Genomic DNA, 139,682 nt, shown 5'->3' with positions numbered 1-139,682 from the left:
AGTAATACTAAACCAAAGAGCCAGGAAGCCACTGATTTTGTTCTGCCTCAATGGATCAATGGACTTATCATGCTGAAGTCCCATGGCACAAGAATGATCTTGGCAGCTTGACTGGATCTAGAGTCACCATGGAAACAAACCTATGGGCATGTCTGTGAGAGATTATCTCGATTAGGTTTATCCCTGTGTAAAGACCCACCCCAAATATAGGTGGTGCCATCCTACAGGCTGAGGTTCTGAACATCAGCCCTCCTCTCTCCCCGCTTCCTGACTGTGGACGCACTGTGAACGCCATTGTCCTGCCAGGCCTTTCTGGTCATGCCCGACTGTGTCCCCTGGAACTGTGAGCCCACGTAACCCTTCCTCTCATGTTGTCATTGTCAAACATTTTGTCACAGCATCCAGACAAGGTGCTAACACGGTTTCTCTGACCTGCTAAGGAATCAAGATTAGAGAGCAGCCACACTGCCAACCAGAGTGATGGGTTCCCCTCTGCCTCAATCCCCCCAAAACAACAAAGGCATCTGGGGGAGCCAGGGCTTCTCATGCTTTCCTATCTCCCTGTCTATAATTGCAAGGGAGGTCGCTTTCTTTAGCCCTTTTCTGTCTGGGAAGTCATCCCCTGTTGGTTCGTTGGAACTGTTTTATAAAATGAAATGCTGCCTGGTTCTAGAATTTTTAAAAGGCCAATTAGCATATTTAAATCCTGTCATGTTGCCCCCTGACAGTAATTACTGTGTAAAATCTGCTCTCTCCTAAGAACTCACTTGCAGCTCTTTCTCTTTGGCACCCTCTAACCTTCCATATTCCAGGGTGCTCCACAGAGCCCCATTGCCACCCAGGCTCCACAGTGTCCCCATTGGGATGCTGAGTAGAACTGCCAGCATCAGAGAAGGGGCCCCTGAGAGCAGCTCCTATCCAGCCCTTCTAGTGGACGGCTGGGAGGTGTGCAGGTCCTGACTGCTTCCTGAGCCCCTCTGGGAAACCAAGGGAGCTACAGGGTGAAAGATAGCTGGACAATACATCCTGTCAGCTTTCCTCCCTCCTCCTCTCTCCTCCCCACCAGCAACTCCTGGAGATTGGCTAAGGAAACCTTCATAGGAACCCTAGTCCCAGAGTCAGCTTGGAAGTGACCCGCATTAAACACTGTCCTCTGAGGCTGGTCTCAACTGGCTCTGTCCCCAGAAGCTAATCTGGAAAGGGGGATGTTTGTTCCCTTGCTTGTCTGATTCCTCTTTTGGGTATGGGCAGAAAAGGCTGTGAATGCTGGCTCAGCAGACTTACTCAGGGGCATTTTGAGGCCTTTGACGATGCCCACCATTATATGTGTGGTGTGTGCAGAGGGCAGAGGGATCTGCAGGAACCCACAGAATAGAGAGACCGCTTCAAACTTAGAGACGTTAGAGGGGGCTGATTCTGAGCTTAGAGGGGAGGGGGTCTCTGATTCTAGCATATTGGTGAAGGTATTAAAAGCCATAATTTCAGAAGTTGTCTCTGTCATCCCACCCTACCTTAGAGCTGCTGGCTGCTAGCAGTCCAGGGGCATAGGGAGGGCACTAGATAGAACACAAGCATTACTGATCCTCCATGCCCCAGGGCAGCCTCAGCGATCTACCCACTCCATGCTCAGCTCTCTGGCGAAGAATGGGTCAGGAGCAGACAATGAGTCTCCTGAAGACAAGGCTCTGTTCACAGCCACCCGGTGGTGCAATTTCAGACCCCATAGATGCCGGTCATCTCCTTCCTCGGCTTCTCTGTTTCTCCTAAAGTCTTTCTTTATCGTTTTTTCATTCCTTCCTTTCTTCCTTTTCTTTCTTTCAAAGATTTATTTATTTATTTATTATGTATACAACATTCTGCCTCAATGTATGCCCACATGCCAGAAGAGGGCGCCAGATCTCATTACAGATGGTTGTGGACCACCATTTAGTTGCTGGGAATTGAACTCAGGAACTCTGGAAGAACAGTCAGTGCTCTTAACCTCTGAGCCATCTCTCCAGCCCTCCTTCTTTCTTTCTTTCTTTCTTTCTTTCCTTCCTTCCTTCCTTCCTTCCTTCCTTCCTTCCTTCCTACTTCCCTTCTTCTTTCTTGCAATCAAGAGCAATAGAGTGTGGGAAACACAGAAGCTGCTGTGCACTTCTACGTGATCTGCTCTGATTGGTCATTGCTCAACCCCTGCAGTGAGGGTTCCTGTGGGCCTTTGACTGTCCTATGTACAGGAACCTGAGGTCAGTTGAGCCCCAGCTCGGATCCAGCTCCACTCCCTACTCTCCAATAGTTGTTAGGAAATACTGAGAGGTCACCAAGACATGACACAGGAAGTCCAGACACCTGGATTCCAACCCAGGTCCCTACCCCCCATCCTACATATCTGTGCCTCTGGACCTCAACAGTTCATGTCTCTCTGTGTGTGTGCCTCAGTTTCCCCATTTGTTTATAGAGTATTTCTTACAACTTCCACCCTTTCTCCTTTTGTCTCTTAATGACTTTCCCACCACAGTCCCTGATGCCCCTGTATGCCTGGCCCCTAGCCATTGCCACTCTGGGTTATTTTCCTTGTGGCCCAGCCTGGCTCTGACTCAAATCTCACTGAGCACATCTGCAGTGTCTCCTGCGTACCAGCTCGGAAGGATCTCTGGCACTTCCTTATCGAGACAAGTTTAAGGACCCACCGCAAACAATAAGATCTCCATGTGAACTTCCTCCTCCGCACTCTGGACCAACATTCTAGAAGCCTCCTCCATGCCCAGCCTGAATTCCTGAGAAAACCACAGTTTGCACTTCAGTGGAGTGGGGTAGCTTGCTGGCCAAGGCATGAACTTCAAGTTGGGCCACCTGGCTTGAATCCCAGCTCCAGTGCGTATTGTGTGTTAAAGGATAAAATTACAGCCATTCAGTTTTAAAATCTTAAAGATCTTTATATTTGCTCTCTTTCTTTTTTGTTTTGTCTTTTTTTTAAATGACAGGGCCTTTGGACTTTTGATCCTCTTGCCCCCAAGTGCTGGGATTATAGACAGACACCTCCACACCCAGCTTTAAGATGTTTAGCATCGATTATATAACCACACTTCATTCCATCAGGTAGAACAAGTGTTCATAGACCCAAAACAGCTTAGTGCGGAGGTCAAAACAAAGGAAAAGCAGAGCGGTCCTCTAAAGATCTTTTCCATAAGGGGAATGGGGAGAGAGAATAGCAAGGAAGTGCCTGGTGAGTACCAAGATGCCCCAGATTGCCTTTGCAGCAGACTGAGACCGAGGGACTGCATGGCTGTGACTATTAACCTGGGTGATTCTGCCGGGACCAGTGCAAGAATCTAGCCCCTAACAGTGGCTCTCTGTGATGTCTATCCAGTAGGGATCACAAAATTGATATGGAAGAAGGAACTGTATCATTACCAGAAAAGTGGAGAGCCGAGAGGATGTGCCAACCCAGGCTAAGATAAAAGGCAGGATACCAGCCAGCTGTGTCCTCTATCAGGGTATCCTCCAGGGCCTCTCTTGGTACATGGACATGACGCAAATTATGATAATGACTTTGAATAACTTTTCGCAATGCTATAATCAATGCCACTTACCACCTGGTTTCTGTGCGCGACACCAATCTCTGTGAATTCCATCACACAGGGTGCTCACACTGAGAACCAAGAGTGCTGTCAGAAACAGCATCAGTGAACCAGCAAGGCCTCCTTTAGATTTGAAAAAAAAAACTACTATGTTTTATTTAGTTTGCCAACACTACAGCTTTGCTCTCTCTAGAAAATAATTAAACCTAGCTCTTCTTCCTATCTTGAGATGGAATCTTTAACTGAGATAGAGTCACAGGGAGCAGCACATTTGTTCCTTTAGGCCAAAATGGAAATCACTCGCTTGCTTTATATCAGCTCAGGACACTGTGCTGTTGGCCACCTTCCTCCGTCAGAAAGCGCTCTGCCAGCCACCTCTCTCGCCAGACTGGCTCTGAAAGTGCTGAGCTAAACGCAGCGTGAAGGTGAATCTATACGATGTTCTCCAATGCTCTCCGTTCTCCCTCCCTACTCTTACAAGCACCCCCATGAGCCTTCTCGGCCTTTGGATGGTGACCTTACTGGTGTATTCCGTCTTGTGGGACACATCCTATGGGCTGTCGTTTAGTGTCTTTGCACAAGGTGACCCGGCTCCATGATGATGTGTATAGAGGAGGTTTATTCCTTTCCTCTGCCCTGGATTGGCCCATTTACCCTCTGTCCAGCTGAAGGGCATTTGGGTGGTTGTCTTAATGCCGTGGTCAGTACTTGGGGTGCTTCCCTCTGCATGTGAAAGGCTCTCTAGGCTATGCAGAAATGGAATTTTGAGGATGGGAGACAAAATTTCAGTTCTGCTAAATGTGTCTTCATTCTTTGCTCATCTGTGAAGGTTAATCTTGTCTACCTGGTGGGGTTTGGGATGACCACAGAAACCAACGTCTGGGCACGTCTGTGAGGGAGTATCTAGGAGGGGTAAATGAGGAGACCCGCCCTAATGTGGGCAGTGCATTCCATGGCCTGAGATCCCAGACTGAGAACTTAAGCACCGATGTTCAGAATTCTTGCTTCCTATGGCCGAAGTGTGACCGCTGCCTCTCTCCTCCTGCCATGTCTCCCCTGCATGACACACTGTCACCCTGGAACTGTGAGCCACATAAACCCTTAAGTTTTGTCAGGTCTTTTGCTCAGCAACGAGACACCATGCTTTCCTCTACCCTTGCTTTTCAGTTTATCTCATTTGATAAGCTGATGGCTTTCATCTGCATCTCAGATAACTCAGAATAATGAGCATGCCTTCACTTTTCTTTCCTGTTGTTTCTTCAGTCTTTAAAGACCCTGTATGTTTCAGCCAGATCACGAGCTCCTGAAGAGAGGGGTTGGGCTGGACAAAGCCTCTTCAGGTGTAAGTTGTCTACTGTCCCTAGCTCTCCTCCACGGAGCCCTTCTCCAAGCTTCATGAGTTACATCCATCTTCCCAAACATCGCTTGCTAGGGATTCATACACAGCATGACATCCTGAGTGTTGTGCCTCTTCTGGTCCACCCCAGTGCACCCAATGGGTTATATGTAGAACTAGCCAGGAAAAACCCTGAGCCATTGGCCAAACAATTATAATATTAAGCCTCTAAATGATGATTTTATAAGCAGCTGTGGGGACCGGCAGGTGGGAGAGAAACTAGTTCAGCAGGACCAGGTGAGACATCAGCCTCTGCTATGAAGCCTCCCATTTGACCATAAACCTCACCCCATCCCTTCTGCAGCTGTCACCACATTCCCTTCCATGACCCCACATGGGTCTCACTGGATGCACTTACAGATTCATCTCTGCCCAGCAGACAGTTGCCATGGCTTACCTACCTGGCTAGGATGGATGTTCAGTCCACATTGGTCAAGTGAGCAGAAGAACTTCATGAGCCAGCTTGCCATAAATTGTCTGCAGAGTATGATGCCCTGAGGATAAGGACTACATTGTATACTGCTGTCCTCAATAGCACCTAACAGGAGTACGTCCGTGGTGCCTGGCACCTTTGGTGATGGAGCAGCATGATTATCTGGTGGAGATGAAGTACCCTTGGAGCTGAGGATAAGTTTTGGTTGGTAGAGTGCTTGCCTCAAATGCACAAATCGCCTGCCCACAATGCCAACACCAGGAGGTAAAAGCAAGTCTAGGACATGAGAACATATCTAAGAGAGAGAGGATGAGGAGGAGGAAAAAATGAGGAGGAAGAAATGAGAAGAAAAGAAGAAGAGGAAAAGAAGAGGAAGAAGATATTTATTGTTGTTATTGGTGGCAGTAGTTGCTGGGTTTTGGTCCCAGCGTTATCAGTATAGTCTTGTGTAATTTCCTTGGCCTCGCCACACCTTCCTCCTCCCTTTCTTGAAGAAATAACACTGAGGACAGGCATTACAGAAAAGAGACTGTGTGTTGAAAGCCTTGTGTCCTGAGCACATAATGACTACTCCTTAAAGATGGGGTCCAACTTTCCCAGCACCAAAGACAGACCTTGCAGGAACTAGGTTCCCCAGAAAGAGGTTGAGCTGGCCCTCGTGCCTTACACACACTTAGCTCAGTAAATGTGGGGTGACGTTGGGTGTGCTTCCCTGAACTGCACCCCCTTCCAGGAGGCCTGACAACACTTTCCTGGTTTGAAGGGACTGAGGATGGAAGAGAGGAGCCCACAGTATGCCCCCTCTACCAGTGACCTTGATGTTCCTTTTGCTTTGGGTTTTCCCAAAGTGGGGTGCCTTCCATGATAGACGTCCACTTTGGCAGTCTTCAAGGTGCCTCTTGAAGTACAGTAGTGTCTATGGTGTCTTTTCTCATAGCCTGACCTTGACCATGTGTTCTTGCACCAAGGCCATAGGGACATTAATCACCCAATGTAACACTGTATAGGTACTTCTTGGATCTTACATAGACACCAGTCACTATGCCTTGGAGAAGTCCAAGTAAATATGGAAAGTCCCCATAGAGAGAAGACAGGCAGAAATGCCTGTGGTACCCACCTCAAATGTGCTATCCATCCACTTGTATCTAGACCAGTGGTTCTCAACCTTCCTAATGCTGCAACCCTTTAAATATAGTTCCTCATGTTGTGGTGACCCCAACCATAAAATTTTCATTGCTACTTCAAAACTGTAATTTTGCTACAGTTATGAATTTTGATATAAATATCTATATTTTCCAACAGTCTTAGGCAACCAATGTGAAAGGGTCATTTGACAGTCCCCTACAAAGGGGGTCACAATCCATACGTTGGGAACCGCTGATCTAGACCATCTAGAGTATGTGTTTTACCTTTGGTGCTGGTCCCAGTTGTATTATATGTCCCACCATGGTACCTATCCTACCTGCGGTATTCATCACAGCACTGGTACAGTTCCAAGCTGTGGTGTTTATCTCAGCTATGTTAACCATCTTTTGGCGGGGTAGGGGGAGTTGAGACATGGTTTCTCTGTAGCTTTGGAGCCTGTCCAAGCCTGTCCTGGAACTATCTCTTGTAGACCAAGCCGGCTTTAAACTCACAGAGATACACCTGCCTCTGTCTCCCAAGTGCTGGGATTAAAGGTGTGTTAACCATCTTAATTGATGTATTCATATTTAATAATTGCAGTAATCAGCCCAGCTGTAGTATCCATCCCAGTTACAATGTTCCTCTCAGCTGTGGAACCCTTCCCAACTATAGTATCATGCCACGTATGGTACCATCCCAGATGTGGTACCCATCCAGAGTATCCTTTCCATCTGTGGTACCCTTTCCAAATGTGGTACCATCCCAGATGTGGTACCCATCCCATCCAGAGTATCCTTTTCATCTGTGGTACCCTTCCCAATTGTGTTCCCATACCAGATGTGATGCCCATTCGTAGCATCCTTTCCATCTATGGTACCCTTCCAGATGTGGTACAGCCCATCCTATTCCTAGCATCCTTTCTATCTGCGGTACCTTTCCCAACTGTGGTACCATATCAGATGTGGTACTCATCAAACTGTGACAATCATCCCAGCAGTAGTACACTTCCCTACTGTGGTCCAGAACTGAGTGACTTCTGTAAGGTCCAGGAAGACTTAGATTGTCCTGAGGTGTCCACAATTCCTCTGGTTCTCCAATGTCTGCCAAGGTCGTCTGCATGGCTTCCTGGCTCTTCATTCAGAATGTTGGGAATAAAAAATGCTCTGCTGCATGCCCAGCTCAGAAAAGTGTTTACCAGGCAACATCTCATGCCTGGCCTTTGTCGTCCATCTATCTCACTGGCCCGAACTGAGCCATGTGCCCATTTCTGAACCAATCACTCTGTACATATGGGAGACCCATCAGATCTGCTCCTAGGTTAGAAGAGGAAGATGACATGGCCAATTCCTCTGAAGTCTGCAGGTTCATGGGAGAGGAATAAACACCTAGAGACAGTTGAAATCGGCCAGGGGCCACACGAAGGGTATAACCTAGCAATGCCCAGTAGAGGACCTGTCATCCAGTTGAGCACTCTGGCTCAACTCTCCCAACTCTTCCTGAGGTCACAGAGGAAGCCATGAAGAGGGGGTCTCGGAAACCTAGCTGCTCAGAGCGTCCATCCTCCTCAGTTGTTCCTCCAGCCCCTCACACGGGTCCCCATCCCAGCGCGAAGAGAAGGAGCACACAGGGGCATGGCTCAGACCTGGGCCCGCCTTTCTTTATTGATAGCACTCTCTGCGAGCTTCCTTCCAAAGTCCTTTCAACTACTTGCCCTTGGATCTGCCCTTTTCTCCGTATTTCTCTTCCAGTGCCTTCTGCAAGTTCATATTCATGGCATTTTTCCGGTGCCACCGTCCTGCAGGGATGAGGGGAGGGACCGTCACAGGGGCCAGCAGCTTCCAGAAGGTCCAGACCCACTCAGTGTCTTGTCACCCCGGCCCCAGGATCCTGCCTCTTGCTCTGAACCTTGCAGACACTCACCCTGTTCAGGGAGGAGAGGACCACCCCGCAGCCCAGCTTCCACTTACCTAGTTCATCCGTCTTCCTACCATGCCAGTGCTCTACATCCCTCACTGATTTCTCAATCACCTCTGGCGTGTAGGAAGCCTTCATGAGGCTCTTTGTCTCCTGGGGTGGCCCTGTAGACACCATGGAGAAATCCCCGAGTCATTGAACGTATGGCACCCTATGGTATATCTCAGTGTGAGTTTGCATGGAAGAGGGGGGAGTGGGAGGGTTTAACATGGCCTCAGTGTTAAACTCTCTGAGTTTTGGATTATTTACCTACCCCAGGGGATAGGGTCTTCTTTCAAGATTGGGAAGATTAAGCCCATCTTTTTTTATTATTTGTTTTTGTTTTATGTGCATTGGTGCTTTGCCTGTATGTATGTCTGTGTGAGGGTGCCAGATTTTGGAGTTACGGTTATGAGCCGCCATGTGGGTGTTGGGGGCTGAACTCACGTCCTCTGGAAGAACAGCCAGTGCTCTTAACCGCTGAACCATCTCATATCTCCAGCCCATTTAAGCCTTTAAGCCCATCACTTCCCATAGAGTCTCAGGACAGGGATAAAAGTAGACACATTGTCAGGCTCTAGCATGAATGGCCTTTAGCCCAGTTCCCGGGAGAATCCTTGTTCCCATCTAAACACATCAGAATAGTCCACTGTTTACGTGTTCATTGATGGTGTGGGTTCCTCGGCTCCCCCGAGAATCATCCTTTAGTTGAGCTTGTAACTCTCCAGGATTCCTCTAGCTCAAAACTCCAAACTTTCCAAACTCTTCCCACAAGCTAGTCTCAGAATCCCATGCTCAGGTTTATTCACAGCATGGAGCTCACATCTCTGGCACGAGTCACAGTGTCAACCAGTTTCTGGTCACTGTGGCAAATGCCTGAGCCAAAGAACTGAAGGAAGCAAAGGGGCATTTTAGCCCATGGTTCCAGAGGTTTCAGTTCAAGGGTTTGGGAGGAGGGGAGCTCACATCATGGTAGCCAGGAAACAAGGAAGGTGCCACCCACATCCTGGGTAGACTTTCACCTTACCTCCACACTCCTCCACCCTCCACCCCTCCACCCACACCCCTCCACACTCAACCCACACCCCTCAACCCTCCACCCCTCCACTCTTCACCCACACCCCTCCACCCTCCACCCTCCACCCATACCCCTCCACCCACACCCTTCCACCCACATCCCTCCACCCTCCACCCACACCCCTCCACCTGCATCCCTCCACCCTCCACCTACACCCCTCACCCCTCAACCCTTCACCCACACCTCTCCACCCTCCACCCATACCCCACCATCCTCCACCCCACACCCCTCCATCCTCCACCCCACACCCTAACACACACTTAGTTGATATTTCTGGAAACTGCTTTCCGGACACACCCAGAGGCTGGCTTACTAATCTAGACCTCAGTCCAATCAGTGTGACTGTCAAGAGCAACACCTACCACACTAGGTCAGAGTTCCACACTGAGCCTCACCTCCAACCTGCTGCGAGTGAAGATATCCAAGGAGCTAAGGATAATTCCAAATGGTTCCCTCCCGGCAACCCCCTCGCTGAATCAGCCCTCCTAGGAAGCAGCTGAGACAATAGATCAATGGATCGATTGTCCCCTGCTCACTGCTGGGGCACAGACTGAAGCAGAGTGTTCAAAGTCACACAGCTGCAAAGTTAAAGAGTGTGGCCGGGGCAGCTCAACCTTTGACTTTAAAACAGGCGGGCATTGCACAGAGAGAGGCAGGAGAGTAACAACAGCCTTCGTCGGCCTGAGAAGGCAGAGGACCCCTCTCACGCCTTCCGATGAGGACGTGTCTGCGATGCACCTGGAGACGTCAAAAATAACTAGAAAATGAAAACACCAAAAAAAGAAAATAAAATCTGACTGGGGAGAATAAGAAGAAAGCTCGTGCAAATTTAAAAAAGAAAAAGAAAAGAAAAACACAAATAGAAAACACAAAGTATGGATCGACCCAAATTCATCAGCAACAGAAATAAAAACTGACTTCACTCACTGATTATGGAGAACAGACTGCCAGAGTAAATAATTCCCAGACCTGTATTATTTAAAGCATACATTTAAAAAAAGACCCAAGGAGAGGATAAATATGAAAGGCTAGAAAAAGATAAATCGGACAAAATGTCAGCTGAGCACAAGCTGGCCCGGCTGCACCCATATCAGACAAAACAGCCTGTAAGTCAACAGCAGTAGGAGAAATAAAAATAACAGGGACTGGCCCTATAACTCTGCAGGCAGAGGCGCTTGCCGCCAAGTCCATGACCTGACCGAGCTCAATCCCTGGCACTCATATGGTGAAAGCAGAGATCAGACTCTTGCAAACTGTCCTCTGACCTCCACAGGCATGACACAGTATGCGTGTGAGTCCCCCACCCCTTCCTATATGCACATTAAAAATAAAATCTTTTAAAAATTTATATAAATAACTATGTGAGTTAGCATTATGGTTCTAAGCTTGCTTCATTGCGAGTATCTGAATAGACATAGCAAGATCAAGAGAGAAACTGATGAACCTGTTACCATCAGGAAAGACTTAGAGGTTCACCTTTCACTAATTAATAGATCAAGCAAAGAGTAGTATTAAAGAATGACAGGATTCATGGAGAATCATTAACAGGCCTCTCCCTATAGGCAAACACAAAACCTCAAGCCAAAAGACTATCCGAAAGCTCATGAGATCTGCAAACGCAGTTGTGGGCTGATCTGTAAAGCAGCTCCTAGCAACATCCACGGACCCGCAAAGTTCCTGCAGGCCGCATTCTCTGACGATGATACTGCCAAGCTAGAAATCACTCTGGAAAGTAAACTTGCAGGCTTGGGGTTTACAGTTGGCAAGGCTTATGTAACAGTGAGTTAGAGGTTTGGTCAAAGCCCTCAGTCCTGATGGCAACCGGGATCAAAGCGGCAACATGAAAGTCCCTGGACAGAACTTGAAGGCAGGCACTAGGTGAGGCTGTAAAATGGCCAGATTTGGGGGGGGTATGGCAGCTAGCATCATTGCTTTGGCTTTTTAGATTCCCTGAGGCAGAGATGAAACCCGCTTCTCACCTCTCAGAATAAATCTAACTAGACAGGATTAGGGTTTGCTTTGAGAGCTCAGAGTCTGGAGGACGGCCATAACAGAATAAAAATCTTCAGATTGAGATGGGTCAGAGCCACATGGTCCGCAGAGAATCCCATGCCTCTGTGAAGCAACCACAGGCAGTAGAGAGGCATGCAACCCCAAGACCCCCAGGCTTGCAGAGGGTGGGTGTGCAAGCACCAACAGGAGAAGCACCAAGAACATCCCAAACATCAGACACCAGGGTGTGAGGTGACAGCAGGGGTGAGGACACAAGGTGACAGCAAAACTCACCACTGTGTTTGGTTTCAAACCCCTGGCACACTTCAGTCCACAGCAGCAAAGTCAAAGACTGTAGGACTTTCGGGAGCCTGCCCCCAACCTCCTCTTCATGAATCCTGGCCCTGGGGGCTGAAGAACTTGACAGTCCGAGCCAAAGCCAAACCCAGACTCTGGTACTTTCCCCTGCTCTGGAGCCTCCAGAGCTCTGTGGTAGCTGCACAATTCCAGTTCACCCTGGGAGGGTGTGTGTGTGTGTGTGTGTGTGTGTGTGTGTGTGTATGTGTGTGTGTGTACACATGTGTGTCTGCATATCTGTGTATGTATGCATGGGGGTTGCACATGTGTTTGTGTGTAGTTGGAGGTCCTCTTGGCTGCCATCCCTCCTACACCATCCACCTTATTGTTTTGAGCCAGTGTCTCTCACCGGTCAGGAGCTTGCAAGAAAACAAGCCTGGTTTAACATGAGAAAAACCACTTTGTGTGATTTACTCCATTTATAAATGAACGAGAAAAGGATCCAGGGGCTCATCTAAAAGTCAGCAGCGCAGCTAGTTAACAAGCTCAGGATCCATTCAGAATGTGGGCAGGGAAATCAAGCTAGGAATAAAGGGACTTCTTTTATTCCTAAACCCAATAAAAACGCATCTTTAAAATTCCAAGTATGCTAGGCCCAGTACCACAAACTGGTAATCCCAGCTACCCGGGAAACTGGAATAGAAGGATCATAAGCCCAAGGCCCACCTGGACCAGAGTGGACTTCAGTCCAGTTTGAGTAATTTAGCAAGGCCTTGTCTCCAAGGAAAAAGAAGGCTCGTCTTGAGTACTTATCTAGTATCATGGAGTCACTACTCAGCCTCCAGTAATAAAATTTATATGCACATAAATGATAAGATAGGTACAGATATATTGATGTATTTATGAATATGTGTGGCCATATGACTATAATTATTATTCAAAAAGATCCCAAATAATGTATAATTTTTGGAATTAATACACGGAGCTTCTACGTATGGTTAATATACAAGAGAAATGATTGGCTGGCAATATAAATCAGTGGCACAGTATTTACATAGCTGGGTTTGAACCCCAGCACCACAAATAGATAAGTAGGCAAATGAATAAATGATTGTCATATAGACCACTGCATAGCGAAAGTAATTCTGGAGACTGAACCTAGGACCACAAACATGCTGAGCAAATGCTTTGCCACTTGGCTACATCCCTGGCCCCAGGAAATACCATTTTAAATAGTTATCTTCTACAATAAGGATGGTAATTCATGCCCCAAGCACTTGAGAAGCTGAGGTTAGGAGGGTCACCCTGAGTTCCAGGCCAGCCTGGGCTACATAGTGAGATCCTCTCTTAGAGCAAAAACAAAGAAAAAGAAATCTATTTGCGATAAGTGGCAAAATGAGATTTTCTTACCCCAAATTACAAAATACTGAAGGAAGATTCAAATGGAAGGAGCTGTTTAGCACACTGATAAACTGGAAAATGAATTAGTACCACATTGATAATTGCCCCTGAGTTGATTCACTGAGTCAATGTGCGCCAATCAAAAACCCAAAGAGGATTTTCCTGGAAATTGTCTAATTGATCCTCAAACAATCCTCACAATGAAGGGCCTAGAAACCCTGCAAAGCTGCCTGATTGCAGCTCAAAGTATATCCTGGCTTCCCAATACCACTACTGTTAACACACTCCCCTACACCCAGTACTTTAGTGGCAGTGCAGGCAAGAAGGTGTGTGTTCCCAGATACCTTACAGTATTTCAGTGACCACGGTGGTGTACTAGATGGGTGGCCAGATAGGAGAACCAGAGTGTTGTGGAATAATAGGTGAAAAAGTGCTACATTTGCTTTTAACGTGGAATATATATTTCATGATGCAAAGATGTGTTACATTCTTTTATGTTGTATTTGTTTGACTCTGTGAAGCTGTGTTGCTGTGCCTGTCTAAAAGACCTGACTGGTCTAATAAAGAGTTCAACAGTTAATAGCTAGGCAGAAAAGAGAAATAGGCAGGGATGCTAGACAGAATAAATAGAAGAGGGAGAGGAGAAATGGAGAATAAGAGAATGATACGGGGCGTGGAAGGGGAGACAGCCACACAACCAGCCACAAAGTAAGAAGGAAAGAAAAGTATATAGAATAGAGAAAGGCAAAAGCCCAGAAGCAAAAGGCAGGCAGGATAATTTAAGAAAAGCTGGCTAAAACTAAACCAAGCTAAGACCGGGCATTCATAAGTCTCCATGTATATTTATTTGGGAGCTGGGTACTCCCCACCCCATAGAGTAAAGAAAATTCAACTACACCAGAGCCTTTTGCATGTGGAAACCTGAGGGCAGACATCTGGGGGGCAGGACAAAGGAGGTGGGAAGATGGGACTCTTGGAGAGATAAACACTCCACACAAAGGAATTAGAAAGGAATCCTTCTCACTGCCCACAGAAGTGGATTTGAAGTGGATTAAGGGCTTAAAGCAAGCCTGAGAAAGCAGAAAGGATTAGGTCCATGACTCAGCGGAAGGCTCCATCTCCACAGCCAAGCAGCTTTCTTCAGGCTGCTCAGGTAAACTGCTTTGAAATCAGCGCTAACCCTGCCTCTCACACCCAAGTCCATTCCTTAGCCTGCTCTGCCTGATCTACTGCTCCACCCGTACACAAATGCCCAGGCGCCTGTACCTGGGGCTGTGTGACCTGAGCCCTCCTGACACAACTGGACCTGAAATGTCTTTCAAAGGCCAATGTTGAATGCTTAATGCCCAGTTTGGCACTAATGGCAGAAACCAAGGTAGGGCCTACTGGGCGGGGGAGGAGGATCCCCAATGGGAGAATGGGACCTGCCTTTTTTCCCGTTTTCACTTGTTAGTCATGAGGTGAAGAGCTTTGCTCCATCACACACATGCTGCCACGCTGTTGTGCCTCACCACAGCCCCAAAAGGACAAGCAGCCAACTGATGGTAGCCTAGGTGACCTCCAAATGCCAACAGATCGTAGCCTAGGTGACCTCCGAAGGCATGAGCCATAAGAAAGATCTCTTCTGTTTTTGGTTTAAGGGTTTTATTCTTGTCACCAAGGCTAACCTGGAACTCACTAGGTAGTCTAGGCTGTCCTCAAATTCACAATAATCCCCCTGCCTCTGCCTCCTGAGTGCTGGGATTATGGACAGGTACCACTATACCTAGTTAACCTTTTAATAATAATGGGCATCCCTGTTACAATAACAAAAGGCTAATAAGCACACCAGGCCACCATCGTGGGTCCCCCTCCTGGATGTCCTTCCTCACTGCTGTCCCTGTGTCTGCCCTACCCAGTCCCACAGCTCCCCGTGTCCTCCTCCACATGGCGTTGGAGCAATCCTTTATTCAAGTCGAGCGAGCCCATTCCTCTGCCTCCTGTACTAGCTTAGTCCCCTACTCTACCTTGGAAAAGACTAATATCCATGACCCAGACTGCTTCCTGTCTGGCTTCTCTACCCTGCCCCAATACAGCACACCTCACTACTCCCATTCATAAATGTCAAGGTGAATCCCCATGGTGGGGCCTTGACACAGACACTGGCGGTCACATGCTTAGAGTACTGTGGGTCAAAGCCCTCATTCTGGTGCCAGTCTCCCAGTACAGGCTACTCCCACCTAGTTGTAAGATACCATTTGTATGCCAGTCACTTCAGGAAAACCCGACAATGGCCCCTTGTGAGCCTAGATTTGCGAGCTGGCAGGAGCTGGTTCCTGCTCACCCTTGGCACACTTCTTCTGCATAGGCTGGGTGAGGGGAACACAGACTCTTAAGAACAGTATTCTTTCATGCTCATGTTCACATTTTATAATGTTGTAGGTAAGAACTTTTGGGTGACCAATGTCAATGAGAAAAGGCAGAATTCCTGGCTCCAAAAGAGAAGGCAATTTGATCTGATCTGGCCTTCCTCCCCAGCACCACCTCTTCCTCAAGCTCAAAGAAAAACACAGAGAGGCTTCCAATGTGTGTCTGGTTCCTCGGGTGACAGGGACCCAAGCCAGGGGAAAGAGGCCTGCCAGACCCTAGGAGCACTGGAGACAGCGGGAGGGAGGAGGACCTATGAAAGTGGGCCCTTGCCAGGGAAGCTGAGCAGAAAGGGTGTAGCGAGAAGCCCCTGCATGCTCACTGTGTACCCCATCTCAGCAATCGAGGAAGCCTGGCGAATCCTGTTAGCCCTAGGAACTGTCCTTGTGAGTTCTACTTCTCTTCACACGACAAATCTTGGGCACTTGGCTGCAAGCCCAGCCATGACATGAAGTTCATGGTGCCCCAGAGCCAAACAGGATTAGAGAGGCCAAATTATCCTTCTAGAAATGGCACCCCTCCAATTCACCTGTCCTTTCCTCCAGGTGATGCCACCACTAGGTTCCGGGGAAGATAAATGAGTGGCCTGTCACCCCAACCCCTGTACTGGAATCCTGCCCGTGGCCATAAGGGCCACACTGGTTATCAACCTGGTTGCATAGGGAGGGCACTAAAGCTCAGAGAGGGCTCCTCACTCATAGTCATCCCCAGCTAGGGAGTGGCCAACTGACCTTTGAACCCAAGAAAGCTGATATTGTCATTGTCACCAAAGGTGTCAGGTCAGGGGTGCCTCGGCCTCCCCCTTGTAGGCTAGGGAGGTGTCCAGTGTGGGGGCCTCACTGCCAAGTGGGCTGCATCACCTGCACAGTGAGGACACACCTGCCAGGGTCTAGCTGGTCCTGGCATTCCTGTAGGGCATGCCAGCATGAAGGATGCCTTGGGTGCTTCTAAACTGAGTGTGGGGCTATGCATTTGGGCCTTAAGGTCCAGGTAGGGTGGACACCCCAAAGGCCTTCTGCGCCCAATGTTCTCTGGACCACACATGCTCACGGCCCCACCCTGGCCTTTGTAATCTGACCTTGAAACAAGTTGGACCGCATGTGGTAGCCCAGGTCGTAGTAGTCTGAGAAGATGGAGGAGATTTGTGCAGGGCTCTGGGTCCTGCTGGGCCATGAGCTTGACCTCTTCTGGCCCTCAAAGATTTCACCAATGGCCTTTCGAGCCTGGAGGAGAAGGCAAAGGAAAGAGACAAGCGATGGGAAGGTAAGAACATGGCCGCTCCCTGCTCCCCTGCCTTCCCCACTGCAGGCTTAATCCCCCAGGGCAAGCTCGGCACCTCCCACCCATTTCCTCCTCCCAGTCTTAAGTGATTCTATGCTTATTGAGCTCTTACTGTGTACACCATCAGGCAGTGATTCTACTCATATTGAGCTCTTACTGTGTACACCATCAGGCAAGTGATTCTACACATATTGAGCTCTTACTGTGTGCACTATCAGGCAGTGATTCTACACATATTGAGCTCTTACTGTGTACACCATCAGGAAGAGGGTCTTCATAGGGTGAGCCTGTCCCCGCCATTTTAGAAATGAGGAAACAGGACTTTAAAAGGCCAGACTCCCCCAGTTTACACAGCTTGCGGCTTACTATCAAGGCATCCCATAAGCCAAACTTCTTAGTTTACATTGAGACCAACTTCTTCCTCTTATCAAGAAAGAAACTGAGGCCCAAAGGGACAAGACTGGGCCTATGGGTCAGGAAACCTGAATATGAGCCCGTTCTGACATAGAGCAGCTCTTGACTTCGGCAGGTCTTGGAACCTCTCTGGGCCTCGGTTTCTCTGCTTGTAAAACATGGGTGGAAGGCAAATCTGAGAGTCTGAAAGTAGCTTTCAGCTCAGACATTTGCCACTTCCATGGCACCAGGGACCTGTGTCCTGGAAGCTGCAATGCACAGGCAAACGGTGGCTAAACAGAAATGACATCTTCCCAAGACCAAGAGTGAACACACCCATCTCCAATGGACCAAGTCCCTCCCTCCAAGTAGGGAGGGACATTTAAGGCCGTGATCCACCCCAGAGTATCTGATGGGTGGAGTTGTTATACCTAGAAATGACAAAAGAGGGCAAACCTTGGAGGGCCCTGACCACGTGTCTTTTATTGCACGGATCTACTGGCCTTGTGGCTCGGAGTGGATCACACACAATGCCTTTCCTGGTCCCAGCTACCCTCTGTTTAAAAGGAAGCAATAATCTCTGCCCTCCTGACCACAGACTACAGTTGTTAAAATGGTGGCCTTAAAATATCACTCAATACGAATGAAGGAGGGGAGCTTATCCTTTGACTAAAAATGGCAGGTGAATCTAGTCTCAATTTCCAATTGAAAAGTAATGGCTGTCTAGAATAATAGAGCAGGTGGGAAAGAGTGCCAGGATTGATTAGTCATGCCTGCCAAAAAAACAGGGCTAGACTTGTGGTATGCCTGCCATGGATTCATCAGCCTGAATGGTTTGGGTGCTTCATTTTGCAGATCTAGTACCTGAAGGCCAGAGACAGAAAGCAATTTAATGAGAGTCACCTGGCCTGCAGAAACAGAGCCACTGGGGAAATAGAGCCACAGGAATAGAGCCAGAGCCATGGTCCAAACCTGGGTCTCTGATACCCAGTAAGTGTAGTTTATACATGCACGTTGGCCCCCTTAGGAGACGTGTTCAGATTGAAAATGTCTAATGCAAACAACAGACTTGTAATTGGTCGGTAGCAGCCAGGGTTCTAGAACCGGCTCTAGATCCTCATCCCACGTGACTGGGTAGATGTGGCTGACTTGCTTAGCTCCTCTTGCCTTGGACTTGGTGTGAAATGGAGGTAACACCTCTTGCACAAAGTCACGCACAAAGGCTTGAGACAGCACACGGCGCCTAATGCGTAGCAGGTCACAGTAAACACCACTTCCTAACAGTATAGGGACCCGTTTCTGGAATGGAATCGGAACTCACTAAGTCTCCACTCAACCCTCTCCCACCATCAGTCTCCCACGTCCCTGCTCTGTCACCTGTTCCTCAGAGATCAGATGGTCCACCACCTTGCTCCCAAACTTGTGGCGGATGTTTTCAGGAATGACGCTGTCCTTCTGGCTCAGGGACACTGTCCGCTCTGGGGTCTCCCTGGATTCTCTCGAGTTGGATCTAGACGCCCCCTTCTTCAGATCCTCGGACTGTGAGCCCATGGTCAGAGAAGTCCTGCTGGCAGGAGTTGGTGGCGGAGGTGGGACCTCCAGGTGGCCCTGGCCCAGGGGACTACCTCGAGGGCTCTGGGAGAGCCCTGGCTGGTGCTTGAATGTGGAGCCGTCCAAGTTGCTATGGGCAGCTCTCCAGGAGTTCATGTCCTGCTGGCCCTCCTTGTTGTTTGGGTGGGTCCTTGTCAAAGTGGTTGTACCTGAGCAGGTGGGAAGGGGGTACAGGGAGAGATAGGAAGCCACAAGACAGGTGTGAGAAGCAGAAGCAGGAAAGGTGACAGAGGGGTCAGAGGAAGGAAAGCAGACAAAAGCCGGAGAGCCAGAGGTAGACAAGGGCATGGAGCAGAGAAAGCAAAGGATCCCAAGGCAAGGTGAGAAAAGGGAGAGGAGGGAGACAGAGAAAGGTCAGTGAGCAGACCTCCACACAACAGGGTTGTCCCCATAGAGCTATGACCATAGGGGCTGTGACCCAGGCCTGTCCAGCCTTAATTAGACCTAACAGCATGGCCTTTAAAAAAGAGATCTGGCCTCTCTGTGCCTTGGTGTTCCCTGGTTCACTTGGTAAGTTCCCTTTCCCACTGTGAACCCCCCAAAAAACATATGAATCCAGTAAGCATGGGGGTGGCAGAGGTGACTCTTGGCTTGGCCAAATTTCAGGACTGCGAAGTGCCAGAATGGGGTCCCAGCCTTGGTCTTTGCTCCCCAACACCTCCTCTGCCTTCCATCCTAACCACCTTCCAGGATCTCAGGGACACTAATGGCTCCCTCTCTTATTCCCGCTTGTATCACTTCAAAACTCCTGAGGCCAGAAAGACTGCTAGCCTCATCCCATGGACTTCCGCTCCCATCATCTCTGGCTCAGACAAGGGACTGCTGCTGCCCTCCCTGCACACCCCGAGATACCCCATCTCTCACCCAGACTGGTCCACTCCATGTTGAGGCAGTCCCCCTTTTAAGTTTTTAACTTTTATTTTTATGCACGTAGGTGTTCTGCCTGCATGTACATGTATCTTTACGCACCACATGCATACAGTGGGAGGCCTGAAGAAAGCATTGGATTCTCAGGTACTGGAGTCACAAACAGTTGTGAGCCACCATGTGGGTACTAGGAATTGAACCTGGATCTTCTAGATGAGCAGCTATGGCTCTTAACTGCTGAGCCATCTCTCCACCACCCACCACTCCCCTTTCTTGAAAGTCACATCAGACCCTTTCTTCAAGTGTGTGTGTGTGTGCGTGCGTGTGCGCACGCACACACACACACACACACACACACACACTCATGTACACATGCATGCACATGCATCCACAAACACTTCCAAGCTGGTTGAGCCAGTTCTCTGTTCAACACCCAACACTGTCCACAGTCTATCCTCACAGCCATGGGTTTTTCCTTTCTACCTCACTGTGAGTTCCACGACGCCTTTCTCCTCCTAGATAAGGGGAGAGGATCTCACAGGTGAGGTCCATGTAGTGGGCCAGTCTGGGGCCTTGCACAATACCCCAAGGTGCCCAGAACATTAAAGCCTTTTAGTAAGGGAGAAGACAAGTGACTGGCTGTAGTGTCAGACCACAAGAAACACCAGCACCTCGTCCAGGCCAAGAACTGTCTCCTCTCATTCCAACTGCAAACCGTGTGACAGCTGATGATGGCTCTGAATGGGGCTAACCAGGAGTGTTCTCTCTAAGTGATATGGCGGCGTGTGTGCCAGTACACCCGCTGTACGCAAGTCCTCATGCCCCTCCCAGCCTGCTCCCATCATCAGCCCCAGCAGCCAGCTGGAAATGTTTGGGTAGCTTCCCCCTAAGTATTCCTGAAGAGTCTTCCAAGTCCACAACAGACAGCTTGTTTTGCTTTTGTGTATAAATGAAATCTGACTTCATGCTGCACTCTGACTGTTTAAAAAGCCTCTCTGCACTGCAGGGACCCAGTCCACTCCACAGAGAGGGAGGGTACGGTCCTTCCTTCTTCACACACCCTGGCTGCTACCCTACTGTTTGGTGGTCACCAGTCAGGCTTTTAGGACAGGCTGGTGCAAACATCAGACTTCACTGCTGTGACTTTCTTGCCCTGTTGTGAACCCCTTTTCTCCCCCAGGGAGAGGGCACAGAGAAAACTGGGCACTCTCTCCCTATTTCTTCCAGCTTCCTCCTGCCTTTCTTGCTCCACTCTTTGTCCCCACCTCTTTATTATCCACAAAAGGCAAAGGGAGAAACTGTCTCCTGGAGCCAGATGGCCCTCCCAACCCCCTTCTGGGTTCTGCCCAAAGCAGCAGGCAGCCAGGGAGTTGGGCCTCCGAGGACAACTAAGGCTGCCAGAGTAGGAATCGAGGTGGAACACACAGTGTGATACACAGAGACACAGCACCTGCCTGTTCGGCTGAAGCTTCACCTGCCCCTAGGAAGACAAAGCCAGTGCAGGGGTGAGCTCCACCCACACCCCTTCCTGACCCAAGGTTCAGGGATGCTATGTCTCCAACCTGCCCTCCTGGTTGCTTCATCTGCTGAGCCATTATGAAGTAACAGTAACAACCTAGCTAGTCTTCTGCCACCCTTCAGGGTTAGTAGCACTTCAGGCCTGGCTGTGTCCTGTGTTCTTGAACTCAGCAGAAGTCCTTTTGTCCACTGTGTGCCTTCCTACTATGTGTCTGGCAGTGAACCAGGCTCTGGAAAGGCGAGTGGAAAAAGAGCCAGCCAGTTTCTGAGCTCTGAGAGCAGAGTATTTGGATGGATGGAATGGATGGATGGGATAATGTGGTAGTTTGAACGTAACTGGCCCCCTATAAACTCATAGGGAGTGTCACTACTAAGAGGAGTGGTTCTGTTGAAGTCAGTATGGCCTTATTGGAGAAAGTGTGTTTCTGTGGAGGTTGACTTTGAGGTAACCTATACTCAAGCTACACCCAGTGACATAGTTCACTCTCTGTTGCCTAAGGATGGATATGTAGAACTCTCAGGTCATTCTCCAGCACCATGTCTGCCTGCTTGCTGCCATGTCTTGCCATGATGAAAACTGAGTAAACCTCTGAAACTGTACACACTATAACAACTAAATGTTTTCCTTTATAAGAGTTGCCGTGGGGCTGGAGAAATGGCTCCACAGTTAAGAGCACCAGGTACTCTTCCAGAGACCTTGAGTTCAATTCCCAGAACCCACATGGTGGCCCACAGCCATCTGTAGAGGGATTTGATATCCTCTTCCAGCATAAAGGTGTACATGCAGACAGAGTAGTCAATCAATCAATCAGTCAGTCTCTAGGGGCTGGGGAGACAGACAGCAGTTAAGAGTACACTGGCTGTTCTCCCAGAGGATCCAGGTTCAATTCCCACTACTCCCACTTGCACCTCACAACTGTCTATAACTCCAGTTCCAGAGGATCTGAAATCCTCACACACCAATGAACATAAAATAAAAAATTTTTAAAAAGTTGCCATGATTATGGTGTCTCTTCGCAGCAATAAGAAATCCTAACTAAGACAGATTGAATGGATCTATGGATGATTGGTAGATAGATGTCTGCATCTGACCTTTCTAAAAATCTCATTGCACCTCTGATCATTATCAGGTGGACAGAGTAAGTAAGCCCAGCTTTGTTTACTCCCATGACCGTGGAAGGACCATGAGCAGAATTTTCTAACTCTGGCCTTTTTATCAAAATACCTATCACACTCACTGAAAATACAGACTCTGGAGAAAGACTGCCCCAGGTAAGGCCTAGAACCCAATGATTTAAAAATCTACCAGAATGACTGGGGTCACTGGGAAGCTTGAGGCAACTGCAGTTCCCAGTGCCTCCCCCCATGTAATTGTCACCTCCGGCTACCCTGGGGGAGCCTTCCCAGAGTTAACTTGGCTCTGCAACACCTACATAAGACTCCTTTCCCCTTCCAGGCTGGCATCTTTGTCCACAGTACCCAGAGCATAGATGCACATCCTCTCTGCCACCAACACCAGCCCATGCATTATCCTATGCTGGGCTCAGTCAGGCCTGACGTCCCCCCAACCCTGACCAATGTTCTCAACAGTTCTATACTTCAGATGTGTAGGAGTGGCTGCCAAGCCCTTCAGCAACCCCATCTTAACCCCAAGAGACTGGAGACCCGGATCACATGACGTCAGTTTCCAGGCCTGGCTACTGGAGGCTCCGAAGCTCTTCCCTCTAGTTTTCTTCTGGTTTTAGAGTGTCCTGAGTCAGTTAGGCCATTCCATCTGGAGACCTCAGCAAGACTAAAGAAGACGAGGAAGGGAGTCCTCCACCCCCCACCCCACCCCAAGAAACCTGTCTTTGCCGGTAGTGTTCCTATCCTACCTGGCTTGTGGCCCAGCTCCATGGACTCTGGCTCTGGGACCCGCAATTTCTGAGCTTGGCCCTGTAGACAAAGCAGCACAGGCTGAGTGGTTTCAGGTGACATTTTCCAAAAAGGACGACAGCTGAGAACTGATCAGAGAGGCCCCAGAGGTCCAGCCAGCCCCGACCAGGCTCCCCATGCAGCAGCTGTCCTTGCTGTTTCAGCATCCAGCTCAGCTCAGGCCCCAGAACCACCCACCATTCACCAGATGCTCCGGCTAGCCAGGGCCACCACCTGGGTTTCCGTGGTCCTTCTCACATAACCGTGTCACTGGGATTCTCTTACTCTCTCCTGATCTCCCACATCTTCCTCCTCTCTTCCACCAGCTCCAGGAGGCCCTGGCTTTGGGACCCCTGCCTCAGTCCCCCCTCTGCCATTTGTTTCAAACTGTCACATGGTTCTTCATGGATGATTGGGTGAAGGATCTGTGCTCCCAAGTTGCCTCTGTTCCTTCTATGGCCTCTGCATAACATAGCTTAAAACAGGCATCTTGGGGTGAGGGGAGCATGAAACCCAGGGACTCATGAATGCCTGGTTGAGCCTCACCCCAAGTTCATTTTACCCATTGGTTGTTCACGGAAGGAGAGGGAAGTCCATTAGGAGTTTCTGGAAAGGGACCCAGAACCCACGACCATCTTTTTCTTGTTTATATTCCCTCATTTTGAGCACATATGGAGTCATCCCCCACGTTTCTACAAATGTAGTGATGTCAGTAATGAAGCCTGGCCTGATAGCTTTTTTAAACTCAGGGAAGGACAGAATAGAAGCAGCAAGTGAGGGCTGGAAGAGTGTGCTGGCTTCATTTCCGTTGCTGTGATAAGACACACTGACAAAAGCAATTGGGGAAAGAGGGTTTCTTTTAGCCCACAACGCCAGGTGCAGTCCATCCAAGCAGGAAAGAGTCGTTGCAGTGGCAGGAACTTAAAACAGCTACTCACATCCCACCCACAGTTAAGAGCAGAGAGGATGGAATGCTTGTGAGCTTGCTACTTAGCTGGCTCACTTTCTCCACTGTTATATAGCCCAGGACCCAAGCCTGGGGAATGGTGGTGCCCACAGTGGGTTGTGTCCTCCCACATCAGTGAATGTAATCAAGACAATCTCCTACAGATGTGCCCACAGGCCAATCTGAGCTAAAGAACCTCTCAGTAAGATTCTCCTCTGCCCAGGTGATTCTAAAATTAACCATCAAAGGGATCTCCGAGGGCTGAATCAGAGAGACTCTGCACGCGTACGTGTGTGTGTGTGTGTGTGTGTGTGTGTGTGTGTGTGTGTGTGTGTGTATAACTGTTGACCAGCAAGATGATTTGCTTTTGCTGGTAACCTCAAATCAGGTAGGAACCAGATCAACTTTATTCCCTTGAAAACTGTTAGTCAAAACTCCCTACTAATTTTGACTAAATTTCGTGGGGTCAAGGCTTAGAATGCATGAGGCCCTAAGTCAATCCTCTGCACCACAAAATAAAAATTAACATTGATAATTGTGCCTTTTCTGATATGACTCCCCCTAGGTTCACAGGCTGGCCAATCCTCGAGTACAGACTGGACCTAGTGGCTTGTTTCTTGATCAAAATGACATGATGAATCCTGGCTTAGATCCATGACATTTGCCTTCCTCTCCCTGACTTTCTTCAGTTGACTTACTCTGACTCACCATGCATGAACCCGACCCATGCAGAAGCCATGTGGAGGGGACTGCAGCAGTCTCTGGCCAGCAGTTCCTGAGAAGCACGGGCCACAGCTCCCAGTGTCCTCAAAGAACCAAGTGAGCCCTGTCCCTGAAAGACCTCAACTCAAAAGTGAAGCCTCCTCCACCTGACCCACTGTGCAGTCGGCCATGGCCATCAGTGGCCCTGGCCGCCCTTGCTGTGTTCTCTCCCTTTTCAGACCTATTCTCTAAATTAGTGTCCTGAACTCATTGCAAGAAGTAGCCAGGAAACTGGCTGACTGGAATACCCTTTCCTCAGACAAGGGGATGCCATCCCTGAGGAGAAGCCCCTGCTTCTGGTGCATGACTTGGGCAGAGCTTTCTGAATGCAGGCAGGAACTGGATCTCATGCCAACGCCATCCTCTTCCCTGAAATCTTGATTCATTCCATATCTGACTTCTTCCAGGTCACTCAATAAACCTACATTCTTTCTCCTCAACACATATGTTGGACACGAATTTTTCCACATGGGACCTTCCAAATCTGAGTCTTTGTGAACCATAACTTGGTACCTCTGAAAACTTAAGTAACAAACAAACAGATAAAAACCCCTGGGACTTTTAAAAATTTGAAGCCACTGTGGTATCTTTATGCGATAGTGGCAATATCTCATCAACATACATTTTGATACCAAATCGGGGTGTTGCCAGGGCAAACAAATGAGATTAATGGGGGATTGTTCTGAACCAAACAATAAGTACCTCTCTGCTGGCTGGAGGAGGCTGGGATATGTGGTAGGAAAATCCTCCATTGCCTTAAGTCCCAGATGAGCAGGATCAAGAAGCGGATGCTGCTGTCAAGGGCACACTGAGCAGGAAGGTACCATCAGCAGGATTTAGAGAAAGAAGTCCCTTGATATACAGTAGCAGAAACCTGGGCACTGTTTCTTGGGGTGACATGGAAGGAAGGCGGCAAAGCATTTGACAGACAAACCAGCCACGCCTGGACTTGGAACAGCATGTTCCTTCCTGCTCCTTGTAGGGAATGACCATTAAACACAAGGGAGCCTGGCTTCCACGCTTTGAAAGTTCTCATACTTGCACAAGCAAGATGGGTCAACAGGTAAAGGTACTTGCCAACAAACGTGATGCCCTAAATATAATCCCTGGAACCCACATGGTAGGAGAAGTGAACTGACTCCCACACGTTGTCCTCTGACTTCTACATGTGCACTTTAGTGCACACACATGACATGTGTAAGTGCGTGTGAGGGGGTACACAATAAGATACAATGAAAGTATTCTTTCCACACGCCAAAAGATGTACAACTAAGAAATGGTTCTGCGCATGGGCACAGGAAACCACTTCCTAAATATAACCCCAGTAACACAGACACTGAGAGGAACAATTAATAAATGGGAAATCCTGAAACTGAGAAGCTTCTGTAAAGCAAAGGACACGGTCAACAAGACAAAACGGCAGCCTACAGAATGGGAAAAGATCTTCAATAACTCTACATCAGACAGGGGGCTGATCTTCAAAATATACAAAGAACTCAAGAAATTGGACACCAAAAGATCATATAATCCAATAAAAAAATGGGATATAGACCTAAACAGAGAACTTTCAACAGAGGAATCTAAAACGGCTGAAAGACATTTAAGAAAATGCTCAACATCCTTAGCTATCAGAGGAATGCAAATCAAAACAACTCTGAGATTCCATCTTACACCTGTGAGAATGACCAAGATCAAAAACACTGATGACAACTTATGCTGGAGTGGTTGTGGGATAAAGGGAACACTCCTGCATTGCTGGTGGGAGTGCAAACTGGTACAACCCCTTTGGATATCAGTATAGTGATTTCTCAGAACATTAGGAAACAACCTTCCTCAAGACCCAGTAATACCACTTTTGAGTATATACCCAAAGGATTCTCAATTAAATCACAAGAACATGTGCTCAACTATGTTCACAGCAGCATTATTTGTCATAGTCAGAACCTGGAAACAACCTGAATGCTCCTCTACCAAAGAATGGTTAAGGAAAATGTGGTACATTTACACAATGGAGTACTACACAGCAGAAAAAAATGACATCTTGAAATTTGCAGGCAAATGGATGGAGCTAGAAAACATCATATTGAGTGAGATAACCCAGTCACAGAAAGACAAATGTCATATATACTCACTCCTAAGTGGCTTTTAGACATAAAGCAAAGAAAACCAGCCTACAATTTACAATTCCAGAGAACCTAGACAACAAAGAAAACCCTAAGAGAGACATACATGGATCTAATCTACATAGGAAATAGAAAGACAAGATCTCCTGAGTAAATTGGGAGCTTGAGGACCATGGGAGAATGTAGAAGAGGAGGGGAAAGGAAGGGAGGGGAGTGGAGAAAAATATATAGCTCAATAAAAACAATTTAAAAAAAAAAAGAAATGATTCTAGGGAGTAGGGAGCCAGTGCAGTTGCTAACATGCTTGCTGCAAGCATGAGGGCCTGAGTTTATGGCCAGCACCCGTGTAAAACACCAGGCGTGGTGGCACGTGGCTGAAATCCCAGAGATGGGGAGGCGGAGATAGGAGCCTCGAGGATCTCTGGTCAGACAGCCTAGACTCCTTGGTGAGATACCAGCCAGATAAAAAAAGGAAGAAGAAAAAAAAAAGGTGGTGGCTCCTGAGGAAAGACTCCTTGAGGCTGACCTTTGGTCTCTAAACATAGATACATAGAGATCCATGCATACATACACATACACGTATGCACATGCTCACATGAACATGCACACACGTGCCTACACATAAGAAAAGGCTCCGAGTACTCAGGAGAAGGCCAGCAGTTGGGTGTACCACCTGCTAACGTCGTGGGAAGATAAGGAGACTAGACCATTCTTCAGCCACACAGAGGACTCTTTTAACAGTGGTTCTCAACCTGTGGGTGAGGACCCGTTTGGGGGCCACATGACCCTTTCACAGAGGTCACCTAAGACCATCCTGCATATCAGATGTTTGCGTTATGATTCATAACAGTATCAAAATTACAGTTATGAAGTAGTAACATAATTTTATGGCTGGGGGTCCCCACAACTGTATTAAAGGGTCACAGCATTAGGAAGACTGAGAACCACTGTATGGGAATAAAGGCAACACCTCTTTAAGGCTATTCAGGAAGCTTCCTCAGATAAACAAGACATGACCTCTGTCCAGAGGGACTCACAGGCTGTACCGTGAGTTATCAAACTGTCAGCAAAGTGCTGCCAGCTGGCCGTGCAAGGGATGCAGAGTGTGTGGTACGAGCAGAAACCATGGACCACAATTTTAAGACATCGCTCAGCCTGGACGTGAGTTAACAGTACAGGATGTCTAGTGAAGAGCTTCCTGCCTTAGAGCCAGTTCAAGGGTCATTCAATGTCTGTCTGTGGGACTCAGCACCGCTGGGGACCCAAACATTGTGTGTCTCCTCCTTCCTCATTCCCAACAGGAGTGCCTGCAGGATTCCCCGTGCCTGAGACTTCCTGGCAGCTGGTGAGTTCAGGAAGATCACTGGTGGTGGACTCTGTGAGGAACCCCACCAAAGCCCCACCCATGCCTGAACTGAATTTGCCCATTCTCTAGTTCTCTGTCATCTCCCCTCATCAGGTGAGCTGACAGAGATCCCAAGGGGGTGCATGTCTGATCCCCGTGAGAGGGACACATGTCTGTGGGGACCAGCTGGAAGGCCCTCAGGGAAACTCTGCTTCCCAGTGTTGTTCACGCCTGTGAGGCAGACAGGACCTCATTTGGTCAAGTCAGCTGACTGGGGTGAGAATGAGGAATGTCACCTCATGTGACAGACAGGATGGGCGTCTGCCTTTGTTCACATGCTCTCTCAGGCTGTCTTGCTTTCTGGGCTCTGTTGAAGGCCAATGGCCGTATTCTATGTGCATTTCTATAGGCATCATGTGGAGAGGTAAGCTAGCCTCTACCCAACACCATGTGGAGAGCTCATTCTCTGTGAGAGGCCTTGGAAAAGGATCCTGGAGACCAAAGTCTCAGCCCACACCATGACTGCAGCCTGGGAGAGAAACTGAGACAGGACCCTCCACAACTGTGTCCATGTACCCAATCCACTATGAGGCTATCAACACCAGCACTGTAAGCTGCTAAATGCTGGGGTGATTTGTTACACAGCAAGAGCTAACTGCTACAATTCATATTAGCACTCTAGGGGTGGTTTGAATAGGAATGGCCCCCATAGGTTCATATGTTTGGTCTTTAGGGAGTGGCTCGATGTATAGAGATCAGGAGGGTGGGCTTTGGGGTTTCAGAAACCCAAGCCAGGCTCTCGGCTCCCCCCGCCTCTCCTGCAGCTCCAGATATAGAACTCTCAGCTACTCTCTAGCACCACGCCTGCCTGTCTGCTGCCATGTCATGATAATGCACTAATGCACTAAACCTCTGAACTGTAAGTCAGTCCCTAATTAAATGCTTTCCTTTGTAAGAGTTGCCATGGTCATGGTGTCTCTTCAAAGCAATAGAGCAGTGATTAAGAGAGAAGTAGGCACCAGGGAGTGGGGTATTGTTGTGTCAGACCTGATCTTGCTGCTTGCTGATGGAATGTGGACTTTGGAAGTTTGGACTAGAAAAGCAGTTGAATGCTTTAAGTGGGGCTTAACGGGCCATACTACAGAAGCACGCAAGGCAGTGGTGCTGAGCAAAAGCAATGCAGATTATGACATCTTAAGAGTGTCAGTGAATGACCTCGAGATTGTTCTTGTGATATTTTGGCAAAGAATGTGACTGCTTATTGCCCTTGTCTGAAAAGTCTGCCTGAGGCTAAATTGAAGAGTTTTGGATTAATGATGCTGGCAGAGATTTCAAAACAGCCTAGTTTTGACCGTGGGTCATGGTTCTTAGTGGCCAATCTTATGTAGATCTATAGTAAAAAGGAGCGAGCTGAGCAAGGTAAAAATACAAAATGTACAGACTGAGGAGAAAAGGGGCACCAGGAAGTGGAATAAAACTAAGTCCTGTGTTTGAAGAGATAAACAGATTAAAGAAAAGCCTGGTGTTGAATGTAACAGAGAGAGTGGTGACCTCAGGGCCAGAATCCACCCAGCTAAGCTTCCAACTTGCAAAAAATAAATTTAGGGATGGGCATGGTGGCACACACCTTTCATTCCAGCACTTGGGAAGTAGAGGCAGGCAGACCTCTGAATTCAAGGTCAACCTGGTCTACAGAGTGAGTTCTAGGACAGCCAAGGTTAGACAGTGAAGGAAACCATCAAAACCAGAGAGGTGATGTAGATGGTAATGTAACAAGCCGGCCCTGACCCAGCCCCAGCAAGCAGTTTTCCAGCTTTGGACATGCGGTACTGGCTTTAGAGTCAAGGATACAAAAAAGGGGTTATAGAATCTCCGTCTATGGCTAAGGAAAGCCACTGAGGCCAGACATATGTCAGGGTTGTCCCTGCATGGAGACCCAGAGAGGCTATTGCTTGAAGTGGTGTAGGTGAAGCCTGGATTGCCTTGGAGACTCCAAGATGTTGGAGATGCCAGAGCTGCGGGATACCTGCCTAGGAAGGCTGCTAACAGGGAGTGGAAACAGCCCAAGAGAGAGAAGTGTGTTGCAGTCCACAAAACTGAAGGCAGTTGGAGATCGGAAGAGCGTTTTGACATCAGACATGGAGATCCAGAATTTGGAGTTTGCCCAGGTGGTTTTGTTCTTGCTTTGGTCCAGTGTTTCCTCACTATGCTCCCTTTCCTTCCTTCTGGAAGGGTAATGTGTATCCTGTGCCATTGTATGTTTGAAGTACGTGATTTGCTTTTTTATTTTGATTTTTACAGGAGTTACAGTTAAGAGAGTGCTGTGAGTCTCCGAAGAGACACTGAACTTTTAAACTGTGTTGAGACTGTGATAGACTATGGGGACTTTTAAAGTTGTACTGAATGCATTTTTTTATTTATTATGTGTACAGTATTGTCAGTATTCTGTCTGCATGTATGCCTGCATGCCAGAAGAGGGCACCAGATCTCACTACAGATGGTTGTGAGCCACCGTGTGGTTGCTGGGAATTGAACTCAGGATCTTTGGAAGAGCAGGCAGTGCTCTTAACTGACTGAATGCATTTTTACATCATGCTATGACTATAAGCCTTTGGGGGCCAGAGAGTGGAATGTGGTGGTTTGAGTAGGAATGGCCACTAAGACTCATATATTTAGTCATCAAGGAGTAGCTCTACTTGACAGAGATTAGGAGGTGTGGCCTTTTTGGAGGAAGTGTGTTACTGGAGTGGGTTTTGGGATTTCAGAAGCTCAAACCAATCCCAGTTTTTTTTTTCTCTCTCTCTCCCTGCTGCCTGTAGATCCGGATGTAGAACTCTCAGTTCCTCTCCAGTACATTTCTGCCTGTGTGCCGCCATGCTTCCTGACATGATGACAATGGACTAAGCCTCTGAACTAAGCCAACCCAACGGTTTCTTTAAAAGAGTTGCCATGGTCATGGTGTCTCTTCACAGCAACAGAACAGTGACTAAGATACACTCCCAGAGCCAGAAGATTGGTGTGTCTTCAGAAGGACCTACAGTGATGCTCAGAGTCTCTGTGAACTTACTGTCATTAAGGAGAAGATGTGGGTCAGGGAGGAAGTAGGATCAGGGGTGGGACTAAATAGGAAAGGGAGTGTCTAACATGCAATAGGCCTTGTGATCCATCTTGAAGTCAAGTGAAGTTCAGGTTTGTGCTTTCGGATTAGCTTTCTGATCATAGCTGGTCCCCCAGCCCCATTCACAACCCAACATGCCCCCCCATAGCTACCCCTTGCCCCAGAAGTACAACCAGTCAGAGCAGTCTTTGCTAGCTAACACAGAAGTTGGGGTCACAACCAGTAACTGACCTGGAGAGGAAGGTCCTGAGAGGCACTGATCGAGGAGGGAGAAGATGCGCGCAGCTGCAGCCTGGGCACCTGGCACTCACAAGCAGGTCTGAGTGGGGAGAAGGAAAATGAAACTCCAGGTGGTAGGGGAGCCCCAGACACCTCACAGGTCCCTCTGCCTCACCTCCCCAGGTGAACCACTCCAGAAGGTCAGACAGAGTAACACTGATACCCCAGAGGACCAGTGGGTTACTAAGGAGCAGACTTCCAAGCTGTTCATTGGAGTTGCCATGGTGACACTGTACACTGGCCTTTGTTACCTCAGAGGCTGATAAGCTCACCTTACCATGGTTGAGGGACCAAGACCCTTCCTGGCATATCCTCTCAGAAATGTCCACTGAGCAGCCACCAAGGCCGGGTTCAAAGAGCTCAGACCAAGTACAAAAAGCAAGGGGATGGTAGACAATGTGACCGAGTCTGTCTGGAAAGAGGGGCCATTTGAGCTGGATCTTGCAGCATGCACAGGAGCTCACTGGTTTAGAAGAGACGGACGGTGAGAGCAGTGAAGGTGTTCAGGATCCCAGATGTGTGTGGTTCAAAGTGAGGGATTCTCGGCACCTGAGCTGGATGTGGGGAATCGGGGAACAAAATTAAAATACGGGTGCAACAATGAAGGTCCTCTCTGCCTTTAACTTCAGGGCTGGCTGCAGATGAGCTCAAGAAAGAGATGTCTACATAGCGATGTGGAGGCAGGACCATGGCTGTGGACAGGAGCTCTGCCCGCCAGCAGGTGCAGAGGAGGTGGGCCTTCTAAGTGATCTCCCTGGGAGACAGGAACACCGAGCTAAATCCAGGATCCTAGGGGCCCACTACTTATTAGATGATGTTTTTCTTTCAGTTATGAGGCCCAAGCTGGTCTCAAGTTCTGACAGTCTTACCCTCAGCCTCCAGTGTGCTGGATAACAGGTACATGCTGCTTGCGCCACATTCTCTAGGGATCCTGCAGATCCAGACAGAGCCGGCCCATCCACAAACCTCTCAGTTTAGTACACATTACTAGCCCAGGTTGCAGGAGTAGGGGGTCTAAGAACAGCCATCCGGCATCTCAGAAAGACTACAAGCGGAGGGCTGGCCAGAGCCAGTGGGGCTCATCCTGAGGTTCCCTTGGGCACAATGATGCAGGTACACATGGCTGATGGTGGGGCACTGCTCTGTGCTCTGCTGGATAGAGAGGCATAGGTTCCTGTTGGCTTTTTCAGCCCCTCACTGTGTGAGTCAGTGAGGAAAATAGACGTCAGTCTTGTTCTGTGTGGTCCTGGGGGGGGGGGCAACTCCCTATTCACTTTGCCCTGCTTTGTTGTCTATAAACAAGTCACACACACACACACATGTACACACACAAGGAAGAGGGTCCCACAGGACATGCAGGCAGACACCACAGAAAGCCTCATTGGACTCTGAGTCAGATCTCCTTAGAGGTTTCTCTCACCTCCATAGCCACAGGTCCTGGTAAACCAGATGATGTCACCTCTCTGATCAGAACCTTCCAGAAGTAGAAACGGAAGTAGTCCTCTTGACCTGCGAATCTCTCCCTTCCACTCTGCCCATGCTCCCCGTCCACGGCCGAGCTGAGCATAACAGCCCCAAGCCCTTCACATTAGCTCTTCCTTCAAAGCTGCCTCCCTTCCCAGATGCCTTCGGGGCCTGATGCAGGACTCCTGCTCACTTCCAACACTCATGACAGCTGCTTTAACACTGCACTGACGGAGCAGCTGGGGTCGGAGGAGCAGGAGAGGGTCACTTGTCCTTCACCCCCGAGGATGCTTGGGTCCAACCAAGTTCTGAGAGGGGGAACTGGCATGGGAAGGGGAAGGTGACAGAGATGAGGCCCAGCCTGCAGCCTCAGCGCTCCTACCCTATTGCTCTTGGGTGCTTCCTCCCCAAAGAACAGGGTCCTGGCCCTCCAGGACCCTCTTTCACTCTGAAGGGCTGGACAGGAAAGAGCCAGCTCTCCAGCTGCTGGGACCTGGATTTCACCTAGCAACCTCAAAGTTAGCTTTTGGAAAAAACTCAAGATTTGTCAGCAATGGTCCTTCTGTGTCTTCAGGAAACTACCTATAGTGGCTTCCTGCTACTACTGGCCAGGCTTGCAGAGCCCCTTAATGGAGCTGTCCCCCACCCTTCCACCATCCCCAGAAGGTCTACTAGGGGCCAACAAGGGAGTCAAGACCAGGGTTACTTCACTTCTGCTCGATTTGGAACAGGTGGGCAAGCCTGTGGTGCGTCTTTGCTGTCTCTAAAAGGCTAATTTCTCTCCATCCTCACTCTCAGGGAGTGGGGCCTACAGAGAGGGCTCGGTTCTGGGCCAGTCTTGGCTTCATCTCTCTGTCTTCCTCATTGTCCTTTGTACATCCCCTCAGATAGGTGCCAGCATCCTCTGTGGCAGAACATCCCCAAGTGTTATGTGACAATCTCCTCAGAATTGAAACCTTCCCTCCAGGAGTGGCATGTGTGTGTGTGTGTGGGGGGGGGGTCTCCAGAGGTAAATAGAAAACACCTGTTTGGAATAACAAGAACTTGAAAAGATTCCTGAGTCTCCTCTCCCGCAATGTAACAAAGAACCAGAGTTCTGGGGGAGAGCACCCGCAGCAGCAGAGCTGCAGACTTTCTCAACCTGTGGAGCTGTCTGCAAGCTGTGCAGAGAGAGCCCCAGGGCCGCAGTTCCTGTGAGTTGTCATCCATGTTGAGGTGAGCTTTGGTGTTGCAGCTGCTTCTGAGTTATCCCTTTCTAAGTAACCCCTCACCCACACTCCCCGTGAGTAACCCAAATAAAAACTTGTCCAAGTTGGACATCAGCACAGTTGTTACTTTGGTATGTCGTAGGTTCCCTTTTTGGAATGAATAGATGTGTGTGTGTGTGTGTGTGTGTGTGTGTGTGTGTGTGTGTGATGTCTTCTTAGGAAAAGTCTGCCACAAAACACAAGAGAGGGCAACCAGTTGCCTTAGCCGAGACCAAGTACGGCAACAATGTCCTCTGCATAGCCATCTTGGCTAAAGGTCGACGGAGGGGGTGGAACCCAGGGCCAGGGCGCAGACATTTCCTGAGAAAAGGCACTTTATTCCAGTGTGAGGGGAGGAAGGCACTCACAGCAATTCTAAAACCCACCAATCTCCATTGCCTAAGAGGTGTGAACCCGGGGCAGGTCACACTGGCCTCACTGAAGGGGACTGGCTGAATTTGGTGTGCAGAAAAGGAGGCTGCGCACACTCAGGCCTTCCCACTCTTCCCCTGGGACACACGGGTCTCCGGGGGTGCCCTGCGGAACCACTCCGACCAGGAGCCATCATAAACAGCCACGTCAGGCTTGCCACAAAGATAGGCAGCCAGGGCAATATGGCAGGCCGTGACCCCCTTGCGACATGTGGCGATGAGGGGCTGGGAGAGGTCCACTTTTTTGTCCTGGAAGATGGCACGCAGCTCCTCTGGGCTCTTCTCAAAGCCGTCTTTAGTCAGGAAGTTCATGAAGGGCATGTTGACTGAGCCACGGATGTGACCTGAATCCAGTCCTTGAGTAGAAATAGAAGACATGAGTTAGGGGAGACATGGGAATAGGAAGTAGAGGACCTGGGGCCACACCAATAAAAGTGATGTCTTTGCTCTCTTAGCAACTCAGTTTCTTGTCTGTTCTGCTTATTTTCAACACTCAAGTTGTAAGAGCCAGGACTGCAGCCCCTGCCCCATGACCTATCTTGATGGCTGTCCCAAGCTATTTCTGCGTGAGAGGGCATCCACATGCATTGCAGGCCCTCCATCCACATCCATCGCAGGCCCTCCTTCTAACTTTTCCCCTAACTTATGCAAATTGCCTCTGCTCTCTACACCTCAGGTTTTCTCACCTGTAAAATGGGCTCGGTAGTACACATCTGTCTCCTGCAATTACTAGGTAGAGCAGGAGGAATGAATTTACATAGAAGCTACATACTGTGCTGGCTGCCAAGGACATGGTGTAAGAAACTGTCTGGCCCTCCTGGGCAGCAGTTTGCAGGAGTACGGAAGCTGACTAGCTTTGTGAGTCAGTAAATAAATTCGCCTGTAAAGCTATTTTACAGGTGGAAACACTGAGGTGTGCTAACATAAAATGACTCGGCTATAGACACAAAGAAGGACAGGCAGGCCAAGGGCCATGGCCCAGTCTTGGTGCTGCTGTGAGGCACATAGTTGTGAAAAGAGAAGGGACCTGGTACCAGACACGTGTTCAAATCCTAGCTCTGCCACTTACTACTCTGGTGACATTCAGTAAGTACTGTCACCTCTCTGCACCTCAGTTTCTCTCTAGGGAGTGAATGCCCCTGGGTGAGGGTAAATGAACAAAGACAAATATTGAGCTGGGTGTGGTGGTGCACACCTTTAATCTCAGCACTAGGGAGACAGAGACAGAGGCAGGGGGATCTCTGTATGTTTGAGGCCAACCTGGTCTACAGAGTAAGTTCCAGGACAACCAGGACTGTTACACAGAGAAACCCTGTTTCGAAAAACAAACAAAGGCCAATATTGAACCCTAAAGATGCCTGCCCCCATGCTGTGGCTCCCAATGCTGTGCTTCTCCTAGGTACAGGGGTTGTGCCATCCCCCTCCACACACCTCTGAAGCTATAGAGAGGGCAGGGCAGAGGTGGGGCAGACCAGGGTTTGTTCTAGAACACAACCAGCATGAGTGGTGGGTATGCACAGTAACACACATCTGCAATCACTGTATGCTGGAGGCTGAGGCAGGAGGATCAATAGTTTGAAGCTAGCCTGGTCTATAGAGTGAGTTACAGATCAGTCTGGGCTATAAAGTAAGACCTTGTTTGCAAAACACTAAACCAATAAAAGAGGAAGGCACTCTTGCAGACAACAAAGATGGGCCACTGGCTGTTAGTGCCCGAAGGGCTCATGCCTTATCAGTCCCTGCATGCCCGGCCATTTCTCTCTTCCCTGTGCACCTTGCACCCCTCCAAAGACAACAATGAGAGTAAGGCCCATGCTAGAACTGCCTCTATCTCTTCAGGTTCCCCAAATCCCCACCACCTTTAAACTTGGACCACGGGGCCAGACTGAGACAGCATGGTGAGAAGCGAAGGACAGGGCTTTGATTGCTATGACGAAGTCACATCCCAGCACTGAGCAGCATCAGACAGACAGGAAAGCTTGCCCCCTGTGCTTCAGTCTCTCTCCTGGACGTAAAAGGCTCCAGTGAACTCCAGAGCACAGTGTGTACACGTTGGTCAATGAAACAATGTGGGAATCCTCTCATCCCAAAGAAGATTCTAGAATCACTAGTCCAAGCAGTCCTCTGACTGAACACATGTCCCTGCTCGCAAAGGGCAGTGACCTCTAGAGATGTCTTCCCGCTGTGACCTGAAACCAGCTATGTGTAACCCTGTCAGTGAGGAGCAGTTGGCCTATGGACATCAGAGGTCAGGTTACAGTAGCTTCCCACAGTCGTTGGAGAGCAAGAATATTGGCACTCGGGCCTCTGAGTGCTGTTTTCTTCTTGTACGTGACATGCCAGCTTTATTGTTTTCTTGAGTCTATAAAGGGGGCCTTGTCTGGGTAAGAATGAAGCCAGGGATGCTGGGAAGCCTTGGCTCCAGCCTGAGGAGATAACAGTAGCTACCTATGCCAGAAAGGCTCAGGACCCATTTGGGTTTTTGTTCTTGTTTTGTTTTATTTTGTTCTGTTTTGCCTTTTTTTTGGGGGGGGGGGGCAGCTTAAGAAGTGCATCTCTGTGAACTGTGCGTGGAGGTGAGAGGACCACCCAGGCTAATGTTCCCCATTGGTCCATCCCCCTGGAATTTACTGTTTCAGCGAGGCCAGATGAAGTGAGCTCCAGAGATCTGTCTGTCTCTGCCTCCCCAGTGCTAGGGCAAGCAGAGTCACCAAGGTGGGCTCAGGGGATCTAACCCAGGTCCTTACACTCCCAAGGCAAGGACTTTACTCACTGAGCCCTCTCTCCAGCCTCTGCCTGGGGACTTTAAAGGCACAGAAGCCACAGTCCAGGGAACCCATGGGCGGGGCCAGAGAACTCTGGAACACTGCCAATGGGAGGAAGGGGCCTGCAGCGAGAAGCAGGGCTCCTACCATCGCCCACCCCTGTTCCATGACACTTGCAGCCTCCCCTCCCCACAGTGGGCCTGCCACTGTACAGGCAGCTTCTGGCAACCAGCACCCCAAAAACGGGTTCTCTAGAGAACTGTATCTCCCTCATTCCTCACAAAGCTGAAGAGCCTTTCCTCCTAGCTCTAATGGGAATCAAAGGTTCAGAGAGAGGCAATAACTTCCCCAGGGACACACAGCAGAGGCACACGAAGTCAAGTAGGACTCCAAAGCCTATGTTTTTAGTCACTCTAAGCTCCCCTGGAAAAGAAGGGTGAGGCAGGGGGATTGCTGAGATGACTTCTTGTGTTCCTCAATGGCCTAGAAGTCTAGGAATTTGTGTTCCAGCTTTGGCTGAGGTGACTGAAGTCAGTAGGCACATTAAACTCCCATAGGCCACAGATAGGTATGGTTATTAGAGGCCAGGAAAACCTGTTTGGACCTTTCTTGGCTCTCCCCGCCCCCTCTTATGTTTGCTCAGGCTCACCCCACCCTCCACAACAACTGTAGGCAAGCCTCACTTTGGTGTCTGTAACCCTGAGTGGAGTGGGGCCAGGCCCTCAGCAAGCCTACTGAGGATGCTAGAAGTGACTACATCCAGGAGACTGCAAATCAAAATGCTTAGTATGGACCAACACCTCCCCCTCCTCATCCACGCCCATACCCGTACCTACTCCCAGGAAGATGGGGAAAAAAGGAAATCAAGCAGGTTCTCACAAGTAGGCAGGCTTAGCAACGGCGAAATGAACATACCAGGCCCCAAGATAGCATTCCCATTTTATAGATGAGGAAAACTACAGATGAGAGGAGACAGCCTGTTACTGGCAAGGCCTCCAGAGACCCCTGAATTCTAAAGTCCTCCTCTTCTCTATGATTCTTCCTACTTACTCTGGGTGCCCAGCCCGGGGACTGAGGAACATAGGTCACTTCTGTCCTCATGAGGTAGTGTTCCTTGATGGGGACTGTTTTTCTCTCGGGTGGGTACACACAGCTGCACCGGAGTATCATTTTATTCTGCACCCTTACTCGGGACACTAGGAAGCCTGTGAAGACCCAAGGGGAAGGTGATTGGCCCCAGAGGACAGGAAGTAGCCATGAGGCCTCTGAAGACTTGTTTTGTTTCACTCCCTTCAGGAACACTCAGAGTCAAGTCTTCCCCCACCCCCATGTTTTATGCCTGGACTTCTGAACCCACGGGAAACTCACTGAACCCATCCCAAGCAGCAGACCATGACCTTGGCAGTGTACACTTGTGTCCAGCAAACCCTCTAACAGAATGGGGCAAGTGGCCCGTTCTCTTCTTGTCTAGATGCCCCTGGACTTTGCTCAGTGCCTTCCCTTCCAAAGAGCCCCTTCACCGGCTTGCCACGTGGAACAAAAGGCATGTGCATGTGGCGGGGCTGGGGACCTCTGCTTGTTTATGATTGGGAAATACAAGGTCAAGCCGGGCTGAGTACCCTCCACATCAGAGCACCCGAGTTGGAATGAGAACCCAGGCTCCCTAGCACTCCAGGGCAATCAGAAGAGATAGGAAGTGATGGAGAACAGAGGCTCTGTAGAGTTCAAGCAGGGCACCTCCCCTCTCCAAGCCTCGGTTTTCCTCATCTAAAAATGGTGGGAACGTTACACTTGGGTCCTGTGGCACTCGTTTCTCAGTTTGCTTCTCAGCCTGCTGGGAAAGCTCCACAGACAGCTTCCTCCTCCCTTTCCCCAGCACAAGTTCCAAGAAAAAAAGAAGAAAAAAAAAAACAAAAAACTCTGTGAGTCAAGACCAGGAGGGGCTGTAGGCATTCCATGTCCAGGGGTCTCTGTAAAGTATTGAATGAGCATGAATCTTTCTCTCCCGACCTTTTTCCCAGAGCAAAGCAGGCGGGGACATCAAAGGCCTAGAGAGAGCAGGACTGAGGAGCTCTGGCCACAACTAGATGTGTGGCCTTGACCTGCTCCTGCCTGTGTGCCTCAGCCTCCCTCTGTCCAGTGGGTGAAGGTTTAGTATTAAGACTGTAAAAACAGTGTTGCAGACTTCAGCTGGCAGAAAGGAAGAGACATTTTGCAACAAGTTAGGCAAAATGTTACCCTGAGTTAAGTCATGTCCACAGGACTAAGAAAACTAAGAAAAGAGGTTGCTGGCTACCTGTCCTGAGCTCGGGAAAAGCAAGACCTAGCAGTTGCCTATGCTTAGAAGCCTCTAGAAAGCAGCATTTCCTTTTCTGAAGCTTTTTTGGACTTCTGAGCTGTGCAGACTCCTTCAGCCCTCCCTCCCCCCACACTCACACAAAAGAGGGATCTCTGGGAATACTTGGCACAAGAGGCTCCCCTTAACCCTACGAAGTGGTGATGGGACTGAATGGGTTTATGTCTGGGTTTAGAGCCCTGGTTTAAAACAAATTAGTACTGGGTTCAAATCCCGGCTCTGCCATTTAACTAACCAAGTAGCAATATCCTGGCAGCTCTTCTTCCCCCCCAAGTTAGGGGTATTTCACTGTAACAATATCCTTGGCACACTCTAGGAACTGCTGTAACAGCTCCACAGATGGGCTGCAGCTGCTTGTTGAGGTATTAACAAAGCTGCTTTCAAAACATTAGTCAGGGTCCCAGAAGAGCTCAGGGAAGGTTTCTGTTGGTGTTTGAAAGGGTTTCTGAGATCTAGAGGGTGTGCATGTATTTGTAGACTTCTGTACTATCCTGCAAATGTTTGCTGTGGGTAGGATGTCCTTTGGTACATGTGGTGCATGTGGGAGAGTTGGTCCCTAGAATTGGACATGAGTGGACAGGCCACCAGTCACCTCTACTGATGCAGGTAGCTTGTTAGCACACAGCTATGGGCACACTGGGCCCTCACATATCAGAGCTGCAAAAGCCTTCAAGGTTGGCTGTCCCCTTCCATTTTGCAGATAGAAAGACAAGTCTACATGGAGGGGTTGAGGGTCCCAGCTATTCTGATTCCCCATCCTCTTGTTGACAATCCTCCCCAAAGGCCATAGGGACACCTACCTACTATATCGGGCTCCGGTTCTGTACCCAGGTACCGTCCTTGGGCCCGAGAGTCCACCAGCTGGAACCTTTTAGACTGGAGGTTCTCCAGGACCTGCTCATAGGTCTTGAGCAGGGAGCGGTCCAGTGTGGCTTTGAAAACAGCTGGCTCTGGCCGTGAGGGCTCAGATGTCACCGGGTGGCCCTCCTTCAGCCAGTTCCGGAAACCACCATTGAGCACTGATACCGTGCGGTGGCCAAACACACGGAACATCCACCATACTCTGGGTGCATAGAAGGTACCCAGGTCGTCTCCATCGTACACCACCACGTGTGTGTCGTTGCTGATTCCCAGCCTTCCCACGTAGTCCCCAAAGTGGGCCTCACTGGGCAGCATCATCTCATAAGGCGAAGCCGTGTCCCGGCATTCCTCTATATCAAAGAAGGACGCGCCAGGCACGTGGCGTTCTTGGTACTCTTTGCGGGCCTGGCGGGTCCCGGGAGAGTACCATGACGCGTCCAGCACCCGAAGGCCGGGCCCCAGGCTGCCAGACCGAATGGACTCAGCCAGCCACTTGGTGGAGACCAGCGCCCGGTAGAGCACTTGATGAACCATAGTGTCAGCTCTGTGTGTCACCTGGCGCGGATGGGAACTGGGAAAGAGGCTTGGAGAGAACTGAGTGCGGTGGGCGGAGCCCGGGAGGCGGAGCTGTTGTCCCCACAACACTTTCCCAGCGTGCAACGGTAACTACACCCAGAGCTAGACTGGGGCGTTTGTGGAATAGGGTTGCACATTCCCTAGGAAAAGCCTGCTCCGCCCCTCCCACTGCCCCAGCGCCCTCCCTGTCCGGTCCCAAGGAGAGCTGGTGGGCGTGCCAAGAGCTTCTGAGCGCTCTTATGGCAACAGCTGCTAGGAGGGGTTGGCTCAGGACCCTGTTTGCAAGAATGGGGAGAACACAGGTACTAGGTAGGGAAGGTGGCCCTTGGGCTTCAAGTCCCTTCTCCAGGGCGAATTGACCACTCGTCAGCCATTCTATTTCTGTTCATGGAAGCCTGAGTTCTCTGGCTTCTAAAATGCCCAAGTCCAGTGAAGAGGTCCCAAGCACCCTGCCCTGCTTTCTCCACCAGGACCCTCCCCTGGGCCATAAGTGGCCCAGCCGGCGTCCCCATCCTGGGCGGCCCGCTGCATTCACTCGCCCTGGAAGCTGCGCAGAAACTCGCCCTTGCGCTCCGAAGAAGCTGGAGGGTTCAAACCCGGAGCCGGGAGTGTCCCAAGTGGCCCGAACCATTACGCCGCTCCCATGAGGGGGGACTTATCGTGCAGACAGTTGGGACTTCGAGCAGCCTTTGTGCCTTCGCACTAGGATTCTGCTTGACCCTCCTGATGTAAACTTTTCACAGCCATAGTGACTACTGGAGGTTCGGGGTGACACTGGGGCAGTGCACAACCCGGCTGCATGGCGCGTGCGTCCCCCGCAGCCTGGGGGAATGGAAGGTGCAGCCAGCAGCGCCTCGGAGTGGCCAAGGCAGAGGGCCGTGCCCAAGTCTCCTCCCTTTGGCTGGTCGCAGGTTGGTGGCGGAAGGAGGGGACCTCTGAGGGCGCGGGGAGGGGGTGACATGGCGGGGTTGGAAACCCGGGAGCTCGGAATCCTGGTGTCTGCTGCCCAACACGTCCTATTTGCTTTTCTGTGAGGAAGGATGCTTTTCGGGGGTGCATAGCGTGGTACCATGCGGGAGTGGAGAAGGGAACACAGTCTCTGAGAGAAGAGTCTCCTGGGCGCCCCTAATTTGCCTTAAGGGGGGCAATCTACGGCTGCTTGTGACCGCCTGTAAACTGGGGTGGGGTAAGAGTCAGTGGGTAGCAGTGGCTAGCTGGGTTTTGGGATGGGATAACCTGGGGCGTCCTGAGAAAGTAGGAACGTTCGAGAGAACCAACAAAACCATTCAGAGGGGCTGTGGTGAGAAGATCCAGTGTCCCCTAAGAGGAGAGAGTAGCAGAACACAGTCGAATGAAATTAAACTTTAACTGGGCCCGCCTGTGGTGGCACGGCCTTAACGATCCTGCGGGACCGGGCTGAAACTTCTCCCAACAGGAGAAACAAGTAGAGCCAGGAGGTGCCACATCGCCTGGTGGAGTAGTGACTAAGTTCAGACTTGAAGCCCACAGTGGTGGGAGCTACCTTGGTTTACCTGCTTGTCCTTGAAGCTTTATGCTTTTTTATTAATTGCCTTGGACTTCAATTTTTACCACTTTGTTATAAGTTTATAACTTGGCACTTGGCAACATATCTGGAAATTGAGCATGGCTCTTGCAAAAAGGCTGGACAACAGTTCAATAGGCTATTCTGTTCCCCTTGGAATGCTTTTTCTTGGATTTCCCCTCCCACCCCTTTTTTGAACACTGATCCTGCCCTGAAATACTGTCACAGTGTGTGTTGCAAATTAAAAAAAAAAAAAAAAATGCTTAGCATTTTCCCAGCATCCCCTGAGCCTTGAGCTTGACAGTGGAGAAGAGAATGTGCCAGGAGGGTCCAGGTGGGGAGATGCTCTAGTGTAGTGGCATTTTAACAAAGCTTGCCTGAAGTTCAGAGAGTAAAACAGCCACACTGGCCAGCCTTACAGACCAGGCCACAATAACACACACCTTTAAATCCCAGTAGCCATACTAGTTTGTCATAGAAACCAGGTGGTGCGTGTCTTTAACCCCAGAATTAGAAAGAATTGTAAGACGAGAGTGGACGGATGAAACAGGCCACTAAACGCCCAGAAAGTCTCCTTGTACCTAGGAAATGGGAAAAACGGACCCTTCACTTTAGATTGTCTGAGTCCCCTTCATGGTGTGTTATATAAGTTCACACTAACCCTAGGGTGGCCTGGCGCAGCCCTCCGTGGGAATTCTGGCCCACCCAGCACAAAGGAACCTAGTCTCTCTGACTTCTGCCCCTCAGGGACACCCATTAGCCTAGCTTCTCTGACCCTCTGTCTGCCACCTGGGATCCTTTGTGAGAATTGTCAGTCAAACTGGGAGGCGGGGTCATATGACCTCAGACCTCTAAAGTCCCAATCCCTGGAAGGTTTAAGAATCTGCAGCTGTAGATTCAAGAGCCACTTATGAGAGTAAAGGAAGAAATGACGGGTTGCCACTCCACTGCCCTAAATGATCAATCAAAGAAACTGTATAATAAGGTATATGGTGGCCCTTCTATATTTTTCTGTTTTGTTTTGTTTTTGAGACAGGGTTTTTCTGTGTAGCCTTAACTGTCCTGGAACTCACTTTGTCTGTGGCCCAGGCTGGCCTTGAACTCACAAAGATCTGCCTGCCTCTGCCTCCTGAGTGCTGGGATTAAAGGCATGTGCCACCACCGTCCGGCTTCTATACTCATTTTTAAATCTCATCAAGAGGTGGGTTTTTGGAGTCTGGCATGGTGGTGTATGCTTGCAATTTCCCTTCTCAGGAAACCGAAGCAGGAAGGGTATGATTTCGAGTTCCAGGATAGTTTAGGATACAGAATGAGACCCTGGAGGGGGCAAGCACAGTTCTGGGAAGATAGCTCTGGTCGATTAAGTGCTTGCCTTGCAAGTACAAGGCCCCAGAGCCTATATAAACAGCACAAGGCATGTTGCATGTCTGTAATCCCAGCACTGGGGAAGGTGAGACAGGTAGAGTCCTGGGACTCAGTGACCAGCCAGCCAAGGTGAGTCCCAGGCCATAGAAAGACCCCATCTCAAAAATGAAATAAAATAAAATGACTGTTGTCTGCGAACCCATCCGACCTCTGAGAATGTCCTCTTCCCTACACAGCACACACATACACACACAGTCTGAAGCTCCAGTAGAAGACCCGTGACCCAGGAAAACCCACACGAACAGCCTGTAGGCATTTGTACCTACTTTGGAGGGCTCTCTAACTTCCAAACCAGAGTTGGGGAGGAAAATTCCCAAGAACGATGGGGGTAAAGGAGTGGCTTTAGTTCACAGGGTTTTGTTCTACCAGCCTTGGCCTCCTTACCCTCTGCACACACACCCTCATGCACCCCTACTAACATATCTAGCTGCATCCCAAACACTGGGACCAGTCCTTAGCGGGAGTCTATGTCTACCTCCTTACATGGATTCCCTAAGTCAAAATGTGCCTCTGCTTCCTCCAGGAAGTCCTTCCATCCTCTCCCTCCCAGCGAGGCTGAGGTGGAGACTCCCTGGTGCACACAGCTCACACTAAACTCCAGAATCCTTCACTTGCGTTGTTGTTTGAGCTGCTCTGGGGCCTACCAAAGTAAAGGGTCCTCAGTGCCCCCAGCATGGGGTCTAGGCTGGTGATCCAAACCAGTGCACTGATTTCTGTTGTCTTTTACTTTTTTGTTCTGCTTTTTGAGATAGTCTTGCTGAGTAGCCCAGGTTGGTCTGGAACTTACTAGGTAGACTAGGTAGTCCTCCTACCTCAGTCTCCTGAGTACAGGTATTACAGAAGGTACAAGCTGCCAGACCAGGTGACACAAAGCACAGCTAGGAGCCTCAGTGGCTTTCAGGAAAAGGTGACAGTACCGGAATTCTTAACACTGATCCTCCAACAGTTCAGAGAGAGGCTGCTGTGCCAAGTGTTGTAATATCTGCGGATTAAATGGCACTGGGCTAAGGGTGAGTTCTGGTTATTGTTCCTATTGGACTCCTAGCACCGCTCAATGAATGAGTGAATTTGATTGGCTGTGAAGCTGGGCTACATCTTAGAGAAGGGCTGAAACTTCGGTCTTGTTTGCTTTACTTAAAGGCCAATTGGACCCGCCCCTACCCACCCTGCATGCTGGGCTAGGAATAGAGAATGAGGGGCGCACAACACCTTCCCCTGGTGCCCCATGGTCATAACGTCATTTGGAGCTGTGTGTTATTAAAGGTTTGACAGGGTAGTCACTGAGTAATAAAGCCTAGTCCTGACTTCAGCCCAGGCCTTTCTGCATTCCTGAACTCTGCTCTGCCGGTGCTGAGGCTCCACCTCCGCCGATTAGCACACATGCCCCTGACAGCAGGCCAGTCTCTCGATTCTGTTATCTCCCCTGTCTTGCAGGCCCACAATTCGAGCATCTCGGAGGCCATGGCCGCCCCGCAGCTTTTCCGAGCGTTCGTGTCTGCTCAGTGGGTGGCGGAGGCTCTGAAGTCCCCGCACGCCTCGCAGTCGCTGAAGTTACTGGACGCATCCTGGTACCTGCCCAAGCTGGGCCGCAACGCGCGACTCGAGTTCGAGGAACGCCACATCCCCGGCGCCACCTTCTTTGACATCGATCATTGCAGCGACCACACGTCGCCGTATGATCACATGCTGCCTAGCGCCGCGCACTTCGCAGACTACGCGGGAAGCCTGGGCGTGGGCGCCTCCACGCACGTCGTGATCTACGATGGCAGCGACCAGGGCCTCTACTCTGCTCCGCGGGTCTGGTGGATGTTCCGCGTCTTCGGCCACCGCTCCGTGTCGCTGCTGGATGGCGGCTTCCGCCACTGGCTGAGCCAGAACCTGCCAATCAGCTCTGGCAAGAGTCACCCGAAGCCCACAGAGTTCCGCGCACAACTAGATCCCTCCTTCATCAAGACTCACGAGGACATCCTGGAGAACCTGGAGGCCCGGCGCTTCCAGGTGGTGGACGCCCGCGCAGCTGGCCGGTTCCGGGGCACCGAGCCAGAACCCCGAGATGGTAACACTCTGGGGGAACCGGCAGAGCAGGGCGTGGGGACAGGTTGATGTGCGACCCTACACTGCCTAGCCTTGTGCTGGCCTTTCAAAGCATACAAAGTAGGAGAGAAGGGTTGGTTGCTGGGCGCCCCACCCTGAGCCTCTTGCTTCCTTCTTATAGAGGAAGCCACATTACCTCACAGTTTTGGAACTCTGGGCAAAGGCTGACCACCTTGAGAATCCAGGGCGCCCCGCATGAGGATGACAGCCCAAATAACTGTTGTGGCATGCTTGTGGGTGACCACCGCAAACTAGTAGGAAGAAGCCCCCACCTAGTTTAGGAAGGACCCAAGTTTGGTCCTGATGAGGTCTGGACTGCAGCTCATGAGTTGATGGGGAAGCAGGATGTCTCCAACTGCCACCAGGGTTGCTAAGAGATTCTGAGAGGGGAAGAAGTTGTGTCGCACAAATTGAGTGGTTAGTGCCTCAGGAGAGGGCTAAGCCTACAGCCTGGACTTCTCCAGGAAAAGCCCTGTGTGGTGTGGGAAGGGACCCCACAAAGCAGAGAGGGCTATAGCCATGCTGGTGTGAGCCTCTTAAAACTCTGAGGAGATAGGTACCTGTAGCTTTCACTACCTGTAGATACCATGTCCCTGACCCTCCCCCCCCCCTTTTCTTTTTTGTTTTTGTTTTTGTTTTTTCGAGACAGGGTTTCTCTGTGTAACAGTGCTAGCTGTCCTGGAACTCACTTTGTAGACCAGGCTGGTCTTGAACTCACTATGCTCTGCCTTCCTCTGTCTCCTGAGTGCTGGGATTAAAGGCTCCACATCCCTGGGTTTAAACAACCTCAGACAACAATTTTTCTTTTGTCTGTACTGAGAGTGTGCTGTTCCTTTCCCTATCATTATTACTGTATGACACAGTGTAGCTACATAGTGTTTACAAATACTTTGATAAAATGAATATTGAAGTAATCTCGAGATGGGTGCTGTGGCTTGTGGCTGTAATCCCAACATGTGGAGGCTGAGGCAGGTGGATCATGAGTCTGAGGCCAACCTGGGCTACATAGTGATTTCCAGATCAGCCTGGACTACAGAGTGAGACCCTGTTTCAAAACTTAGGGGTGGGAGAGAATCTAGAGATGTTTTAAATGTTAGGCAGGTGTGTTGATTACATGACAGAATGCCCTTTCATATGATTTGGTAATCTGGGGGTCCAGGCACCAGTTCTTCTGCAACTATGGAGCAATGCATGCACTGCCATTGTGCAGGTGAGAGGAATAGCTCTGGAATGGCTGGCTGCCTTGCCAGAGGTCTCTGGATTCAGGCTCCTTGAATAACTTAACCACAGCAAGCAATCAGCGATTCCCCCACCATTTCTCCCCAGCCTGCTAGGGTGCAGGAGCCAACTGTAGCCCTGGAAGCTCTCCTATGCCCTCTCCGCTGTACTTTTAAAGTGCCCAGGCTCACGGTGCAGCATGACAATCAATACCTAGCCCTGAGTCCATGTCCCAGAGGTGTTTGGTGACTTCAGAGCCTCCTGCCACCTGGAGTCCTGCAGAACAATACTGCTGTACTGTGCTCCAAGCCTCAGAGACTGTGGATGTACCCCACCCGTTTTGAACCTACTCGGACAGCAATTTCCCGTGGGCTAGCCTAGTGAGGGCACCACCAAACTCAACCCAAGGGGAAGAGCAGCACAAGGCAGCTGCTGATACAGTCTTGGGTTCAGAGCCCTGTCTCTGCTGGTACTTTCTGTGTAGAACCTGGCAGGTCGCCTAGCTCCTCTGGATGGTGGCCTTTGAATGTGTATGATGAGAGCAGTAAGTAGTAGGAGGGACCATGTCGGTGACGTCATGGTGTACAAGAGCAAGCATACCTAAATGGCCCAGCTCAAGTGTTCACACTGCACTCACGAGGTGGAGAGTGGTGTCATCAGCATGTACCTCTCGGCTCAGGCTCCTTCAGGGGTGTTTAGGGTGCCCCACCATCACAATTACTCCCTGGGAACGGGAGGGAGTGCTGAGAACCTAGCAGGCTAGTTAACATTGGCCCAGATGCCAGGCAGGAAGAGTGGTTAGCCTGTACTTAAAGCAACGCCATTTCTACTCCACAGCCCCAGACCTGGCCAAGCACACCTGTGCAATTTGCTCCTCAGTCCAGCAAGGCAGGGTGCATGTTTTGCTGGGTAGAGCTGAATGTTTGAGGAAGCCCTGACTTGACTTATCTGTAACATCCTGACTCAGTAGCTTGCTCCTCACAAAGCTTTAGGACAGGCTGCATGGCATGACTTTTAGGGGGCCCACTTCATTGAGTATGACCAGCCTACCGAATCTTCTTGAAGATTGGGAGTGCCGTCTCCCATTCTCTGGGAGATAGAGACCCATGTGGACCAGCAGCTCACACAAAGACCTGTCCCTTCTTGTACAGGGAAACCAAGGCAGAAGTTTCTCACAGCCTCATTTCAGAATCCAGATAGCCCAGCTGTGAGGTTCCATTTTAGTGGGGGGTCTCAGCCCTCCTGTGAAAATGGGACATTGGTAACTTCTGGCTGAAAGAAAGATAGAGACAAAATGCACATGGGAGCTCTTGGGACTTCAGAAATGACACTCCTATTTAGTCCACACTTCTCTGACTTTGCTGGAGTCCTCATCCATCAGACGTTTTTTTTTTTTTTTTTTATTACAATCTCATGTAGCCCAGGTTGGCTTGCTGCGTAACTCAGAATGGCCTTAAATTTCTGGTCCTTCTGCCTTCGCTCCCCAAGTGCTGGGATTATGGGCAAGCATCACTAGAATTGGGTTTTGAGGTGCTGAGCGTGAAACCCAAGTCTTCATGCATGCTAGGCAACCCCTCTACTAGCTGAGCAACATCCCCAGCATCAAAACCGAATTCTTCTAAGAATGAAATCTGATTTCCCCTATGGCCAGACCAGAGCCCAAAGTCTTCTTCCAGGCACACTGAGGCCTGTTATCCGAGCTTTGGTGGCCCCAATGTTTTGTGCCTATTCCAGGGTTTCTGGGTTCTTCCTGCCTTCTGTGCTCTCAGTCCCACTATCAGACCCCCTAAGCGGATGACGTCAGCTCGTCCTGGGAGAAGGCTCCACCTTTCCTAGGCACTGAGACCTGCTCCCTGGCTGCACAGGCCCCAGGGTGGGTATCACTCTCTACACACTGCTAGCTAGAGCATGCTACTCTGTGTGCCCTATTCTCCTAGGGTAAGGGTGACACTTGTTTCTTTCCCATAGACTTTGGGTGGCACTAAAGGAGAAGATGCTGCTGGGGGTGGGGGTGGGGGAAATCCAGGCACTGTCCTGCACAAAGCAAGCGTTCAGCCGTGTCAGCTGTTTTGACGGCTATTGCTATTTGTATGCCATAGCCCTAGGGTGTTTTGTCATGCTGGCAATTATCTGGCTATTGCCTGTCTGCCCTGTACACCGCCTCTAGGCCCCCAGGTGCCCCAGGCCATAACTGGACAGAGGTCATGTGTATTGCTCTGCTGCCCACAGGTTCACGGTCAGGAAGCCCAGGGTCTTCTGCGGTGGTTCTGGTGGAGTCTAGTTCCAGAAGTCAAACTCTCGCCAGCAAATAGCTGAGTGTATCAACTTTGGATGTTACTTAGCTTGGCTGTCTGTGTAGTGCGGGTACCTAGTGTGGTTGGGATAAGATCAGACATTGGAGACACATTTGACATTCTGCTGTGGTGGGAGGCTTGATGCCACAAATGCCAGCCACACTAGACACCATTCATACTGCCCTTCCATGCGTTCCTCTGTGCAGGCATCGAACCTGGCCATATCCCTGGCTCGGTAAACATCCCGTTCACTGAATTCCTGACCAAGGAGGGGCTAGAGAAGAGCCCAGAGGAGATCCGGCGCCTGTTCCAGGAGAAGAAAGTAGACCTGTCCAAACCCTTGGTAGCCACATGTGGCTCCGGTGTCACCGCCTGCCATATAGCCCTGGGGGCCTTCCTGTGTGGCAAACCCGATGTGCCTGTCTATGATGGCTCCTGGGTAGAGTGGTACATGCGTGCCAGTCCTGAGTATATCATCTCCGAGGGCCGAGGGAAGACCCAGTGAAGTCAGGCAAGACACGGTACGGCTCAGGTGACATCTGACCATCAGGGTGCCAGCCTGGTGGCTCCAACTCTGCTTTGCCAAGAGTTCTTCCTCAGACAATTCAGGAGGTGTTTGGGGTGACATCCAAGAGACCAGGAATTCCAATGATTCATAGGCACCCAGTTGGAAGTAGCAAAGCAGGAGGTAGTAAAAGGGGAGGGAGGGAGGCTAGACAGTAGAACAGCCTGCGTGGTGCTAAGTTGGGCCCCTCCCCCGCTTATCTCACTGTTGGAAAATAAAACGCCAAGCACAAAACCATTGTGGCCGTGAGAATGTCTCAGTTTTGTGAGGAGCAGGGGATTCCTGAACACCCACCCAGCAGAGGATGTTTTCATTCCTCCCAGTCTGGAGGAACCATTGTTGCCTTCAAGTAATGCTGGGACCCCAGAGACCCTGTTCCCGGATGCAAAGACAAACTGTTATCTGAAATCCCGGAGTCCCCCTCTGCCTTCTGGGCTCTTCATTTGCATTTTATTTGCACGTGTGGGAATGTTTATGTATGTTGAGATCTGAAGACATTCTCTACTGTTCCTCAAACACAGTCCACCTTGATTCTCAAGACAGGGTTTCTCATTGGTCAAGAACTCACCAAGTAGGCTAGCCTGGCTGGCCAGGGATCCGCTTGCTTCTATCCCTGCAATGCTGGTGTGGCGAGCGCACAGCACCATGGTGAGCACACACCACCACACCTGACCTGTTTTACATGGGTTCTGAGGGCTGAACGCAAGTCTGTCGGCACTGCGCTGGTTGACCTGTCTCCACAGCCCTGCCTCTGGATATTGGGTAAAGTTAGCTGTGACTTGACTGGGATCCCACAAGGAGCCTTCTACACACAAGTGAACAACACAGGTCCTTTGAGGAGAAAGACGGGCCCACAGCTTAGGAAGCGGTTCTAACCTTGCCAGAGTATTCTGAGAAGGGGCTGAGTCTAGGAGGAGAATCCGGCATCAAACTCTGTGAGTTTTCACTCACAACCGTTCTCCTAACTCAGGGTATGAAATAAAGTTTTTAATGTAGTAAAAATGTCTTAATGGATCCAGTGAGATGACTCAGAGGATAAAGGTTTGCCACAAAACCTCATGATACCTGAGTTTAATCCCTGGGACTCACAAGGTGAGAGGAGAGAAACAGCTCCTGAAAGGGATCCTTTGACCGCTGCACGAGTACTGTGGAATGTGTGCGTGCATGCGCGTGTACGCGCGCCACACACACACATAATCCTCTGACCTCCACACAGGGGCAATGGCATGTGCACATATATATGGTCTTCTGACTTCCATGAGGATGCTATGCGCGCGCGCACACACACACACACACACACACACACACACACAAATACACACACGTACCAACTAATAAATGTAATGAACTCTTGCTATGGGTGGACTCGGTGCTTCGAGCCTTTCCGCTCCAGGGAACCAGCCTTACCATTTTCCCAGAATAAGGGTTCCATGAGCTACTGCTTGTATTTATCCTCTGGCAGAGTTGAACATTGGGTATCTAGGAAACTCCCCTTGATCTGTCCAGACCTGGGTTACTGTTCCCTGACTTTTCTGCCCCCTCCTGGCAGTGCATGGAATTGAACCCAGGGCCTCAGTCAATGTAGTACTAAGACAAGCTCAGCCCACGTCTTTCACTGAATGCTCCCCGGAGGCAAGCACCATGTTGGTTGTTACTATGACCTTGGAAGTAGCATTGTGTGTTTTATCTTCTGGGAATAAACTGGAGCAAAGCGGTACCTAACGATGTGCTTCCAGCAGAACTGGACTCAGGCCCGGCACCCTGACTCTGAATTCCCTCTCCCTTCAACTCTCGGAAATCCACAAGACAGGGAGAAGTCAGTAGCGTGGTCTCTAGATACCACCAGCAAGAGCGCTGTAGGAAGCCCCGCTCCCTGGAGCCCAGTTGCCTGTTCTATGAAGCAGGAAGCCAGTTTGCTTCAGAAGAGAGTCAAACAGGAATCTAGGCCGGAGCCAGGGCAGTTTTGGTCTAGGACTTCTCAACCTACACCACCACCACCTCAGGCTGGACCACTCTGCTGTGAGAGCATCCTGTGCCCAAGGGACACTCAGCAGCAGTTTGGCCTCTGCCCACTGGATGCCAGTTGATGCCTACACTCTGAAAAAGCACTGCCTCTGCCCCACAAGCAAAGGACATTTGACAGCAGCAGTCAGGACAGAGACACCCCCAGCATAGGCAGAGATACCTCCAGCCCCTCAACTGATGTGAAGCCCCCACCTCCAGCCCCTCAACTGATGTGAAGCCCCCTACCTCCATATCCAAGTCCTCCCCCAAGTTCCCTTCCTGCCCCGCTCAGGCAAGCCTTGCTTTCTCAGTTCTAGGAGAGATGTGAGCCTGATGCCTGCCCTCCTGACCCAGCTCCTCCAGAGGAGCTGCTTGAGCCTTCCTTAGTAACAGGAGGACTAAACTGGTACACTCGGCAGAAGCGATTCAGCTGCTTCATGCTGGACACAGTAAACATCAAGCACTAGTGTTTTGTCTTGTTTATTTACTTATTTTGTATTTTTCCTTTTTTACATTCTTGCTCTCTCTCTCTCTCTCTCTCTCTCTCTCTCCCTCTCTCTCTCTCTCTCTGTGTGTGTGTGTGTGTGTGTGTGTGTGTGTATGTGTGGTGTGTGTGTGTGTCCTCCTAAAAGCTCTTGAGCTCAAAGGACAACTTTTGGAACTCAGGTCTCTTCCATCACGTAGGTCCCTGGGATCGATCTCAGGTCACCTGACTTGCCCGTAAGCACTTTTATCCTGTGAGCCATCTTGCAAGCCCCAATACTGTTATTTTTAGAGTACTTTTAGCAGTTAGGCACGTTAAGTTCTCTCCGACATTAGTAGAGAGAAAATAATGAATATAAGAATTATATCCTTGCTTCAAGAGCTTTCAAACCTAGAGAAGAAATCGATGCTTTCTATCATTTTCCAGAGAGTAGAGAACACTGTGAAATGATCTGCTTTATAACAGGCGACACTTATGAAAAGGAAGCAAACAGACTCCAAGAGGTGGAGTGATTGGCCTCGTGTGCAAAGCCTACCTGGAGATTTACTATCCAGAGCAGAAGTCTTCTTAGGGCATCTTGCCTGCAGTGTTTTCTGGATTTGGAGACCAAGAGAACAGAAACATGTGTGCTACATGGAACATGCTAAAGAGCTCCCAAGGTTCTGGGGAAGGTTTGAGTGATGTATTTCAACCAGAGACCACAACTCCAGCAAAGAAACAATGGCTAACCCAGCTGAGGCTTTTCTGTCCTGGGAAAGTCCATGGTGGAACAGACTCTGAGGAAACCTGAACTCAGCCAGGGTTTCCAGCGATGACCCAGGGCATCCCACTAGGCTGTACGCCAGAATAACTGACTGCTCTCTGCAGGGCCTGGACCAGTTTGCATGTGCCCTGCCCTTCCTCTCCCCACTCTGTGAGGGTCTGGGAAGAAACTTACAAAGCCAGCAATGACCAGAGTTTTGTCTACTTGACAAATATTTGTGGAGCACCCCACTGCATTGAAGCCTTTCCCAGCCCTTACTAACCAGCTGCTTCAGAATGTTCCAGTTCTCTGGACCACTGCTGCTAAGGGCAAAGCACCCATCAACCTGAGGGCTGTGTTGTGGATCATTGCGGTGCTGTGGGCCTGGCTCTGTGGAGTTGGCCCTGCCCAAGACCTCTCCTCCTGGACCTCAGACTTTCTTCTGAAATGGAAGCAAGAGTCCTTCCAGACACAGGGGGGCCTTGGCACCCACTGGAAGCCCCATAGCCAGTGAGCACAGGAGAAGGTGGAGTCACCAGGGGAAAGGAGCAAGCTCTCAAGGTACCTGGAAGTGTCACCATTTTAAGCATAAAGATCTTCAGCTGGCAGCGGTGGCGCATACCTTTACACTCAGCACTTTAATCTCAGCACTTGGGAGGCAGAGGCAGGCTGATCTCTGAGTTCAAGGCCAGCCTGGTCTACAGAGTGAGTTCCAGGATAGCCAGGACTATACAAAGAAGCTTTGTCTTAATAAATAAGTAAATAAATAAAAATAAACAAACGAACGAATGAATGAATCGATGAATCAATCAATAAATGAATAAATGAATAAATAAATAAATAAATAAATAAATGGAAGGAAATATATTTTCAACGCATTTCCCTGACTGGAGTGAGATGCACCCCAACCCCCAAGGCTTTGTTTGATATTTTTGGTGCATGGTGCTGCCTTCAGAGGCTGATTGCTCTCCAAATCAAAGGATCCAAACTGTTAGGATCTGTCAGGACCAGGACCTAGGAGTGCTGCTCTCTTCACTCTTCTCCCCGCCTGCTACTGGGTGGGTCCACACCTTCACTCAAGGATTAGATCCCTGTGGCGTCCAGCTACCCACAGCCTACAGGGCCCCTCTGGTGTAGGAGGGTCTTCTTTCTATATGTTGCTTTCATTGGTCAAATAAAGAAACTGCCTAGGCCTTTTGATAGGGCAGAGCTTAGATAGGTGGGGAAGACAGGACTAGATGCTGGGAGGAAGAAGGCAGTGTGGCAGACGCCACGGCTCTCCTCTCCGAGAGGGACGCTGGTTAGACTCATGCCGGTAAGCCACAGTCAAGTGGTGATACCATTAATGGAGATGGGTTAAACAAATATGTAAGAGTTAGCCAATAAGTGGTTAGAAATAATGGGCCAGGCAGTAATCTAATTAATACAGATTTCCGTGTGGTTATTTTGGGGGTTAAGCTAGCCGGGCCGGGAACGCAGCCCGCTCCTCACTACAGCACCCCTCCTCTGCACCTCCCTCCACCTGTCAGCTCCATCTCAGTGCATGGCCACCACCCTGAGTCACCTATGGCTCAGACCTCACAATGACTTCTCTGAAATTCTCCCTCCCATACCCATGTCCCAGCAGCAGGGGACCTGCAGAGTCCTGCCTCTGTCTCTCCCCCCCCCCCCAGCCATCACTAAGTTCCCCTCCTGATTCCATCTGCCTCGACTATGAATTCCAGTGTACATTCTCAGAAGCCTCCCCTGACTCCCGGGAACTGGAGACGCAGAGGAGGCACCCCTAAGAAGTGTGTTGCCCACTGGGAAGGAGGTCCACACAGACACACCCTGGAGACCAAACACTGAAGAGCATCTGAGGCTGGACTCAGATGAGAACAGAGAGGCTGTAGGGCAGCTTCCATCTTCACCCGGGATGACAGTGCCAAGCATGAATTCCCTGGTCTGTGTCCCTTACTCCAGAGAGTATTTGGTGAAGGATCTCAGAGCACATTCTCCAGAGTCCCCGTCTCCCTTCCCTGATCACACGAGTGACTTGACCTCTCTCTCCTAATCAAATAACCAGCCTCTAAAAGGCTAATTCCTGGTCAAGCATGGTGGTACACGCCTGGAACGTCTGACGACTGAAGGAGGAGGATAGTGAGACTCAGCCAGCCCAGGCCAAACCATGAAAAACTTGACCGACAGGAGGAAAGCTATCCTTGTATCTTCTTTTCAAGTAATAACTGTATTCTTGAAATACCACAGAGAACTGAGAATGAGTTACCTGAACAATAACTTGATACTATATAAAATTAACACATGCAAATTGATATTTTTCAGACACTCAAGCAATAGAGAATATAAGAGAGAGAGAACCCTTAATTTCAGTAGCAATAATTTTATTAACCAGTTTTAGGGTGTGGTGGGCGTGGTGGGCATGGTGGCAAACTCTGTAGCCCCAGCGCTTAGGAGGCTGAGGCACGAAGACTGAAAGTTTGAAGCTAGCCTGGGATATATAGCAAGACTTTGCTTTATTTAGTTTTTTTAAGATTTAAAAATTTAATTTATGTGTATGCATGTGTATGCCACATGTATGCAGACGCCCTTGGAGGCCAGAAGAGGATGTTGAATCCAATAGGGCTGGGGTGGGAAAAGGAACTGGGTCCTCTGGTAGGACAGAAAGCGTTCGTAAGTGCTGAACTGTCCCTCTAGTCCCAAGACAGACAAACAGGAAAGAGGGAGGGAAGGACAGAGGGAGGGAGGGAGGGAGGGAGGGAGGGAGGGAGGGAGGGAGGGAGGGAGGGAAGGAGGGAGGGAGGGAGGGAGGGAGGAAGGAAGGAAGGAAGACAAATGAGATGGTTTATCAGGTAAAAGAATTTGCTGCATCAACCTGATAACCTGAAGCAGACAGACAGACAGACAGGCAGGCAGACACACACACACAAAGATAATAATAATATCAGTAAACAATTTTTAAAGAAAAGAGAGAGAAGAACAAAGCCCATCAAAACTTTAAATGAAGTCCAAGACAAAGCGTTAAGTGGAAACAGCAAAATAGAAAAGAGCAGCGCACCACAAACTACCTACCCGTCACGGAGCCTATTGAATAAGAAAACAGGAGCATGGAAAGAGACGTGGACCTGTTCATTCCTGTAAAATGTCATGCCAAAGTACAAATCGGGAAGGAATGGGATTGGCCACCAGGGGGATGTGCAGAAACAGCAGGATAGATGGAGCACTGGGGATAGCACTTTTCTGTTTTCCTGCTTGTAGGTTTTTTACATCCAAAATGAAACCAACCAAACGTCATGCCAATCAATCAATCAACAGTGATGATGGAGACAGAACACAGCACTATCAGCAGCACGCTAACACAGCTGTGATTCAGGCAGAGACAACCACTCCAACCAAAGGAGAATGAACCCTCGACTCTCTCAGCCATCAGCCCATCCTGGCAATACCTGAATGTGGCATTTGGCTGTAAGAACAAAAGACAAAGTGAGCAAACTCAGAAACCTGAGAACCAGAATTTTCTTTGCTAAAAGAGGAAAACGAGACAGGAGAGGAAGAATAAACTCACCATTTTGGTCAGAGTTAGAAATGTCAATGACCTCAGGTTCTGAGCAGAAGGAGAGAAAAACATATGTGTTTGCCTGTGTGCATGTGTGTGTGCGTGTGGGGGGGGCAGCCACATGAGACTAGATACATGTGTCTACTTCCTAACTCTCTCACTATTCCTAAGAGCCCAAGGGAGCAATGACCTTAGGGGTATGAACCTTCCAAGTGCCCAGACATGCACTTTGACTCAGAATCCACAAAAAGGGCCTGGTTGCTACTGGAGCAGGGAGAGATCATGTGAGCATTCATGCGTTCATTATTTTCATGGTGGTGGCAGTGGTGATTGTGAGTTTATTCGATGCATTGAGGATGGAGCTAAGGACCCTGCATGTGCTTAACAAATGTCTCTTTCACTGAAACACACTTCAAACTGGTGTGATGGAGATGGGTCCAAAGCATGGGGGTGGGGTGTTACTTAAGGATGCCAAGTTCTAGATGTACAAGGTGAAAGAGTTCTGTGTTAGACAGTGCTAATAGTGTTAAAGATGAGGATGATGGTGATGGTGGGAAAAGTAGGGATGATGAGAATGGTGGGGATGGTAAGGTTGGTAAGGATGGTGATGTTGGTGGGATGGTGGGGATGGTGGGGATGGTGGGGATGGTGGGACGGTGGGGATGGTGGGGATGGTGGGGATGGTGGGATGGTGGGGATGGTGGGGATGGTGGGGATGGTGGGGATGGTGGGGATGGTGGGACGGTGGGGATGGTGGGATGGTGGGGATGGTGGGGATGGTGGGGATGGTGGGGATGGTGGGACGGTGGGGACGGTGGGGATGGTGGGGACGGTGGGATGGTGGGGACGGTGGGGACGGTGGGGATGGTGGGGATGGTGGGGATGGTGGGGATGGTGGGATGGTGGGGATGGTGGGGATGGTGGGATGGTGGGGATGGTGGGACGGTGGGGATGGTGGGGACGGTGGGGATGGTGGGGATGGTGGGGATGGTGGGGATGGTGGGGACGGTGGGGATGGTGGGATGGTGGGGATGGTGGGGATGGTGGGATGGTGGGGATGGTGGGACAGTGGGGATGGTGGGGATGGTGGGATGGTGGGGATGGTGGTGATGGTGGGATGGTGGGGATGGTGGGGATGGTGAGGATGGTGATGTTGGTGGGATGGTGGGATGGTGGGATGGTGGGGATGGTGGGGATGGTGGGGATGGTGGGGATGGTGGGGATGGTGGGGATGGTGGGGATGGTGGGGATGGTGGGATGGTGGGGATGGTGGGGATGGTGGGATGGTGGTGATGGTGGGATGGTGGGGATGGTGGGGATGGTGAGGATGGTGATGTTGGTGGGATGGTGGGATGGTGGGATGGTGGGGATGGTGAGGATGGTGATGTTGGTGGGATGGTGGGGACGGTGGGGATGGTGGGGATGGTGGGGATGGTGGGATGGTGGGTTTGCTTGTTCATTAGAGAGAGTCACACATGGCCCAGGCTGGCCTCAAACTCTCAAAACAGCCGAGTATGACTTTGAACTTCTGGTCCTCCTGCCTCCACCTCCCAAATGCTAGGATTACTAACCATGCCTAGTTATTTTATGCTGTGCTTTAGATGGAACACATGGCTTCATGTATGCTGGGCGAACACTCTACCAATGGGACACATTTCCAGCCCTAAATATTAATTTTTTTAAAAGGTAGAGAAGCCATGAACATGTTCCCATAAATAAGATCTTAGATAGTTTGAATATAAAAATCATAGCACTAGTAGCATATTTCAACCTATAGACTCTAATAGTCTGTGTTGATATTAATCAAGGAAGCAGCGGGAGGCTGTTCAATAGACAGACACCACCGAACTCAGAAGCAGTGGTGCGATTACAAAATCAGAGCTTGGCCATCACCACCATTGATTATTTCACACAAGAATAATCAGTGAATAGTGGAATTCATGATGAGATAAATTAACTGGAGGAGAAGGGAATCATCACGTCTCCCCCACTGCCCCGTCTCCTCAACTGATGATTCATTCCCAAAGGAGACGTGACTGCACAGCTGACCTGCATTCGCCACCTCTCCAAGATGGGGTGACCAGAAGAACCCAGCACCCATCTGCGAGGCTCCAGTCGACAACACATAAGGCAAACCTCCCTGTGAGAGAGGACGGGGCAGAGCCACAGCGGAGGGCATGCTACGCAGATCACCCAGACGCTTCAAGAACAGAAGGCAGAGAAATTGCTGCAGGCTGGCAGAGAGCTGAGAGGCTGGGTGTGGTGGCAAAGCCCTGAAATTCCAGCATCCAGAGGCTGAGGCAAGAGGGTCTTGAGTTCGAGGACAGTCTGGGCTACACGGTAGGGGTGAGGGCAGGAGCAGGGAGAGGAGCAGGGGCAGGGGCAGCAGCAAGGAGCTGACCAACCAAGTACAAGGTGGTTTGAATGCAAATCTTGTTGTCTTTTTTTTTTTCTTTGCATGTATTTTCTTTAGTTAGAAAGGACATCAGATTGAAGTCTGTAGACAGGTTCCAGGAGTGTTTCGGGCTTAGCCTCACTCCCACCTCCTCTGGGTCTTACACTGATCCCGTACTGTGGTCACAGGGGAATGCCCTTTGCTGAGTTTAGGAGGGAGAAACCATTTACTGCAGTTTATAAAGAAAAAAAAAAGGTTAGGAAACGAGAAAAAGCAGAGGAAGGGAAGGAGGGGGAGATGAGAAATAAAGGTAATGAAATATTGACATTTTGAATTGGGGGGGTAATTGTGTGACATTTCTTTAAACCTGAAGATAGAATCTTTTTGTTTTGTCTTGTGGGGTTTGGGGGGTTTTTTGTTGTTGTTTTGGGTTTTTGTTTTGTTTTGTTTTTGGTTTTTTTTTGTTTTTATTTTTTATCAGCTTGTCTGATTCTGTCTCCACTGGGGCTGATAACTGGACTCACATTCTGAAAACAAAGTACAAAGACCACATAAAGCTGTTATCCCAAGGGAATTGGTTAAGGATTCATCTTGGAAGTCCAGCACAGAGACGGACAAAGCCCCGGAACAGCTAGAGGACAGACAGCCTTCACAGGCTGCCACTTGGCCTGGTGCACCTGAGAGCCTTCCCTCTTTGAGTAAAGGGGCTTCCCGCAGACCTCTGCAGAGCCCTGTGTTCTGGGTCACAGCAGGCTCAAACAGGGGTTTGGTGAGGTTCGGAAAAAGCAGGCAGACCAGATAAGTCAGAAGATGTGCTGAGCAGGGTGCATACTGTCCACACGTTTTCCTGGGGCTATCTAAGGAAATGATGGCGAGATGGACTCTCCAGGGGAGCTTTGTACTAGCGCTAGGCATTGGGTCAATCCCCAGACTCTGTTATAGCCTTGCTCCTCGAGCAGTATCCAAGGACCAATCAGAGAAGGCACTGCCCGGGAAGGGCACTGCACTGTGAACCATTCCCAGAAGTGAGGGCTCCAAAGAAAGCCCACCACGAGCACCAGAAAACAAAACAAAAACTAGCCAGCTCGAGTCATATGTTCTGGTCACAAGAAAGTCCCCCCAGAAGAAGGGCTCTGGAGGTAGGGAAGCCTCTCACTTCCTTTCTTCTGCTTGTATCCTCAGCGGAGGCGAGGGGAGGTGGGGAGGGGCGGGAGCAGGAAAGAACCGGATCTTCCTTCCCTCTGGGTCCTTCCAGGACAGCAGACAGCTGCAGTTTCCAGTTGGACTGGGATTAAAGTGGTCACTCACCATGTACCTGGCTCGGGTGGCCAGTGCTGGGGCCCGGGGCGAGGGAGGATACAGTGTGACGTTGAGAATAGGCTGATAACAAGCCGCAAGACATAGCCTCGTTCTAGGAGCCAAGCTTTTGAAAACCCAACCACACCAGGGAACCAAGCAGTGGGGCAGGCTACAGAGGAGTCTGACGAGCGCCCCCTGCTGACTGAAGGGAGCAGCTTTCAGACCCAGGCCCAGGTGGTCCCGGGGTGCCCAGCCGCTGCAACATCACCAGGTATGTCTCTGCAAAATGTGAGCAGACACCTTTTCCTCCTGGAACTTGCCACGTAGACCAGGCTGGCCTTGAACTAACCTTCTGTCTCTGCATCCTGAGTGCTGGGATTAAAGGCTTGTGCCACTGTGCCTGGCCTCAGACTGCCTTTTCACAAGTGAGTTGAGAAGGCACCCCATTAAGTGGAAGACAGTTATGGGCCCTTCCTGTGAACTCAAGGGGAGGGTGGAGAACTCACCTAGTTAATTACTTTATTTTTGAGACATCCATTTATCTTTAAGACGGTCTCAGTAGCCCTTCTGCCCTCTCCTCCCAAGTAGTAGGATTACAGATGTGTCCCCACCCTGGGTTTCCTCTGAAACCAAATCCCCACCCCTGAGACAGGGTGAACATCTGCTAAAGTTCTAGAACATCCTAGGTAAGAACATGAAGCCTGCTGCTCTGTAGGAGCAGCTCTTGCGGCCAGATGTGTGCTCTCTGACCAGCTCCATCCCATTGTATCCTCAGGTGACCTAACCAGGTGTTGACTTCCAGCCAGCGCCCACACAAGGATAAGCAGCAGAGCCCGCCCCTCAGGCAGGGGTGGAATTGACGTGAGGAACCAAACAAGGACTTGAAGCTAATCGCGATATTCTGACATTCTGTACTTGGAGGTGAAGAGAATGGAATGAGTGACATCCTCGTCATAGACCTGCCAGCAGAGATGACACAAGCCTCTCCGATGCTAGGTGCTGCTCAAAGGAGAAGATTCAAAACAGGGCCACCCACGAACAGTGCTCAGAAGAGAGCCCAGAGGGTATGCTGAGTCCCCATCATAGAATGACTTAAGGATCACTTTAGGCCAGGAGGCTTAGCCACTCTGCCTGGAGCATTTAGGGATGGCCTGCCTCTCTTCCCTTCTCAGCAGGGAGTGGGTAGTAGGCTAGTTCATCCATGGCTAGTGAGGCAGTCTTTGGGCTCAAGCAGCACTCTTGACAGAATAGCTGGCTGGCTTCACAAAAGCCCGTACTCTCTGGCCTCTGTGTAAGTGGCGCGGAGGGCACGCACCTCTAGGCCTTGCATGCTGACTGACTGCTTCCTCACAGGCCACTGCGCAAAGTCAGTACTGTTACTCTGATTTCACAGGTGGGAAATAAGGTTGAGAGAGGGCGTGGGGCCTTTTCCAAGGCCATCCAGCTGCTGAGCCACAAAGCTGGGCTGCTGGTTGGCATCCTTGTCTGGGAGTCTGCACCCCTGCGCCTCCACTCTTGTCTGCCTCACTTTCCTGCTAATTCCGGACCCATGGAAAAGCTTCAGATGGGCCCGCAGGGGGCAGTGGAACCAGCTAGCAAGGTTAAGGTTTAAGGTTAGACTCTTCTGAGACTTAGCCACCATCCTGGAAAAGTGTTGTAGACACTCTGTTTAGGAATGTTTGGTGTCTCCCAGTTATCTTCCGAGGAAGGCTGAGATAAGCGTGCAAAAGACCCCAAGCAAATAAACCACAAAGAAATGACAAAGCAGGATTGCAGGTAGGCTGCCTGGATTCTGGGTTTCATCTAACCCTCTTAAATCCACTTTCCCTGAGCCTAGCAATCCCTCCAGGAAGACCACCAGGGGCCAGCTCTGACATCTTCATCTCCAGCTTTCCATCTTGGCGTACAGTAGGTGCTCAGTGAACCCAGTGACACATGAGAGTCATTTGGGGAGAAGGGCTAAGGGCCTTTCCACTTAGAATCCGGTGAAGACCCTCCGAGTACACCTTGTTTTCCCACCCGAAACAGGCCAGACAGAAACCCAGACAGACGCGGGACGGAATGCAGTGGCAACTGTTGGCTGTCCAGGAGACTTGGATCTTGCTACCTGGTTCTGGCTGTGACCCTCATTGGTGAGGGTGTCACTTCAGCTGGGTTGTGGTTTGGATATGAAGTGCCCCCACCCAGTTCTTATGGGAAGACTTAGTCCTCAGCAAGTGGCACTAGCGAGGATGATCAGCGTATGAAACCACTAGCTTTATCAATGGATTCACCCACTGATGAATTCCTAGCTGAGGGGACTCATCAGAGGTAGAGCCTAGCTAGAGGAAGTGGGTCATTATGGGGCATGCCTTGGAATAATAGAATAGTAGATCTTATCCCTGGTTTCTGGAGTGTTCTCTCTCTCTCTCTCTCTCTCTCTCTCTCTCTCTCTCTCTCTCTCTCTCTCTCTCTCTCTCTCCTCCCTCCCTCTTCTTTACTGCCATGAGGTGAGCAGACCCTACATTCAATCCCCAGTACTGCACCACCCCCCCCATGACCCTAACAAGTTAGTAAACCACGGAAACTATGAACAAAAGAGTAATTCTTACTTCTTTTAAGTTATTTTACTCGGATTATTTTGTCCCAATAATAAAACATTGGCACAGGGGGAGAATTTAGGTGTCTGTTTAAGGGGTTCTGTGTCCAAAGAGATAGGGACTCTGAAAGAGGGAAAATTGGATGCCAGCCTTCCTCTTTATTGGGCCTCAAGGTACTGGCCCAGCCTTCACCTGACACCTCCAGGACTGGAGACAAACGGGAGAATGCCCAGACCTGTGCTGGGCTCAGGTTGGTCTGCTTGAACCAACTGTGTGGACTGTGGTCTCTTCACCTGCAGTATGGCCTTAAAACTGCCACTGCAGGATTGCCATAGGATTCATGGGGGCTGGAAGGGTGATATGGCTTCTGAGTTGGTGAGACTAAACTCTGAGGCTGGCTCTGCTCTCTACAGCCCCTTCCAACACGGACTGGGAAGAGCCCACAATCTCTGAGCCTCATTTTACCTACTGTAAGATAGGCATGGGGAAGTAAGATCTGTGTCTTAGAGTCCCAGAATGATGACAACCCACGTGTGGCTACCGCCTAAACCAGGACAAGCCCCCAGCGAACAGTACCTGCTGATACCATGATGACAGAATGCCCAGAGCGTGGTCTTGAGAACACAGTGGTTGATGAACTTGTCCTTGCTGAATGCTTTTGGTGTCTATGGTCAGGCACCTATAAAAGGACCCTGGCTGGAGGAGGACCTGCTCCCCGTCCTTACAAAGGGTTTGCTCCACTCACCTCGCCAGGGATAGTGAGTTTTAGCTGTCAACTTGAAGCAGTCTAGAATCACCTGTGAAGAGGGTTAATAAAGAATTGCCTAAATCAGGTTGGCCTGGGGGCATGTCTGTAGGAGACTGTCTTGATTGCATTCAATGATGTGGGAAGAACTAGCCTGCTCTGGATGGCACCGTTCCCTGGGTTTGGGTCCTGGACTGTGTAAGAGTAGAGAAAGTGAGCTGCACATGTATGCGCTCATTCTCTCCCTGCCCTTGCCTGTGGATGCGACGAGCTGCATCAAGTCTTGCCTCTTTGGTTCCCTACAACAAAGGGCTGTGTCCTGGAATTGTGAGCCAATTTTCCTCGCGAGCTGGCTTTTGGCAGGATGTTGTATTACAGCAACAGAAAGTGAAACTAGGCCATCCCCTGAGTCATGTCCAGTGTTTTGGTACTTTTGGTACCTGCTGTGTTGTCCTGAAAGGGACACCCGTCCTCGGGAGCAACAAGGAGAGGGGAACAGCAAGAAACAGAGTCTCTACCACAGCTTTCCCCCATTTCCCCCTTCCCAACCCAGTAATCCTCTGGAACACCAGTGCCAGAGTGAGCAACCCCAAAGCCCCACCCCTAGGCCTTTCCTCCTTTGCTGAGAGCCTTGGTGTCTCTTCAGTCCTGTGGTGCAGCCCACACTCCTCAAGGGCTGGGAGAGGCAGCTGTGGAGGGGGTATCCACAGCTTCCCCTCCCCCATCTTTGTTTGTTTGTTTGTTTGTTTCAAGACAGGGTTTCTCTGTAGTTTTTGGTGCCTGTCCTGGAACTAGCTCTTGTAGACCAGACTGGCCTTGAACTCACAGAGATCCACTCACCTCTGCTTCCTGAGTGCTGGGATTAAAGGCATGTGCCACCACCACCCAGCTTCCTTTCCCCATCTTGCAAACAGACCTGTGCAGGCTACCAGGTGCCTCACCACCAAGCTTCAGTTCTATCATATTTATGGAAGCAGGTGGCATCGGGGAAGCCAGTACCTCTCCTGACTTAGCTCTGTCCTTGGTCCCACCTGATCCACCCTCACCTCTCTCCATCCCTGCAGACTAGTGATCCTTGTGACCAGCCCCACAAGCCCTACAAACCAGGGCTGTCTTCATATCCCCCTCATCTCCCTCATCCCTGCTGTCCAGGCTGACTCCAACTGGGAAAGGAGTTGATGCGGCTGCTTCAGCTTGCCCTTGGGGCGTGGGCAGCTGAGCGGTGCAGGAAGATGGGTGAGGAGGCTTGGGTTTAATGTGGGAGGCCTGGGTTGATCCTTGCCAGCCCTGGGAAAAGCGGAGGAAACAGACTCTAGTATGGAAATGCACTGTTGTCCCTTTACTTCTGAAGCCCATCTGTACCACTGTTTCAGTGGTGCCAACCTGGCAGGGCTGCTGGAGGCTTAAATGACATATATATATATATATATATATATATATATATATATATATATATATATATATATTCACATAGCTTTCTGGCACACAGAAATGTCCAGACAGCTCTAAATCCAACTACATGTCCTCAAAGAGTTTAGGAGGTAGAGGTGACTCATTGTCATCCCTGTGGTCCACATATGGAACCAAAAGAAGTATTGCTGGTGTGGTTTAGCGTGTCAGAGACCCTGGGTACCATCCCTAGAAGCACACGCACGCTCATACGCACACGCGCGCGCACAAATGCACCCACATCTACTAAAAAGTAGGTATAGGTAAATATAGGAATCTCTGGAGGCAGAAAGTTCTTCTCAGGTCAGGCATTCCTGAGCTGGGGCCCACGCACAAAGAACGAACGTGGGGAGTAGCCGATTTCACTGTTTTCACAGGGTCCTAGCTTTCTGCAAACCAAGCAGTCTGACCAAAGGGAGAGTGCAAGTGTCCAGGCGCCAAGAAAGGTAATGTGGGGCGGGATCTGTTGTCCAAGCCGCACCAGAACAGGCGCAGCGCATCCCAGCCCTGGCTCCAGACTACAGCTCCCGGCATCCCCCGCGCCTGGTACCCGCCCGCAGCCAGCGGAGGGGAGGCTGCAGACACCGCGGCTGGCGATGAGGATGGAGGCCGGGGAGGCAGCGCCACCGGCGGGGGCGGGCAGCCGCGCCGGGGGCGGCTGGGGCAAGTGGGTGCGGCTGAACGTGGGGGGCACGGTGTTCCTGACCACCCGCCAGACGCTGTGTCGGGAGCAGAAGTCCTTCCTCAGCCGCCTGTGCCAAGGCGAAGAGCTGCAGTCGGACCGGGTGAGCCCTCCGAGGGTGGCGTCTGGGTTCCGCGCTCCGGGGCTATCCGGCCTGCATGTCCCTCGGCCTCCAGCCTGGACGGTGTAGCTTTCGTAGGATCCCGAGACGAAAAGCGCAGGCAGGAGGACGGGGAGGAAGCAGAGCCAAGAGGAATAGCTGTGCCCATTGCCGTGGCAACGGGACAGCACGGGCCACGGCCATTTGGAGCCTTGGCGCGCTGTCTTGGATTCGGGACGCTCCCTTGATGTGGGGCGGTGCTGGGGGACCGACAAGCCTGGCCTGCCGTGCTGCCCTGGCAGACTCCAGCGTTAGGAGTCGATGCGGCTGCTTACCCCCGCCCTTGGAGTGTGGGTAGCTGAGGGGTGTAGGGAGCTGGGTGGAGAAGGCCTAGGGTGTCTTGGAGCTGGGCTTAATGTGGGAAAGAGCCCTGGCCTAACAGATACCACTTGTGGGCTCATCCTGCTCTCCTGCCAACTCCTCGAATGACCTGGGGGGAGTGGGGGTAGGACGGACTTCCCTGCTCTGAATTTGGCCTCCTCGTGTGCAAGGCCTCCGGAGTTGGCTTGTGAAAGTCCCCTGACCCCCCATTCTGTGGCCCTCTCACACTGTGTCCTTGGGTGAGTCCCCTGCTTTTTGATCATACTGATGCCAGTCCTGCCTCCCTGCGGGCTGCAAGTGTCCAATCAGAGAGCAGCTTCTTGGGAAACTTGCAAACATCTGGTGGATAGTGGGGTTAGCTCAGGGGGACAGCCTCCAAGAAGAAAACTTTCCCAAGAGGGAAATTCACTGAGTCCTGTGCTGAGCTAGGGCTTACTCAGAAAAAAGGTCACGCTCTACGCTTACACTTTAGCCCCTGATTATGGGGGAGAGAAGAGATGCCTCGAGAGCCGAAATGATTGACTCAAGGTCATACAGCCTAGAAAAGACAGAGGCAGGGTTGGAACCCAGCGTCTTGCTCTTCTATCTCATTCCCCTTCCTCTCTCCCTGCAGTCCTTTTCCCCAGCCTTTGGTGAGTTGAGCTTATGCGTGGGTCTGGGCTTGGGACAGCTTACACCCCTCTCACTTCCTATGGTCTTCTCCACAGGATGAGACCGGGGCCTACCTCATTGACCGAGACCCCACCTACTTCGGGCCCATACTGAACTTCCTCAGGCATGGCAAACTGGTGCTGGACAAGGACATGGCTGAGGAGGGTGAGTTGGTTCCTTGTGCTGGTTTGGGGCTCTCTGGAGCCTGGCAGAGCCTTCGTGGGGGGGGAGAGAGGCGTAAAACCATTCTTGTAGTCAGGGTGGCATCTACTTTCCCCCATTATTTTCTGCCTGTCCTGCAGCGGGGGTCCCATTCTCCAGGTCTCTGCCAATCTGACAGACCCAAGCTGTCACTGAGTGCTGTTGGGGAAGTGATGTGGAAATGGAAGAGGAGCCAGGGAGCCAAGGCTTCTGCTGACTTTGGGAATGACCTTGCTCCCAAGCCTTCAGGAAGGCCTGGTGTGACCTGTGATGCTCCAGGCTGGATGGGAGAAGAGTTGGGGTCGCCTTTGCCTTATTCTGTGTCTCCCAAACAGGGTCTTGCCATCAGCCATTGGGTGGAGTTCCCAAAGCTGGCTGCTTCTGCAGCCCAGTGGCTCGTGGGGGAGTTGGGGTGCTGTTCTTGGTAGGGCTTTTGCCCTTCCCAGGCCTGTGGAGGCTCATATCCTGGCCCAGCTGACTTAGAATCAGTGTAGAGAATAGGCCAGGGGCAGGGACTACAGCCATCCTCACACCGGCTCTCCTCTGTACTCTTGAGTGTCGCTCTGGATCGGGCCAGACCAGCTTGGACATGTCCGTCTTCTCCGGGTCTCCACTAGTGCCTACAAAATGGGCATCATGACCCACATTCGAAAGAGTGGTGTTGGCACTGCAGATGGGCCCTGTGAATCTGTGGGTGTTTTACACAGCCCTTGCTCTAGGCAGTGATCTTCTCTGGCTGACCCCAATGGGGTACAGTGATCTGAAGATTCCCCCCCCCCAAAGGACAGGAAGATCATACTCAGAGCTCACTGTAGGTAGCTCACTCTGCCCAGCCTCCAGCTAGCTGCCTAGCAGTCTGAGGGGAAGAGATCACGTGGGTGGGGCCTGGGCTCAGGAGCAGGTCCCTCAGGGAGGCTCACGCTCCAGCTGCATCACAGCCAACACCTGTTTACAGGTTCTTGCCGTTCAAAGCTCTTCTCACGTCTTCACATGGGGGAGTATCTGCAGAGATGGATTTCAGGAGGGAACTTGCTGTGTGGCAGTGAAAATGTTAGTTAACCTCTCTGGGTCTACGGAGTCTAGTGGCAGTTGCACCTACCACACTAGGCAGTGGAAAGGCAAACGAGAGTGTCTCACAGCCTGGGGTACACAGCTTAGAGTTGGATGCCTGTCAGCTTTCTCTCAGCCAGGGCCTGGGAGATTTCTGTCACTCAGGCAGTGGTCGTTGCAGACTGTCCCTTCGGGCAGGTATGGGCTGAGCACCAACAGAATGACCTCTGGTCCAGTTCCTGCTGCTGTAAGGAAGTCCCAGAGGCTCGGGGACAATGACAACAGCCGCTGACCCCTCCCACTTGGTAGGCTGGGATTCAGGGTCAATGTGTTAGCCTAGAGGCCTGACCCTTTCCCCTGCTGCCAGCTCCACGCAGACAGAGGGATTCATTGGCTGTCAGCCACCATTCAGAGAGCACTCATTTCCTTAAATTTCCGTCATCATGACCCCTCACCTCCCAACCAGAGTCCCTCCATCACATGGCAGTTAGGTTTCAGAGGTTTAGCATTGAGAGGCTATAACAGTCTGTGATGGTCCCTGTCCCCAGAGAGCCCAACATGCTGCCCACATCTTGCAGGGACTTCCTGTAGTCCAGACTCCTGAGAGCTCTTTGCACTTCACTGAGTGGGAGGAGGGATGACTGACTTAATCTTGAAGATCAGTCTATAACACACAGTGATACCTGTGTCCCTCATGTCCCAGGACCTCTGATGAATCCACAAGAGCTTTATCAGCAGATATGAGTGGTAGCTGGGAGTGCCCAAAAATTTACTTCTAGCGAGGGGTTCAGGGCTCTGAAAGTGGAGCTTGCCTTGGCTCTGCGGCTTACAGGCCCTGTGACCTTGAATAAGCTGTTTTTTTTTTTTTCTCAGCTGCAGTTTCCCCGGTTGTTCAGTGGACATAATGAAAGTATTCACTTCTAGTTCTGACAAGTATCATAACGCAACAGGCCTGGTACTTCGCATGTGTTTGATGAATGAGGACATACAGTGGGTGGCCCAGGCCCTCGCTGTAGTATTCTAGGACACAGTCCCAACGAACCTTCTCTCTTGATGCCCAAAACGTTCAGGGTCACCAGACAGTCCTGGATCACATGCTCACTGCAGCACAGGAGATGAGACTGGCTGAAGAGTGGCGTCTCAGCCCTTTTGTTTGGATTGCACCAGGTCTCATATAGCCCAGGCTGGCTCAAACATGTTAGGTAACAAAGGATATCCTCGTGCCTCTACCTCCCAAGTACTAGGATTACAAGTGTTCACCAACACTCATGGTTTGTGCAGTGCTGGGGATCAAACCTGGGCTTTGTACATGCTAGCCAGTCACTCTCCCAATCGAGCAGATCCCTCCATCTGAAATGTTCCCTCTTTCTCGACCCCTGAACTCCTAGACCCTGTCTAGGAATGTGACCAGAGCAGGAAGTGGGTCTGGGAGCAAGGAGAGTGGGGTGTGGAGACAGCAGAGGTGACCGACCAGCTGCTCTGTGTTCTAGGGGTCCTGGAGGAAGCTGAGTTCTACAACATCGGCCCCCTGATCCGAATCATCAAAGACAGGATGGAGGAGAAGGACTACACAGTGACCCAGGTTTGGAGAGAGGAACCAGGACCCATGGAGGGAAAGGGAGGGGGTGAAGGGGAGGGGGAGGCCTTCCAGGCTGTTCAGCAAGCCCCACCCTGGATATATACTGCTAGGGATCTGCCCCTGACTTGGCTCCTGCTGTGTGTGACCAAAGGTTATCATGCCCTTCTTTGTTTTCCTCCATGGAAAGTAGAGATGCTCAAAGTTGCCTGGTTACCCTTGCTCACAGAGGATGCCAGTAGCAGTACAATCACCCACTCAACCCCACCCAAGGCCATACAGAATGAGTCTACCTCATGGAGTCAGGCAGTCTCCTGTAGGTACCCATGAGCTGTTGGGGCTGGCATTTCAGAGTTCAGACCCCAGGCCTCTGGGGGACAGGATGAGACATCACCTCCCAACCACAGGGGCTCAAGAGGTGAGGGTCTGACTTGGTTGGTAACCCAGTCTCCCCAAATCCTTCCCAGCTTCCCTCTTGTATCGCCCATATTCCACATATGGCTCTCCCACCCTTGAGCTGGTGACCCTGGGCAAGTAACTGAACCTCTCTGAGAGCCTAAGAGTCTCGGAAGGAGGAGTCCTGCAAGGGAAGCATCTGGCACACAGTAGATATTCAGACCATGGCTCCCTCCTCCCTGGTCTAACTTTCCTGCCCTCCACTTAGGATTATACAATGTGGGAAGAAGCAGCTGGGTGCCTGGTGCCCTTAGAGGTGCCCTCCATGTGACCCTTTGACCCACAGGTGCCCCCCAAGCATGTGTACCGCGTGCTGCAGTGCCAGGAGGAGGAGCTCACACAGATGGTGTCCACCATGTCCGATGGCTGGCGCTTCGAGCAGGTGGGTTGGGTACAAGGGACACCCTAAGCTTTGTCCTTCCTGCAGTCTCAGTCTCCAGTCCCTCCCCCTGCCCAAACCCAGAGTCTTCTTAAATGGAACTAAGCAAGACTAGAAAAGTGCCTGCTGGGCACAGGCGGACTGAGAAGGAGGCAAGGGACACTTGTCACTGGGCATCTGCACAGCAGCCGGTCTTGTCCTCAGGGGCAGCTCAGGTATAGGAGACCAGAACCACAGAATTGAATGTAATCCTTGCTGTACCCTGAGCCTGACCTCCAGGGCTCATGACAGGCATGCACAGTGATTCTCTTTCCTGGAAGCCCCAGGTGGTGGTGTCCCAAGGTACGTGCCTCCAGGCCATATATGGCTCACCACAGGAGTCTTCTGTTATCAGCCATGTGGCCATACTCTGCCTCTTGGGTTTCTAGAGCTATAGAGCCCCCCCGGCCCATGAACTCAAGGTTCAGTCTGCCCTGAGAACAAGAGAAGAGATGAGCTAGTTCCCTACGCACCTAGCCCACCAGCCTCTTCCCACAGGGAGACTGGAGCAGAAGGCTAGGATTCCAGGATAGCCATGGTGAGGAAGATCAACCAGCCAGCAAGGACGGGAGGTCCCCCTGTCTTCCAGCCCTGCCCTCCATCACTCCTCCTCCTTGAGCAAGTCAGCTCCTCTCCCAGCCTCTGCATCCTGGGATGTGAGCTCATGGTACCCTCTTCCCAAGACCTTTGTGAAGCTGAGAAGAGCCATCAGGAAAGGTTCTATGTTGATGAAATGGCGGGCTGTGTCCCGCCACCAGGCTAGCTTTACCCAAAATAATTACACGGAAACTGTATTCTTTTAAACATTGTCTGGCCCATTAGTTTTAGCCTCTTATTGGTTAATTATCATATCTTGTTTTAATCCATATTTAGTAATCTGTGTAGCATCACGAGGTGGTCGCTTACCAGGAGAGATCTTAACCTGTGTCTATCTTGGAGAGAAGAAGCATGATGACTGCCTATGGCGACTGCCTGAAGTGTCTGCCTTCTCTCTCCAAGAATTCTGTTCTGTTTACTTCGCCTACCTAATTTTCTGTCCTATTAAAGGGCCAAGGCAATTTCTTTATTAACCAATGAAAGTAACATATAGACACTCCTCCATCAGTTCTAGTTTTAGGTAGGACTCCATCGGCACCAGTGCCCTATCAGGAGAACCACATTTACACTCAAGAGGTGGAGGCAGGAAGTCAAGTTATCCTCAAATGCATAATGAATCTGAGGCCCTGTCTCAGAAAACCTAGAAATGGTGTGAGCAAATCTGTAAGACCCCAGGGAGGATGTGGAAGGCTCCTGGGCTGGGCCCCTGGCCTGCAGCTTGCTAGCGTGGGTCCTCCAGTAGACTGCTATCTCTCTTGCCCTCTGCTGGCAAGGAGGGTAATGAGTCCTACCCTTCCTCCAGCTGGTGAACATCGGTTCTTCCTATAACTACGGCAGCGAGGACCAGGCCGAGTTCCTGTGTGTGGTGTCTAAGGAACTCCATAGCTCCCCACACGGCCTAAGTTCCGAGTCCAGCCGTAAGACCAAGGTGAGTCCCTGCTCTACGCGAAGACAGCACCTCTCCCCCATTCTGCTGCTCCGTCCTCCCTCCTGCTGCACCCACATAACGCTCATGGTCATGGTCACAGCCAATGCCATCCATCCCATGCCACTACAGTCCAGTCAGCTCACACCCTTGGCCCAGGCTGGGGAGCAGTCAGGTAGCGCCGTTGCAAGGCACAGACAGGGCGGCGGGCTTGACACCTCTTACTCATGAGGCCACAGGGAAAGGTGTTGGAGCTCGAGGCAGAGCATGCCGAGCGAGGGGCCCAGGTGTGGTGTGCTGCTCTGTCTCATTTCTCACATCTTTGCAGTATTCTCTGTGAAGGTAGAAGTGGCTCGTAAGCACTCTGGAGATTCCACACCGGAACTCCTGGCTTCCCAGCGACTGTCTAGTGTCAGCCTAGGTCAGGATGGGGAAGTCCCACAGTCCTACCCTTCCGCAGGCCTTTTGGGTAGCTTGGTGTCAGGAGCCCCATGGGCTCTGGCCTAGGCAGAAATCTCCCAAGTTGGCAGCCAGCTTTTGGGACAGAACTGAGTAGGGTCCAGTACCCTTAGGCCTATAGTAGGGCCCACACCATAGGCATGATCCAGGTTGGGAAGGTGGACGCTGTGCCCATGTGCAGGAGTCTTAGGAACTCTGGCTTCCTGTGTGTCACCACCCAGCCCTGCTGTGATCCCTTACCACCCCTCCCCTCCCCCCAATGCCAGTGGCTGGCTCCTTCCTGTAAGAGTGCAGGATGCCCTACTGCTCTGCCTCCCTGTGTCACCAACCTGGCCCAGGCTGCCAGACACTGTTGCTGGCATCTAGATCTGGCTGGTGACTGCCCTGGGACAACCTTGGTTTCCTGCTCTGGATCCAGCCTCCCAAAGTAAGGCCTTCCCAGGAGCCCAGTGGCTCCTTTTCGAGCCCTCCCCATAGCTGGGTTCTGTTAACAGCAGCCTGGCTGATCTCTGAGCATCCCCTCTGGGCTAGGGAAGCACCAGCTGCTTGGCTGAAGCCCTCCTCTCTCAGAGGTCCCTTTCATCCCACCTGCCCCTCTGTCCTGAGGTCGGGGGTCCCTGCGGACAGCCGCCCGCAACCTCGCCCCCTCGTCAGTGTCTCCACTCTCTCTTCCCTGATCGGTGGCGGGTGCGCAGAGCACGGACGAGCAGCTGGAGGAGCAGCGGCGGCAGGAGGTGGAGGAGGTGGAGGTGGCCCAGGTGCAGGTGGAGGCGGATGCCCAGGAGAAAGGTGCAGCCCGCCCCCAAGAGGACGATTGCTAATGACAGCCCGGGCCTCCCGCCCTCTCCCTGCTGGAGCAGCTGCCGCCGGGAACTGCGGGGGCGGGCCACCAGGGTTAGCTCAGCGCCTGGCGCCTCGCCCATAACCATCCCTCTCTCACTTTCTCTTGCAGCCCTGTCATCTCAGGATCCCGCTAACCTTTTCTCCCTCCCACCACCGCCTCCTCCTCCTCCGCTTCCTGCTGGAGGTCCTGCTTCATCTTCATCCACCTCCTCTTCCTCCTGGATCTCATCTGCACCCTGCCTCTTCCCTCTCTGCCCCTGCCCAGGTTTCCTCTCCGCCTGCTCCCGTCTCCACCCTGGGGCTGCCCTAGTCCCAGTCTCCCGTGCCCTCTCCCCGGGCCCCCTGGCCCTGCATCCCCAAGCATCCTGCCTGCCGCCTCCTGTGCCCCTTTCGGCCCCTTCTGCCTCCTGGCCTGGGGAGGAGGGGCGTAGCCGCATTTGCTCTATGTCCTCCAACCCAGCAGGGCACCTCTGAGGCTGGCCTTGGCCACAGGCCCCACTCTTCCTGCTTGCCTCCTCACGTTTCCTCCTTGCAGGTCCCTGTCCGCACCCTCCCAGACCCAAGCCTGAGCTTGCTGTGAGAGCTCCTCGGCCCCGCGCCCGCCCCCAGAGCTGCCGCCCCTGGTTTGTAGCCTGGCAGAGCTGGAGGGAGGGGCGGAAGCAAGGAGGGTGCTCATATCTTGTCCTTGGACTTGAGCCGAGCTTTTGGCTGATTCTCTCCACCCACCAAAGTCTCTCAACTTATCTGGGCTTGGGGTGAGGCCCTGAGAGCTGAAAAAGTACAGAGGTGGAGACTCTTGTACATCTGCCTGCCTATAGTCAGTCAGCACTGGAGCCAGGCCAGGGGAGGGGAGGACTAGCCATGCGCCTCTGCCCCATCACGCATGTCTAGAAGCTCGTGCAACACTGCATGTGGGTATTGTGTCCCCTAGTTCTGTGGAGTGGGTGGCCAGGCCACATGTGGTGTCCCTTGCCTGATGAGCTGGCAAGAGCCTGCCAAGGATTGGAGCATGGCAAGAAAAGACCTGATCTCTAACTGGGTGACCATAGCCCCCAGTCAAGCTGATCTCCCTGTGTGACCTTGGGCAAGTCACTGCCTCTCTTTGGGCCACAGTTGGATTCTAAGATGGGGCGAACAGCTGCTTCCGGTGGCCCCCTTTTGCCTGGGAAAGCAGTGATCAGCTCCTCCTATCCCTGTCCCCTCACCAGGCTGCCACCACCAGCCCAAGACTGGCAGTTTCTCCCCTCCTCGGTCCTGACTCCGCCTCCTTTGGGCCTCAGCCCCACCCCTCCTCCAGAGCCAGCCTGGGACTCACTTGCCTTTCTCTCTCCCTCCCTCCCCCACTCTCCTCGACTTTCCTGTCCTGGCATCACCCTGTCCTCACCCCCCACCCTGATTTTCTGACCCCCTTTCCTCTTCCTTCTGTCCCTCTCCTCTCTTATTTTCTAGCTATTACAAGCCAGAGGCACCCGGATGTGAGCCCCCAGATCACCTCCAGGGACTTGGGGTTCCGATCTGAAATCCTTTATTTTTGTACCACGGGGTGGGCCCCCGGCCCGAGGAGGAAGACTTGCCCTCTCCCTTGTCACTGCTGCCTGCATCTGCCGGGCTGGGACCCAATCCTGCCTTCCGGCCCAGGCCTGGGGCCCTCTGGGACCTTGGAAGGCTTGAGGTGGGCCCTGGGGTCTCCAGGCAGAGTCACCTGCCCATGGCCAAAGTGTGGCACTGCCCACCCATATCTCCCAGGTCCTTTTGTCCCCTTGCCTGGGTCCCCTTGCTGCATGGCAGATACACTCTCTCCCAGCCCAGTCATAGCACCTCCTGCAGCCTCCATGGCACCCCTCCTCCTCCCACCTACCTCACAGGGGTGTTGTGAGGACCCGGGAGGAATGGGGTTCCTAAGCCCTAAGTGTCTGGGGCTGCAGTCGTTACCTTCTGGGGGGAGGCACTCTGGCTTAGCCCCCAAGTGGGATGTTATGGCTTCAGATACTGGTGGGGAACAGTGCAAGGACTTAGCCAAGCAGGAAGGAAGCTACAGACTTGGCATCACCTTGGCTGCCCCTCCCCCGTGCCACCATGCCTTTGGCAGCAGAGTGCGCTGGCGAGTCTTTGAGGCTGCCCAGGAACATGTGGTGGAGGAGGGGACAGGTGTGAAAGGGGCTGAGCTGCCCCTCCGCGTCTTGACCTCCTGGGATGGGCACACATCTGTCAGCTGTGTCCCACTCACCCTGAAATAAACCTGAACAAACAGGCCGGCCTGGCTGCCTCCCTCTTTCTCTGGGCCACTTTTGGGGACAGGGTTTAAACTCAGGCGTGGTAGACCCACTTTTCCTGAAATCCCCTGCCGTTGTCACTTTCTTGAGTGTATGACGAAGTCCTGTACCCAGGAGTCAGAGTTGAGGCTCCCTGCTTTGCCCTGCAGTAGCCTAAGCCCTGGGCTACTGCTCCACTTCTGCTGGATCACCTTGCCCTCTTGCCTGCGCATCCTACTCCCTTTGTGAAGCTGGGCCGCCAGCTTCTGACTGTCCCTACACCTAGCAGTGATGTCCCTACACCTGGTCAGGGGCCAGGGCACCCTCCTGCCAGCTCACAGCTCGGAAAACATCAGCCCTGCGGACGTGCAGTCCCGAAAGGTGAGCCCACTTTTCCTGCCAGCTCTTCGGGAGCCAGCTAGAGGCTTGTTGAAAGATTTAGTTCTCCTTCCCCACCTGTTTTAATTTTAATAGAGAATAGGTGGGACCCCTATTTTAACCCCCTAGGGCTAGGAATTGGGAGAGGGCTGCCATATGACCCATTTTGTGCCAGAGGCCCTCGCTATCTGCCTGGCTCCTTCCCTTCCTAGAGGCCCCAGTGTCTCCTGCAGCTTCATGGTTGGCCCCACCCCTTTGCTTTCACGCTAGGTCAGTTCCAGAGCTCTGTGCATGTGCCACTCATCACTACTGCCTCCAGAGGGCGCCCCTGTGCCCTAAATCTTCCAGCTCACCTCCATGGCTTGCTCCACTCATCGCTGTTCTCTCCCTGAACTTCATCGCCAGTCACCTGCCTCCAGCTCCCCCAACATGGTGTGGGTGCTGCTTGTAAGATGTGAAGCAACTCTGCTTTCCAGCGTGCCGTGGCTCCCATGGCCCCCGGGTCAAATCCTCCGCTCATTCTCGGGTCTCACCTCCCTGCAGCCCCCGCTGCAGTATTCCCCCTTTTCTCCTCTGTTCTGGCTGTATCCAGCTTGCCATTCCTTGCATGCCCCGATATCCAGGGCTATATACCCTTGGCCCTTTCCTTTCGTCCAGAAAACCTTTACCTGCCTTTGAGTCCCCCCTCCCACTGTTCTCCATAGTGGCCTCTGGACATGTCACAAGGGGTTGATCCAGCAGCAGATCTGTTCCAGTGACAGGCATAAGGCATGTGAGGTCACTCAGAGAGCATCATCGGGGCTTCGTCAAGTGCTTTATTTTCAGAACAGATGGAGGTCCTCCAGTGAATGGCAGGGAGGGCCCCGGAGCGGACCGAGCTGCAGCAGGCACCTGCAGCTGGCGCTGCCCCATGGTTTGGCTTATAGTGTGGCCCACTTGGCAGTCTCAAGGGCTCCCAGGGCTTTTGCTTGATAGAGGCACCTTCTTCCCACCCATCTGCAGTACACGGGGGCCTCGCAGGCCAGAATCTGCTCTCTGAGTCAATTCCCTCCAAGTAGGGAAGGAATCTTACTTTCCTACAGACTGGGAGCCAGCATCATTGACACCAGACCCCACCCCAAAACAATGGTAGGAGGAGGAAAGAGGGGGAACAGCTAGAAGGAGAAAGGGCTAGAGGTGAAGCCAACAGAGGCTGGCCCCTGGACCTCAGGCGATATCCTGACCCCAGCTGGCATGCCTTCTCTGTGCTGTCACTGGGGTAGGCCACTCGCCCCAGAATACTTGTGCCCTGGCTGGGTGGGTGCCCTGAACTTGGGCTGGAGGTGGGTCCAGCTCTGTAGAGCAGCTCCTCAGGTCAGCACCTGCTGAATCCAGTTGATCACACGTGTGACACGGGTGTAGACGCCAAAGAAGTTGGGTCGGCCACAGCCCAAGCCCCAGCTCACCAGCCCTGCCAGGAACCAGCGACCACTGGGCTCCCTGCACACCAGCGGGCCCCCAGAGTCACCCTGAAAGAGGAGTGGAGAGGCATGACTGCCTCAGGGGAGGCCCCCCCTTCAGTCCTTCCCTGTATGACCCAGGCCCAAGGTCTCAAGACATCAAGGAGCAGAGCCAAAGACCTTTCAAGGGTCTGCTATGTGCCTGTGCAGCCATGGGCAGCCCCCTCGCTCTCTGAAGGCCTCAGGCTCCTCCTCTGTAAAGTGGTTACACTCATCTTCCCCTTGGCCCAGACACCGCAGGTTGTTACCTGGCAGGCATCCTTCTTGCCCTTGTGGTAGCCAGCACAGAGCATGCGCGGGGTCACCTGGTAGCGATAGGCTTCACTGCACAAGTCTTGAGGGACCAGCTGCACATCCACCTTCTGCAGGGTGCTGCTACTGGGACCTGCAGGAAGGGCAGCAGCAAATGAAAGGGGCTAGGAATCTGCTCCCACTGCGGCCGTCCTGACCTCGCCGGAGCCCTTCCCGCTCTGCCCTGTCACTGCTGGCTCCTCTGCATGGCTTGTGATGACCGAGCCCTCACCTCTGCCCCCTGAAAAGCCTGTTAGAACTGTCCCCTTCTTCCTTCCTTGCAAGGGCATCCAGGCTCGGGCAGACTCCCTCTGTTCTATTGTAGCCCCAGGGGGATGCTATCAAATATATGTACGAACCCCTCAGTGAACTCTTAACTCCTTAGTGGCCCTTGCTGTCCAGCCCAGATCTTGTCCCGGAGAACTATGGGATAGTAATCCACCCGTCCAGGGCTGGGCCAGCCACTGGGGTTTCGAGGCCCCTTTGGTTCTAAGATGTAGGTGGGGAGGCTCCTCCTGAATCCTGTGGTGGCCTTCAAGGCACGCCTGCTCCAAGGCCCTCCTGTAGCCACACCTGCCTCCCCTCCAGCTGGGAACTGCTAACATCCTCAGGCCTTTCTCGCTGACACCTGTGAGGTCATCAGGAACACCTGGTTGCCAGGAACAGCTCAGTCATCCAGGCTCAGTGTAGACCCCTCTTCCAGGTGCCTCCTCGGGGCTGTTTCCTGTTCCTGCCTGTGGTAGCTCACATCATAAGAGTGTTCTCGTCTTCCTGCCCCATGTCTGCCTCAACACTTGACACATAGTAGGTGCCCATGTGTGAGCAGCCAAGTGAGAACCCCTTGCTTTAAAAAAAGTCTCTGTCATCTTAGCCAAGTCCCCTCTCTGAGCCTCAGCGTCCCCCTCTTTAAGCTATCTCTGCAGAGGCCAGGGTGCAGCTGGATGGTGGAGCCGTTGTCTTGGCACACGGGAGGCCCTTGTTCAATCCCCAGCATCACACCACACCTGCCTCTCCTTCCGGGTGGTAAATCACCAGCAGCCAAGGTTGCAGTCGACTCTGCAGTTAAGCCTGCCAAGCCTGTGTTTGCAGAACGGGGTGGGGGGAGCCTCTAAAGATGGCAGCTCCTGTCCATTAAGGCCAGGAGGGGAGAAGACCCTTTCTAGCAGCAGAAGCAGAAAACTCTGGGCTCTAGAGAGAGGGCAGTCCTAGGTCTGAGTCCCTGTTTCAGATCCCTTGATTGGGTGGCTTTCAGTAACTAAGGGACCCAGCCTCGGTTTTCTCAAGAAAATGGGGCCATAATGCCCACCCAAGACTGAGTGGCTTATGTAACATGTTCCCTTCAATCCAGTCTGTAGTAATTAAGAGCCCCATCTGACCCCCACCCTCCACCCCAAGGCTCATACAGCCAAGTTGTGGCATTCCTGCCTATCCCCTATGCCTCCTACTTAAGTTCTTCAGTACCTTCCAAGGCAAAGGAGAGCTAGGAGGGCAGTAGCAGGACCCACGGGCCATATTACAGATTCTATCTTAATAAAGTCCAGTCCCATTGATCCCAACGTTGGAGGGCCTGGAGATGGGACCCTGACAGCCCTCCTCCAAGCCTGCACCTGACACCCCAGATCCCGCCGCCTGCCCCTGCTCACCGCCCTCTCGCAGGGCTCCCCAGCCCGTGATCCAGCAGTGCTGGCCTGGCTCGAAGAAGTGAGAGCGTGCAGGCAGGCAGACAGGGCGCACGGTGGCTGAGTACACCACAGGGTGGTCCAGCTGCAGCAGGGCCACATCGTAGTCATGGCTGTCCTCCTCGTGATACGGGTGCAGGAACAGGCGGCTCACCTTGAAGGACACCTCGCCTGGCCAGCGTGAGTTCTGCCGCATCTTGCCCAGAAACACGGTCCATAGCCTCGGGGAGGCCATGCTGGGTGGGAGGCAGGGGAAGGCATCATAGCCCAGCTGCTTTGTCTCCTGTCCAGAGACCCGGTTGGCAGCAGCCAGCTTTCCCCCTGGAGTCGGGGATCCTGTCTCCCTCTACACAGTCTCCCTTCTCTCAAACCCCTGGCTGGTGTACAGAGCTGACTGAATACATGCCTGGGTTCTCCCACGGGCTCCACCCTCAGCCTCATCTCTCCCTAGCAAAGCCTGACCTTCTCTAGGCCTCAGCCCTGCTATCTGCAAAATGGGAACATTTTCTACTTCTATATTCTTAGAAGATTCTAATGAGACACATAAGAAGAGCCCAGTGCCAGCCTGGGCCAGTGCTTCCCTGTTTGTAGCCCACTTTGCAGATTGGAAATGGATGGGGGAGGTCAGTGACGTGGCATGTGAAGAAATTAGCAGAGAGGTAAGAAGAGCAGGTGGACAGGGCAGTGTGCTTGGGGAAGACAAAGAGGCCCTGAGAAGCCAATGGAGGACACAAGAGAGTTGGCTTCTGTTCTAGGGACCTGAGGGGTTTGGGGCTCAAATCTGGTTAGGACTGGAAGGGGTTCAGCTTACCAGGGAAAGAGGTTTGAGGGCCAGTGAGATGTCCCCGAGAACTTCCCTGGTCCCACCCAGCACCCTCATCACAGTTTAAATTATGGTAGGGGATATGGCTTGTGACCAGCTTGGGCAGTTGTCTCCTCTACAACCTCCCTAATGTCCAGCGCAGCCCCTGACACGTAGGAGGAGCACAGTTGTTGGGTCACTAGGATGAGTAGATGATTGTGGCATCAACTTAAAGCCAGAGGAGAGCACAGAAAGGTTGAACAACGAGCCTAGCAACACACAACATATTAGGGGCGGTGCCAGACCAGATCCCACATGTCATGGCAGCCAGTCAGGGGCTCTTCTCTACCCTTTCCTCTGTCTGCATACGGGCAGTCTGCACACACTGTACCTCCCGTGACCTTCCCTCCACCCACCTCCAGGCCCTGTGTTGTCCCTTCACCTGTCCTCCTGGAAGCAGTGGGCTGCCGTTAAGACCCAGCGGTCAGCGATGAGAGCACCCCCACAGATGTGTCGACCCCGAATCTGGAGGCTGGCCTGCCATGGCCACTCACCCTCAGAGGACACGGACCCGCCCACAATGCGGCTGGTGGGGCCCTGGAGGCCACAGTCTAGGGGTGGGAGAGGGCCAGGGGTGGACAGAGAAGGAGGAGGGGAGGGAGAAATGCTAGTGAGAACGGAGACAGAAAACAAAGGAAAATGATGGAGAGATGTGGGGGAAAGGAGAGATGTGCTCAGGAAGAGGTGATAGAGACAGATAGGCACAGAACAGGCACATGGTGCCACTCCCCTCCCGCAGCCCCCCAAGTATCCCTGCCCCCTCCCAAGGCCTGGTCTTCATGCACAGCTGCAGCGGGCAGGCTCACCGCAATGTCGCTCGTCTGAGCCATCACTGCAGTCCAGCTGTCCGTCACACTCTGGGTTGGGCTTCTTCACACAGCTCCGGTCCTCACACTGGAAGGTGAATGTCCCACAGGGCACTCCTGGGATGGAGGGGACCAGGCAGGCCACCGAAGGTGGGTCTCTGAGCCCCGAGGGAGCCTTCCAAAGTGAGACCCGGAAAAAAATGGCACCAGGAGAGGCTGGGAGACTAGGGAGGGGCCTCAGTCACACCAAAGGGTTCCCCAGGTGTCCTCTAGGGTCTCCTCCCACCCCCATGCAGCCTGGTCCCATTGATAGTGAGGCTGTGTTCCCTCTCAGACTAGAGCTGCTTGACCTCACACTCCCATGATGCCCCTGAAAGCAAAACCATGCTTTTCCCATCACACTACAGACCCAAGAGCAGGGCTACATTTCCTCAGAAGTCAAAGACTCTCTTCCCCTCTTTGTTGTTAATGGACATCCCAACCCCACCTGCTCTGTGCCTCTCCTTGCTTCCTTCCATCCAGCCTGTTCAAATTCCATCTCTCTGCAGGGCCCAGCTAAAAGCTTACATCTAAGATGCTCCCCATGCCCCCATCCTTCCCACACTACCACACGTGGTGTCCCAAAGACTTTTGGTCACCTGTCACATCCTCTTACTAAGAGGTAACCCATTGGAGGGCAGGTGCCACATCACGGTTGTCTTATTTTTGCCCCCTCACTGCACCTGGCCCATCACTTGGTAGCCTGCTAGTATTGATTGGTTTGTCAGTTGGATAGGTGGGTGGATGGATGACCAGGTAGCTAGCAGATTGGCTGACTAGTGGAGGAAACAGTGGTCTCCTAGGGAGATAGTTGTGTATACAGAGAGATGGTTGCCAGGTCAGTGGATCGATGGATGAACATGCAGTTATGTGAAATAGCGGATGGAAAGGGTGATTCAGAAGTCAAGATGGAAGGGAGGATGGATAATAGATGGAAGGGAGGATGGATGGATGGATGGATGGATGGATGGATGGATGGAAGGATGGATGATATTACAGTTGGATAACGGGTGAGTAGATGACTGAATGGATGTTGGATAGTTGGGTGAATGGATGGATGGATACACAGACTTCTGAGCGGACAGCTGATCATGCTGTCATAGGTACAGTGGGTTGATGGTATTTGAACAAGAAGACAGAGACCTTTGCAGTAGAAGGTGTTGCTGTGACCTCCCTCTGATCTCCTTGGAGACCCTGGGCAGGGTCCCCCTACCTTCTTGGCACTGTTCTTCATCGCTGCCGTTGAGACAGTCAGGCCGCTGGTCGCACACTCGAGGCAGTGAGATGCACGTGCTGTCCTCTCGGCACTGGAACATGGCTCTGCAGACTGTGGGCACAGAGGACCAGACTGGGGCTTTACAGTGGCAGCAGATGCTCCCTGTATCACGTGTCTGCCATCACAAATCCTTCTGAAAGCAATCCTGGCAAGCCCCGTTTCATTGGTGGAGACAGACATGAATGATGTGTCTGAGGTCCCCAGACATTCAGGGTCAAATACGAAATGTCTTTCTCTGGTTCTCTCCTCCCAGACTGAGAACACAAGGCAAGCGCGGAGCATGACAGCCCAGATGCCATAGCGCTCCGATGCCTGGGTGGTGGGTCTAGGGGCAGAGGCTGGCATTTCTCACAACTATTCCCAAAAGCCCTAGTCTGGAGACCACCAATTCCTGCCTCGGGCCAGAGGGATGAGGACCCCATTCAAAGAGAAAGATACAGGATTCCTACCCTGGATCCCATTCCCTGTCAGTCCCAGCCCCCAAACCATCCCTACCTGGTCCTTCCTTCCCCCTCTTGGTTATTTTTCAGAAGACTAGCTAGGACAGATAACTGGCGTATTTGCCTGTGATGAAGGGAGAAATCTGAGCTGAGGGACACTGCCTCAGGGGCTGGCTCCGAGGAGGCTACTTTCCTATGCTGCCTCCTTGCCATCCTGACACAGTAAAAGAACCCTGGGTTCTTGGGTGCTCATAAAGGGGGACTCATGGGGTAGAGTTAAATCAATGCTGGAGGGCAGGGGAGAAACTCACCGCAGTTTCTCTCATCCAGGCCATTGGGGCAATCCTTGATCCCATCACAGGCAGGGACACACAGTCCATTCACAGAGCAGAGGAACTCTCCAGGGCAGGCTGGAGAACCACGGGAAGCCATGAAAGCAGAAGGGTACCATTAGGACACATGGCATGAAGTATATGAATCTATATCCTCACACGTGATCAGGTACCCATATACCTGCTCCAATACCTATGTCCATGGCCCATGCAAAACCACATCCATATGACACACACAAAGATATACATGGAACTGTGTGCCCAGTGCACGCTCCTTATGCGCGCACGCACACACACACACACACACACACACAGCACCCTCATGGTAGTCTAGCCTCATAAATGCTTGTGCACATCTGGGGACAGCAAAGGGGCAGAGTAGCTCCCCTCCCTCACCCTACTTACGGTCTGACTGGTTGTACAAACTGTAGTACACTTGCACACCAGGGCCGGTAAGGGAGATCTGGGAGGTGAAGTTGATGGTGACACCAGCCGAGGCCACCATGGGGATCCTCTCCGCATATGGCTGGAGGGTGCGGAAGCCACACAGCCTAGGAGTGACCAGGGATGGCTCAGACACATGGAGTGGTTTCCCAGCCAAGAGAAGGAAGAGCTGGGGTCCCTATACACAGACAGGATGAGGACCAGGCAGCCAGAAGCGGCCACACCCACACCCCCTCGGTCTTGATTTTCCTCTGCTGACTGCCTGCTCCGTCCCAGAGTCATCTTCTCGAAAGGAGCTTGTTCATGTCACATCCCTGCTGAAAGACCTGCAGTGGCTCCTCCCCATTGCCTGTGGGATAAAATTCAGTCCAGATTCTAGCCCCAGTCACCCAGAAGCTCTGAGGGTGGCCTCCGAGTCTCACTTTCTCTCCTTGTTCCATAAGGAAAACCATCATTCCTGCCAACCTTGGGGTCTACAAAAGGCTTCTGCAGAGGCGGAGGGCCTGCCTGGTCAGTGGGCTGGCCAACTCTCTGTAGACTGCTGTCCCTCACCTCCCCACCAAACACAGGGGCTTGACCTTCTTGTTTACAGACAGTTGGCCAACCCACTGACCAGTCAGGCAGGCCTCCTTAGCCCACAGACAGATGACTGAGGAGCAGTACAAGGTAGAACAAGAATTCAGGCCCCTCCAACCGAGCTCCCTGCAGGAGGTGCTCTAGAGACCAAGCTCCCAAGACCCCTGACCTTCACCATCAGGTTCCTGGTCAGACTCTGGCTTCAGGTGCCTGTGTGGCCTCACACCCGCTCATAGTTCTCAGAGTGCAGTCCAGAGACCTCAGGGGGCCTAAAAGACATTCTAAATGTCATTGCTCTAAGGCTGCTTAGCCCTTCCTCCCCCAATCTCTCACCTCACCCAGTAGAATTCTCCAGACAGGTGATTTGTACCCCATAACTGATGTCAGACAGGGGTGTGAGGGTGCCAGACCTGGACTATTAAACCAGTCATTAAATCTTCTAAAGATTTGGAGATTCTATATTTGTGCCACTAAATGTTGGAGTGCCCCATCATTTCAAGGCAAATTAAGGGGTCCTGAGAAGAAGCATTTTGAGAATCTCAGAACACAGCTGCTTCATCACAGAAAGGATCACCACCAGGGGGTGCTCGGAGCAAGCCTGGCCCTTTATGCCACTGCCCCTCCCCCCCTTTTTTTTCAAGCTAAGGAAACATCGGTTCTTGTGGACAAAAAGATAAAAATCCTACGTTGTTATCCTCAGAGGACGACCCTGGGAAGTGGGCTGTGCATTTGGGAAGCGTGATTTTTCAAAAACATTATTTACATTAAAGCACACATTTTAAAGGAATCACAGTAGTTTCCCCTCATGTATGGGGAGACATTCAGACCCCCATGAACACCAGAAATTCCAGGCAGTGCCAACTACCTGTACTGTGCTCTCCCTATACTCTTGTCAAAGTTAAGTCTCTCTTTGTAAATTAGGCTCTGAAAGAGAGCGGTAACTAATGAAACAGGTTTGCTTCTGAATTTTCCACTTAAGTATTTCCGATCACAGATTACTATGAGTAACAAAGAGGGAACCGATGAAGCACACATTTCTGAACTTCTCAGGTTTAACTCCTGACTCAGGCATTTAACCTGCATCAGTAAGGTTGCTGGCCTGGGTCAAGAAGAGTCAGGCGCTCTAATCAAGATGAGTACCACCAGGGGGCACCCTAGAGCAAGCCCAGGCCCAGGCTAAGGGAAACCCCCACTGTGTCTTGAGGGGGTTATTTATATAAACTTGTGTTTTAGTTATGATAACATAGTTATTACGGACTGCTATACTTAGAAAGGGTCCCAGGAAGATAACAGGGCGACTTGGAGCATCCCTGAACAAATGTAAGATTCAGGCATATGACACTTTCCCATGCATGGCCCTCTGAGATTCCTTCCCTCCATTCCTCCTGTCCACCAGGCCCTCTCACCTCAGCAACCAAGTGCTAGAGTCAGAAGGTCCTGGAGCCCTGTGTGGCCTGCCTTGCTGTCTCACCCCTCTGAGTTTGGGGAGAGTCTTTCCCTTGGGGTTTACTTAGCCAGGTGCTCGGCGAGTACCCTGTCAATCTGGCGTACCCCACAGAGGGGTTGGAGAGATGCTGGGTGGATAGGCAGAAGCATGGGGAAGAGGGACAGAGGAAGGAGGGGCCGGGCCTCACATGGCACATGCCTTCTTCTAAGGACAAGGGCCAAGCTGAAGGAAGGAAGGCAGAGAGACAGACTGAGGAAGGGACAGTGGCTGGCTCTGTGGTGGCCAGGACATTTGACTAGCACTGTAGAGCTTAGTTTGATGTAACTTTGTCACCTGACAAGCTGTGTGACTTTGGGAGCAGTGGTGGCACTGTAAGCAGACGACAGCCATCCCCTTCCTGAGGACCCCCACCTCCTTGCAGGTGTTTCCAAGAAGATCTGGAAAACTGGTTTTTGGGAAAAGTGACACCTGACACAAGGTGACAGCACATGGCACTGGCCACAGGGCCTTAGGGATGCAGAAGGGCCACCTAGAGCCAGGCCAAGCCACAGGGGGCTACCATGGGTCTTATCTCATAGCTGGGAGCTAGCAGAAAGGGTCAGGCAGGTCACAGGAGAGTGACATCACAGGAGAGGAAGTAAGGGCAGGTTCCTGGAAGGGGGGAAGCCGTCACTGCGGTAGCACCCAGCGAGGAGGTTCTGCGAAACCCAGCAGCCAGCAGCCGGATCTTACATGGACAAAATTCTCCATCACCTACAGGCCACTGGAGGATCCTGCCAGGGCGTAAGGAAGAGCTGAGAGAAAACGGTGGATGGTGTGGGGGCCAAGGGTGACCAGCCAGTGGGAGGGCTCCCTTGGCACCTGGGGGCAGGGGCTGAGTCAGTCGCCTTTCAACTGCACCCCTCAATGACTGGGCCAAAGGACCTGGTCTCCCTCTCCCCTCCTCCACTTCTCAGGCCCCAGCTACCCACACAGCAGATTTTCCAAGACACACTCTTCAGAGAATTTCCCAGCAGTGACATATCATTATCAGCCCACAGTAACCAGAGACCAGGGCCCCAGGCCTCCATTGTGTTGCTCCCATCATGCCTTGCCTTCCACCAGGCATGACCTAGGACCAGGAGATCTGGGGAGGCCCTTCATCCCGAGTGAGGGGCTGAGACGAGGTGGGGCTTTTCCAGCCATTCTCAGAGGAACTGGTGAGAGCAACAGAGATGGCCTCCTGTCCCACCAACAGGCGGGTGCCCTGGCTAGGAACGGCTCTCCTGAGAGATAGCACGCCATAGGCTGCTTGGAGCCTTTGTAGGGACACATCACACAAGAGTGAGCACTCTCGCAGGTGTGCACGCACACACGGACAGAGACAGCTGGCAGTCCTGCTCCAGGGGCCCCAGCTGCCTGAGCTCAGTGATGATGTCACAAGCCACAGGGGCTTTTGGCAAATGACTCAGCCTCCGGGTCCCAGGCAACAGTCCTGAAGTTTACATTTGGAAACCCGGTTTGGAGGAAGGACATTTTGTAAAGTGACTGGGTCAGGGGCTGTACTTGATGAATGCATTAATCTACTCATGAATTAACAGATAAAGGAATAAGAAGCACTGATGGGCGGTCGCAAGAGTGACGCTGTCATGCAAGTTTGGCTCTGCCTCATCATGTAACCCCATCTGCCATGGCATGACTTAGCAGAAAGCCAAACAGATTCTGATGCCATGTTCTTAGACGTCAACCTTCATAGCCATGAGCCGAGCAAACCTCTATTCTTTATAAACCACCCTGCCTTGGGGATTTGGTTATAGTCACGGAAAACAGGTAGAGACATGATCTCAGCATGACATCCTTGCTAGATTGTGGGATGCGCATAACCCCTTTTCAGGCCTGCCTGGCACAGAGTAAGGGCCAGTTAATCATGATTATGATTGGTACGTTCTTATCTATCATCATATTTAGTCTTCAGCAGAAGGGGTCTATTGTCTCATGCCCTTTGTTTTGTTTGGTTCTGTTTTGTAGAAAGGTCCTTCCCATTTGCCACAGCAAGTCTGTGGAGGCCAAAGAACAACTTTTGGGAGTCGGGTCTTTTCTTCTACCATGTTGGTTCTGGGGATTGAACCCAGGGGGCTGGGAAGCTAGCACCTTTACCCACTGAGCCTACTTGCAGGCCCTTTGTTTTTTATGATTGTTATTGGAGATTACTGGGGTGGAGCCCAGGGATTGCAACATGCTAGGTAAGAACTCCATCCTCAGAGCCCATCCAAGCCTCAGCATACTGAGATGAGATCCTGAGGCAGGAAGAGGTAAGTGCCCAAGAAGGAAGCACAGGAGCCAGGCTTGGAGGACCAGTCTTCCTACCTGGAGCTGGTAACCACTGGGAGTGGCCTTACTGTGACCCATCTGGGTGACCCCAGAGAAACCGGTGCTTATGTTGAGCACTTGGCACAGGACCAGCCTCTACTAATAGGATAGCCAGGGGCACAGGGTGCAAGAGGGTGCCAAGCCCAAGGCTGTCCCCTCTTCTTCTGGACTCTCAGAGATAGAGACATGGCTCAGGGAGGGGTCATGACTGAAAACACAGCTCCTTCCGTCACGGAAGTCCAATGCCAGGGTTACCTAGGCTCTGACGAGCAAGCAAGAGACCAGCTAATCTCAGTGTGGGCAGTGGCTGAGGGAGCTCTGTGATAGAGAAGGAAAGCCATGACAGCACCCTCCTCCAGGTGGTGGGAGATACCTCTATTCCCTAGACGTCACTGGCTTATGTCACAGTGAGCCTGTCACCCCAACAGCATAGGCCCACATCAAGCCTGGGCATCTTAACCTCCTTTCTGTCACCGTCCTGAGGAATTGGAAAAAGCAAGCATTGCCACTCTATCTAGAATAAGAGCAACCAACAGGTAAACGGGGCATAGCAGTGTCCTCAGTTGCTGGCCCTGGGGCACCGTCTATCCTCATCTTTCTGGCCAACTCCACCCCCCCCCCAACACACACACCTCACGCCTCAGCTCCCTCTGTCCCCTGCAAGCTCCCAAGAGGATGTTCTTAGCTTGAGATTTCCTTGCAAGGAAGCCAAGGGTAGGAGCAGGGAACAGGGCAAATACTGCAGGGAACACAAGTGTCCAGGGCCACCCAGAGAACCACTGTCCCTGTGGAAGCCAACAGCACCAAAGATGATGAGGTCCTCTGGATGTACGGGGGTGGGGGAAAGGCTAGCGGTGCCTCTGTGTGCTATCAGGCTCCCTGCACCCCTTCCCCACAGTTGGCGGATCTCTGTTGGCTCTAACTGAGATCGCTGTATAAGACACCTGTCTGAAGCCTACAGGGCATCTAGAGAAGCTGGGCTGGAGTGGGGGTGGTCAGGACAATGGAGGTAGTCAGAACAGTAGGCTTGCCCAGCCCCAGCCTCTGCTCACTCTCCTATCTCCCAGGCCGGGCAGGAGTAAGGGGGCTTGAGGTCCCTGTGAAGGAGGGGGAGGGGAAGAAAGTTACCTCCTGTTCTGGATCACCCACTGGCCTTGGGTACACAACAGGTTGTATTTCTGCCTCCTCAGTGCATAAGCATCAAACCAGAGTGCCAAGCCGTAGTCCAGAGAGGGTACCTGGGAAAGGAGGGCAGGTCATCACGTGTATCATAGGGTATGACCAAGCTGGGGCACCCAGCCCCTCAGATAAACACGCTACAACTACCACCATCCCAGCAGGCTTTGTGCTTAGCCCGTGAGCTCTTGGGCAGGACAGAATGTCACCACCTCCCATCCCAGGTGCCAAAGCCCAGTGGATTGCTCTGGGCAGAGGGCAGGCTCCAGGTGGGGTGGAACTCACCGTGAGATGCCAGGAGCAGTGGGTTCTGGGTGAGTAGTAGCTGGGGTAATAGGGTGTGTGGAGGAAGCCCTGTAGATCCAGCCGGCCCTCCAGTGTCAGGTTCACCTTGCAGTCTGGGTCCAAGAACAAGTATCAGGCTGGGTCCCATGGCCCTCTAGGGACCTCATTGTACCCCACTGCCTCTAACAGCAAAGCCTGGAGCCAAGCATGACTATGTAAGTGTGCCTCAGTTTCCTCATCTACAAAATGGGGAGAAGAGTGCTCGCCCACTGGTGAGCAGGTGCAACAGGCATAGCGCATTCTATCTGCTGGCCGGGTCGATCTTGCCAAGTGACCTGAGCACTGCACTTAACAGTTTAACAGCATGGGAAATGTGCTCACAGCAGGCCTCACGGTGCAGCTGTGGCGGGCACTGCACTTAACAGCTTCACGGCATATGAAATATGCTCACAGCAGGCCTCAAGGTGCGGCTGTGGAAGGAAGGCTGCTCCTCTGCAAAGAGGTTTGGAGGGGCTGAGGGCATAACTCCATGCTAGAGCATTTGCTTAAAATGTGTCAAGGCTCTAGGGTCCATCCCAGCACCACACACATAGACACACACAACACACCACACATATATACACACAGACCACACACACATATCACACAGACACACACATACCAAACAGACACACACATACCACACAGACCACACACACATATCACACAGACACACACATACCACACAGACCACACACACACACACACACACACACACACACATACATACACACAGATGAAATTTAGACAAGAGGAGGAAGGGCTGGTTGAGTCAAACAAATAGAGGCTCAGGACTCAGGGGGTGGAACCTCAGGTTCTCTGGTCACTTCTCCCTGGACTAAAGACTGTAGTGTCTGGGAACCCAAAGAGAATACTCAGTTGTTAGACCCTGCAGGGTCCAGGAGCGTGAGAAGAAACAGACAGACACGGCAGGGAAATAAACACAGCTATAAACAGCAAGGGGCCCTAAAGAGGCCCCAGCCCTAGCTTAGGTAGAGCCCTCAAGTTTAGCTCTGCTATCCCAGAGGACAACCAGGGGATAGGATGGTGTGGGAGGGGGAAAGAGAGGCAGAAAGAGGGCAGATGAGGCTGCAGAAGAGCCAAGGAGAACTCGTGGGGGTGCCCTGCCAGGACACCTTTGCTGGAGGCTGCCAGGGCCCAGTCTCAAACTTGCTAAAAATGAAGTTGGCCTTGGGAGGAATGTAAGGGAGAAAGGGGGAGGGGGAACAAGGTAGGAGAGGAGAAGAGAGTGAAGACTTCCACACCCATCCTATTGCCAACAGGAAAGGTATAAAGTATGGTACCGGAGACCAGGGCCCGTGTCCATGCCCCCCTCCGTCCCTGGGAACCCTCACCCTGGAAGGCCACAGACTTCACCGAGAGCATGAAGGGGTCATAGTAGCTGTGCAGGCCTTTCTTCCACACCACTGCCATGATGGAGCCTGACGCCAGCACCTCCATCACCGGTTCTTGGCGGCTGCACCCATAGACCCTGATAGAATGGGGAAGAGCACAAGACAGCATGACCAAGAGACACAGGGATGACACCACCTTGTCCCCCGGCACAAAGTAAGTCCTCGCAAACAATGGCACAACTCAACACTGCCTGCCCACTTCCTGAAGAACTTCTGCCCACCCTGGAGGAGAGGGTCACAATGCTCACATTTCTTGGATATTCTCTACCTGGCACAGATGGTGAGATGTGGGGGTCTCACAATCACGCCAAATGGTGAGCAATGGTATACACCCATTTTACAGATCGGAAAAACTGAAGTTCAAAAGGGCAAAATCCCTGTCTTAAGGCACACAGCTAGGGTGCAGCAGAGTGGTGGTTGGAATACCAGGCTGCTGCCAGATTCTAGAACATTCCAATAAGCCACGTGTCTTCCCAGAGTGGACCTTCCGGATCACCTACCACAACTACTTAGTTACACCTGGATAGGGAAACAAACTCTGAGAAGGGACCGCTGCTTGGCGCACACCCTTCTAGCCTCCTCTTCCACTGCCCCCCACAGCAGCCATATGGGCCTGAGGCTGCAGCACCTGATCCCAGCATAGAGTATGACCTTTGACCCCGGGTCTCCCTCAGCCTTTCGTGGACTCACGAAGTGATGAGTCTCTTCTCCAGAGGGCCGGCCGCATCATACATCGCCACCCGGTCTCTGCAATCCACCTGGGTCCACTCGAGCCGCACTTTGAGCATGAGGTCCTCAGGCCCCTGCAGGTGCCACAGGCAGCTAGAGGCCTGCTGGTCAGGCCCCCTCAACCGGAACACCTGGCCTGGCTTCACGTAGCTGTAGCGGTAACAGCCTGAGGTGGAGAGGGATAGAGCCCTTAGCCAGGAAGAGAGACTGGGAATGGCCCCAAGACTTCTCCAGCCATGGTAGAGGACAGGGAGGGGAGGGAGTGGGTCAGGATTGGGCGCTCACCTTCCTTTCCCCTGTAGCTTCCCTGTCCAGTCCCGACTCATACATTCACTCACTTATTCAAAGAACTCCCTGAGTCCTGTGTGGCGGAATGAATGCTAGATACAAAAAGCACAGAAGATGCAGGCCTTGGACCCAGCCCAAGGTGCAGGGATGGCAAGGAGGGTCATAACACAAGCAGAAAGGCCTAAAGGGAGCTTTGCAGAATCTTATCACGGAGCAGGTGTTGCAAGAGAACAAGGAAGACACAGAGGCCAGCCCAGATCACATCAGGACAGGCACTACTCTTTCCTGTGGCCTTAGGGAGCCATAGAAAGTTAAGCAGGGTTAGGCTCTACAGTCTGGCATGGATTCCCCCTGGAGTGACAATGAGCAGGCCATACGCTGAGGACGGTGGCCATACCCACAGGGCTGCCACAGGCTGAGGATGGTGGCCACACCCACAGGGCTGCCACAGGCTGAGGACAGCACATACCGGGGTACTCCGCACAGAGCCAGAAGTGCCTTAAGCGGTGACTAAAAACAGTGACTGATCTTGTGGCCGTGAGGAGAGAAAGGGAGAGGAGAAAGCTCTGTGGCTTGTCACCCCGCAGCTGTCCCCACTGGGGGCTCAGCCCCAGCCAACCTCACAGCCACCATCACTTCGCACCTCCCCTTGCATCTCAACCCACAGACCCCACACCCCAGGATATCCTCCCCCGTTAAATTCAACCTAATTTAATACGTTCCGTTTCCTTATTAAGTATAATGAATTAAATGCGCTTAGGAAATGTAATTTACTTAAATCTCATTTCATCCACGAGCTCGGATGCCATGCCAGAGCCAGCAACACTGTGTCTCCGGAGCACCCAGGAAGCCTGGCCCTAAGCTTCATGAAGTAAGGAGGCCAGGCGCTCTGCCAACAGCAGGTTTGGGGCATCTGGAACTGAACCTGAGGTGGCGGGAGGCAGTCGGGTGTCCCTAAAAATCACCCTGGCATTAACATGCCTCAGCTGTGTGACTCTTGAGTTCTGGCATACAGAAACAGTCATAATCCATGGCCTGTCAAAGGCCAGGAAGTGTCTGAGGCTACAACCTGTCACTCAGCCCCTTCTCCTGCCTTGGCCACCCAGACACCAGTGGGGCACAGACCTCCTGGGCACAGGGGCTGCCCAGGTGTTTGCTTGGAGTAGGGAGAGACCTCTCCACTATCTGGCTTCTTGTAGGTGTTCGCTCATGGCTTGAGAAGCCACGTCTCCTCTGGCCAAAGTGTTCGTCCCTTCTAGACCCAAATCCCAGCTCCCCAGGGCTCATGCTTGACACTGGGCCTCTAGGAAGACTTTGGATGCTGGGTCAAGAGCTGCTCCCTCCTTCTTCCCTGGATTCCGTTATCTGGCTCCGTCCTCTGCCTTGCTGCTCATCCACCTCCATCCCCTGCACAAAGCTATTCTTTCGCTTATAGCCTGCTGGGTCTGGCGCTGGCGCCTAGCTTGTGATACAGTGTCTGTGTCTGTCTCCCTGTGGGGATGAGAGCTCCTCCCCAAGGGTGTATGTTGGAGGGCATCAGTCACCCAGGTAGCCACAGTGCAAACAGGGGCCTGGCATGGAGGATTCAGTCTACTAGAAAGCTTCCAGCAGGTTGGGCGTGTTTTCTGACCATGTGACTAGCATGCATGATCACTGGGTTCAATCCCAGCACTGAAGAAAGAAAGGGTTTGAGTTCTCATCCACCCTTTGCCCTCTGTGCCCTGGAGGGCAGGGGATCTGCTGGGTACCCAGGCCTGCATATTGACATGGAGGATGCCACGGGACTGGCTCCGGATGCTGGCTATGGCTAGCAGTTGCTGCCGACACCCAGAACTGTCTATCCTGGGCCACCCAGGGTGATCAAGCTGACATTGACACCTTGCTGACCATGACCTATCAAAGGAGCCCCATAAAGCAGATAAGAGGAGGGTAGTGGCTTATTTGGGGTGTTATTTTCGTTTTGACAGGGTCTCACTGTTGTAGCTCAGGCTAACCTCAAAGTCCCATGACCCCGCCTTATTCTCCTGAGTTCTGGGATCAACACATGTGCCACCCCACTCAGCTGTGTGATGATGCTACAAAAGCCATCCCCTGGGGTGAGAGATAAAGCCACACAGGTGGAAATAAAGCAGAAAGAGGGTTGTGCCAAGAGCTTTCCCAACCACACACAGAGCTCTCAATGTGGCACCCCTGGGTCCTGAGTGGCCAAGGTCAGACTTTTTTTCATATTAACACTAAGACCCCTGTTTCTTTTGTCTCCTGGAGAGCATAGCAGGAGAGCACCTTAGCCCTGTGACCCGTGATGACACAGCAGATCAAATACAAACACCCACAGAGTAGCCATTACTGACACCAATGGACAGATGTCACAAGACCGTTCTTCAAAGCAAATTGGTTTTAGGGAAAACTTCCACTTCTTATAAAAGCATTTTGTTGATATGAACGGGCTTGTTGTTATTTAAAAAATAAAGTCCAGTGTGGTGGCCCACACCTGAAATCCCAGCACCCAGAAGTCTAAGGCAGGAGGATTGAGAGTTTGGGGTCTGTCTGCTACATAGGGAATCCTTTTCTTAAAAATAAAATTTAAGCCTGTGAAATGGCAAACACCTTTAACCCTAGCACTCAGAAAGCAAAAGCAGGATAGCTCTGTAAGTTCAAGGGCAGCCTGGTCTACATAGCAAGTTTCAGGACATCCGGAACTCTGCAGAGAGACCCTGTCTAAAATAAAATGTATAATAAATCAAAAAAATTAAGTTTTAATATTCAATGGATCAATAGATGACTTCTCAGTGTTTCAGTTTCAATTGGTAAATATGCCTACAACTTGTAGGAATGAGCTCCTCAAAGTTCTCAGCAACTCCAGAGGGACCAAGGAGTCCTGAGGGGCATTGCGCTAGGTCAGACAGGAAAAAGATGATAGAAATGTCAAAGGCTTTGCAAGTTAAGAGGTGAAATTAGGGCTGCTATGGGGGAGCTTCTAGAACAAGAAAGAAAACATGTTTCCACAAGACCTTTTCCCACCATTTACAAGTGTGAAATCACTCTTAGCTCATAGACCCTCCTGGCACATAGCAGAACGGACTGCAACTGAAGCTCGCTCACCTATCCCCAAGCCCCCTCTTGCAAGCAGGAATGAAGGTTGGCCCAGATTCATTGTGACTTCTGGGGACAAGCTCTTGAGGGCTGCGTGCTAATGAAGAAGCTGCTAAGCCACAAGTGATCTTGGCTCTCTGGAAAAGTCACTCCAAGGTCAGAGCATCACTGCCCGGTAAGACAGCAGCCAGTTTGTATCTAACTGTGCAGTGTCACTGCAGATTGACTTGCCACAGATGACATATGGGTGAATAGATGTGCATAGACAGAAGATAGATATACATAGGTGACAGATACACAGAGAGAGGATAAATACACAGATAAAGGTAGGTGACAAATAGGGGGATGATAGATATGATGGATAGCTAGATGATAGGCACATAGAACGATGATAGATAGATAGATAGATAGATAGATAGATAGATAGATAGATAGACATGATAGGTAGATAGATAGGCAGATTATGGATAGAAGATAGATAGATAGATAGATAGATAGATAGATAGATAGATAGATAGATAGATGTGATAGGTAGGTAGATAGGCAGATGATAGATGGATGGATAGATAGATAGATGATAGATAGACAGATAATAGATTAGATAGATAGATAGATAGATAATAGATTAGATAGACAGGTAGATAGATAGACAGATAGATAGATAGATAGATAGATAGATAGATAGATAGATAGATAGATAGATAGATAGATAGATAGATAGATGATAGATTAGATAGACAGGTAGATAGATAGACAGATAGATAGATAGATAGATAGATAGATAGATAGATAGATAGATAGATAGATAGATAGTGCTTCCATCTACCAATGAAGTGTCTGGCCAGCAGGGCAGGAGGAAAGGAGTCAGAACAGGACTAACTGGAATTTTTAGCTGTCTTCCTCACTGAGAGGGGCTGAGGCGCTCACTCCTACTTCAGCTCCGGGTGGAAATGGGTTCTCAACCTTTGTAATGCTGCGACTTTTTAATACAGGTTTCTTATGTTGTGGTGACTCCCAACCATGACATTATCTTTGCTGATACTTCATAATTATAAGTTTTGCTACTGTTATGAGTGGTAATGTAAACACCTGATATGCAATCTCATGTAACCCAGAGGGGTCGTGACCCACAGGTTGAGAACCACTGCTCTAGCTAGTCTAGGAGGAATCTGAGCACTAGGGGCTTGTGTTCAGAGTCATAGGGTACACTAGCCTAGCTCAGTCCATAGACTATATCAGTCCATAGACTACACTGTGCACAGTACCCCCAGCATTGCGCAACAGGGTGTTCTGGCTGGCACCTGGCTTCTCAGGGCTCAGCAAGAAGCCAGTGGGGCCTCTGGGAGAAAAGCAAAGTAATATTGGGCAGAGAGAGGAGCGCAGGTTAGCCCCGCTGAGGAGAGAAGGATAAAGATAGAGTTCTTGAATAAGCCAGAACTATCCTCTCTGACAGATCAGTTTAAATGCTGAGTGACTGAGGGACCGAGCATGGATTGGCAAGACTGTATCTTCAGTAGGAAAAGGGGTGGGCGGGCAGGCTGAGTTGAGTGACAGGGAGCAGGCGTAGGTTTCCACATGCCTGACCTACAGCTTCCTTCACTCTCACATCCAAGACACAGGCACACAGGCACACCTCTACCTGGTCCTCCACCCCTCAGCCTTGCTCAGAGCCCTCGCCCAGGCCCCCTGTGACATCCCCCAGTGTCCCTAGGTCAGGGCTCCCTGCCCCCACAGTGGAAGCCTCGGGACCCCAACAATTGATCAGACAAGAAACCCTCGGATTCAAAAGGAAAGAGGCCAAAGCAAGGACACAGCAGCGTACCCAGCATGGAATTCAGTACGGCTATGTCGTTCACACTGGCTTCTGTCAAAAGGAAACGAACACACAAATAAACAAGGGCGAAGCCAAATAAACAAAACATTGAAAATAAAAACAGGGAAGAGGAGCCAAGCCAGGCTCATCCAAGGCCAGCCCCCCATGCCACCTGCCCCCTCCCTCTGTCCTGGCTCCAGGGTCACAGGGGGTCACCTAAGTATCCCCCCCCAGGAGGGGATAGCCTCCCCGAGCCCTGCTGGTCTAATCACACCAGGATTCCCCTCCCAGTACTGACCCAGAATCACCAGGCTTTCGGGGTCCACCTCATATTCGGTCCTATAGGAAGCCAGGGTAGAGCTGTTGGACAGCAGCTCACCCACCAGGAGCTCACGCACCACCTCAGGGCTCAGTGTCAGTCGCTGGTACTCAGGGATGTCAAGGATAAACCAGAAGAAGCAGGTGAGGGATCCCTCCCTATGCAGACAGAAGTGAAAGGGACCTGCAGCCCCGTCCCTGTGCAGCTCCTCACTCAAGGGAACAACTGAGACTCAAACCCACTGGACACCTACTGGGCTTTCTTCTCATTCTCTCCCATAGGAGGCGAGATCGAGCCTCAGGAGGGTCATAGACCGTTTGGTAAGTGGTAGAACCAGATATGACCAGGCAAGCCAAGTCCTAAACTAGGTCCCGGTCCTTGTGTTCTCAAGCATACTTCCAACTTGGACCCACCTCCATGAGACATCCCCAGTCCTGGTGTGGGGTGAACCATGTCACAACACACCTCTCTCTGTATATAAGAACAAGTTCAATAAAGGGGAAACACATGCAGGAGGCTAAGGTCTCTCTCTGTGCCTCAGTTTCCCCATGTTCTTGTTTTCTTTATTTTGGAGTTTTGAGGAAAAGTATGATTAGGGTATTGTGTCAGAAGCCTATAGGATCCAGCCCTCCCTGCCCTTAGAGCTGAGGCTCTCACGGGGGCCCATTTAGGCTGGGACAACTCACCCAAAGGAGTAGATGGAACTGGAGTTGTAGTAAGCACCCAGGCGGGTGCTGGCAATCAGCTCTTTGAGCTGTGAGAAGGGAGACAGGCCCCGGTTACCCTCCATGGTGGCATGGAGACTGGTTTTCTAAGCCCCTTCCTGGCCATGTGCTCTTTCCAGCCTGACATGGAAGCCTTGGCTGAGGGCTTGCCACCAACACAAGCACAAGGTTAAGCCAGGCACAGCCCTGATCTTATTCCCCACCACACCTCACCCTACCCTGCAACCTCCCCTTGCTACAGTCTCATCCACGCCCTGCAAAGCCCCAGTCCGCTTTTGGGTCCTCTTTCCTTCTCCCAGTGACCTCTGGTATAGCCATCCCACTCTGGGAGTTCCGCTAGCCTGTTGCTAATGAGCGAGGTAGAGCCGAGGGCAATGGAAGCTCTACCAATAGCCCTGTACACCTGGGACCCAGTATGAAGAGCCCTGCAGCTGTCCCCTCTCTCTCACGGCTGAGGGGTGCATCCAGCATTTCTACTTGCCCCCTGAAATATAGTCATGTGCCCGGCTGAGAGTGGAAGGGGCTAGTAGCCCACTGTCCAGTGTCCAATGGCCATTGCACTGTATGAGAGGGGCAGAGCCCTGGCAATATGAGCTACACCTACATACAATATATGCCACCTCCAGCACAGCCCCTTCCCGTGATACCCAGGACAGGGTCTACCCCAGTAAGCACTCTCTGCAAAATGATGGACAAACTCACCAGACTCACCCTCCCACATTCCCCCCTCCTGCCTTTCCGCCCCTCCTTACCATCTTCTGGGCTTTGGCAGTTTCGCTGCGGAAAGCACCGGACTCTCGTCGGGCCAGGTCCTGTGAGAAATGGCGGTTGAGCACCCGAAGGCTGCCAGAGTACACCTGGCTAATGGTCACTTCTGTCTTGTACCCTGGTCAGAAAGGAATGGGTTACCAAGGAAGCATGTCCAAAAGTCTCTTGCCTCTCTCACCTGTCACTCCACCCCTCAGCATGTCCCCGGAGTCCTGTGCCTCTAAGGCAGCACTGTTAGCACTCTGCTCTGTACCCCCATCCACCAAGTTATCCAGGGATCCCCAAAGTGCATCCTAAGCATCCGCTGTGTTGGGCAGTCTGGAAATGGGAAGAGGGATAAGTAGAGGGGGTGGCTGCATGGACAAAATGGATGCCTGCAAGCACATGGACACAGGGAAGTGGGAAGTGTAGGCACTGGGGAGAGCTGTGTTCTGCACAGTCGGGGTTTGAGGGGATCCTTGAACACCCACGTGGAGCAATAGCAACAGTGATAGCAGGCAGCCTGAGGACAGACCTTAGCCGGGACAAGCAAATGTGGAAGTCGCCAGGGATAAAGGACATTTGGCCACTAAGGATGCCAAAGGAAACTAGGTGGGGACCAAAAGGAGAATCTTCCTGGGGAGAGGATGCTGGGCAAGTGAGAGCTGAGGCTGAAGGCACGGGCATGGGCATGGCAAGGAAGACTGCGTGCTCCTGGCCCAATACAACGAAGGCCACCTGGATCCAAGATTCAATGATGGCCATGATAGAGGCTAAACGAGCTGGGGCTGGGGTGGAGCGGAAGCTGGCTCCACCGGGTCTATGAGAGCAGACATTCGCGCTAGGAGTGCTGCAGTGAGAGACGAAGCTCCAGGGAGATGCGGAGGATGAAAGGGTCCCAGTGAGTGAGTAAGATGGATAGGACTGGAGTCCCGTTTTAGATGGGGATTGCAGGAGGGCTGGTGTCTGGTGTCTTGAGACCTCTTTTCTGAGAGGCTTTTTTCTCGGGGAGCAAGAGAGAATGAGGTCAATTTGGAGCTGTAGGACGACTGAGAGAGGAAGGGGTTCAGCTATTAGACCCCACAGAGCTTCAGGAAGCTGGGCACTCCTCCCAGACACAGTCATACTGCTCTTTGCCCAGTCATCTGCCCCACTTCGCGCTGGCCCATCATCCCTCCAAGATGGGTGTGGTATGCCTTCCACTTTTCTCCCCACTCAGTGCTGGCCTGGTAGGAGGAGTTATCCTAACAGCTCCCTCAGGGGTTTCTTCTACTTTGAACCCTTTAAGGGGGTGGCATTTTCTGGTAGGTTCTAGAGTTCTTGCCTGGCGCCCTGGGTCTTCAGCCCCAGGTAGAACCCCATTGGGGCACAGGAGGAAGGGTTAGAAAGATGATTGTCAGGTGAGTATCTAGCTCTTCACCCCTGAAAACAAGTTACCCAGTAACTTAATGAGACCGCCCTCTGGCCTCAGTATTTGGGGTGCTGGCTTCCTGCTGGTGGTGAAGGGCTCTATGCCTATATTACTCAGCTCTGAGAAGAACCAATGAGTCATCGTAAGACAGTCCCTGTTTGACATGGGGACTGTGATGATAGTTTTAGGACAACTTGACACAAGCTAGAGTCATTTGGCAAGAGGGAACGTCAATTGAGAAAATGTTCTCGGCCTGGCGGTGGTGGCGCACGCCTTTAATCCCAGCACATGGGAGGCAGAGGCAGGCGGATGTCTGTGAGTTTGAAGCCAGTCTAGTTTATAGAGAGAGTTCCAGGACAGCCAGAGCTACACAGAGGAACTCTGTCTCAGGAAAAGAGATAGAGAGACAGAGAGAGAAAAAATGTAGGAAGGAAGAAAGGAAGGAAGGAAAGAAAGAAGAAGGAATGTTCTAAAATAACTCTTGGGCAAGCCTGTGGAACATTTTCTTAATTAGTGATTGATGTGGGAGGACCCAGCTTACTATGGGAGGTAACACCCTGCACCAGTGGCCCTGGGTGCTATAAGAAAGTGGGCTGATTAAGTCATGGGAAGCAAGCCAATAAACAATGTTCCTCCATAGCCTCTGTTTTAGTTCTGGCTTCCAGGTTCCTACCCTTACATTCCCAGTGATGGAGAGCTACCTGGAAACATTAGATGAAATTAACCCTCTCCTCCCCCAAGTTGCTTTTGGCCATGGTGTTTTGTCACAGCAATAGAAACCCTAAGGTAGGGATCTTCAACATGGCATCTTTCTCTTAGCTGAGCTGGACTCTAGAGAGTGGATCTGTCTCCCTAGAGTTGTCCCAAGTGAGTCTAGCCTCCCATCCAAGTGAGTCTAGCCTCCCAGGCTGTTGATGGATCTGAAATTTTACTGGTAGATATGCGCAAAAGAATTTCATCTAAATGTTTAATGAAAAGCCTCTAATCATGTAAATAAGCTGAACTGTCCTTTCTGGGGTTTCTGAACTCCCTTAGCATCCTAGGCCATAACAGGTATGTTATAATTATATTAGACACCATAGTGGAATCATGAGAACAGAAGCCATCACCAGAGCCTAGCACAAAGTCGTGTGCCTGGCACTGGATGGATGGGTGGATGTATAATAGAGAGATGGATTGATGGGTAGATGGCAGATGTCTAGACAGAGGGATGGATGTTTGGATTATGGATGGATGAATGGATTTATAGATGAATGCTTGACAGGTGGCAGATGAATGGTTGAATGGTTAGATGGTTGAGTTGCTGATGGATCGATGGATGGATAGATGCTGGATTGATGGACAAGTGAATGAGTGGATGGTGGGTAGATGGATGGTTGATGAACGGGTGACAGATGGCTGGATGGTTGGATGGACAATGGAGAGGTAGATGGATGGATGATTGAATGGATAAATGGATGAGTGGATGGTCAATGGATTGATGGATTATGATGGATTGCTGGATGAAATGGATGGCAGAGGGATAGATTGATGGATGGATAAATTAATGAATGGATTTTGGTTGGTTGGGTGGGTGGATGGTAGATGTTGGATGGATGGGTAGGTGGGTGAAAGGGTGGATGATGCTTGGACAGATAAACGGACAGACAAGTCTTCTACATCATATGGGGAACATTTTCACAGGCTCAGACTAATCTTATCATTCCACTTCCTTCCATGACCAAGAGCTGGAGGTGAGCTATCTCCCACCCGCATCCAACACTCAGGAACATCAAGCCATGAATGCGTGGACAGAAGGGTTTCTCTGGACCCAGAGCATGGCCGGATGCTCCTGTGGCTCCATGGACTGTTTGAGGGCTATGATATCAGGTCCAAAGAAGCAAAGTCAGATACAAGGAAGAGGTTCCCAAGTCTGGGTGCTGTTTAGTGGTCCCCTTGGTTCTCCATACTTAGCCCTGGAGACACAGAGGTGACGAAGCTGAAGTCCTCTCCCCAGAGGAACACCTGGGGCTCAAATGAGCAGAGGCATTAATTGGTACCAGGTCCCGTGGGTACCTCTGGGCCTCCTGTAGCAGAGCACGTGGCTTTGAGCCCAAAGGATAATCCTGGAGGGCTGTAGGCAAAGAATGGGGTGTGTACATATCCTGGCTTGTCCCGACCCAAGAACTGGGTGCTAAAGAGTTCGCCCTCCCCACTAAAGGAATCAGGGAGCAGACTAAGGCATGGGACTTAACAAAGGTCCAGCAGAATGCCCACCTTGAGGAACTCAAGGAGAACAGCACCACAGTACCTGGAATCCTGGCCCATCCTACTGTACACACACACACAGCTCTGACAGTCTTCCCTACATCCACCCTGAACCCTCCCAAGGTGTCACCCCAACTGGGCCCTCGCTTTCCATTACCTAGGAAATACCAAAGCATGACTCCTGCTGAGGCCAAAGCAGCCAAGATCAGCAATAGTGGCGTGAAGCGGGCGTAGTCTCGGGCTTTTCTCTTGGTGTTTTTGGGGGTCTTGAACATCTCCTCTGGATCAGCAGCTCCCTCGCCATCACCTCCATTGCCCTGCCCACCAGCTGCTTGGGGTACCTCAGCGGTGGGCATCCCGGCAGAACAAGGAAGCTGGAAACATCTTGGCATCTGCAAGGGAGCCTTTGCTGAGACTCAGCGGTGCCCAGAAGCAAGGCAGCATCCCTGCCCTTTGCATGGAAGGGCAGGGACTTTGCAAGTAAGGACTGAGGGTGACTGCTGAGCAGCTTACAGGAAGCAGAGGTGGCCTCAGGGGGCATGCCAGAAGGCAGGCAACAAGGCTAGATGGTTTGACTCCCTGTGGGTCCTAAGAAAGGGCCCACAAACGGATGGGAGCCATGAATACAGACTTCTGCCACTTTCCCAGTGGCTTCCCTTCCATGTGGGAGAATGCTTTTCCTTCCTTGGGGTGTCTAACACCCCATTCGAATGTATGCACCCCAGTCCCCAGACACTCTGAACCATCCCTGTCCTCCACTCAGACCTGTTGTCCTGCAAGGTTGGGGGCCTTTGCTCTCCTCATCTCAAAAATCTCCTGGGACTGAGGAAGACCGCAAAAGTTCATGATCGTCTCATTCCTTCGGGAGACATTTTACATATCACCTTATTTAATCCGCAGGTTGCCCAGGATATGGACAACTGTCCCCATGTGTTCTTCTCCAGCCAGCCCTCCCCAAGTAAGCCTCTTGGGACTTTGAACCCATTAGACAGGTGAGGAAAATGAGACCCCGAGTGTCTTGGAAATAAGTCAGGCTAGGATTAGCCTAGGCTCATTTTCCTGGTGTATTTGAATGACTGGGATTAACACAAATGAAAACAAATTGAGGCTCAGAGAGGCTAAGCCGCCTGGCTAAGATCACACAGCAGCAGCTGAGTGTCTCTGACTTTCCCCCCTAGTCTGGCTATCTCCTGCAATTATCAAGTCATAGTCAAATGACAACGGGAAGTCACGCTTCCTAGTTCCTTCTGTTGTTCTACCTTAGCAAACTTTGGACACAGAAGGACAGTACCCCCCTTGCCCCGACACACACACACACAGACACACACAGACACACACACACATACACACACACACCACACCAAGGATTCCAGTTTATTGGGGACATTGTTTACTCTCCTTGTGATGCCTATAGATGTCACTGTGACCCCAAAGTGCACCCCCAGAACATGAGTTGGTAGGAGGATTCACCTGGACTCTTAGAACAGTCTCCTAGCTAGGCTGCCTGATTCCTGTCCCCTCCTCTGTCACATCCTTCACTTTGTCACCAGAAAGTTTTCCTGCCCTCTGCCCTCATCCACCTGCTGTAAATCCCCCATGGCTCCTAGAAACTGTGCCAGAGCATCCAAGCCGGCTCCCCCCCCCCCTCTCTCTCTCTCCTTTTCTTTGTTTCTTTTGGGTTATTTTTGAGACAGGGTTTCTCTGTATAATTTTGGAGTCTGTCCTAGACCTTGCTCTGTAGACCAGGCTGGCCTTGAACTCACAGAGATCTGTGTGTTTTTGCTCCTGAGCGCTGGGATTACAGACATGCACCACCACCGCCTGACATGCTCATTCTCTCTTGTCATAGGCATCACCCTTCATTCAAGACCTTGCCAATGGACCTTATCCTAGTGAAGCCACTAGGAGTGGGAACCCCTCTTATGTACTGTCTTGCCATGGGTCCAAGGGTTCAGGGTCCTTGGTGAGTTAAGTCACTCATCTCCTTGCACCCTGGGCCACCTTGGTTAAAACCAGCATACCTGGCTTTGGGCCTTGTTTCTCTCCATCTCCCCTTTTAAAATAAGAGCTGGGGCTGGAAAGATGGCTCACTGAATAGAATGCTTACTGGGCGAGTGTGAGGACCCAAGTTCGGATCCCCAGAACCTACATAAAAACGGAATGCAATAGCAGGCATCTGTAATTGCAGTGCTCCTACAGCAAGATGCAGCGTGGAGGCAGGTGAACCCTGATAAAAACTGGATGCAATAGTGGACATCGGTCGTCACAGAGCTGCTACAGCAAGATGGGATGTAGGATAGGTGAACCCTCAGAAGCTTGTGAGCCGGGTAACACAAACAAGATCCTGTCTCAAACACGGTAGGAGGTGAGGACTTTTCCTTTAACTAGCACACGTATGTTGCAGCATGCATGCACTGTGTCCACACCCAAAGAAACACACACATTCATACACACAAAAGCAAAACAAACAGAAAAGCAGAGCCTTGAGGTGTGCTTGATAGGGTGCATCCATAATCCTAGGCCTCAGGAATCTGAGTCTGAGGCAGGAGGATCACCTGTTCCAGACTCTAGGCTTGCTTGTTCTAAACAAGCCAGCCAGCAACCAGCAAACAAACAGGCAGCGTTTGCCCTTGTTCACCTCTGGAGCCCAGCTCGGGGTGTTTCCTTCAAATGAGTAATGGGTGCTGGGGTGTCGCGGTGGAGCAGCTTATGGGAAGCAGGGCCTGGAGGGGGGGTCTTAGATCCAAAAAGGATGCCGAGTTGCCTCAAACCCCTCAATTAGGTCACCCCATTTTGTTAGAGCTCTCAGAGAGCCAAAATCTCTGCTGGGCATGGGCTGGGGGTTTACAGTGACTACAGAGCCCCTGGCTCCATCTTCTATATCCACTATGAGGAGGGCCACACCAATGCTTTTTCTATTAGACAATGGTTCTCATTGTTCTGAGGTCCAACCTATCATAAAAATATGTGACTCTACCTTCTCACTACACTAAAAGCCACAGCCTTGCTGTGTAGCCCAGGCTAGCCTTCACCTCATTCCCCAAGGGCTGGGATGTAGGGTGTGGCCTCTATCCAGTCCTCCCCATCCTTTTCTGGCATCCCCTTGGCTCATCCTAGCTCCTCTCTCCTCTCTACCACATCTAGGCCATTTCATCCGTTTCTGCCAGACCCACTGTCACTATAATGACCAGTCATGACCGCTTCCATCGGTGAATTCCCACACAACTGCCAAGATGACTCCATCACCATGTTCCCAGCTTGCAAGCCACACATAGCTCCAGCTACCTAGAGCACAGTCCCAAAAGGACCCCGTGTGTCTTCCTCTGCTCCTCCTCCTTTGACTGAAGACACACGGTTTGCTGGACTGCTGACTCCCACCCCAGGGCCTTTGTGTTTGCCGCTTCCCCTGCCAGGAACATTTTTCCTTCTGTTTGCCTCATGGACCATACATCTCCTCTGAGCCTTTCCTGCCCCTTTCCCTGCGGACATTTTCTTTATGGTATTTCTGGAGCCCTATCCCCACGATATGCCTCAGAGTCTTCTGTCTGCCCGGTGACTGCACAAACACAAGGCTTTCTCCATCACCACTGTGTGTCCTGCTCCCTTGCAGAGCCTGGTATGGAGTGGGCCTTCACTTGCTGTCCAATGAATGAATGTAAGACCCCAGGTCCTTCCCACCTACCTTAAAGGCGCCACACTCCTCAGTGGCTGACCCATCTCCCACCTCGTCACCCCTCTCCCTCTTCCTTCTTGGCACGGGCCTTCTCTTGATTATAAACTTGAATAATGAGGACAATAGTAAACTTTTTGGACCAAGTGCCAGTCACCAGCCTGGGGCATGGCGTTAGTTGGATTGTAAGCCCTGAGAATCCTTGTTACTGATAATCAAGTGTCTCCTTTCCCGGTATTCCTCTTCTCTGAGCTCCCTCCTGACCCACAAACTCTAAAGTAACCTCTCTACACTCAGTGGAGACAGTAACTTCCTGCTAGAAGCTTTCACAGAGTGTCCGTGGAGGGGTGGTGACCCCATTAGTGCAATGGACCAGGAGGGTGTGCTCTCTGTCTGATCTATGACGCAGAGCCCCTGGTAGAGCATCTGAAAGACCCAGCTCCTGCTCTGCACCTGCTCCCACCCTCCTGACAGTGGAGCATCCTTGTTCGCCTTCTGCAGGCTGGGTTCACTGGGGCAGGGATGCTAGGTAGCACAGGGCAGACCCGGATTCAGTCGTAGTGTGAGAGATCTGCCCCAGCCACAGGCTGGATGGTGGCACACAGGCCCCTTTCCACCTCTCCCAGCCTCGGCTGCTTGCTATATGGTCTGTTTAGTGGAATCAGAAGTAACGGGAGATGAACTCCCTAGGACTGAGCAGAAGGGCCCAGCTGGGACTCTGACCCACGAACATGGGACATACATGTTGGCACCTGGAGGAAGCCCTGCTGTGAATGGCTGAAGCTAGGGACCCAAGTGTGGGCCTCGGGAGGGGACTGTTGGGAACTCCTGCCACACACTTAAGTCCACGCACACCTACCCCACCGATGCGTAGAGACTGAGATACACTGAGGAACGCGTATCTACCTGTTCATTATACAGACCCCTAGGTGTACACCCTGGCCACACACACACACACACACACACACACACCCTACACACACACACGCTCCAGCCTGAGTCAAGGGTCCTGTGTGTAGATCACACAGCTCTGGCTCTTCCTTGCTCTCTGGAAAGCCCAGGGTATGAAGCCGTAAGTGGAATGAGAAATAAAGCAACTAGTCCCATAAACTAGGCCTCTCCTGTCTCGGGACACCTGGATCTCAGGCCACCTAGTCCCCGGAAGCCCTCTGGCACCCTACACCTTACACCCAGGTAGGTTCACTCCACCTACAATCCTCCAGTTGCAGCTTGGTGCACCCCGTGGTCTCTGCTCCAGCTCACTGTGACCGATGAGGCCCTGCAAGTCCAGCTCAGAGCAACTCAGGCCCCTCAGAGCTCCAGGAAGCCAGGCCTGACTCTGAGAGGAGATGTTTCACCAGGCTGTTCTTAGATCCAGGTTCCCTGTTCAGAGGCCCCTGCTTACCTTCAAGAGCGGAAGGCAGTTGCAAGGCCTGCAAACAGGCCTGGAAGCCTCTGTTTATCCAGGCCAAGGTCTTTCCACCCCCAACTGACCAGCCTAGGCTGGATCAATGGCCTAGAGCCATGGCTTGGGTGTCTGGCCCTTGTCCCCTGTGGCCTGTGGCCCCAAGCTCCATGGGCCTCCAGTCAGGTCCAGAGCAACAATGTAACTGAACACAGGTAAACAGGCAGAAGGCCTGAGGTAAGCAGTGCCCGCCTACCCAGCCCCGCCCTGCCCCATGGGTACCCAGGGAGCAGGCATGCAGAAGCAGGAGACCTGAGCTCTCCCCCGGGGCCTGTTGCTTGGTGACATTCCTGCCTTGTTACAGCCCCTGGTCCCCCAAGAACATGAGTGGGAACAGATTCTGCTGGAGGATTGCAGAGGCCCAGTCAGGTGAGAACAGGGGCTCACACATCCTACACTGGCCAGAAAGGCCTGGGTTCATACTTTCTGGAGACAGAAGTGGTGTGCTTAGCGGAGGTGGGGAGTGGGGGGTGGGGGAGAGGTTGACACTCTGTTCATTGACCTAGGAATTATCTATTCTACGAAGCCCTGTTGCCGAAGCAGTGCCCACTGTGGTCCTTGGACATGGCTAGAGTCAGTATGAGCTGAGATGGGCTCATGAGTAATCTACACCCCAGATTCCCCAGATCCCAAGTGGGAAAAAAATGTCAGTTATCTCATTGATCATTTGGATAATGGTTGTAGATTGAATGTTAGCTTGGCTGCTCTCTTGGGTTAAATGACATGCGCGACAATGAATCCTGCTGCTTCTTTGCATTTTGATGCACATCTAGGAAACGGAAGCTGCATGTGAGACTCATGGAAGAATTCTGCAGAACAGTGCTGCCGCAGAGCGGGCGGGTCTCACCCAAACATTTCCTCAGATCACATGATACAAGCCAGGGTTTCCTGCAGAGAGTTCTATGTGCATCTGAGGTCCAGTGTGCTGTGGACAAGTGGTTCCCAGGGTGTGTGCATGTGCATAGGTGCACACCATATAGAAAATATATGTGCAGTGTGGAATGGATGTGTGGGTAGATGATGTATGTCTGGGGGCATGGAAAAATATCTGCATGAAGGACGTGTCTGTAGTGTGGAGTGGGTCTTTGTAAAGCACGGGGGATCTGTATATGTGAGGCATAAGATGTGTGTGAGGCACATGTGGCGTGAGAGATGCACATATATGTGAAGTGTATGGTGTGCAAGGCTGTGGCGTGGGAGGGTGTGGCATGGGAAGCTATGGGGTGCAAAAACGAGTGTGGAGAGTGTGAACACACACTCTGTGAGGTCAGCTGCATGCTCAGTAGACATGGTCCCTTTTGTGATAGAGGAACCATGGCAGGTCCCTGGGTCTGAGTTATGAACCATGTGTGATTAATTTCAGCCACTAGCCCTTCCTGGGCCAACAGGAAAATGGCTGGCATCTGAAAGTCAAGCCTTGTGGGGGTGAAGAGGCATGACTGGTTATTGTTCAAAAGGACGGTAGCTCTCCTGACTGTCCCCTGATCCTCGGCTCTATCTGGGTCCTTGCCCCCACTTATGGGTCTGACCCTTGACCCTATCTATAAGCCACTCATTCCCAATCCAGTTCATTCTCCCTCCTCTCACCCCAGTCTCCAGAATCCACCTTGCAAACCTTCCAAGGGGCAAGAACTTAGGATGGGAACAGGATCCACATACCAATAGGGCACAGTCACCCTGAGCCCCTCTTCTATGCCATATCCTGTTCTCTCGAATGCCAAGTGGCCTGGGCCCTGGCCCAGGCAGGATGGCAGGTGGGAGATCTAAGAAAGTCTTACACAATTGGTGGCCTCTGCACCTGGTGACCACAGCTATTGATCCACTCAGTGAAGGGGAGGGGCTGGCTCCAGGAGAGCAAGGGCCTCGGATCCCCAAGATCTCAGAACCTGGATCTATGACTGAGGTGTCTGGCCCTTGTCCTGTGCTCTCTCTGCTCGTGCCCACAGCAGAGAAAACAGGTACATACTTTTATATAATTCTACATAAATAGGGACATACTTTTATATAATTCTACATACATAGGAACATACTTCCATATACTTCTACATACATGCCATGAAGGCTTACTGCTCATGGAAATCTGCATGCCACAGCACTTCTGGCCCTCAGACTCCTGGGTCCTAGAGTCAGAGAGGCCGGGCGGCTATGGCTTGAAAGCTAGGGGTCCACCTGAGGGCAGATGTAGGCACTGAAATGCCCAGCTTATTCGGGTGACAAATGTCAATCCAGAGGTTGGGAAGTCAGGCTGGTTAAAATCCAAGTCTCCCCCGCTGCTGTTGTCAAGGTGTGTCACCTCTCCAGGTGGCCATCTCAGGCTTGACAAAGCTGAGTTGTTGAGGTTGTTGAGGGTAGAAAGATGTGAGGTGGACCCTAGTGCAATATGACTGATGTCCATATAAAAAGGGGGCTTGGAGACAGATATGCATGTGGTGTGTGTGTGTGTGTGCGCGCGCACTGCAAGTAAAGGCAGAGACAAGGTCAGGTGTTGCCTCTACATCAAGGACACCACAGGTCGACAACTATTGGATTTGGGGGAAAGGCCTAAAGTATATTCTCCTCCAGCTCTAGGAGGCAACAGCCCACTGGCTTGCAGCCTGAATCAATTGCAAGGCATGCTTTCCCAATGTCAAGAGCCTGTGCTGTCTCAACACCTCAGCAGACTCACCCTGACTTGACAAACCAGGATTGGGCATATGCTGTGCAATTGGCTAAATGGGTATCCAGCCCCTTTCAAGTGCATACATGCAGCAGGGTGCCACTCCCCAGTACATACATACAGCAGGGTGCCCCTCCCCAGCACACACATGCAGCAGGGTGCCCCTCCCCAGCGCATGCATGCAGCAAGGTGCCCCTCCCCAACGCATGCAGCAGGGTGCCCCTCCCCAGGACACACATGCAGCAGGGTGCCCCTCCCCAGCACACACATGCAGCAGGGTGCCCCTCCCCAGCGCATGCATGCAGCAAGGTGCCCCTCCCCAACGCATGCAGCAGGGTGCCCCTCCCCAGGACACACATGCAGCAGGGTGCCCCTCCCCAGCACACACATGCAGCAGGGTGCCTCATCCTATGGCCAATGTGAAGTAGGATGTCCCCTCCAAGGGCCCATATGCAGTTGGGTTCCCCCTCCACATACAATAGGGGCTCCCCTCCCAGGTCTGAATGAGTGAGGATGCACCCCTCCCAGGGGCCACACATGGCAGAACACATATGTAGCAGGTTGTAATTACTGTCCATAAAAGGGATGATGAGCCTGGCGGTAGTGGCACATGCCTTTAATCCCAGCAATCTGGAGGCAGAGGCAGGTGGATCTCTGTGAGTTCGAGGCCAGCCTGGTCTACAAGAGCTAGTTTCTGGACAGGCTCCAAAGCCACAAAGAAACCCCCCGTCTCAAAAAAAAGGGATGACGATCTGAGATAACCTTTATTTTTTTTTTCAATCAGGAGCCTTCCTGCAATGGGATGATGTAACTGGGACAGTCCCTCAAGGACATTGCAGGAAGTGGGAGAGTTGGTCTTGTTGGCTTGTTGGGGCCCCCATTTCCCTAGGGTTCTGCGGAGGAGGGAGAACACTGAATTACTGTTAAGACGCTGTTGATAAGATTCCATGGTAAGCATCCTTTGTAAGGCTTTGTTTCCCGTAAGCTAAGATTGGGGTACAAGGTCATTTAATTCCAAGACTGACAGATGTTGGCTGCTTCTCTGAGGCCCTGGCCATCTTGAGCAAAGGACTACCAGGTAAGCAGCCAGCTGGACTGGCCCCATGCCAGCAAGGTAAACACTCCCAGACACCTTGAGGAAGCTACCTGGCAGTCACAGCTGCTTGCTAACGGAGAGTAATGCCAGCCCCAGAAGGCACTGTTTCGGCTATGGCTGGGCCGAACAGTTTGTACAGGACTTGGTGAACTCCAGATGACCCTGCAGCCATTTCACCCAGGCCAGAGGGCTAACATTTTGGTGCAGCAGAAAGCCTGTGATCAGTACCAAGAAAGTCCTTTGTTCTTTCTGTTTGGCCCTTGGTTTTGTAACAGTCAGTCCAATAAGAAACTTCTTTGGAAGTCTATTTTTGAGCCTTATCAGTTAATAGAATCAGCTGGGAACATGAAGAGGACACTGGGACAGCAGCCACAAAGGCAGTAGCTGAGGGGCAGCCGAGCAAGCACCAGCCATGGCAAGAACAGCCAGAGGAGATCTGAAGCGTTCTAAAAAAGGGTGGGGGCAGAAATGACAGGGAACAAGGGCGGTAGAGTCCATGAGGAATGTCAAGAGCTGAAGATGGGAAACTGCAAGTCCTGATCGTTAGGCAAGGTCAAGGGAGCTGCCCAGGATATGGACCAAACATCTTACTGCAGGCCAGTTGTCATGGCTGAGAAGCCTCGCACTCTGGGCTATAACGTTATTACGACAGGGTGGAGGGTCCCGGCGCCCAAGGCCTGTAAAAGACCAGTAACAGAAAGTGGTACCACCTGCTGCTTTCTGTTGCCATTCAGTGTTGCTGAAGGCGAAGGGTTACAATAGCTTCCAAGTGCCAGGGCAGTTAAAGCCCAGAGTAATAAGCCTCAAACCTGGGTGTCGAGTTCCCAAAGCCTAGAGCCATAGGTCCCTCGCACTCAGGGCCCGCAACTGTAAGTCTTTAGGTTCATCAGTCTAGTCTGTAAGTCTTGAGCACTCCAGGGCCCCAAACAGCCAGTACCATGAACGTCTTACCTACCCATGATTCCTATCTGTGTAGAGCAAAGGGAGCACACCCAGATGACAGGTGACATCTTCACTTACATGGACCTACATTTCCTAATAGGATCTCATTCATAGTTTCTGCATAGGTACACTCTGTTGGCAGACATATCCATACTTTGGGTTGTTAGACACCCCATACTCTGAAGTGAGCAGGGAGAAGACTCCTTAATGAGCTGAGCCTTTCTAGAACCCTCTGTGGTGAAGGTAGGAGAGGGATCCAGGGACCTGCCCAGACACTATCTGGGAAGATGGAGCTGAGACATAGGGCTATGAAGAACGGCTTAGAATAACAGTAACAAGTTCTGTCTCCGTTCTAAAAGCTTGAAGTCTCCCCTAGGGCCACTGCAGACCCAGGGTGGGGGCGTATCCTTCCTGTCTCTTCCTGGTTCTGGCGGCTGCAGAACTTGGTACACAGACCTCAGGCAGGGAGTTCAGAATGTCCAAGGGATCAGGGTTCAAAAGTCAACATTTCTTTTTGTTGATCTTTAAAAGCTGCAGCCAAGGCCCGGGCGGTGGTGGCACATGCCCCTTTAATCTCAACACTCAGGAGGCACAGGCAGGCGGATCTCTGAGTTTGAGACCAGCCTGGTCTACACAGTGAGTTTTCGGATGGTCAGGGCTACACAGAGAAACCGTGTCAATAAATGAATAAATAAAATCTGCAGCCAGAGCCATGCTAAAAGTCCATGCAGCCCCAGGCTTAGATCCTTCCTCTAGGTGGTCTGGTCAAGGTCACCAACACTCACAATCTCCAAGGAGGCCCCACCTTCTATTAGCCACGTGTCCTCTTCTGTTCCCGCAATTGTTTTTCTCCATAGAAGCGGCACAATAAGCCGGTTGGTGATGGGGAGACCTCGGAACAGTGCCAGCACGTTCTAAGTGGCTGTTGCACCACACTGTCATCATGCTGAGCCCTAGTGGTGTTGTCTCGGCTGCGCGAGCATCACTGTCACGGTGAGGGAATTTTCTTTCCCGTCAGCTGACTCTGCTCCTGGAGACTCGCTCTGTCCCAGGCCGGAGCAGATGTCAGGAGCCGTCAGGCAGGGACGCTCACCCAATCACTAGAGTCCACCACCATCAAGATTGTCTCCTGGCAGCCCAGCTCCTTTGAATCTCACCACTTAAAGGTCAAACTCTCACGGCAGGAGCTGATAACCCCGCTGATAAATAACTGCCTGACAAGTTGGCCTCACGTGGGCCCCCCCCCCCAACACAGCCATTGTCTCTAATTCCCCTGGACACGGAATGTTGAGCAGGGAGCAATGTGGGAGGACTGTTTTAGAAAATAGGGGTGGTGCTGATGAAGGCGATGCCTCCATCTCCTTCTCGGGCTGTAGACCAGTCTTCCGGGCCACCAGAAATATAGAAGATAAATAGAATCTCCTTTCCGCCTCCCTCACTCCACATCATAGACAAGAAAACTGAGACTCTAAGAGGCCTGGTGGGACAGACCTGACAGGGACACAATGACCCTGAGTAAGGCTGGTGGCAGCTAAGATGACAGACCTGGGAGGAGGAGGTGATAGCCTCTGCTTCAGTGTTTGTCATACCTCCTAGGAAGAACCCCATGGTCAGGATACTTGGGGCAAACATACAAAGGAGTAAGAGCCTAGGAAGGGCCACCAGAGCCTCTGTGGGCTGCAAGGCAGACAAAAGCACCAGCAGCAAACAGCGAGTTGGGGGACTTCCACACTCACCATCCCCAGAACACCTTGTCACAGTTCTGTTCCCACCCATGACCCATCCCTAGCAATCTTCTAATTATATCACATGCATTTAATTAGTTTATACTCCTGACAGCCCTGGGGTTGCCAGGATAAGGAAACAGAAGCACAGAGAGGCTTTGGTACCCATATAAGGTCACAGCCGGCAGGTGGAAGAGCCAGAACATGGCACAGGCTACCCAGCTCCAGAAGGCTGGGACCATTCTTTCTCCCTGCCCCAGACATCGAGGGCTGCCGCGGTAGGTGGCAAAGGTCTTCCTTTCCTTTGTCATCCTGCATCCACCTTGCACATCACCAGCCTTCAAAAAGGAGCGTTGAATGCTCAGATGGACAGTTTTGTTATTTCTGTCCATCAAGTGCTTCCAAGTCTCACTGAGCTTGAGTTGAACGCCCTCGAAGGCCCCTCCAACATCTTCCCTCCTGCTTGAGCAGTCGGCTTCCTTGATGAGGTCTTGAGCCAGGTGTGGAGACAGTCTCATGAGTGTTGACAACTTGACTGCACCCTCCATGGTCACTCCTTCCCCCACGAGGCTGAGGCCTCTGCAGACACTCCAGCCCCGGGTACAGCACCTACAACTGCATGCCTATGTGCATGCCCACATGAGGCCAGCACCTATTGCATACATATTGCATGAGGCCAGGTACGACAGAGGGGTAGAGAAGCTGGCCTCTCCACCAGCTGCTCTCTCTCTCCTCAGCACCCTGGTTTCCTAGAATCAAGGGTACCTCCTGGCACCCTGCGCCCCAGGTCTCAAGCCGGCCCGCTTCCTGCTTTGCTTTCTCAAGGCCCCCAGTGGGTGTGTCACGTCCTGGGGTTGGAAAATGTCAGCAGAGGGGCTGTCCCAGGGCTGACGTGGGGTCAGGCTCAGAGCCTCTAGTGAACTTAAGTTTCATCCACACCCTCCCCTCTCACTAAACTCGCTGTGGCAGGGCGTGTGTCAGCATCCCGTTGGGTCGCAGAAGCCATCACTCTTGCCTCAGATTCTTGCCAGATGTCCTGAGATACTCGTGGGTACCTGCTTTAAAGAGCGCTGACAATCTGGGCCGGTAACAGTGTCACAGATCACCCCGGTTCATACCCTTTCTCTGCAATATTCTAGCTGTGTGACCTGGAGGGAGCCATCAGATCACTCTGAGTTCAGACCTCATCTGTAAAATGGGATGAAAACAACATCAGCACCACAGGGCACAGAAGTGAGGCTGGAGCACATCAACAACACAAGGCTTAGGGCAGAGTCTCCAGACGAACTGAATTGCCTCAACTCAAGAGGAGCTCAGAGGGCCTCCCAGAAACGGGAATTCTGAATGGGGTTCTGAGGGATCCGTAGGAGTCTGTGAGTGGATTGCTTGAGTATAGTGCTGTTTCAGCCTCAGAGATCAGCACGTGACAATGGAAATCAGTTATGTTCCTGTTTGTCTCGATTTCCTCATCTGCAAAATAGGAAACAAGGCCCACCTCTCAAAGCCATGAGAGGCAAAATGTTTCTTTGGTGGGAGCAGAAAGAATAGACTGGTTTGCATTTATTTATGTATTTATTCAATCAAATTTATTCATTCAAATTTATTTGTTTATTCAAGTTTATTTGTTTATTTTGGAACAGGGTCTTGTCCTGTAGTTCAGACTGACCTGGAACTCACTATATGAACCAGGCTACCTTCAAACCTGAGAGCCCCCTGCCTCAGGACCCCTGTGCTGGGGTTCAGGATTGAGCCACAGTACCTGCCTCTAACACGCTTTGGTGTTTTGGTTTTGCTTTCGCTTTCCTGGGGTTTCCTCTGCTGAGCATCACAATGAGGAAGGCAGGGCTGGATTTTTGTCTTCGACTTGAACAAACTATTCCTACCATAATTCACCTGAAAACTTGGGCTCTGGAAGTTGCTTAGAACAGAGGTGCGACCTGGGGAATGAAGGTACAGGCCAGGCTAACGAGAACACAGGAGAGGCCTGGAGCTCCTCCCCTCCTCCCCTTCCCTGAGCCCCTAGGTGCTCCCAGCTGCTTCCTGCTCCCCACTCTGCACCCGAAGCTCTCCAGAGCCTGGGTGGGGGTACCTGCTCTCCAGCTGGTGCCTTTCCCCTGAAATCTGACCCTGGGAATCCTGGCACCCCCTTCCCTGCACTACCCTGCCAGCTGCTCCCTGCTGGCCCCTCTCCCAAGATCTCCCTAGGATGAGCAGTGGCGCTGGCTCATGGTTCCATCTCCACCTGGCATATGGTGGCTCCTTTCTCCACCCAGTGCCAGCATGGGTCTCTCACCAGACACGGGAACAGCTGGGCTTCTGGGCCCCTTGCACCTTCATCACCCTCTCAGCTTTCAGGGCTGCATCACCTCAGTATCTGCTCTTCCTGCCCGGGAGTTAGCCAGGGAAAGCAAAGAGCTCACTTCGTAAAAGGAAACAGGCAGTGTAACCCAGACATGTCACTAGGTGCCAACTCTCATCAGTTGGGCCTGCCCAGAAACAGACCTGCCGAATCTAAAAGCTGCATGCAGCCTCTGGTGGAAGGAAGGCTGTGATTAAGTATTAATGTCTGCCATGAACAGGTGTAATTGGTTAGCAGTGTCTGCCCTATATAGATGCTATTGATTAGAAATATCTGCCATGTATAGGTGCAGTTGACTGGCAGTGTCTGCCATGCATAAGTATAATCAATATAGGTGCAATTGATTAGCAATGTCTGCCATGCATAAGTATAATCAATTAGCAATGTCTGCCACGTGTGCAGCTTCATGAATGCTAAAGATTACCGACTATTGTTTGTCAAGACAGTGCAAAAGTCCTGATAGTTGAGAAGTGATTATTAAGATAGCCAGACACACACACACACACACACACACACACACACACACACACACACAGAGAGAGAGAGAGAGAGAGAGAGAGAGAGAGAGAGAGAGCGACAGAGAGAGGCAGATAGATAAATGGATGATAGATCTATCCATGATCTGTTGGAACACTTGCCCAAGGCTGAATGTGAGAAGCTGGTGCATATTTGTGCACAGAGACCTGATTCCTATCAATGACAAAGATGTTCTCAACAGCCATACTTTGTTCTCGGAGGTTTCTCTACGTCTCCAGCAGCATCACCCTTCTAGGTTGAGATGACAGACTTCCAACAGCAATGAAATAAATACCATCCCTTTCCTCTTTCTCTTGCAGCGCCAGGGATGGAACCAGCAAGGCGGTTCTCTGCCACTAGGCTCCACACTCAGATCAGATCCACACATTACGCAGTTTTATTGTACCTGCTTTTTACAATCGCCTTTTATTTATAAGATTTTTCCAGCCATAGAAGTGATATGATAAAAAAATCTTTAAATAAATGTGGTTAAGCAAACAAACAAAATGAATGTGTTTTAAAACGTCTCAGGAATGCATTGCAAAGATGCCACGCACAGATCATTAAAAGAGAAAGAACCAAATCCTCCCCAGACCTTTTCAGACAGTGGAAATAAGTTCTATTTCTGTGTGGGAGCTAAAGCAAGAGAATTCCAAAGGTTTACATTTGCTCGGGATGCGCAGTCAATGGTGTGGGCGCAAGCACAGGTCTGATTCATCGCTGAGACAGGAGGATGGCCACACACAGCATCCTGTGGCAGGAGGGGATGTGTGGAGTCTCACACAGAAGAAGCAGGACGTCTGACCCCTGGCAGGCAGGAAAACTCTTGCATGGGAACTGAACACCTGCATTGGCTCATCTCTTCTTGCTAAGCTTAGGGACCTTGTATTAGGGGCCAGGACATCATCTGATTGGTTAGATCAGGCCCAGCCTCTGTGACAGACCTTCTGTGCCCACGCTGCCCATCAACCTGTGGTCTGGCCAGCCAGCCAATGCATAGTGAGCAGGAACCATGAGGCAGGCACTGTGGGTAGGGCATCCACTAGCTAGGTCTGAGTTTCCGCTTCCCTCAGCAGGTGGGATCTGATCACCGTGGTGCCATCAACCCTACAACAGTGACAGACACTGAGGCTCTGTGCTGGAGGAGCTGCCTGCAGAGAACAATGCCCTCCTCTGAGGGTGAGATGGTACATTCGGGCATGCCATCCTTGCCTGGACCGCTGGGACCTGGGGCTCACAGTTCAGTAGACTCCCTTGCAAATTGGTGAGGTGGGCATGGAAAGATCCAAAAGCCACTGCTGTGTTGGTAATTGTGTCCATGCCGAGCCTATGATTGGGAAGTCAGGCAATAGCTCCAAAGAAGGAAGATGGGTCAGGAGCTGTCCGCATCATCTCCTTCTAGTACGAACTGGGGAAATTTGAACGCGTTAAGGAAGCAGCACCGCCCTTAGAAGCACGGACTTACAGGTGAAGATGAGGGATGTTTGTCACATAAATGAGGCACAACAAATAATGCCTGAATAGGTGTGAGTCAAAGGGGGGCTCCAGGAGACCCCATGGGGTTCTCGTGAGGTTTCCACAAAGGACTGGGCAGACACAATGCATGTTGTGTAAGCTTTTTGCAGGGAGGGAGATACGTGAACAATATGGACTTCTCCCATAGATGGTGTCAAAGGCACAAATCCACTCAAGGCCAGCTTGGTGAACCACTGAGTCTTCTAGGCTTCCTTCCAGGAGGATAGGTGATTCCAAAACAGCTGTATCACAGAAAATCCAGACCCAGAATAGGTGATGATGATCAAACCTTCCGCCTTGCAAATGCCAGCATCTTCCAAAAAACACAGGCACCAGGGACAGAATTACCCATAGCTGGGGATGGGGTGCAGGAGAGTGGCTGTGATCTCCTTCTGATCCACAGTCTGATGGCCCTTCCCACCCCCTCCTTCTATGAGGGAATGTCAACAGTCAACAGGCTGTGTCCGGTCTTATCAGGAGCTCTTAGCTTGGGTGGACACAGCTGCTCTGACTAAGACAGTGACAACCACATCACACCCTGAGGACAGCTGTCCCACAGCCGCGTTGAAAGGGCCAGAGCTGGGACGGGAAATGGTGGAAAGGGCAGTAGGGAGCTACAGCAAACTCAAGGATAGGAGAAGAACATGGGCACATTTGTTTTGGGGAAAGCAGGTCCTGGCTGCCCTGTAAGCAGGAAGGAGTAAGGCAGGTTCAGGAAGCTAGTGATCTCATGACTACACAGGGAGGCGGAGCTGACCAGCCCTCCCTACCTCAGATCCTGGATGGACCATAGAGCAGCAAGTGGAGCTCAGGTGTGGATGATTAAGTGTTGGGATGTGGATGACCAGGGACAGTTCTCAACTGGTCCCCCCCAAGCCTGACATAACCTAGGCACTGGATCCCAAATCCTGGTCAGCTGGCTATACCAGGTAAGCTGGATCTTGGGCCTGTAGTTCTTGAAGAGACAGGTAGGCATCAGTGTTCAGAGGCAAGACAGAGGCCAGGGCCCTGTCCTGATCTTGCCCACAAGGGCTACCTTCGGGGACACTGGCTTGCTCCCCTGAGCTATGAGCAGGCAGCCCCTCCCCTTCACCTCCCTGCGCCACCAGCTCCAGAGAGCACTGCAAACCCATCAGGTCAGGGGATGGTAGCAGGGTACATCCCTCCTGCACAGAGAAGGGAGGCTTTTCTTCAAGAGCTGCTGCTCCCCCAAAGGCAGTGTTGGGGGAGCTCCGGCTGGGGGAGAAGAGCAACAGGTCATCCCTGGGTGGGAAGTCACAGTAGTCGTCCTCGTCCCCAGCCAGGGGAAGCGGAGATGGGAGGGGAGATCCCTGGGGCAGCCCTGGCCCATCGTCCTCCATGTCCTCTTCCACGCAGGGGTCATAGGTGAAGTACACCTGGCAGGATTCAATCTCTAAGGCATTGGGCAGATGGAAGAAAAAGTAGCCTTGGTTGGTGAAGCAGCTGGCCTGCGAGTGGCCGCTGGGCGAGGGTGAGGAGGCTGTGTCCTGCTGTAGCAGGAACAGCTGCATGGCTTTGCTGTCTCTGTCCAGCACCTCCAGTGGAGAGATCTCAGGTGCAGGGCCACTGGGGCTGAAGGAGGATGAGGGGAAGGGCGAGGAGAGCCATTTCTGCCAGAGAAAGGGAGGAGAGTGAGTGGGTTGCTCTACCTCCTACCTCACCACTAAACTCAACTCTTCCTTCCCCTTCCCTTCCTCCTGTTTTCCCTCTTCCAGCAGCATCCAGCCTCCATCCCACCCCTGACCTAGAAGCATCCCAGAGCCTTGCTATCTTGATGAACTTTCTGGACTTATCAGCCTAGGCCACATGCTAGATGAACACAACCATAGTACTAGGTATGCACGTGTGCGCACGTACTCACGCATGCACACACACACACACCTGTACTCAGCATGTGTGTGCACACACACCAAGAGTACTGTAATAAGACATCCTCAGTTCTGGGAGTCTCTCAGAGATTCTAGAAGGACCCTGCTCAGCCCTGATGAGGCATACAAGCCCACGCCAGCAGGAATAAAGCCCAGCCTAGACCTCCCTCCCATTCTCCCCAGGCCCCTTAGCCCGCCACCCCACAAGCTTCCCAATCATGGGAACACCAGTCAAGCTGGAGGGGGTAACAGTAGATTCCCCTCACCCTGTATCCACCCCTTGCTCCTCAAAGCTTCTAGTCTGAAGTAGATAGACTGGGAGTGAGGTTGCACTGTATGGGCCACACTTTGAAAACAAACCTAGGTTTTGTGATTCCAGGTGACCCGAGGACTGTGTCACCGTGACGTCACTGGACCTGCCAGGGATCACTTTGCCCACAGGGACAGAAGCCAAGGGGAGCCCCTGCAGCTCTCCAGCACCCACACTGTGCCTGTCAACATCCACCGGGCTGTACACTCATTAAGCTTAATTTTTTCCCCAATTGTACAAGTGAGGAAACCGAGACACTGGAAGGATCTATAACTTGCCCAACCGTACACAGCCAGGCATGGCAGAGCCAGAGTTCACATCAAGGCTGCGTGGCTTAGAAGGCACCCATGCCAGAGCAGGGACAGAGCTGTGCCCATGAAAGAGGCTGCTCACTTCAGCACCCTGTGAGGGCAAAGCTATTGTCACCTGGCGGTTGTCACCTGATCACATCTCTGCCCTGCAGCCTATCCTTAGACTGCCTATCAACAACCCCCACTCCCCACCCTTCCACCCTCCACCCACCCCCAGGCTCCTACCTGAAGGTCTCCTCCGTGCTGGGAGCTCAGCTGGGAGAAGAACTCAGAGGGGTCTGGGACGTGGCACTTGAGAACAGTCTTCAGCCTGGCCAGGAAAGAGAGGGAGGGGTGAAGGGCAAGGCCAGGGAAGAGGGGGGAAGGGGGAAGGGTGAGGACAAGGAGGGGGTGGCATGATGTCCTACCACCAGCTCCCCAGCCCTGAGAGTAGGGGACGCCCCCACACACACACACATCCAGTCATTTATTCAACAGTGTTGACGGGAGAGCACCGCACAGGGTACTGGGGACACAAGAGTGGGCAGCAGAGAAGGCCCTACTCCCTAGGAGCTGGCACTCTGGCAAGACAGACCTGAACCAAATGTGTAACAGGGTGGCTCATTCTATGGACCCGGAACTGAGTACTAGCCAAAAGATGGCCCTTGAGTGGGAGAGATCACACAGGCTGGAGGCGGAGGCAGGAGTGAGGCCTCCTAGTGAGCACTGCCTCGGATGGTGGTGCCCACCACACGTTGTATAACAGCAGCTGGCCTTAGGGAGACAGTGAGCGGAAGCTGAGCTCTCCCTCATGTTCTGCTCGCTAAGATGCCCAGAACACGAGCGTATCTAACTGGAGCAAGGGGAGCCACTTTGTGATTGGCACAGTTTCTAGTGGAGGCCCTCAGCGACCTGGATATATTATTGGTTAGGCGGGGGAATCTCTAAGGACAGTTAGACAAGAGTGTGGCACGGCTGGAACGCATAGCAGGGGACCAAGAGCAATGGGAAAGATGCTCAGAGGCCCCTGTGACTTTAGGGAGGGCCAAGGGGTCCTCCCTGCTGTTCTACCTCCCCTTCCCCTACCAGCTTCCACCTTTGGGGATGGGGCGCAGGGACAAGTTAGCTATTAGGGGAGCAGACAGAGAGGCCAGGTGTAAGGAAGCAGGATTCAGCCCAGCCCAGCCTGGAAAGATGTGCGGCACAGAGACACAGAGATGAGCTGGGAAGGGAATACTGGCCAGGAACTTCCTTACCATGGGCCCAAGTACTGGCACTTGAACAAAACGTAGACACAGACCATGAAGCCAAAAAGACAACCAAGGCCCAGGAGAACTTGTCTGGGCCACATTAGGGGTGGAATCCAGGGATCTGTCCAGGGTGTAAGAAGTGGGAGGTGAGAGGTGGCCCCTCAGGAGGTTACCTGAATCCCAGATCCACACCTCCCCCCATGTTGCACCCTGACAGTATCTAGCCAGGTTTGCTTTTACTGGGGACTTGGTCCTCAGTCCTGCTTAAGTTCACCTGTCCAGAAAGGCAGACTGTACTTAAAAGCCATGGCCTGGTGACATTCCCAGCAGAGCCCATGGCTGTACTGCCTGACTCCTACCTCAGCCACTGAGCCTACCGCTGGGAACCACACCTAGAGCTTCTGTATCTCTTGAATGCAGCAAATGACATGTTGAAGGATGGGTTCCCCACTAGTGTGGCAGCCCCACAGTACCCAGGCTAAGAGGCTAATAGTGCCTACCTTGTTTCTGGCAGAGCTACCTCACCCCACATCACTTGTTCCATACGTAAAGCTGGGGAAAAGTAGCCCCTGGCTCTGAGAATGGATGCCAGACTTCCTAACACACATGAGTCACGACTGATCTCCTCAGGAACCCTGTCTCTGGTGAGTCTATAGAAGGTGAAGACCCCACCTCTGCAGCTCCCAGGGCACCCTGGCCCCTACCCAGTTCCCTCCACGCTCCCCACTGTACCTGCTGGCCTTGTCCGGAAAGCCAGGGGCTGGCTCCAGGGGCTCCAGGACCCCTGGGCACCTCGATTGGCCCTGACCCGCACCTGGAGCTCATACGAGGTGCCAGGGGTAAGTGTCTCCAAGCAGATCCACTGTTGTCGCTGCTTGAGGCTTAACAAGGGTGCATCCTAAGCAGAGATGGGTACCCACTCAGCAAGGTCTCCACTGGTCTCATCTCCCACAACCCGGTCAAGAGGGTAAGCAAGCAACCTCTCCCTGGCCCTCCCAAAAGCTCCCTGTTCCCCCAGCTTCTTTGACCCTGAATCCCGGGGTCCTCAGGTAAGTATGGGAATGAGTGTGTGGATAATGAGTCTAAGCCCACTGTCCTTTGGCCTCCTGAAGCCAGCGAATGTGCTGGATTTGGGATGTGGAAAACAGCTGCGGAGCCTCACAGGTTGCCTTGCCCTGGGGTCTACATAGATGTGGACCCAGATGCATCCTCAGACTCTAAGAGTATGGGAGGAGCAGGCAGTGCCAAGCAATATAGGAAGACCAGGGTGAAAGAGCCACACTCCAGCATGTAGAAATGGACAAGGGCATGCACCAGAACAGGAAGGTGCAGCAGAGGCAGGGGATTGGCTATGTCCTCACCTTCCAGCTTTGGTCCAGGGAACGTTTGCGGGCCTCAAATTCCAAATAGTTATAAACATAGTGAGAAACCTGGGAGACCTCCCAGCTTATGTTGCATCTCTGGGTTTCAATGTGCAGGACTTGGAGTGAATGAGGGGCCTGCAGGCAAACTGCAGACAGAGAGGGAGGGAACAGATATCATGGACCAATCAGTAAAATGCCAAGAACATTAGCCCAGTTTGCACTACACAACATCCTTAGCACCAACTTTTCCTCAGCAACTTCCCTGACTCTTCCTCTGCACCTGCTCCTTCTCTGCACCTGCTTTTCCTCTTCTGCACCTACTTCTCATCCACCTCTGCACCTGCTCTTCCCTGCACCTGCTCTTCCTCTGCACCTGCTCTTCCTCTACACCTGCTTCTCATCCACCTCTACACCTGCTCTTCCTCTGCACCTGCTCTTCCTCTGCACTTGCTCTTCCTCTACACCTGCTTCTCATCCACTTCAGCACCTGCTCTTCCTCTGCACCTGCTCTTCCCTGCACCTGCTCTTCCTCTGCACCTGCTCTTCCCTGCACCTGTTCTTCCTCTACACCTGCTTCTCCTCCTCCTCTGCACCTGCTTCTCTTCCTCCTTTGCACCTGTTTCTCCTCAGTTTTGCAACCCTCCTCTTGTTAGTATGAAGAATCTATTTGGGATCTTCCTCCTTTTGTGCCCACCCCCTCCTGGGTTGCCTGAGTCAGGGTCTGGGATGTCTGATGAGCCTTTGGTTCCTGAGGCACTTTCCAGGATGACTGTTGAGTGATTGGCGAGCAACCCTGCCCTGCTTGAATACTGATCTGAGATCTGTACAGGAATCAGATCATGTACTTTATTTTATCCAAGTATCTATGTTATTGATGTGCTTGTGTTCATATGAATACATTTATATAGTATAAAACATAAATGTAAGTAATTATAAATATACAACTTAATTGCATGGCATTTAATATAAATTTATATCTGTGTATTCCACAGGTATACTTATTAAATGCAAATATAAATCATAAACATGCCTGATTCATTTCTCAATTACACTATATGTACACATTTATTTATTTATTTATTCAATATCTTTGTCTATTAATATTAGTGAGAGTATGTTGGCACAAGCTTGGCAAGTGTTCTAGCCACACACCCAGCCTGTGTGGATTTTAAGTGTGATATTTACTTCATTTTCCCTGAACCAAACTGCTCGAAGTCTGTAACTCTGAGATTCTGTCTACCCACAAAACACAAGTCTTTTCCCACGCCGAGGTGCTGAGCAGTTTATGCATCCTAGCTCACGTTCCTTCCTGTCATGAGGACCTCAGTTCTCCCACTTTACAGAGAACAAAACTAAGGCCCAACATGTTCAATGACCTCTGCCAGCTGATTTGAGTCAAGGCAAGGCTGCGATATGGATTCTGCGTGGATCTCCCCTCTACCCCTTCTTTTTTGTAGAGGCGGCCTCCAAGGTCACTCAGTCATTCAACAAGCCTTCCCCCAAGAAAGCACTGCCTGCTCAGGCCTGGAGTTGAGTGCTCAGAGAGGAGCTGCAGGGTCAGCAGAGAATCTACCCTCAGGGAGTTCCCGGACCAGCAAGGGAGACAGACTCACTACTAGGTGGGAGCTGAAGGGTGATTGGCGATCTTTCAGGCGGGGGTGGGGTATGGTGAAGAGGAGAGGGTTGGGATGGGGAGCTTTCCAGGTAGGCGTGGGGGCAAGTTTGAGAAGGGCTCGGAGGCTGATGACTACCAGGAGAGATGGGACCCATAAACCCAGACTCTGTACTCACGGTTGTCAAAGGGACTGAAGCTGCAGGTCTTCAGCTTGCGCCAGTAGTCTCTTTCCCAGCACATCACGTTTACGTTGAGGATATCCACAGCGGTCAGACGCTGAGACTACAAGAGAGGACCGGGAGAGGTGTGACTGCCAGAAGCCATTGAGAAGAGGGGCCATGAAAATGTCTAGGCGAGGACATACCTCACCTCTATTAGCCTTCTAAGGCAGGGGACAGCAAATATTGTCTACAGCCAGCCAGGTTGCACAGGCCACATGGCCTCTGTCACAACTCAACTCTGCTATGGTCTCAGAAGAACTACAGAGACAGCAAATGAATTGCTATCGGGACCACATTCCAGTAACGCTTTATTTACAAACACAGGCAGCCGCTGGGTTTGGTACAGCAAGCACGATCATCCACTAATCCCTGATATAAACAAAGTAGGCCACCAGGGTTTGAGAGAAGTTCCCCATCACAAGAGGTATTGCAAAACAGCTATTACTGCCCAAGGTCATCCTCAGAGAAGGCAGGAACTGGACCTACGGAATAGCCTTAACCTCTGATTCTTCCAGAAGGAAACAGTTAGGTACTGAGTGTCCCAGGCAGCTTACTGCTCAGCTCACATCTTGATGATGAGCACAGTGGTCCCTCCACATGCTACTCTAGAAGCCTGAGGTAAGGGATGCTCAGACCACTCAGCTTACCAGCAGGAAGTGGGGTTCGCATGAGGCCATTACCACAGCTTCCCAGAATGACCAGAGCACAGAAAATGAGTGACGTGGACCCCCAAGTATGCTGTGGCACAGACGCCCGCAATAGACAGGAGGGCGCAAGGAGGAGGGCCAGAGGTAGGCTGTGGTATGATCTGTGCTCTGGGACTGGGTCGTGGTTGCAGTCCAAACCTTGAGGCCTAACTCCTCTGACCTACCCCAAACTTTGAACTGGCCATCAGAGTTCCCTACCAACCAAACAGGGAACTGCTTCCAACCCCTTCACGGAGGGCTCTGCCTTCGTCTCCCAGAGTTGCTACCAGTCCAGTTCACCCACTTAATAATAGCATGGCTTGGTTATTTTTTGCTGCGGTTGTCCTGAAGGTATTGCCGGGTTACAGGCTGTTGGGGACTTCGGCCCCCTCTTCTTTGCATAAATTACTCTCACTACCCTCTAAGACAGACTTATACTATCACTATTCCCATCAGTTAGCTCGGCAGTCTGAACACAAGAGGGTTAAGGGACTGCCAAAGGTCACACAGCTAGGAAATAACGGTGGCCAGGCTGGAAGCAGGTCCCTGCAAAGCCCCCATGCTGGCATAGCTGGAGATTCACCAGCTGTGCTGTATGCCATCCTCCCCTCCCCTTCCTTTGAGAATGTGTGAAACCTGCCAAGCCTGGACAACACAGCCGGGCTCCTCAGGGTAGGACCCCTCCCCTACCTTGCCCCTGCCTTGCCCCTTTCTTCAATTGGTCTGAGGCACAAATTTTTAAGTTCCATCCACATGGTCTTAGACCAGGCCCAACAAGAGGGCAGTTTGAGATAGAGATAGTGTAAAAGTTCACCCAGGAACCCACAGACCTGGGGTCAATCTCCAGCCTCAGTTGCTTGTGGCTGGGGTGCCTTCAGCAGACACCGCATCTCTCGGTTATAGATGCTTCCTTGGTTAAGGAAGACCAAAATTGTGGCGGATTTCTTTCTTTTTTTTTTTAATTATTTATTATGTATACAATATTTTGTCTGCATGTATGCCCTGCAGGCAGAAGGAGGGCACCAGACCTCATCACAGATGGTTGTGAGCCACCATGTGGTTTGCTGGGAATTTGAACTCAGAAACCTTGGAAGGGCAGGCAATGCTCTTAACGGCCGAGCCATCTCTCCAGCCCCGGGGATTTATTTCTGACTCTCAGTATCTGTTCTGAACCAGAATGACCCCTCGAGGGAGGCTTCGTTTTTCTTTTCTATTTTATGGGGGGGGAAACTGAGGGCACTGAAGTTGCACGGAGTCAGAGAGCTGTTGTGCGGCAGCGCCATGCCCGGAGATGCCCAACTTTAACATGCCACTTTCACCAAGAGCCGAGACGCTGGGCCTCAGCCAGAGTCTGGTATGATGGTCATCATTAGTGGGGACACAGAAGGGTGGCCGACCCACAGTAGGAAGTGTGGGGACCAAGCATCTGTGTAGGGGCAACAAGGTTGCAGGCCCCAATATATCTTTCCTTCTCAGCGCATGTAACCTGCTCTCCATCACCAGGCTGATGCTTGCAGAAGTCCAGGACTACTCTGAGTCCTCAGCCCACAGCTGAAAGGACTTGACCACACACACACACACACACACACACACACACACACACACAATGCCCATGCTACTTACAGCTGAAAGGACTTAACCACATGCACGCACACACACACACACACACACACACACACACGCCCATGCTACTTATAGCTGAAAGGACTTGACCACACACACACACACACACACACCACTCACAAACACACAATACCCCTGCTACTTACATCTGGGGGTCCAAGGATCAGGGTTGCAGGCCCCAGGATACCTGATTCAAAGGAAATAGATTACAAGTTGTGTTCCAGGACCTTGCAAAAACAAAAAAGACACCTTAGAAAGAAAGGCCAGGACTAAAGAGCTAACCCAGAGACCCTTTTCCCAGGACCACCCTCAGCCCCTGTACTGTAAGCCCCCCCCTAGGACTAGGCGCACAGCCGAACAGTGGGCAAGGAGCCAGCTGCCCCCCCCATGCTCCCAGAGTTCTTCCCCTCCAGAATACCTTCCATGCCTTCGCCATCCCAACACCCATCATGGCCTCCCAGCAGCCAGGGTGACCAAAGAACACAAATCAGCTCAGGCCTGACCCCCACTCCAAGAGTTCCCCAAGTTCTAAGCAGTTAAATTCAGCCTAAAGAAGCCTGTGGCTTGCCAGATACTCCCTGTCCCTACAGGACAACATCACCCCCAGGCAATGGTCCCTGGTCCCACAATTGCCTGAGGACTCTCCCAAAATACCAGATTACTCAAAAAACTTAGGAAGCACCAAGTGCCCACCCTGTTTGCCTCTGACATGGCCTGGCATCAAAGGCTCATACTGATTGTTCCCTAACTACCTGGCCCAGGACCTTCCAGTTTTCAACTAGAGCCTGGATCCCACCCACTTGCCGGAGCCCAGATGACCAAGTGGCTGAGCCTGATGCTAACTACTGTGAATCTCAGGCTCAGGGTTCTACAGTTTAGAGCTCCCACAGCCCTGAGGTTCTGCCCTGTGACAGGCCACACTCACCGTTGGTTCGACTTGGCTTGGATTTGGCACTGTGTGACCTGAAAGGTCTCTTCTGGGCTCCACGTGCAGGAGACATTGGCTCTTGAGTCGTAGAAGCACTTAAGATGGGGACAGTCTGTGTGCAAAGAGGTGTGAGTGGCTGGCTGCACGGCACACATGGCCTCTGGGCATGTCTACTACCTTGCTCCCAGCACCCTGTGCCTGCCCGAGGAGGTAAGTGACTCAGAAAAGCAGAAAAAAAGTGTTCTAGCTCATGTCATGTTGTGTCTGTGTGTGCTTGTATGCGCTGTGCACATGCATGTGGAAACCAGAGAGCCCCAGGCACCATCCTCCTTGGGTCTTTGAGAGGGTCTTTCACTGAAACCCTGGCTTGACAATTCAGCTAGACTGGCTAGTGGGCAAGCCCCAGGAATCCTCCTGTCTCCACCTCATCATTGGGATTGCAAGTGTTTACTGCTATGCCTTGCTTTTTTTCTGTTTATAATGTGTGTGTGCACCTGTGCGTAGGTGCACATGGCATGGATGCCACGGCACGTGTGTAGAGGCCAGAAGACAGCTTTTGGGCATTGGCTGTTTCCTTCCACCCTGGGATCTGGGAGACTGAACTCAGATTGTCAGGTCTATGAGACAAGCACTGCCCACTACCTTGCCAGCCCACTCCTGAATAGTTTTTATGTGAGTGTTGTAAATGTGGACTCAAGTTCTCACGCTTGCAGGACAGGCACCTTACCCACTGAGCCACCTGTCACCCCCTCCTCCCAATTCAGACCCATTTCAAAAAAAAGGAAAGTGAACTCCAGAGATAGAAGGACCAGCGGCCAATCAATGGCTAAACAGGGACAAACGGCAGCCTCTACTTGTGCCTAGGAGAAGCCTATTCAGGCCACCAGACTGTGGACACCTGCCCTCTGGTCCCATCACCTCATCCTTGCTCCCCTGCCTCCTGCTGTCGTTGACTCTCCTCTCTGAAGGAGGAGTCTGGGATGCTGCCTCCCACCTGGGAAAGCAAAGACATCACAATGCTGCAATCCTCACCATTCACTGCTGCAGACACCCAAGGTGCAGGCAAGGGCAAGAGGACGATGTAGAGGGACAGACACCAGGACAGAGCTGTGGCAGCCATCACATCCAAGCTGCAGAGCTGAGGACACAAGCCCTAAGTGGAGGAGACCAGAGATCCAAATGAGAACAAGTCAGGACCCACACCCCACTTGGCTCTCCACCCAGCCAGAGCCAGAGCAATCCAGCCCCAGGCCCTCTGACCCACAGGAGCTCACTCCCTTCCTTCCCATCCTAATCAGGAGTCGCTCCATTTTGCATCAGCATTGTCTGTTTGCTTGTGTACAGTAGTAAGTAAATCTGTCCCCTAGAGGAGACCTCCAAGGATGCCTGAACCAAACTTATCCTTACGCATACTATGTTTGTCCTATAAATTACAGAGCCACCATGAGAAATAGGTGGCAGTGCAAGCAGTACAAGAAGATTCCTAGGGACATCAGCCAGCTCTCCTGAGCGCAATGTGGAAGAGGTCTCTCCCACTCAGTGTCCTCCAGCAGGTGCCCACCCGGTGTAACCAGGTGAGGTGGGGTGACCGGGCACTCACAGCACTGAGAGCTCTACACAGGGGATTGGACAATCAAGCCCCCTAGGGGACAGATGGGTGGAAAGCATCTACATCACAGATATTCTGGGCAAAGGAATAATTGCTTAGGCCCATGCAGGAGAGAGAAGGGGAGCTCAAGGCTTTCGCACATAAGACTTAGAACAGTATTCAATTCAGAATGAATGAATTGCTTCGTTCTGGAATTTTCTGTTTAATATTTTCCAACCACGGTTGATAGAGGTAACTAAAACCGTAGAAACTGCAGCAGAAAACAAGGGGAATGCCATGTTTACCCATCTGTTTTCGTGCCCACACGCGCACACATGCTCACATACATGCACACCCATGCACATGAGTCACAGACAATCTGCGAGGACAAGGCATGTTTGGTTTTTATTCATCCCTGGGCTTCTGGTTACCAACGTAGTACTTCTTACATATCAGACAGCTGCTGGCCAGCCACGGGGCTCCGGGGGTACCCTGTATGCTCTGCCCTCACCTTTCATGGCGTGAACTGATGCAATGGGATGGAAGCTGAAGGGTGGGCTAAGAGGAGGAGACACCACGGGGCCACCAAGAGGAGCCTGCAAAGCAAGGCTGAGCCCTGCCCTAGGTTGTTCTTGCAGTCTACACAAGCTGGGGACTCTCTCTGGCCTGGTCATCTGAGAGCCTTTCTGGAGTTGTCCTTTCTCCAGTGTCCCCAAGGCTCCTGCTACCCTTTAAGATCCCTTTCAAATTCCCCTTCCTCCTAGTTCTGTTGCGCACACCCCATTCTCCCCGTGAAGGGGGGGGGTGTCCTGCCTTAGGTTGCTGTCCAGCCCTCTGGTACTATAGTTGCCAGACTGGCAAGGCAGAATGCCCACTCCAAATTGCTGAGCTTGTTCTACAGGAGGTGGTCAATAAATGTCACATCCTGAAGGAACCACATGTGTTCAGGGATCTGTAGGGCAGCGAGTAATGCTGGATGGCCCGGTGACAGTGCTTGCCAGGGATGTTCAGTGAGCTCTGCCCAGGCCATGTGCCAAGGCCTTCGGGCTCCCAGCTACTCTCTTCTGCTGGCAGCTCAGCAGATGTTCTGTGTCCTTGCTACACAGATGTGGAGACCGATGCTCCCGGGGTCAAGTCTTCAGAGCTGTGGTTCTACTTAGGACCTCCCTGTCCCAAATGATCAGCTCCCTGCAGGTAGTTGGGTCAGAAGGAAGCCCTTCCAGGTCCCTGAAGAACCTAAGCAAGGGGTCCCCATAGCCCCTCAGGGCCCAAACATGAGCTGAAGTACTATAGGCTTTGATGAGGGAGTCACGCAGGTTTGGCCCAGACATCTGAGCAGCCTCAAGCTGTAAGAGACCTGGGACATAATCCTGGGCAAGAGGAAGTGGGATGAAAGAGGCAAAAGCATAGGCAGGTCGGGGCCAGACCACAAGACCCAGCTCAAAGCACAGAAGGCCTAGGAAAACACTCTCATGCCCGTTCCCCAGCCCAAAGCTGGCTGATCAGGCACAGGAATATCCACCCATCATGGACAGTGTTAGACAGAAGAAAATATGGAGGAAGTTTCTAGAAAGGTCTGGCTAGGGGCGGGGTAGCTCCATGCTGTTGTGGTAGTGGCCCCTTTCTTCAACAAGAAGGAAAGGGAGTCTCCGGGAGACTGAGGAAGCAACTCAAAACTACACAGCATGAGGCCAGCCTCAGGCAGAGCAAGCCCAGCTCAAGACCTGAGTCTCAGGCACTCTCCCCCTGAGGCTCACCCACGCATGCCCTTCACAGCTACCAGACGCTCCCACCCCTGACTCATATGTCACCACTGAGGCCTCAGCAGGCCCTGTCATCCCACAGGCCCAGGCTGTTCTAACTGGGTCACAATGACGACGGTGACAGAGCAGGGTCAGCAGTGACTGACAGTCATGATCCCTGTCCGGACTAACCCACACATGTCACAGCATGGTCTCACACACAGCCCAAGAGCAGGTCCTACGATGGCTCTTTCTACATGGCCCCAAATCAGGCTGTTTCCCAGGACAGAAGGAACAAGTCTCAGCCTGGGGCAGTCTGAGGCTCTATAAGTCTGTGGGATCCAGGGTCTCGGCTGAGGGAGCATGGTAAGCAGAAGACTGCATAGCTCACCTGCTGACCTTTGACCTCAGATGTCCTTTCTCTGCCCACCTCCCCAAAGACACACACACACACACACACACACACACACACACTGCTTACCTTTTGCTGTGGAAGGAGGGTAACCTTCAAAGGTAGCTCTGCCCTCCTCAGCCACCCACCTTGGCCCTGAAGTACTACAAACACAGCTAACGGTGGAAAGTTCCTACCTCAGGCAGTGTCGGAGATGGGTCCCAGTGTCCGGAGACACTCCTGGCTTCTCTAGCCACTCAGTAAACTAAGAGGCATGTCTAAGCTAGAGCCTTACCTCTGGCCTCCAGCCTAAGGCCCTCAGATACTGTCAATCAACAGAGCCGGCTCACAGCCAGGTCCTAGGGAAGATTCCCCTCCCCTCTCTCCCTCCCTAGCCGCCTAAGGAGTACTCAGTCTGAGACCCACTCCACAGGAAGCAGCGGTGGATTGTACCTGTCCCCAACACTATGTCGTCTCTGAGTCTAGCTCATCCTCTAGCCCTCTGGGCTAAGACATCACCACGTGGGGCACAGGGAAAGCCCTCACAGCAAAGGGGCTCACAGCCCCCCACAGTATAGGCTGGGAAGGAGCCACCGACATTGGAAGGGGCTTATTCTTAAAGGAGAAACCAGAACAGCCAAGTTACTCCATCCCCAGGGGATCCTAAGACAAGGCTGAACACCAAAACTCAGACAGAAACTATGGGGGAACTGAGTCAGAGATGAGTGTCTCCCCAGCCCCATGTCCCCAGGGAAGACCACCAAGAGGTGGCGGGGTACCCTGAGCTCCCAGAGGACAACACAGAGACATCACCTGGTTGCAACATGGAGTTGAGGCGGTATGTTCCCTGCAGGCCTACCGGAGAGTGGGTCCACGGCCATCTCCTGCTCCGCAGCTTAGGTAGCAGACAGCAGCTAGGCCAACAACAGACTGAAACCCAGGGCGAGCCCACTTCCTGTACAGAGGATGAGGGGCAAGGCCCAATGGGAGGTGGAGAAATGGGGGGTGATGAGGTAGCCTGAAACTCCACACACACCTAGCGCTGATAAGATCTCCTCCTACGCCTAGGGGCAGCCACCGCGTGTGGTGGCAACACACACGGTAGCTGTGGCACAGGGACGTAGCTATGCACAGAACCTGAGAGGGTAGGCCCTTCTTTGCTCACACAGGCCCCTACTGAATCTCACACATACTACCCAAGGCTCGTCATCTTCTGGTCACACACACACACACACACACACACCCTAACACCCAAACCACCCACAAACACATCCCTCTTGGCACCCCCTGGCCGATTCCCCTCCTAGCTCCTGCTACGTGCCTATCTCCCATTGACCCCACCTACCTCAGCCTTCTGAGATGCCCTTTACTCAGGCTAGCATTCAGGGATGCCTGGTTTTGGGAGGCCTGACAAATTGATGGGCTGCTGATTGGGCCTTCTAGAACTTTCTTTTCAAAGTTACAGGCTCTCCTTCTTTCTCTCTTGGTGAGATGGGGAAGGGATTCCGTTCATAGCTTTATTTCTAATGTTGAACAGTCATGAATTTCTCCTTAAATGAATGACGAGTATCATGGGGGGGACCACGGACGGAAAGAGTTCCCTGCCCTTTCCCCCACTCATCCCATTTCTTTCTCCCTTCATCCTGGTTTTAATGCCCTGCTTGGGGGAAATACTGTAAGCTGCTGCTTCTTATCAAAAAAAAAAAAAAAAAAAGCTGTGACTACCTTGAGAGATCCTCAAGATTAGAGCTGCTGACCTTCACCACCCCCACACACAGGAGGAAGAGTGTCATCAGATCCTCACCTGAGGTCCAGCCTCACCCTCCCATCCGCCAACCAGCAATATAATTGGATTCATGGGTGCTACATACTATAAAGTGTACAAGATTAGCGGGAAAAGGGACTCCTCCTAGCAGCTATGTGGATACAATCATCCATGCTTGGGTCAGACTTGCCAGTGTTATAGTTGCTTTGGGAATCTCCTAGTAGTGCATCCAGCTGTAAACTCATCCGCGGAATAGCCCAAAGATTGCATCTTCGTGATCCCATACCTTCCTAATAGCAACATCAGGGTACCAGGCTTTCTGCACAAGAGCTTTCTGGGGGTACCTCATATCCAAACTGTAATAGCATTTTATCGGTTTCTGCCTGGGTGGGTGGTGGGGACTGACACACAGAAATGCATCCAGGGCCCACATGAAGGTGTGAAGTAAAAGCCAGTTCTCCCTGGTGGGGTATGAGCGCACCCTAAATACTTATAAATTCAACCCCCAAATTCATACATTGATGGTCTGTGGAGGCAGACACTTCAGAGGTCATTAGGGTGGGGGGGGGGTCATGAAGGTGACTGCATGATGGTGGGAGCAACTTAATGTAGAAGAGAGACGAGAGCCAGCGCGCCGCTCTGTCTGGACATGGGGTGCCTGCCATGTGCCACAGTGCAGCAGGAAGGCCTTACCCACCGCCATTGTCACGCTCTTGAGCATCCACAGCTGTAAGCCCAACGAACTTCGGTTCTCTGTCATGACTGAGTTACAGCCACAGAAAATGGCTGGCGATTCTCTCTTACCCCGCTTCCCTACTCCCCTGGAAGTTCTTCTGCGCAGAAGAGAGAACATAACCTCAGTGACAGGGAAACTGGCGGCCAGGTTTCCTACGCGTGGACTACTCCTGGAAGCTTCTCAGGAAGCCATGATGACCGACTGTCCTAGTGGAGACGGGAGAGGAAGGATGCCACGCTCTGCTTGCAAACCTTGGGCTTAGCTCCTCCCTCCAGATAAACAGAATCAGTTAAGAAAACTTAAAGCACATATAAAGTCGAAAGAAATAATTATCCTTGGGCAAAAGTCAGAAACCACAGACCCAGTTTTGAATGACCCAGTGTCATCATAGCTGGGTCTGTGGTGGTGACACTGACTAGCCCAGCTGGTGCTGTCCAGGCTTCTTCTTTCTCCTCCATTTCCCCCCCCGCCCCCCCCCCCCCACACCTTCATCTCCCAACCGTCTCTTCCTTGCTGGGATTTCTGATCTGTAAGGCAAGTGAGGCACAAACCTCACCTCCACCCTCATCTGTGCAGCCGCCCAGGGCACTAGACCTAGCAGGGTCCAAAGCCCTAGGCACCATCCAGGTGCAGGGGAAATGTGCTGGCTCTCTTCCCATCCCTGGGGCCACAGGAGCTTCCTGGCCAGCCTCGGTTTCCTTTCCTTTTCTTTTTTTTTTTTTTAAAGATTTTATTTATTTATTATGTATACAACCTTCTGCCTCCATGTATGCCTGCAGGCCAGAAGAGGCGCCAGATCTCATTACAGATGGTTGTGAGCCACCATGTGGTTGTTGGGAATTGAACTCAGGACCTCTGGAAGAACAGTCAATGCTCTTAATCACTGAGCCATCTCTCCAGCCTTCTCAGTTTCCTTTTTAGTAGCCAGAACAGGCAGCCATGATGATCTTTCTTCAGCCCTAATCTGGCCACATCACCCCTCTCTCCCCGGGGCTTCCGGAACACTTGTCACCCAGTCCAAGCTTGGAAGCTTAACCTGAAAGCCCACAGGAGTCACCAGGCCTTCAGGCCTCAAGGAACCTCCTGCCCCAGCTCCTCCAGCTGTGGAACTCCTGCTGGCACCAGCTGGCCATCATGTTCAGGCTTTGGGACTTTCAAGTTCAGGGCCCAGGCATGCCATGCCACCGGCAGGACTCCAGTATTCACCGACCATCCTAGCAGAAGTGGAGTCCCCTTAGGGTCCTGGCCTGTTGTTCTGGAGACACCAGTATTTCCCCCAGGGTATCGTGAGGAAGAATCCAGAAGGTTCTCAGATGTCAGAGGTCTAACAGTAGCCTCCTAGTCACCCCACATTTCTTGCTGGGGACAAGTCCTCTTAGGCTATCTTTCCAACCAGCATGCACGCCCTGGTCCCCACGGGTGCTGCTCCTGGGCCCTCTATACTCCTGTTTTCTTCTGCATCCTCTTGGGGTTCCACTGAACAAGATTCCCTGCATCTCCACTTTCACAGACCCAGCTCATCTGCTCCTGCGGCCAGCCCCACCCAAAGACCCTATTTTCACAGGGGCTGCAAGATGCCTGCATTTGGGTTTCCTGGCCCCACTGTCCCTTCTCAGCTGTGACTTCCCCCCTGTCCACCTTAGCAATGCCCTGTTGGAGATCAAATCAGATTGTAACCCCTCAGCTTCCCCTCTCCTCTGCATCCTGGAGTCTAGGTTTGTGCCTCTGTAGTGGATAGTTTTATGTCGGCTTGATGCAAGCTAAAGTTACCTAAGAGGAGAGAGTCTCAATTGAAAAAAAAATCCTCCATAAGATCAGGCTGTTGAGCAAGCTGAGCAGTGGCTCAGTGTGTTAAGCGCAGTGTTTGTGAATCATGAGGTCCCGAGTTCGAATCCCAAGTCCAATCACAGAGCAGAGTGTGCCGTCTGTGTCCCGAGTGTGCCTGCCATTCCACGCCCTCTCGTGGCGTGGGAAAAAAAGATCAGGCTGGGCCGGGCGGTGGTGGCGCACGCCTTTAATCCCAGCACTCGGGAGGCAGAGGCAGGCGGATCTCTGAGTTCGAGGCCAGCCTGGTCTACAAGAGCTAGCTCCAGGACAGGCTCTAGAAACTACAGGGAAACCCTGTCTCGAAAAAAACCAAAAAAAAAAAAAAAAAAAAAAAGATCAGGCTGTTGGCAAGCCTGTAGGGCATTTTTTTTACTTAGTATTGATGGGGAAGGACCCAGTCCATTGTGGGTGGTACCATCCCTGAGCTGGTGGTTTTGCAATCTTTAAGAAAGCAATCTGAGCAAGCCTGGAAGCATCCCCCTCCATGCCTCTGCATCAGCTTCTGCTCCTGGTGTTCCCTTCAGAGCAATAGAAACCGTGGCTAAGACAGGCTCCAACATTCCTCATCATTCAAGCTTCAGGGAGTCCTCGAGGTCTGTGCTGCAGTACCAATGTTTCTGTGCCAGTTCCTCCCCACAAGGTGCTGTCCCCTTGCATCAGTACCACACCGGCTTCTCCATCTCATCATCACTGACCTGCTCCAGCCCAGACTCCGCAAGCTGCCTCCCACCCCTTTCCACCAGCAGCAGTGTCCCAGTTCTGCTGTGTGCGTCAACAGGAAAGATGAAAACAGCAGCTTAAAATAAGACAGGACTGATTTCTCTCACGGTGACCGTCCAGGCTGCCAGGTGGCTTTGTGAGGTCAGGATTCAGAGCCAAGATGGTTTTTCTTCCGGGGACATCCTCAATAGCCACTCTGCTGCCTCCTCACAGGCCAAAAGAGCTGCTCGGGTACCACCCATCACACCTGCATTCCTGCAGCTAGAGGGCAGGGAAAGAAGCACAGGGCACACCTCCCTTCCTAAAGTCACGCGGCTATTTCCTTTCTCCTTGGTGTGTGAACATGTGTAGTATATGTGTGCCCATGCACATGTTTGGGGGTACACTGTGCAAGAATGCAGAGGACAGAGAAAAATGTCAGGCTCCGTACTTCTCACTCTCTGATTTGTTCCCTTAAGACAGGGTCTCTCACTGGACCTAGAGCCAAGTCAGCATCCACCAAGTCCCAGAGATCTCCCTACCGGGGATTACAATAGTGTGTGCAGCCAGGTCCAGATTTTTGTGTGCCTGGGGGTTAGAACTCAGCCCTTCCTGTGTGTGCAGCAAGTGATCTTATTCACTTGGCCACCTCCCAGCTCTATCTTACATTTGCAGAAGAGTCTCCCTGAACCTGGAGCTCAGCAGTTTACTAATCTGACCAACCAATGAGTCCCTGAGAGCCTCCTGTCTTTGCCTCCCAGATCTGGGATCGAACTTAGGTCCTCAGGTGTGCGCAGCAAGCACTCTACCCAGTCTGTCCATTGGCCATCTCCAAGTCACATGACAGCCCAGCAGCAGTTGGGGAAGTTCATAACTATAAACAGAGGGCTGGAACAGTAAACTCCGGGCACCATTTCTACCTCTGCCACAATCAGTCTCCTACCATTATGAAGATCCCAGAACCTACTGAGCCAACCCCCATCCAGCTTCACTCTCCCTGCTCAGACTGGATGACGTCACTCATCCAGGTGACACTGTGGCCCATCTAGAGACCTAGAGACCACTCCCTCACCAATGCTAAGACCTGCCTTCTGCTATTCAGCCAGAGAGCTGAAGAGAAAGCCCCACCCCATGGCATCAGCCCCTCACTGGCGGCACAGATTCCAGTCTTGTCATTGGCCAAGAACTTAACAGGTATTGTTAAGTCCCTACAGGACTGAGGGCTGCCCCTCCCAGATGGAGAATGCTACAGGGTAGGAGGGAACCTCAGAGGGACCCAACTAAGATAAGAACAAGGACTGGTCTAGTGGTTTGTGTCTGGGGACTCATCCAGCACCCACTCCTCACTAGGGACACCCCATCTGCCAGTGCCAGAGCTAGAAGGTGCCATCCTTTATGGCTCCTTTCTCACCCTACTTCCAGACCATCCCCCCTTCATGTCCATATTGTCATACTGCTCCCCTCCACCTTGACCCCCTGATCTACAGACATGCATTCTCCCATGATGCTCTGGGAGCCACATGCTTCGCTGGCCATTCCAGCACCGCCACCAACAGCACCAACAGCATCCAACACAGTTCAACACAGGTCACATCCCGATCCTCTCTGCAACCACCTCGGGCTGAGAGG

General features: G+C 51.7%; 6 protein-coding genes and 1 long non-coding RNA gene across 21 annotated transcripts; 3 read left to right on the top strand and 4 right to left on the bottom strand.

Moving 5' to 3' along the window:
- Positions 1 to 8,147: 8,147 nt before the first annotated feature.
- Tex33 (testis expressed 33) lies at positions 8,148 to 31,818 on the bottom strand. 3 transcript variants are annotated; one of them, XM_038344217.1, is made up of 6 exons: positions 31,754 to 31,818; positions 23,189 to 23,249; positions 18,696 to 19,078; positions 16,723 to 16,867; positions 8,485 to 8,595; positions 8,148 to 8,312 (listed from the first exon to the last, which is right to left on the bottom strand). In XM_038344217.1, the coding sequence occupies exons 2-6, from the start codon at positions 23,208 to 23,210 to the stop codon at positions 8,221 to 8,223; spliced, it is 753 nt and encodes a 250-aa protein (XP_038200145.1). In that variant the 5' UTR covers positions 23,211 to 23,249; positions 31,754 to 31,818; the 3' UTR covers positions 8,148 to 8,220. The 3 variants fall into 3 exon arrangements, 1 of the variants encoding a protein (XP_038200145.1); XR_005287009.2 differs by lacking the exons at positions 16,723 to 16,867; positions 18,696 to 19,078; positions 23,189 to 23,249; positions 31,754 to 31,818 and adding an exon at positions 9,944 to 11,944; XR_005287008.2 differs by lacking the exons at positions 16,723 to 16,867; positions 18,696 to 19,078; positions 23,189 to 23,249; positions 31,754 to 31,818 and adding an exon at positions 9,911 to 11,938.
- A 3,011-nt stretch (positions 31,819 to 34,829) lies between these two features.
- Tst (thiosulfate sulfurtransferase) lies at positions 34,830 to 41,602 on the bottom strand. The gene is made up of 2 exons (XM_038343361.2): positions 40,865 to 41,602; positions 34,830 to 35,299 (listed from the first exon to the last, which is right to left on the bottom strand). The coding sequence occupies exons 1-2, from the start codon at positions 41,457 to 41,459 to the stop codon at positions 35,001 to 35,003; spliced, it is 894 nt and encodes a 297-aa protein (XP_038199289.1). The 5' UTR covers positions 41,460 to 41,602; the 3' UTR covers positions 34,830 to 35,000.
- A 4,044-nt stretch (positions 41,603 to 45,646) lies between these two features.
- Positions 45,647 to 50,877, top strand: Mpst (mercaptopyruvate sulfurtransferase). The gene is made up of 2 exons (XM_038343651.2): positions 45,647 to 46,525; positions 50,282 to 50,877. The coding sequence occupies exons 1-2, from the start codon at positions 45,850 to 45,852 to the stop codon at positions 50,578 to 50,580; spliced, it is 975 nt and encodes a 324-aa protein (XP_038199579.1). The 5' UTR covers positions 45,647 to 45,849; the 3' UTR covers positions 50,581 to 50,877.
- Positions 50,878 to 66,462: 15,585 nt separating this feature from the next.
- Kctd17 (potassium channel tetramerization domain containing 17) lies at positions 66,463 to 76,482 on the top strand. 7 transcript variants are annotated; one of them, XM_038344157.1, is made up of 9 exons: positions 66,463 to 66,675; positions 67,761 to 67,869; positions 70,446 to 70,537; positions 71,274 to 71,369; positions 72,805 to 72,930; positions 74,082 to 74,175; positions 74,339 to 74,413; positions 74,765 to 74,852; positions 75,679 to 76,482. In XM_038344157.1, exons 1-9 carry the CDS (start codon positions 66,487 to 66,489, stop codon positions 75,746 to 75,748), a joined length of 939 nt encoding a protein of 312 aa, XP_038200085.1. In that variant the 5' UTR covers positions 66,463 to 66,486; the 3' UTR covers positions 75,749 to 76,482. The 7 variants fall into 7 exon arrangements, with proteins under 7 accessions (XP_038200085.1, XP_038200084.1, XP_041911726.1 ...); XM_038344156.1 differs by lacking the exon at positions 74,339 to 74,413; XM_042055792.1 differs by lacking the exons at positions 74,082 to 74,175; positions 74,339 to 74,413.
- Positions 76,483 to 77,654: 1,172 nt separating this feature from the next.
- On the bottom strand, positions 77,655 to 108,456 carry Tmprss6 (transmembrane serine protease 6). Of its 3 annotated transcripts, none has more exons than XM_038344150.1 (18): positions 108,262 to 108,456; positions 103,344 to 103,578; positions 99,534 to 99,667; positions 98,743 to 98,810; positions 98,036 to 98,214; positions 97,747 to 97,788; positions 92,505 to 92,709; positions 91,755 to 91,891; positions 90,361 to 90,473; positions 90,028 to 90,137; positions 84,489 to 84,634; positions 84,063 to 84,161; positions 83,249 to 83,362; positions 81,997 to 82,113; positions 81,573 to 81,741; positions 80,293 to 80,564; positions 78,607 to 78,743; positions 77,655 to 78,367 (listed from the first exon to the last, which is right to left on the bottom strand). In XM_038344150.1, the coding sequence occupies exons 2-18, from the start codon at positions 103,576 to 103,578 to the stop codon at positions 78,209 to 78,211; spliced, it is 2,436 nt and encodes an 811-aa protein (XP_038200078.1). In that variant the 5' UTR covers positions 108,262 to 108,456; the 3' UTR covers positions 77,655 to 78,208. The 3 variants fall into 3 exon arrangements, with proteins under 3 accessions (XP_038200078.1, XP_038200081.1, XP_038200079.1); XM_038344153.1 differs by having other exon boundaries at positions 103,344 to 103,543; XM_038344151.2 differs by lacking the exon at positions 108,262 to 108,456 and adding an exon at positions 108,070 to 108,245.
- An 85-nt stretch (positions 108,457 to 108,541) lies between these two features.
- Positions 108,542 to 118,125, top strand: LOC119823008. 5 transcript variants are annotated; one of them, XR_005286886.1, is made up of 4 exons: positions 108,542 to 108,690; positions 111,762 to 111,927; positions 113,873 to 114,008; positions 117,935 to 118,125. It is a non-coding gene; the product is annotated as an uncharacterized LOC119823008 (long non-coding RNA). The 5 variants fall into 5 exon arrangements; XR_005286885.1 differs by lacking the exon at positions 117,935 to 118,125 and adding an exon at positions 116,380 to 117,926; XR_006020880.1 differs by lacking the exon at positions 117,935 to 118,125 and adding an exon at positions 115,879 to 116,371.
- Positions 118,126 to 119,417: 1,292 nt separating this feature from the next.
- Positions 119,418 to 129,378, bottom strand: Il2rb (interleukin 2 receptor subunit beta). Its single transcript, XM_042055729.1, has 8 exons — positions 129,303 to 129,378; positions 128,524 to 128,564; positions 126,024 to 126,129; positions 124,230 to 124,378; positions 123,601 to 123,766; positions 122,875 to 122,989; positions 121,865 to 121,949; positions 119,418 to 120,760 (listed from the first exon to the last, which is right to left on the bottom strand). Exons 1-8 carry the CDS (start codon positions 129,376 to 129,378, stop codon positions 120,050 to 120,052), a joined length of 1,449 nt encoding a protein of 482 aa, XP_041911663.1. The 3' UTR covers positions 119,418 to 120,049.
- Positions 129,379 to 139,682: the final 10,304 nt, after the last annotated feature.

This window comes from Arvicola amphibius, chromosome 9 (genome assembly GCF_903992535.2).
Source record: "Arvicola amphibius chromosome 9, mArvAmp1.2, whole genome shotgun sequence".
Taxonomy (NCBI): Eukaryota; Metazoa; Chordata; class Mammalia; order Rodentia; family Cricetidae; genus Arvicola; species Arvicola amphibius.
This window is presented reverse-complemented; position numbering and strand designations above follow the sequence as displayed.

Coding starts and splice junctions, on each gene's coding strand:
- Tst (XM_038343361.2), bottom strand. CDS start 41,459: ATGGTTCATCAAGTGCTCTACCGGGCGCTGGTCTCCACCAAGTGGCTG. Junction 35,300..40,864: donor ACCGGAGCCCGATATAGTAG/GTAGGTGTCCCT, acceptor TTTCTACTCAAG/GACTGGATTCAGGTCACATC.
- Tmprss6 (XM_038344150.1), bottom strand. CDS start 103,578: ATGCCAAGATGTTTCCAGCTTCCTTGTTCTGCCGGGATGCCCACCGCT. Junction 81,742..81,996: donor CTCAGACGAGCGACATTGCG/GTGAGCCTGCCC, acceptor TCCCACCCCTAG/ACTGTGGCCTCCAGGGCCCC. Junction 80,565..81,572: donor CACTGCTTCCAGGAGGACAG/GTGAAGGGACAA, acceptor CCTCCCACCCAG/CATGGCCTCCCCGAGGCTAT.
- Kctd17 (XM_042055794.1), top strand. CDS start 66,487: ATGAGGATGGAGGCCGGGGAGGCAGCGCCACCGGCGGGGGCGGGCAGC. Junction 66,676..67,760: donor AAGAGCTGCAGTCGGACCGG/GTGAGCCCTCCG, acceptor TCTTCTCCACAG/GATGAGACCGGGGCCTACCT. Junction 70,538..71,273: donor AGGACTACACAGTGACCCAG/GTTTGGAGAGAG, acceptor TTTGACCCACAG/GTGCCCCCCAAGCATGTGTA.
- Mpst (XM_038343651.2), top strand. CDS start 45,850: ATGCCCCTGACAGCAGGCCAGTCTCTCGATTCTGTTATCTCCCCTGTC. Junction 46,526..50,281: donor CGAGCCAGAACCCCGAGATG/GTAACACTCTGG, acceptor TCCTCTGTGCAG/GCATCGAACCTGGCCATATC.
- Tex33 (XM_038344217.1), bottom strand. CDS start 23,210: ATGGAGCTGGGCCACAAGCCAG. Junction 16,868..18,695: donor ATCTGATCTCTGAGGAACAG/GTGACAGAGCAG, acceptor CTTCTCCTCCAG/GCTCGAAAGGCCATTGGTGA. Junction 8,596..16,722: donor GCGGTCCAACTTGTTTCAAG/GTCAGATTACAA, acceptor TGGTGTCTACAG/GGCCACCCCAGGAGACAAAG.
- Il2rb (XM_042055729.1), bottom strand. CDS start 129,378: ATGTCTCCTGCACGTGGAGCCCAGAAGAGACCTTTCAGGTCACACAGT. Junction 126,130..128,523: donor TGATCCTTGGACCCCCAGAT/GTAAGTAGCAGG, acceptor CCTCTCTTGTAG/TCTCAGCGTCTGACCGCTGT. Junction 122,990..123,600: donor TTTCCGGACAAGGCCAGCAG/GTACAGTGGGGA, acceptor CACCCTGGACAG/ATCCCTGGATTCCACCCCTA.